The 144,179-nt window shown below is 41.2% G+C and overlaps 4 protein-coding genes, 1 long non-coding RNA gene and 1 other non-coding gene across 12 annotated transcripts; 3 read left to right on the top strand and 3 right to left on the bottom strand.

Annotated features, from left to right (window-relative positions):
- Positions 1 to 7,974: 7,974 nt before the first annotated feature.
- On the top strand, positions 7,975 to 33,270 carry LZTFL1 (leucine zipper transcription factor like 1). Of its 2 annotated transcripts, none has more exons than XM_067561741.1 (10): positions 7,975 to 8,046; positions 10,727 to 10,851; positions 15,228 to 15,422; positions 15,854 to 15,914; positions 16,945 to 17,013; positions 20,195 to 20,260; positions 20,395 to 20,472; positions 23,242 to 23,415; positions 31,081 to 31,184; positions 32,249 to 33,270. In XM_067561741.1, exons 1-10 carry the CDS (start codon positions 8,044 to 8,046, stop codon positions 32,265 to 32,267), a joined length of 894 nt encoding a protein of 297 aa, XP_067417842.1. In that variant the 5' UTR covers positions 7,975 to 8,043; the 3' UTR covers positions 32,268 to 33,270. The 2 variants fall into 2 exon arrangements, with proteins under 2 accessions (XP_067417842.1, XP_067417841.1); XM_067561740.1 differs by lacking the exon at positions 7,975 to 8,046 and adding an exon at positions 8,093 to 8,640.
- Positions 33,271 to 34,749: 1,479 nt separating this feature from the next.
- LOC137162038 (uncharacterized) lies at positions 34,750 to 45,733 on the bottom strand. 3 transcript variants are annotated; one of them, XR_010922247.1, is made up of 3 exons: positions 45,157 to 45,733; positions 43,950 to 44,077; positions 34,750 to 35,098 (listed from the first exon to the last, which is right to left on the bottom strand). It is a non-coding gene; the product is annotated as an uncharacterized lncRNA (long non-coding RNA). The 3 variants fall into 3 exon arrangements; XR_010922249.1 differs by lacking the exon at positions 34,750 to 35,098 and adding an exon at positions 37,345 to 37,464; XR_010922248.1 differs by lacking the exon at positions 34,750 to 35,098 and adding an exon at positions 42,367 to 42,476.
- Positions 45,734 to 49,241: 3,508 nt separating this feature from the next.
- Positions 49,242 to 79,662, top strand: SLC6A20 (solute carrier family 6 member 20). 4 transcript variants are annotated; one of them, XM_067561738.1, is made up of 11 exons: positions 49,242 to 49,365; positions 57,595 to 57,735; positions 61,637 to 61,728; positions 62,974 to 63,201; positions 67,169 to 67,279; positions 67,977 to 68,218; positions 69,577 to 69,739; positions 71,886 to 72,090; positions 74,054 to 74,213; positions 76,857 to 77,022; positions 79,434 to 79,662. In XM_067561738.1, the coding sequence occupies exons 1-11, from the start codon at positions 49,245 to 49,247 to the stop codon at positions 79,578 to 79,580; spliced, it is 1,776 nt and encodes a 591-aa protein (XP_067417839.1). In that variant the 5' UTR covers positions 49,242 to 49,244; the 3' UTR covers positions 79,581 to 79,662. The 4 variants fall into 4 exon arrangements, with proteins under 4 accessions (XP_067417839.1, XP_067417835.1, XP_067417837.1 ...); XM_067561734.1 differs by having other exon boundaries at positions 49,245 to 49,365; positions 67,169 to 67,278; positions 67,940 to 68,218; XM_067561736.1 differs by lacking the exon at positions 57,595 to 57,735 and having other exon boundaries at positions 49,245 to 49,365.
- Positions 79,663 to 80,849: 1,187 nt separating this feature from the next.
- On the bottom strand, positions 80,850 to 89,523 carry SNRPD1 (small nuclear ribonucleoprotein D1 polypeptide). Its single transcript, XM_067561739.1, has 4 exons — positions 89,354 to 89,523; positions 87,680 to 87,756; positions 85,168 to 85,359; positions 80,850 to 81,032 (listed from the first exon to the last, which is right to left on the bottom strand). Exons 1-4 carry the CDS (start codon positions 89,365 to 89,367, stop codon positions 80,956 to 80,958), a joined length of 360 nt encoding a protein of 119 aa, XP_067417840.1. The 5' UTR covers positions 89,368 to 89,523; the 3' UTR covers positions 80,850 to 80,955.
- Positions 89,524 to 91,745: 2,222 nt separating this feature from the next.
- Positions 91,746 to 135,946, bottom strand: SACM1L (SAC1 like phosphatidylinositide phosphatase). The gene is made up of 20 exons (XM_067561733.1): positions 135,360 to 135,946; positions 123,690 to 123,787; positions 121,370 to 121,444; positions 118,073 to 118,200; positions 116,603 to 116,752; positions 111,882 to 111,941; positions 109,733 to 109,766; positions 104,300 to 104,401; positions 102,973 to 103,058; positions 102,678 to 102,764; positions 102,059 to 102,127; positions 101,888 to 101,967; positions 98,921 to 99,019; positions 97,109 to 97,247; positions 96,782 to 96,851; positions 96,613 to 96,685; positions 95,993 to 96,086; positions 95,814 to 95,906; positions 94,971 to 95,028; positions 91,746 to 93,809 (listed from the first exon to the last, which is right to left on the bottom strand). Exons 1-20 carry the CDS (start codon positions 135,392 to 135,394, stop codon positions 93,673 to 93,675), a joined length of 1,767 nt encoding a protein of 588 aa, XP_067417834.1. The 5' UTR covers positions 135,395 to 135,946; the 3' UTR covers positions 91,746 to 93,672.
- Positions 135,939 to 136,011, top strand: TRNAR-ACG (transfer RNA arginine (anticodon ACG)). The gene has a single exon. It is a non-coding gene; the product is annotated as a tRNA-Arg (tRNA).
- Positions 136,012 to 144,179: the final 8,168 nt, after the last annotated feature.

The following is a 144,179-nucleotide window of genomic DNA, read 5'->3' as shown; positions in this document are numbered from 1 at the left end:
TTCTTTAATTAAGTCAATGTGCCTGTTTCTGTCAAGTATGGACACCAGACTCAGACTGATGCTTTTGCTGTCATCAAGTGGACTGCAATATTGCTTTGTTCTAAACAGGATGTCTATTGTTTAAATTACTTTCCCAATTTATCCCTGAAATACCTCTGTGTCTCCTATGAGAGTTTGGAATAACACATTCATATTTGTTTCTCATTTCACACAGGGAAGAAGTGATTCTAGATGTGATTATGTCACAATGCGGGTATGTGATATAAGGAAGTGAAGGTACTCTAGTGGCAGTCTACTACTATTAATTAATAATAATCCTTTGCATTTGTAAAGTGCCTTCCATCCAAGGATCTAAAAGCATCTTATGAAATCATAAGTTTCCCAAACTCCACCTGTTTGGTACTTGAGCATTATCATCACCAGTAATACAAGGGGCCTATCATCAATCAAACGCCAACCCCGCCCATCTGTTACCAGAAGTTCCGCCCCATCTGCCCGTCACTGGAAGCCCCTCCACATCCGGTCACCCGACTGCTGCCCCCCAGGAGGCCCCGCTCCTTTGACCCTTAGGCCCTGCCTCCTGACCCTTAAGCCCCCGCCCGTCGCCAGAAGTGGCAGCTGGTCAGCTGACATCCGGTCCTGCCTCGGGTTATGACCTCCTGGTCAAGATGGGCACCTGACTGGAAGCAAGATGGGCACCTCCAAGAACACCCCCCGCCCGCTCCCCACCAATGGGAGAGGGTTTCACCCCGAGAGCGGGATTGGACCCCAGATGGCCACCTGCCCGGAACCGGGCAGTGCAACCCCTCCACCAATCGAAGCGGGCTTAGGCTGTCCCAGAAGGGAAAGGTGCACCAATCGGGGATGGGGCTTGATGGTTGGTTGGGCGGCAGCGCCGCCCCCGGAAGTCTTGGGGCCTTTAAAGCATCTCATTTTCGAGACCTCATGGTTCACAGCTTGTGGAAAAATGCCGAGAGGAGAACATGGATGCTTCACCACTCCTGTGAGGCCTTCGGAATTTGTTTTGGCTCCTAAGGTCTTGTTCCCCAGGAATAGCAAGCACTGCATTAGTGACAGTTCCGAGGAGGACGGCCCTTTGGCTCAGCCTTTGTTCAACACACCGGAACCCAAAACCGAGCGCCCAACGAGCCTGACGACCTTACATTGTCCATCCCCACGGAGTCGCCAGCGGGACAGACTGAAGGAAGAAACGAGTTGCAGGTAAAGGAACGAGCATGGTTGGGGAGTGTGATGGGGTTAGTAACTGAGCCAGGTAGTGTAAATCTAAAAACAAAAGCCAAGCCATAGAGACTTACAGCTATTTCTTTTCTGAAAATTTTTTGGCAGGTGACCACAAACAACGTCGCATCAGACAGCGTAGATGAATCAGGCCTGTCTTGTTTCTGCTCAACTCCAATACAAATGGATGAAGAGGATGATGCCGAGGATGATGCCTATATGGAGTTTAAGAAGAGTCTTGGCATGGAACAAGCTGAGCCGGTGCCATATCATGAGCGTAAAAAAGTCATGTGGGCTATTGTACATGTTGCTGTTTATGTTACCCCTAATCACTGTCTTAGGGAAAAGCTTTTTGAAGATTGTGGGGGTTGTGCCATAAACGCTCCAGGCCAAAGGGACCATGACTGCGTGACTTGGACTTCAGAGGATATAAACTGCAAGCTTTGGGACCTGTGAGCTGAACTATGTTTTGAAAGCTTGTTGAACTCTGTTATTGCCATAAGTTATGTTATGCAATGTCTCTGCTTAACTCCAGAACATTTAGCACGAGGGGTGACTTTGGTAAAGGCTGTGCAATTCAGTCAAAACCCAGGCGGTGTTTTAAAGAAAATGACCAAGCCGGAGGATGCCTGTTTAGAGCGTTATATGAACTGTTTGGTCTGCACAAAAAGTTACAGAGCCTTACTTAGGAAGCAGACTATTTGTAAGAAATCCAAAAGGATTAAGTTAGAGAATGGCGAGGAGCCTTACATTCGATATCAGGCTTGTGAGCTGTAAGTAAAAGTATTGAAAAGGGGCTTTGTGACTGTCTGTGTTTCTGTAAGATGGTCTGTGTGAGCCTTTTATCATATATATATATAAAATATATATTTATAATAAATGTTTTAAGATGTCTGCATGTCTTTTAAATAAAAAAAACCATGTTTTTGTGAGAACCAAGCTATTGTATCTTTGTGTATTTATAGCAAAAAGCTGAAATGTGTGTAGTAGAAACCTGTGGGAAAAAACAAACCCAAAAAAAGTGTTTAAATAAAAAAAAAAAAAACAGGAATGTTTGAGACACGGGTCTGACTCACCAACCCCCACCCCACTGAATTCCAAGAAGCCAACCTTTGTTTTCACCAGGGGTTAGAGTTATCAGGTAATAGGTCTGCAGTGTCTCACAGTAAGGGGGGTAACTGAATACTATTGGATAGTTTAAATATTACTTGGGGGTTTGCATAACGCAACTGGACAGTTTAAAATAAAGCCTCAGGAATTGGTGGGACATTTTTTTCCTAGCAACTCAAAGTCATGACAGGTTTCAAATAGTATATTAACAATAACCAAATAAAAATCTCATACCTTTCATATGTTTAAAAAGCATTTGTTGTAATAACGACAACCAATGTTATTTGTAGAGAGTGTGCTGTGGTTGTGAAACAACCATTTTATTTTAAAAATGTTTTAAGGTTTCAGTATTTTTTTTATTTAAAAATTTTTGTAAGAACAATCAAACATTTAAAAGCTATGGGTGTTCACTATGACTATGGTACACCCATTTTTTATTTTAAAACTTTTAAGCGTTAAAAAAAAAAAACCCCAAGCCATTCATTAATATCTGTAAGGTCCTGCAGTCAGAGAGGAGTTCCTCTATGGGGCCGTCTTCTATGTCAGACTCCAAGGGGTCACAGGGAACAGATGGGGGCCCGCCTAGAGAGCTTTCTGAATCAGAGTCACTGCCACGCCGCAAGGCGGATTCCATCTCTCCGTTCTCAGATGCGCCAGTTTGAGAATGTCCACTAGGGGGCATCTCTTTTTGTTTTTTTCTCCTCATCACCTCTTTAGGCTTTTTAAAAAATGTTTACAATGACCCTGGCCCGAAACTTTTTGGCAGTCGTCTGTCTATCCCTCAAATGACGTCCCCCTTTTTGATTACACTTTAACGGTTGGTTGCCCCTTTTCGTGACTAGCTGTGTGGCTTCAGAACCACCCTCTGGAAAACTGAAATATTTTTCAGCGTATTTATTAAGAGCTCTTGCATTTTTTACATGGTTTCCGGAGAATACAGCACCCATTTGCGCTCTGAACGAAGTGTGTTATTCACCCATTTGCGCTCTGAACGAAGAGTCTCAAGGCCCCTGAAGTACAGGGTGCCTACAGTTAAAATAGGGGTTTTACCTTGCCCTGGTGAAAGGCTGCTTGAAGGGGCGATTTCCACAATCAATAGATCACAGTGCAATAAAGACACCTATCATCCTTAGTAAGGATAGCATGAACAAAAAAGTAACATTATATAATATATGTTAAAAATAATCAAACAGGCTGTCCCAGTGGCGGATTGGGAAGACGGCATCCTTTATTGCTGCTCTTTCCACCTCCACGCCGTGAGTGAGCAGCGAAGGGGGTTACTTTACAATTCTTTTATCCATAACAGTATGTAAACGTATACATTTCCAGCAACTCCCCATAGACCCTTGTTAGGTTACATCAGCACCTATAAAATAAATAATAACAACTACATAATGCAGACAATTATACCCGCCCCTGTTTGTTGATACAGGATCACCATACAGGCACTTCACCCTAAAACCTATAAATTTTCCACTAACATTCTTTAAAATAAAGGCCTGCTAGTGGGGAGAAGATAGATAGTATTTCCTTCCCACCAAAAAACCTTGCACAGGGATGCTGATAAACTTATCCCCTTCACAGGTTGCCAGGAAGGAAGGAGAAAAAATGAGATGATTAAACTCTAAGATTCACAAAAACAAAGTTTCCTGTAATTTAGGCCTGGCTACGTGTCCAGCTTTTAACTCTTTACTCTCCTACAATATATACAGTTTTACTACTACTATCACCATTTTACAGCAAGAAAAACTGAGGCACACATCTGTTTAGTAATTTGCTCAAGGTCATACAGCAAGCCATTGACAGAACCAGGAATAGAACCAAGGATTCCTAACTTCCAGTCACTTTCCTAATCACTAAACATATTCTGTTCCTTTCAAATCCGTAAAGACCAGCAGGCTCCAACCAAAATCAAATAAAGCACTCCAATGAAGCAACAAAAAAGAATATATATGCATTTCACAATATGATAATGAATCCATCAAGTTTAGATAAATGTTTAATGTTTAATGTTGCTTACTACCAATAACTTGAAGCACAATTTTAATTAGTAACATTTTTTTTTCAGTTATTTCATATATTTTAAGAGTGGTAGTATCTCACTACCAAGTTTTAGTTGCAATCTCTCCGGTAAAAATTACAAAAGTTAATTGGGCACTATTTCTTACAGCTGTAGGTTATCATCTGATTAATAATTGTAATATAAGCATCAACAAAGGGAGAGGGACATCAACTGAACAGAAATTTATCCTTGCCCTTGCAATTTACAAGCATTGCTCATGACAATAGATGAGTGTTCTTTCAAAAGGTGTGGGTGCAGAAACCCAAGGATTCTAATCCTATCTCTAACACTGACTCTCTCTGTTGCCTTGGAAATGTCAGCTAACAACTCCATGCTTCAATTCTCTAATTATAAAATGAAGATAATAATTCCTCACAGGGTATTTGGTTAATTAATTTTTTAATAATCTACCATAAAGTACTTTGAACATTGAAATCACTGCAAAAATCATGGCAATCATTAACCTCGATTTACTTTAATTGTGCAAGGAGCACATGGTGATGAGCACACTATCAACATCTAGATAGATTAATATGTTAGACAGTGCTAACCACTAATGTGTTTTCAATAGGAAATTGTACAACTCCAATTTTGAAATGGCTGCTATGAAAAGAGGCCAGATTCTCACTTACACTAAGGCCCCTTTACACTACCACAGGGGTGTAAAGAAACTTAATTGTAAATAAGAATCTGGCCCTAGGACTGGTATGTTTTTTTAAGGTGCAAAAAAACAGTATAAACTCTTTAAATAACTGTCAAACTCATACATATTTTGCTGTGGTAAAAATAGTGCTTTTACTTTATCATAACATTTCATGTATGCTTCTAAAAATGAGTATCAGTTATTTTATCTTGCTGCTTTGGTTTTGTGCTTTTGGTTAACATGTGGTGCACAATATTAGTGTCACTAAACCTTGGGCGGGTGTAAGTTTCAGTTTTACTCAGCACTAAGCAAAACATGCACATCTGTCCAATGCTCCAAAATATTATAAACAAGGGAGTTCAATGATTTCAAATAATCATTTTACACTCTAGCTCTAAGCTAAACAATGGCATGTGTATGTATTCCTGACTTCATTGAGCCGGATTCACCCCTCTGTTGTACCAGATTAGACTCAGCACCGCAGAGTGCAGGATCAGAGATTACAGACTTCAGCAGGGCTGTTTGAGCAAGTATGGTGACCTGGTTCAGGCCCAATGTTTGTAATATGTCATGTAAGGGCACTTACTGAAAAGAGACACACTCCAGCATGAGAGCAGAAAATACCATACATGCCAACTCTCGCAAATTTATTGTGAGAGATGTGATTTCTAAGTAAAATTAAGCCTCACTTATGCTTTCACAACAGAACTCTCAAATCTTAGCATTTTTTCCTCTACTGGCGTGATTCGCATGAAGCTTCTCATAAAGTGACAAGAAGAAATCTCACGCAGCTTCCCTGTGTTTATGAGCGACGAAGGCTCCGGGGGGTTAGTTGAACAAATGGCACATGTGTAGTCAGCTTTTGCATTGGACTCAGCAGGATCCCAACTGTTGAGCTCTCTGTTTGTGTTCCCACAGCTGGGGCTAGGGCTGGACAGGGCCAGCCTTAGGGGTGAGTGATATGGACAACCAGCCAGGGTACCATTGACCAGAGGGGGTGCAATCCGAGTGCCGCAAGCTGGCAGGCCTGGGCTGACAGAACCAGGGGCTGAAGCCCATTGCAAGCTGGGTAGGAGGCAGGCAATGCCACCTGTGGAGCCAACAGATCAGCCCCTGGGTTTCCTCTTCCCACAGGCATGGAGGTCAGGGGATGTACAAAACGAGTGCGCAGACCGACCTGAGAGTTCAGAGAGCTGCGGCTGCTGGCCAGGCACCCAGCTCTGAAAGCATAGCTGCCACCAGCAAAACCACAGAAGGAAGGGATTGCCACCTTTCCCTCTGCGCTGCTGCTGGCAGCAGTGCTGCCTTCAGAGCTGGGTGCTCAGTCAGCAGCTGCCACTCTCCAGCAACCAGGGACACTGTGGTTAAGGGACAAGGAGTGGGGCGAGCCTGGGGTGTGAGGCCATGGAAGCAAGCTCAGGGCAGTGGGTTGATAGGGGGAGCTCAGGGAGGCAACGGGGGCCAAGAGGGGGAGTCTGTGGAAGCCGTGGGGGCCAGGGGAGGTAGCAGGGGTCAGGGGCAATGTGGGAGGTGGGTATGAATCACACCATAGTATCTGATATATCATCACAATCGTGCTTCCTCTGATCTATGAGCTAGGAGAGCCCAAGTCCTCCAATTCCCTTGGTGCTAAAAACACAGGGCTCATCTTCCATTGCCTTGCACCTAGTGCTGTCCTTAATACTTTGAAAAAGGGGTGTAAGATGTAACCAAATTGGATTTTACATTCACTTCACTTTGCACATGTGTACATCTACATCTGGCACAAAGCAGTGGCCAATCAGTCACACAATCTTGTTTCAATGTTTGCAGAAGACTGCAGCTGTTCAAGGGCCAACCCACTCTTTTGAGATCTTCCTGTTTAATCAAGCCCTCCTCAAAGAGCTCAGTGAAGTGTAAAGTACATCTATATATGGCTCGTACATGATGTCTATAGCTCGTACATGATGTCTATGCGCATATCAGGAGGATGTGACATATTTTTGGAGATAGTGAGAGAACAGATAGGATTTCTAAGTTATTTGTAAGGCATTTTCAGGCACAGTGATGTAGTTTTTGTACGGAGCTCTGACCTGTTTGAAATTAAATAAGCCGCCAATGAGGTTTATAAACCCCCCGTCCCTGTATCTAGATTGGTTTATGTTTGAAAAAATATCAACTCCTGATTCACAGACCCGATCTCTTGGTTTATGAGGACGCCTCTGAGTCAATGGCTTTTGGAAACCGAGGCGCACTCGGCAGGAAAAGGGCTGGGAGGAGGGGGAAGATGGCAGGATTTGCTGAATGCCGGCCGAGCCCCGGTGCCAGGCCGCCCCACCACCACGGGATCGGCTTCAACAGCAGCTGGATTCTCCAGTGCTCGTGGCAGGGTCCCGTGCGGGGAGGAGGCCCCCGGGAATGGGGGGGGCTCCTGGCTGCTGAGGGCCACCGCCAGTGCCACGACGAGCCCCCAGGCGGCTGCGCAGGCCAGAGCCCCACAGGCAGGGACCCTGCTGCAGCCAGGCAACGGCGGCGAGGCGATACGGAGCCGAGGGACCAGGCCCGAGCCGAGCACGAGCACAGCGGTTGCGGGGGTCAGGACAGGCCCCGGAGGCGCGCGCACGTGCGCGCCCCCCTCTGAGCTGGGCGCCACCCGCAGAGCAGCTTGGTGCAGAGCGAGCGAGACTGGCCGTGGCTAATCTGCGCATGTGCACCGTGCAGGGGACGGTCCCGCGAGCCGCTCGCGACGCCGTTGCCCTTGGAAACCGCCACAGCCGCTAACGAACCACAAAAAAAAACACCCAAATCCGCTCAGTGTAGCCACGCGAGAACAATCCGTTGGGCGGTCGCTCCCCTTACTTCCGGTCACGTGAATGAGATTCTTCCAATGAGAAGGTAGGGAAAGAGCCTCGCGAGATTTTGTTCTCTATGGCAACCGGCGTCGTTCTGTGTAATCAACCGTCCGCCTCCCCGCCCCCGGTCCCACCCCCCGGGACCCGTTAGAGTCGCTATGGTGAGTCACGAAGCTGCTTCCCGGCCCATCCGGGGGCCGATAGCGGCCCCGGGACCATGCTGAGCCTGCTGCCCCAGCGGCCCTGTTCTCTCGGCCCGGCCCGGCCCGCCGCTGCGACTCCGCTCCCCCCATCCTCGCCGGGCTCGGCGCTGCCGCGGCTGTCCCGAGCGAGCGGGCCGGGGCTTGGCCCCGCTCCCCCGCCGAATAACGGCCGAGAGATGCCGATACAAAGACGCTCCCTCTCTCCCCCCGCGCGGGGCGGCCGGGCACGAAGCACTGACCCCCGCTCCCCCAACCACCGGGCGGTGGCTGCTGCTGGCCCCGGGCGGTGGTGGTTTAAGCGAAGCGGCGCTGCAGCTGGCCCCAGCCCAGGGTCCAGCCCGCCAGGGTGGCCTTGCCCCAGCCTTGAGTCGAGGTCAGGTCGAGCTGCCAGCCTGGCCTCCGTCCGTGTGTGTGATGATTCCCAGCATCGCCTGCCCCAGGGGTCTAGACATCAGGCGACTGGCCGAGAAAACACTGTGTTCGCTCCGAATTTGCCTTCTGGCCCTCGAGGGGAGGGGTCCCGTTTTCAAGCTTTTCCCTTCAACCATGAGGGTTAGAAACTTACTTTTGTTTCACGAAACAAAACTGGAGATTGGCATGTAATCACCTGAGTCCGGGATCTGGGGCTTTGAGAACAACAGCGATTCTGCCAGGCTTGCAATGAAACAGTGTGAGTTTTAAGGTTGTTTTCCTGGTTGCCTTTAAATCCACTGACTCTTTGCTGTGGGTTCAAACCTTCCCCTGCAGTATTTATTTATTTATTACAATAAACAAAGGCAAGGTGGGTTGATTTAAAACCAGGCTATTTAAATAACCAAGTGGAAAGCCTCAGATTAAATCATTGATTGTAATCAACTTTTCCATTTGTACTTCAGTTGTTTTCTAAACATATTAATTTACAACGAAATAGAGCCTTGACCCTAGGTTTGGTACATCTTTGTGCTACTTAGGAGGTACATTGTAACTACCTACATTTATTTAAGGAATTACATAGCTTAATATTTTCACATTCTTGTTAATTAATTGCACATTTTTCATATGTTAGAAAATGGTGAATGATAGATAACTAACTTTTTGTTCATGACTTGTGTCACGCTTCATTCATTAGGATGGTAACTAGAATTTAATTAAACACGCAAAACACACATAAAATTTATTTTTATTGAACAAAACAAATGCTTAATACTACATGACCTGTTATGTCATATTTATAAACCTTGACCTCAAAAGTTAGGATTTTTTCCTGATTATTTATATAGAGAAACAACCTTCAACTTTTAGTTTTTGCTAGAGGCTCATGGATTTAGCATATTTATTTTTCATTTAAATGTTTTAAGAGATTATAATAAGTTTAGGCCTTAATGTATTAAACTTAGATTTAATTTTAAACACATTTATTTTTAAAAGAAAAGCTTACAATTTAAAGAACAAAATAAAAACACTGATTTAAATTTAAAAAGTCAATTGTTTTCTCAAAAAAATCATCAATTTCTAACCACACCAAACAAAGGTCAGCATTCTAAGGCTATTTTCATTGTCTAAACTGACTCAGAAATACAAAGTTAAAAAAAAAAAGAGCAAAAATAATAGTGTAAAGCCAATCCTATTTGTAAAATTATTTCAGAATTAATTATTTAAGGTGTTTCTTATAATTTGCAGAGAGAAGCTTGGATTTAAAAAAAGGGTATTTAACCTTTAAAAGTCGGTGCAGAAATCATTTGGAGAGGCAAAAACAACGAGAATTCTGTAGCACTGTAAAGACTAAGAAATTTAATTTCAGCAGGCATAAGCTTTCGTGAGCTTCAGCTCACTTCCTCAGATGCAGTTGGTAGAAATGATACAGCAAATAGGAAACATGTATAGGAGGTAACATATGCATATCCAGGGGCATAGATAACAATGGGGTAAGTGGATAAAAGCCGGGTACTTGAGGCATAATGACAACCATTGAGTAGGAGGTGAGAATGGGTGATCAGAGCAAATTACTTCTTGTAATGAGATAGCCATTCCAAATCCCTGTTTAAACCCAGTTTGAATGTGTCAAGTTTGCAGATAATTTCTAACTCAGCAGTTTCTCTTTCAAGTCTGTTTTTGAAGTTTTTTTTGGAGAAGTACAGCAACTTTCAGGTCAGCAACAGAGTGCCCTGGGGAATTAAAGTGTTCTCCGAATGGTTTATGGATGTTATTTTTTATGTCTGATTTATGTCCATTTATCCTTGTGCGTAGTGGTAGTCCAGTTTGGCCAATGTATATGGCAAAGCGGCATTGCTGGCACATGATGGCATATATAACATTAGTGGATGTGCAGGTGAATGAACCCCTTATGGACTGATTGATTTGGTTAGGACCAGTGATGTTGTCACTAGAGTCGATGTGTGGGCAGAGCTGGCAACGGGGTTTTTTGCAGGGATAGGTTCTGGATTGGACTTTTTGTAATGTGTATGGTTGCTGGTGAGTATTTACTTCAGGTTGGGGGAGGAAGACTCAGATCCACAAAGGTATTTAAATTCCTAACTTCCATTGAAATCAGAGTAAGTTAAGTTCAGATCCATTTATTTAAGGTATTTGAACCCTAAGTCATCCTCATTAGGTTTATCTCATATATTTTTTAACCTTTATTCTGTCCCCTGATCCACAGGCAGAGCTAGGTCTAAATGATCACCACCAGAATGAAGTGATCAATTACATGCGCTTCGCTCGTTCCAAGCGTGGCCTCCGTCTCAAGACAGTGGATTCTTGCTTTCAGGATCTTAAGGACAGCAGGTATTATGAAGAGGGAATAATAATAAAGCAAAAGACTCTTTTCTGCCTGGGATTAATCATGAGGCATCTGTTACATAATTTATCAGATATGTTTCACCTCATCTATATGTAAGACAGTTAAGTTGTGTGCAGTGTGTCTGTATATCCTCACCAAGGAAAACAGAAGACTGTCCATACTGGGCCAGACCAATGGTCTATCTATCCCAGTAGCCTGTCGTCCGACAGTGGTCAATGCCAGGTGCATCAGAGGGAAAGAACAGAACAGGGCAACTGTTGAGTGATCCATCCCCTGTTGTCCAGTCCTAGTTTCTGGCCATTAGAGGTTAGGGACACCTGGAGCATGGGGTTGAATTTCTGACCATTCTGGCTGATAGTCATTGAGGGACCTATCCTTCATGAACTTATCTAATTCTTTTTTGAACCCAGCTATACTTTTGGCCTTCTCAACATCTCCTGAAAACAAGTTCCACTGGTTAATAGTGTGTGATGTGAAGAAGTACTTCCTTTTGTTTGATTTAAAATTGCTACCTAATAATTACATGGTTCTTGAATTATGTGACAGGGTAAATAACACTTCCTTATTCACTTTCCCCAATCCATTCATAATTTTATAGACCTCTATCATATGTCCCCTTAGTCATCTATTTTCTAAACTGAACCAGTGGCGTATCGAGGGGGGGGGTAGGTCCCTGGGCGCTGAGCTGCAGGGGGCATTGGGTTGGCGCCTCTCCCCGCCCCTCACCCTCAAGGCCAGTGGTGTCTGAGGCCACCCTGGCCGGGCTGAAGCGGCAGGTAAGTACGGTGAGGCCGCTTGGCCTGGCCCTTCTCAGCGGGAGTCGCAGAAGGCGCTGAGGGGTGCCCCCCAGCGCCCCTCCTGTGTCGTGAAAGGCCGCTCTCCCCCACAGGCTGGGGAGGAGAGACTGCCCCATCTGAGCCTGCGCCGGCTGCAGGGCTGCAGTGAGAGGGGCGGACAGCAGAGCCAAGTCTGCGTTTGTGTCATCTCCCCCGCCCCCAAGCCTCCAGCCCCTCTCTCTGCAGGTATTGGCCTCCTTCCCCAGGGTAGCTGGGGGGCAGCGCTGGGGCCCTCCTGCCCTGTACAGGGAGTGTGAGGCCTGGGGGGACACAAATGTACACCACTGAACTAAACAGTCACAGTCTTTTTAAATTTCTTATTGTATAGACGCTCTTCCATAACCCTAATCATTTTTGTTGCCCTTTCCTATACCTTCTCTGATTCTAATATATCTTTTTTTGAGATGTGGATGTCACGCTGGAGTGGCTCACAATTGTGAGTGCCTACCTCAGGGCAGACACCCCAAACTGGTGGTATGTTTTAGAATTAGATTTCACCGACCCAGGAACAAATGAGAGTTCCTGGACCACTATATCAGTCTGACCATAGAATCTCAAACAGTGCCCTTAGAATCTCCAGTCTATCTTGCCACTCAGGCAAGTTGGACTTAGTAATAAATGATCACTTACGCCAAAAATCACAAAATATTCAGGTTGCTTCCAGTGCCAGGAAACCAGTCACTTACTCCCGATCAGTTGGTACCCTTGATCTCACACCAAAGAAAATGCCTGTAGCCAATTCTGTAATAAACTAACTAAAGGTTTATTAGCTAGGAAAAATAAATTAGAGAAGCATTTACAGGTTGGTGCAAGCAAGCATATAACACAAATGAGTTGCAGTCGAGATTCTAAGAGTGACAGAGTTATTGTGATCTGTCAATTCATGATGTCTTTCAGGGCAAACCCAGGGATAACCCTGGGGGATCTCTCACTTCAGTTTAGAGTCTCTGGCCCGGTGAGAATTCAAACAGCAAAGAGATGACACGTTTCTTGTGACCCTGTTCTATCTTTTACATTTGGCCTTCTGGTCTGTGAGACCAGCTCCCTTGCACATAGCATTTCTGAAGAGTGATAGGGCCATTCACCAATTATTTTGTATTGTGGTGTTTCTTAATGGCTTGTTTAATCTTGATGGGCCTCCTTAATGGAACGGAGGGGGGATGATTCCAATGGTTGGGTTCACATGGTCAGAGCAAACATTTTTAAAGTTATAAAGCAAAACTTACATATTTTCTTATAACATGGAATATAGATGTTACAAGTGAGATTAATGCATTCAGCAGTTTACGAGCATTTCATGAAGTTTAACCCCTAAATGCATTCTCGGAAGACTAATATCTATTTTGAACAAAACTAACGTGGGTGAATTGACTTGATTTCCAGCTATGCGTTTCTCAGTTCTTAGGTAATGCCTACTACCTTGGCCAGAGCTGGCACTTGGTTTACCAGCATCACAAAGTTGACCAGAACTGCACACAGTATCCAAGTTGTGGGCATGCCAAGGATTTATATAGTGGCATTACGATGTTTTCTATCTTCGTATCTATACCTTTCCTAATAGTTCCTAATATTTTGTTAGCTTTTTGGACTGCCTCTGCACACTGAGCAGATATTTTCAGAGAACCATCCAGGATGACTCCAAGATGTATTTCTTGAGTGGTAACAGCTAACATAGACCTCATCATTTTGTATGTATATTTGGGATTTGTTTTCCAATGTGCATTACTTTTCACTTATCAACATTGAATTTCATCTGCCATTTTGTTGCCCTATCACTCAGTTTAGTGAAATCCTTTTGTAACTCTTTGCAGTCACCTTTGGACTTAACTATCTTGAATAATTTAACATCATTCTCAGACTTTGCCACCTCACTGTTTATTCCCCTTTTCCAGATCATTTGACTATTTTGAACAGCACAGATCCCAGCTCAAATCATTGGGAGATCCTACTATTACCTCTGTCTACTGTGAAAACTGACCATTTATTCCTACCTTTTGTCTCCTATTTTTTAACCAGTTACTGATCCATCCATCAGAGGACCTTCCCTCTTATCTCATGACTGCTTACTTTGCTTAAGAGCCTTTAGTGTGGGACCTTGTCAAAAGCTTTCTGAAAATCCAAGTACACTATATGCACGGGTCTTGCTATTAAAAACGGAAAAGGTTTCAATCTATACAAAAGGGTTTTTTTTTCTAATTTTTGTAGGAATTGATATGTTAAATTGCTGTGAAACTCTAACCTTGAGTTACATATTACTATTGGTAAATCGAAATTAGACTTAAGGCCAAAAGCAAAATAATTTATAAACAATCAAATTTGTATTTGATCAAAGTAGCACTTTTAAACAAAAGATTCAACTAAAAATTTAAACAAATTGCTAATTACATTGTTGTCTACAACAATAGAAATGTAGAGCTGGAAGGTACCTCAAGAGGTCATCTAGTTCATCCCCTCCTGTGGAGGAAGGATTAAGGATACCTTTGTAGACTACTCCTGACAGGTCTAGCTGTCCTTAAAAATCTCCAATGATGGGGATTCCACAGTGTCCCTAGATAACCTGTTCCAGTGCTTAACTGTCCTTTTAATTCCTTTTTTTCCTAATATCTAACCTCAATCTCCCTTGCTGCAAACTTCTTGTCCTACTCTCAGTGGACATGGAAAACCATTGATCACCATCCTCTTCCTAACAACCTTTTACATATTTTAAAACATTATCATGTTCTTCCTCAGCTTTTTTGTCTCCAGACAAAACATGCCCATCTTTTTCAACCTTTCCTCATAAGTAAGGTTAGGGTTTGGTCATGTGTAATTTTTAATACCAGTCAGGGACAGGCTGTTGGCAATAAACAAAAATTCACAGAAGCCCGTGAGCTGTCCCTGACTTCTAATAAAAATACCCTGGGTTAGTGGGGACAAACAGAGCACAGCCAGGACTTTCAGCTGCTCCAGCCTTGCCTCTGTTCCTTTGGCAGCAGTTGACCACTGCTGTCCAGCCCCAGAGGGGGCTGACCCAACCCTGGCCACTACTCTGGCAGGCCCGGGACCACTTCTCCAGGACCCCAGGGGCTGACAGCTGCTCCAATTCTGCCCCTGAACATGTCATGGAGGTTCTGGAAAGTCACGGAATCAATGACCTCTATGACAGAATAGTATTCCTACTCATAAGTCATGTTTTCTAAATTTCTTATAATTTTTGTTCCTCTCCTATGGACTCTTTCCAATTTGTGCACTTGTATTGTAAAGTGTGATGCCCAAAATAGACACAATATTCCAGTTGAGGCCTCACCAGTGCAAGCAGAACAAAACAATTACCTCCTGTGTCTTACCTACCACGCTACTGTTAAGACATCCCAGAAAAATGCTTTTCTTTCTCTCAACATCATCACACTATAAACATTAACACAGCTTTTTTAAAACGTCCTTATGTTAGCTACAAGCACTGTCTGATCTAGTGAAGTCTTTTGGATTGCTGCAGGGTTGTTATTTTTATGATATATATGACTTTTGCTAACTTTTCTGTTTAGGTTGGTGGAGGAGACTTTTACAATAGATGAAGTGACAGAAATGCTGGATGGGTTGCAGACTGTAGTACACAGTGAAGTGGAATCAGAGCTCATTAACACAGCATACACCAATGTATTACTTCTACGCCAACTCTTTTCACAGGCTGAGAAGTGGTACCTTAAGCTACAGACTGACATCTCTGAGCTGGAAAATCGGTAACCTCATTTGAACTATATAGAAATAGAGAATAGTTTTACTGATACCTTTAAAGTGATTAAATACTATTATGTTCACCTCTTAATCTTAGAAAATGATTTTTATGGTGTATTATACCAATGACAATTTAGTTTCAGATGCAGTTTTTCAACTAAAAGATTATAAATGATGCTTTTAACTTTTTCATGAAGTGATTTGCGCATGTAAATAATAATTTTGCTTACCTAGAACTTGCTTCCTTAGAATTTTTTATTTTTATTCCTATGCTTGGCATACTTGTTGCCTTTTTTTGTACTGATTTAGAGTCTGATCATGTGCTCCTAATGGAAATCTTACTTGAACAAGGAGTGCAGCAGCAGACTTGTAAATTGTTCTTAACAAGATTATTTGTCTAATAAACTTAATTTTTCCCTTAATTTTTCTCTCCAAGAGAATTGTTAGAGCAAGTTGCTGAGTTTGAAAAGGCAGAATTTACATCTTCAAACAAAAAGGTAGATATTTGTTGTTCTAAAATACTATAAATAATCAAATGCCTTGTGAGACCACTAGAGATGTTAAAGATTTTTAATGTAAACTAACTCCTTGTGCTTAAGAGGAAAGTTATTTATACTAGAGGTAACCTTTAAAGATTTTCAAAAATAGCAGCCTAAAGTTAGGCTCCAAAATCTATACATAGTTACCAAAGTAACTCTTTGTTAACCTCTTTGGAGGTTACTGTAAGGTACTGTTTTATGTAAGATAAGGTACAGTTTTATGTTTTGGGAGGGGGGGGAGCAGTTTGTTTTTTAAATCTTGATCATATTTATAAGTTGCAAGGTAGAAAGGACTATTTGATTATTACCTGTTAGTAAGGTTTCTCTGACATAATCATATGTTAAATCTTGTTTGTCTTATAGTGTAAATTTATACCCAATTAGCATACAGAATATTTGACAATTTAAATAGATTACAGTGAACAGAAATTATTTTAAATTATGTAAATATTTGACAATTATAAATTCCGTAGTCATTTAAAGACACAGGCATTCATTCTTTCTTTTAGTGTTTTCTAACTTATGACTTGTGATCCTGTAGTTATAGTATCAAGAGCTGTATACATAATTTAAGATTCCGCCTTCCATCTCTGTTTTAAAACAGTAGTTAAATAAAACTAAACCACAGTTCCAAGGGTGCCAGTTGCAAAATAAATGTATTATAAGATATTAGTTAAATATAGTTTCAGAAATCTCATCTTTATCTTGTCTTTTAGACTTTGAAAAAGAGTCTATTTGGAAAATTTTGTACTCTGCAAATATTTTCAAAATGGAAAACAAGTTATGTAAGATTTGTTAGTTTTAACGTAAAGTCCCTATGCCTGAACAAATAATAAAATGAATTCAGAATAAGCAATCATTTGTTGCCTTTCACCAGACAGCGGAAAGGATAGAGTTGGAGTTGTTGTTTTAATTACTAAAAAATGCTAGAAAAAAAGCACATCATTCTGTACCATTTTAATTTTTGGTGTCTTTGTCATTACTTTAGCCCAATTCAGAGCTCATTAAGCCTAAACTTGCTCCATTAAATGAAGGTGGATCAGAGCTGCTAAATAAGGTAGGAATTCTTGCCCTTGATATATTTTGGGGTTGATGAGCATTTAATTTATTCAACTAAATTTAAATGCTACCCAATAATCAGGGTTTCTATAATACATCAGACACTATTTAGAAGGCATTGTAATATTCTACAAAACTTAAAGGAAAACTGCAGTCACTTTACTAAATGAAACACTGTTCTGAAGATTAATTTAATTATGTGCTTGTGGCATTTAATGTATTGCAAATATAAAATTTCTTTTGCGTGCATTTTAGAAAAAAATATTATTGTTACAGTTTCTGTATTTAATGAATAGGGTTAGTGGGAGCCGACATTTTGCTGATATTTCATAAGACTGGACTTCCTGCTGGGAAGTAGATTGAAACACAGGTAATGCAGCTCATCATTGGTGTGAATGGGTTATTGGAGATTTTCAAAGTCAGATTCTATTTCTTTTATATTGTTTGTTTTCGTTTTTGCAGTAGTTTAAATAAAATTCTAAAAGAACTGCAGTTTAAAAGGAAAACAATTAAAACTTGCCTTTCAACTTTACAAATCTCCAATTTCCCATTTGTTACAGATTTTCAAATTTGTTGTAAAGCAAATTCTAATTGTTTTTAATGGTGATTCATTCAGCAATAGTTTAGACTACTAAATAACCTAAAAATTTAATATAAAGAAATAGAACTATCCTTACAAAAACTTAGTAATGGATGGACACTCATGAGATTTTTTTCAGTGATGAGCTGTATTTTCTTTCTCCGTCACCAAGATGTCAAGTGAAGATGGAGACTTTTTATTTGTTTAATTTTTATATTTAAGATGAATTTTAACATTAACAAATTTACTTTTGTTTATAACTGGATATAATTAGAACATCCAACATCACATATTAGAATATTACACTGCAGTTTTCTTTATCCAAATATAATCCTTTTCGCAAAGGTGATTCAAAGCTGAAATGTAAAATTATTATGACTGATAAAACTTTGTCACCTTCTGTGACACAAACATAGGAAGTAGCAAACAGAGTCAGCAAGAACAGCACTGGTGTGAAAGGTAGTTGTTGCTGTAAAGCAGACTTTTTCTTCAGCATGATATCAGTAGTTTTCTGGAATCACTTCACAGAGAGGGGGGATTCAGGACTGTGTGAGGAGAAGGATATTTGAGGTGGTAATCTTGAAAAGGTCCATTCTCTGGTTGTGTAGCACTCATTCTGGCGTAAGGTTTTTAAGGCCTTATGGCACAACTATAAATGTAAAAATATAACAGTAAGTAGTTAGACATGATGAATTTGTCTGTGTTGGGAACTTCTGTGATAAGGGACCCCAGGTCTTTGTAAAATTTGTATTTGATCACATCTGGGTTGGTCGTAGTGGGTGCATAAGTGCTGATGAAAGTTGCATATCTTTTCCCAAGCAGTGGGAGTCCATCATTCACACCCTTTGGGAAATTTGTAAGCTTGTTGAGTAGTTATGTTTTGATGGCAAACCCAACACTAGCTTCACATCACTCTTCTTTACTACAGCCACTCCAGAAGAAGCTATAGCTGGCTCCTTTTTCAGTAAGTTATCCTCCAGCTAGGTGAGTTTCAGTCAGGGCTGCTATTTAGATGTTACATCTGGCCAGTTCTCTACCCACTAGAGCATCTGATGAAATCACAGATGAGATGGGCAGGCCATGTCACCAGAATGTGAGATGAGCAATTGCCAAAGAAGATCTTTTATGGTGAGGTAAAGGAGGGAGGCCAGAAGAAATGTTTCAAAGACTCCCTCAAGTTATCCTTGAGGCGTTTCAACATTGACCCAGAGTTTGGGAAGATCTCGCTCAGGATCATTCTACCTGGCAAATCTCATCCATACTGGAGCCACAGTCTATGAGCAGAGGAGAACTACTGAGGCAGAGTAGAAGCACCAGCAGTGTAAATCTCATAATAGCAGCATGTCCACTATTAATCAAGTAACCCATAATGAGATCTCTTGTTCAGCGTGCCACAGACAGTTCAAAGCTCAAATTGGCTTGATCAGCCACTCACGTGTTCACAGAAACTAAACCAATCAGTGGTCCTCTTTGAACTCATAGGACGAACAACAAACAAGTTAGACAAGGTTATGTGAATTCAGAAGTCAACTATAGATATGCAGGTCATGCCACTGTGTATGATATTCAATAAAATAGTTTGTTCTGCAGATATTGTGTTTTAAGTAGAAGTCAAACTATATAGAGAGAATTATTTGTGGTGCTGTGCCAGTTACTCTTAAATATTTGAAAGTTAGAATACCAAGATTTACATGGTGAATATAGCAATAAAAGTGAACTTGAAAGCTTTTTAGGCCTCAATCATTCAAATGCTTAGGCACATGAGTGACTTTAAGCATGAGAGTAATTCTGTTAATTTAAATGGAATTATTTATTTGTTTAAAGTCATGCATGAAAGGGATTATATGACAGGGCTGCTTGCAAACTTGATGACCCAGGAGTCCTGGTCCTATGTCTTGTAGGCATAAGTGACTGTAGGATCATAGCCTTAATATTTAAACTATTTCATTCCCTAACAGTTGACAGAAAATTATATATATATTGACTAAACAAATACATTTTAAAATAAATGTTTGAAAAATCACTTGCAATCCTACTTAGCTAAGAGTGGATTTTAGAGAGGACTTGCCTAATTTTCAGAAGAGTCTCTCTGTCACAGTTTTAAACAATGACCATAAATGAAGTGTCTCCTATTCTGTTGATGGAAAAGAGTTTTGACATATACCACAAATAAGATCTGTATCCCTAAAATGCAATTTTACTTTTGTTTCAATTAGTAATATTCCTTATCATATCTGTTTTGATCCTGCAAGGTACTGAGTTTCTCTGATCCTGATCCAGTAAATCACTTAAGCATATGCTTAACTTAATTATGTGAGTAATCCTATAGACTATAGTGGGATTGTTCACAAACTTAGTTTAGGAATGTGCTGTTCTCAACTGGATTGGGGCCTGAATGCCCAGGATCTTGCAGGATCAAGCTCATAAAAATGTGTGACTCACAGTGGTCTGGTCATCTTTCTAAGCATTGACATGTTAGCTAGCTTTTTTAACTAGAAAATATATTTACTTACCTGAAATAATTGGAAATAACTGCAAGTCTATTCAATTCAGTCATGCAAGAATGTTCATGGTAAAGCTAATTTTTATTTACCCAAAGGAAATTACAAGACTTCAAGAAGAAAATGAAAAGCTGAAGACTAGACTCAAGACAATAGAAACACAGGTAAACTCACTATGAACCTGCATAATATATGTATGTACATGTTAAAAATACCTAACTAGAAAGAACGCAATTGTAATTCTCTCATTTCCAGTAAAAGTTTCTTTATTAGGCTTTGTCTTTCCAATTTATTGCAGGCTACAAGTGCATTGGATGAAAAATCAAAACTAGAGAAGTCACTGAAGGATTTACAGATGATTCAGGGAGATCAAAAGGTTGACTATTTTCTCCATTGAACTAGCATTACCAAGGCTTGTAGAGCTAAATTACACTTCACAGATGTGATTGTCTTTGTGGGGCACACAAAGATCCTATTCAGGGTTGCCATGGTTCCACTAACATTTAGGGCTCTGATCATTTAAGAAAAATATTTCATGCTTATGTGTGACCTAATCCATGGTAGGAAATTATCGGTAAGTACCATTCCAAAGTTTGTTTCTTTGTATATTCTAAAGGTCAAAAGGAATTTAATTATTTTATATTAATATGTATGTGTTTTTATTCTGTTGAGTTTTTCTTATTTTTGTTTTTTACTCTTCTGTTAGTAAAGAGGTGTCATCTAGTTTCCTTTCTGATTCAGCAAGATAATGTTGAGTCTGTCTTGATCAATAACATTGTATTGCTATTTTTTTGAAAGTATATCAGCGTATAATTTTTATGATTCAAACTCTTAAGAGGTTAAAAAAACATGCACACATAGGTTCTGATCCTATACCAATGGAGTCAGTGAGAGTTTTGCCATTGAATTACTGAGCATAGGCTCAAGCCCACAGACCTCTAAATTGCAAATACATCTTAAACACTTTGTCAAAAAAGCTCTTTCTTCATTTACTTGTCAACACTTGAATTGAGGACCTCAGATTTCTCCTGTAAAAGCTGGTGATCCAAATATGATTAACTGTTGCAGGAAAAACATAGAAATGGAACAATCTGAACTGCTGACAAATTGAAAAAATCTGTTTGATTTTATTTTTTAGCCTGTTCATTTATTTTCTTAATAATGTGGGATATCTAACCGTTTATAAAAAAATATTTTTAATGTATTTCAGTTCAACTTGTAACAATTCAGCTGAAAACCTTTTAGTTCTATTTAGCTTTTTCTGCCTTTTATGAAAGAAATGTTGAGAAACTGACATTCTAATACCTGCAATATTGTGAACTTTGAAGTGAGTTTTTCAATTCCCTTTCTTAAAAAATTATATGTCCTTTTAATTTCCATATTTTTTAATCCAAGTTTCTTTTTATTTTGCTTTCTAAATGGTTTATGGTATGTACTCTATTTCCTTAATATGTTGTTATGCCCCTTAGTGATTTTTAGGATCTGTTATTTTCATACAATATTATTCAGTGGTAATTTGATTTAAAGATCACAGCAAATCTTTTCTTTTTCTGACTTATTAAATCTTGTAACTGTAGTTATTACATTGGTAGTTTTAAAGGATTGGGAACAAGTTTTATCTGCTACCTGTCTGTGTAGGCATCAGCTGGCCTGACTTCCAGAGGCATTGAGTACTTGCAGCTCCCAAAAAGCCAGTTGTTTTCCACCACCTTGCCACCCACTTCACCTTTAGCTGTTAAATTTCCTTTTCATGGGCATATGTATGTGATTGAACCTGGTTAGTTGATTTTGTAATGAAATATTTACACAGGTTGAAATCCTTTTCAGTCAATCTCCTAGATCCTTCACTCTTGCCCTTTTTAAAATATAGTCTTCAAACATTTTGATTTCCTTGTTAAAAGAATGGTGACCCTACACAGGATTATTTTTGTTAATAGAACTTCTAAAACAGATGTTTTCCTAATGGGGAGAGGTGAAGAATTAATTATTCCACATTCATCTCTGAAAATATTAGGTGGCTGGAGTCTGCTTTTTAAGTGTAGCTAGTATTACTGTGCCTTTTAATAAAATGAGTGTCAGTAAAATAATATAATCCTAATCATGTTTTACATCACAACTACAACAGATAATGTCTGTCTCTCTGATTAGATCTCTGTGTTCACAAAAGGAAGACAAGGCATGTGGGCTACTGAGGAACAAACTGTGCCTAGAGACAAATGCAATTTCCTAACTTTGGTTAAGATCACAGCTTCAATCCCAAAATATTTTAAGATAAAGTAAACTTTGATTCTCGGTAAATACCATATTGACTGAATTTCTACTCTTGGGTCTTAGGTCCCTAGCATGAAACAGACCTGAACTTCCTTCTGGTTCCTTTGAGGCCCTGATACAAATGCTTTGAAATTTGTTACTGTTTTGTTTCAACACAACTTGTTTCACGAGTCTTGTCATCGCTACTTCTCTTATAAATGAGCGGTTTTAATGTACGGGGACATAGCAGTTAACTGAATATAACACCTGTGATCTATGGGCCAGGGCTGGTGCTCGAGGGTGTGTGTGTTGGTTCTTTTCACAGGATATGACAGTTGCTGCTACTAGTGTATGTTTTCCCAGTAACTATGGAGGTATTCTTTTTGTATGTCATCTGCAAACAGTGTGGCTCCTGTTGCTGGTGTGTTCCTTAACAGCTCACACCCCAACTTCCTCTATACCTCTCCTAACATGTCATTGACTTTAAAAGCTAGCATAGCCCTGTATGTTCTGATTTTATTCTGTAATCTTCTTAATATACTTCATACAGTGTGTAATTTATATCATAAGTGATAGCTGACAGGAGATAATGACATAATTCCCACAGAGAAATGAAACCATTTCTAAGAATTTGAAATCTTGACTTAGCAGAAAAGAAGCCTTTCCATTCACCATAAAAATGTATTTATTGACACTTTCTGAAGTCTAAACATGTATTATCTTACTGCTTTGGGATCTGTGGGGTGTTAGGTGGGGGGGTGTTCAGCTACTTATCTAAAGCACTGCAGTTCACCATTTAAAGACATTCTCTGAACATATTCAACAATTAACTTAAAATGCATTCTTTCATTTAGGATTTTGCAAAAATATCATTTTAATATTTCTTCTTTTGAAGATTAACATAACCAAGGATATAAGTGAACTGGAAGATACAGTGTCTGCTCTGAGGTGCCAGTTTGAGAAGACTCTGAACGACAGCACTGCAAACCAAAAGTTCTTGGAAGAGAACTTGGTGACAACAAAGCATGACCTACTCAAGGTCCAAGACCAATTATCTATGGCTGAAAAGGTTAGCTTCTTATCACAGTGTACAGATAAGCTTTTTTTTTTTTTTTTTTTTTTTTTTTTTTTTTTTTTTTATTTTTTTTTTATTTACTAATGTAACAAAAATTCTGTATTTTGCATGCAGGTTGCTAGGGACACATCACTATCTTTTGTTTTTTTTATATTCTTGTTAAGAGTGGAGAGCATAATTATGTGTGCTAAAATAGTCTATTTCATAGATACGGAACACAGCCCATAGGTTGGTGACAATTAGGTGGACACTTAAATACAGCTTGTGCAGCCATTTCAAAATGATTGTGAACAGTTACAGCAGATCTTTAAAATGAAGACTTTTTTTATACTTCTCTGAGAAGTTGGTAGCACCAGACTCCCAGCATAAGAGTACCATTCACTGTGGACAAAAAAGTGGTGATTGCTTTGTGGAAGCTGGCTACTTTGGATGGTTAGTAATCTGTTGGGATTACCTGTTGGATTGGGAAATCTCCACAGTAGATGCTGTAATGGTGGAATATTGCAGAATTTGCCATTGAATATATTTCTGATTCACAGGCTGCAGTAGAAAATGACACCCAACACTGTTTGGGAGTGGTGCTGAGGGAACTAACTTATTTCATTTGATCCCGTACATCTTGAAAGTGATGTGAATATCTGGTTTGATGATTACCATTGACAACTTCACCTGCAAGGCTCTAAAAATTTAGGCATAAGTGCAAATGTGAACTAATGATGTCATCTGGAAAGACCCACTGCATGCTGTGACTTTCTTCTCTGCAGAACCAGTAGAGGGAACTAGTAGTTAACAGATTGTTCCTAGGTCTGTGCTGATTATACAAGTATAGCTGTGAGGAAATAACATATTAATTTTGCATGAAATGAGGGTAATCTTAAATTCATTCTGAAACAGAGAACATAGTTGGGTTTTTTAAGTCCTCTGTCTGAAATGTGATTGCCAACTATCTACAACAAAAAGCAAAGTTGGGGAATGCCATTAGCTGAACACATTTTGTTTCTGACAGTCTCAAGGCTACCAACCTCATTTTTTAGTTTTGTATGAATTTTAAGATGACCTCTTTATTTCACTTGCTGCCATTGGGATTATATGACAACTTGTTAACAGTTGACAACAGTTAATTTAGTGATGTAAGCATCCGTTTTGAAATATCTAAACTTCATGGAACATAAGTTCAAATCCTGATGGGGTAAACTAGGCTCTTCTGCCTTTAACAGTAGATATGTGGATTGTCATGCTTATTATGTTAGAGAACAAAGGTCCTATCTCTGCTACACGGACACCATACTTCTTATGAAGAACAGTTTGTCTTACAGTGTCACTGACCAAAACTTTCCCATTCCCAGCATAGTGTGTGGCCTGCTTTTGCATGGGTAGGTTGCCACTTTGGACCCAGTGGCTAGCTGCACTTCATTGAGATGGTATGTGTCTAGTTTGTGAAGTACTTGGGAATCCTGCAGTAGAAAAGATGCTATTCAATTGTAAATTATATTATATCTTCATTTCAATTCACCCTGTTCCATGTCATTTTCTATTACTTTAAAGCTATCTTAAAAACTGAAAGAAGAAATCTAGTGTTTGTCATATGGAAATGAAGGGAAAGATTTGTCTGAGCTTCAAGAGACAATTAGAAAACATGGAGTGTAACAGTAGACACTACCATGTATACGTATGCATACATTTAAAAAAGTCTGTCTTTGAAGTCTGTAATACTTCCTTCAGTAGAGTTAATGTTACTTATTCCCTAAGATCAACTTTTAATGCAAGGAGTATAATTGGGAAAGATTTGTAGTAGGTAACTAAAAATTCTTTTCGTTTTGTTTAGATACAGTAGATGGCGCCTTAGTTTGTCTTCACTACACTGCTCCATTGATGTAAGGTACACCAGTTACGTTGCGTAAGTAACGTAACTGAAGTTGATGTACGTTACATCGATTAAGCGCGCTGTCTTCGCTATGCTGTGTCGATGGGAGATGCTTTTCCGTCAACATAGCTTATGCTCAGTCGATGCTGCTGCGTCGATGGCTGTTGCCGATTTAGCGCCATAATGAAAACAAGCCCTTGGTAGTATTGGAATAAGTGTGAGCTACTCAGCTGAACAGGTTTTTATTGGTGTGAGAAGAAAATGAAATCACATTTAGGTCACTGAAAAACAAAAATATATGCTATTTATATTTGGACCTACAAAATAAAAGCTTGTTTAGAGACAAAAATACTACTTTACAAGTTGCAGCATGCATACATAATAAAGATGTCTGGCTATCACCTAAAATATGCGTTTGTGGTAGCTATACATGTTGTTATTTGTAGACTTCTGATCCATCACATGATGAATCTTTAAAAATGTAACTACAATAGAACCTCAGAGTTACGAACACCTTGGCAACGGAGGTTGTTCATAACTCTGAAATGTTTGTAACTGAACAAAACGTTATGGTTGTTCTTTCAAAAGTTTATAACTAAACATTAACTTCATACAGCTTTGAAACACTACAATGCAGAAGAAAAATGCTGCTTTTCCATTATTTTTTTTAGTAGTTTAATTTTAACACGGTACTATACTGTATTTGCTTTTTTTCTCTCTCTGCTGCTGCCTGATTGTGTACTTCTGGTTCCAAATGAGGTGTGTAGTTGACTGGTCAGTTCGTAACTCTCTGGTGTTCGTAACTCTGCGGTTCTACTGTACTTGTAAAGCACTTTTATAGAGCTTTCCAAAACAACTGGCATGATTTGTGTCACAGGTATCAAATCAGGACATTTACTTGACTGTAGGCTTGCAAGTAGATTGTAGGGAAATGACTGGATATTCTAGAGTAGCTAGTGTTTGATTTGGTCATGAGTATACTTAAGCTGTGGAGTAGAAGTGTGCAATCTGCATTTGCAGTTTGTTCACCTGACTGTAACTTTGTGATATTATTAAAGTGCCCAGATCAGTATCTGGTAAAGCTTTTTTTTTTTTTTTTTTTTTTTAATCTGTTTTAATAAGGTTGTCCATCACCATGGTAGCTGTGCCAAAGCCCCATTGTAGTAGGCATTGTCTAAACAAATAGACATGGTTCTTCGAGTGATATCCCTGTGGGTGGTCCACTTTAGGTATCGTCGCATCCCACATCTTGATCAGAGATCTTTTAGCAGTACTCGTCCAGGTCACGCGTGTGCAACTCCTGTCTCACAGTGCCATTGGCACGTCCCGAACCCCCTCAGTTCCTTCTCAACCGTGCATGGTCCAAGACGGAGCGCCAACAGCAGCCAAGTTTTCTCGTCCTATCTCTAATAATAGAAAAATTAGTTAGTTTAGTCATAATTTACTTAGTTTTAGTCAAGTTTTTGCTCATTTAAAAAAGAAAAAGTTCAAGTTTACCCTTTTTTCTCTTTTAATAGTATAAGATATAGTATTTGAAATGCCGGGTTCCCCAGGCTTCAAAAGATTCACCTCGTGTAGGGATGCAGTGCCAGTCTCAGATGGCCACTCACAATACGTACGCTGCCTAGGAGAAACCCATGTACAACAGAAGTGCACTCACTGCAGGAATTTGAAAGCCAGAGTGAGGAGAGATAAGGACCTGAGACTAAAGCATATTCTGATGGAAAAATCCCTCAGACCCTCCTTTGACCCAGGACCAGACAAGCCTCCCGCTGAGAGCTCTGAGCACATTCCAAGAAACAACTGCATCAAAGAAAAGATGCTCACCCAAAAAGCTGTCTCCTGCACAAAGTACCAAAGAGGCAACAGGTCCCTCAGGTACAACCCAGTCTGTACCACCAAAGGACTTGAAACATCCGCGTGAGGAGTCGAGGAGTAAACAAAAACATGTCTCCTCTGACAAGCCACCAAAAAAGGACTCGGTGCAGAAACCATCTGACCAATGATCACCAGTACCGACTGCGGCACCATCAGAGTCTGTGGCGCCGAGTGCGGCACCTGAAAAAGATTCAGTACCGAGATAGGACTTGGCATTGAGGTCGGCACCGGAATTGATAAAGGCACTGAAGTGCCAAAGTCAGCACCGATCACCACCACAGAGCCGATGGCAAACCCGGCACCGACAACAGCACAGTCCTTGAAGAGAACACATAAACAACACCACCAAACAATAACATCCTCTCTACAATCAACTATAGGGCAATCTCCGATACACTTTGCCCATGACAAAGCTTTTTCCCCAGCACATTCCTTCAGTATAGCTCACTTTTCCTTAGAACACTCTTCCCCCACCAGACCATCAGTAGAGGCACCAGTATGCCTAGAAGAGTCCCAGGCCATATCCAGGGTTTGGGCCCCCATGGTTTGGACCTCATATGATACACCATATGCAATGGCACGAGTGAGATGCTTGGTTCAGCAGACCGACTAGCTCTCATATGAGTAGACCGAAGTCGTCCAGCCAATCACCTCCAGCCACATCACCTAAGGCAGTGGAAGTAACACAAGTAGCAGAGACAAGTGAGGAACAAGAAACATCTCTTCCAATGCATGACTCATCTTCCTCACCAGATGAGGCCTACATCAGTGGATGACCTGAAACAATTTAATGACCTATTTAAGAGGCTCACACAAGAGCTTGAAATTCCCCTGGAAGGGGTCACAGAATCTCACCATAAATTACTAAAAATTCTACAAACCACGACATCATCAAAAATTGCACTCCCTGTGGAGGAGGCATTGCTGGAACCAGCTAACACTGTATGGCAGACTCCAGCCACCATTCCCTCTACCAATAAAAGGAACAATAGAAAATACTACATCCCAGCCAAGGGGATGGCATTCCTATTTACTCATCAACCTCCAAATTCACTAGTTACAGATGTGGCAAACCAAAGGAGAAAACAAATCAATTACAAATCAACACCACAAGACAAGGACTGGAACAGGCTCGATCTGCTAGGAAGAAAGGTCTATTTATCATCTACTCTACTGATGAGAGTATCAAACTACACAGCCCTGCTTTCCAATTATGACCACAGCATTTACAAAAAGCTAGCCCAGTTTACAAGAGCAATTTAAATCTTTACTTACCGAAGGACAACTTGTAGCGAGGACTTCACTACAGGCTTCTCTGGACGTAGCAGATACGCCGGCCAGAACTACAGCCACATACATTGTGATGTGCAGAGCCTCTTGGCTTCATGCAGCTGCTCTTCCCAGAGAGCTACTAACAAAAATAGAAGATCTCCCATTTGATAAAGCTCAACTTTTCTTGGAAAAGACAGATGAGGTTTACAAGGCAGATGGTCAAAACTCGAAACCAGCCTACACATAAATGTGTTAGAACTCAGAGCAGTCTGCAATGCATGTCAGCATTTTCTACCGTTAATAACTAACAAATCAATAAGAATAATGCCGGCCAACATAGCATGCATGTTTATGTCAATCATCAAAGGGGAGCAAGGTCCCGTTCACTATGCAGAAATCAATAAGGCTATGGAATTGGTGCATACAACATAATATCTAAATATCTGCGGCGTACCTACCTGGAAAACAAAATATCACCGCAGATGGCCTCAGCAGACACTTTGCACAGAATCACAAGAGGCAGATGAACAGTGAAGTTCTACACAACATCTTTCACCAGTGGGGTCATCCAATGGTCAACTTATTTGCCATAGAACAAAATCATGTCACCTATTCTGCTCGAGAGTAGGACTGAGAGCAGGCTCAATGGGCAATGCATTCCTGCTCAACAGGAACAAAGGGTTACTGTCCGCTTTCCCGCCCATCCCTATGATATCCAAAACTGTCCTCAAGATCGACAAAGCGATGGTTATAATGATAGTGTCAGCGTGGCTCAGGCAGACATGGTTTTCAGACCTACTCAATCTGTTAGCATGCAGACCAATCACACTTCCCCAAGACAGGATCTTCTCTCAAAGGACAGCAGCCAGATTTATCACCCCGAGATACACAAATGACATCTAACAGCATGGTTCCTAACTGGTTCCACCCAGACGAGTTAGAGTGTTCAGAACAAGTCAGACAGATATTACTAAATAGTAGAAAACAAACAACTAGGAAGACTTACCTTAAAAAATGGCACAGGTCGGACTCTTGGTTTGGAGAAAGACAAATCACGGTGACATCCGCATCCATACTGGTCATCCTAGAATACATCCTAGAACTTAAAAAATCGGGATTATCAAATAGTTCATTAAAGTTCCATCTAGCAGCAATTACTGTTTTTCATGACAAGATCAATCAATCTACAGTATTCACTCACCGAATGGTAAAACGATTCCTAGCAGGGATACAAAGAGTATTCCCTATTATACATACCCCAACACCACCAAGGGATCTAACTCTAGTATTAAGGGCCATCACTAGAGCACCATTTGAACCATTAGCAACATGTTCACTGCTACATATGTCTATGAAAGTCTCATTTTTAGTTGCCATCGCACCAGCCAGCACATAGGGGAGATTAGCACACTCATGGCCCACCCCCCATACATGATATTCCATAAAGATAAGGTCATTCCTAGGCCTCACCCAAAATTTTTACCAAAAATTTTCTCAATTCCATATTAAGTAACCCATCCATTTACCTACCTTTTATCTGAAACCTCATGCAAACCCACAGGAAGCCGCACTCCATGTGCAGGATGTCAGACGGGCGATAGCATTTTTCCTAGAGACAAAAAACATTTAGAAAATCGGATAAGTTGTTCATTTCAGTGGCTGAACGCACAAAAGGCAAAGCCATATCTAGCCAGAGGGTATCTAAATGGATAACAGGGTGTATCCAGACATGTTACAAACAGAAAGAATGACAGGCTCCCTCAGGAACCAGAGCTCACTCTACAAGAGCGATATCCACTTCCACAGTGTTCCTGAATAATGTTCCCATCACAGACATATGTAAGGCAGCATCTTGGGCCTCAGCCCATACGTACCCAAAACACTATGCAATTGATAAAGCATCTACTAGGGATGCAGCAATAGGCCTATCTGTACTCTCAACTGTACAGAACAACTAATAATGAAGGTCCTCCACCAGATAATGAACACTGTTACATAGTCACCTAAAGTGGAGCATCCACAAGGACATCACTCAAAGAAAAAGAAATGGTTACTCACTTGGTGCAGTAACTGATGTTCTTCGAGATTTGTGTCCCTATGGGTTCTCCACTACCCACCCTCCTCCCCTCTACTTCGGAGTTCTAGGATGGGACTCTGCGGTAGAGAAGGAACTAAGGGGGTCGGGTTGCACATGTGCCAGAAGACGCGCCAATGACGCCACGAGACCTGGACAAGTACTGCCCAAAGATCTCCGAACAAGGATGTGGGACACGACGACACCTAAAGTGGAGCGCCCACAAGGACACACATCTCGAAGAACATCAGTTACTATACCAGGTGAGTAACCGTTTCTTCCTGCTTTTAAGAGCTTACAATCTAAAAAGACTGACAGTAATAGACAATATATAAGCCAAATGTTTTTAGTACAATTTTGTTACATAAGTCAGTATTACCAAAAGTTCCATAAGTGTTTTATTAATACCCATTGAGTAGTGATCAAAAGTAGATATTAACAGCAGCAAGAGTTTTGGACAGGGAAAAGCTAGACTGAACACTGGTATGAAGCCTAAGGCGAAACAGTTTTATTGTTCTAAAAAAAAAATTGGTTTAGATTTTTTTTAAAAATTGATCTTCCTGTTGAGCAGGAGTTGGAGAAGAAGTTCCAGCAAACAGCTGCCTACCGCAACATGAAAGAGATTCTCACCAAGAAGAATGAGCAGATAAAGGATCTACGGAAAAGACTTTCCAGGTAAGTGATGCTCTTCCATCTGTTCTCTCAACAAGTCTGTTCTACCTCCATATTATTTCCATAAATGTAGAACAGATTCTCCTAAAGCCAATTTATTAAGTTCTCTAAAGAACAAATTCAGTAGAGCTGTTGTCAAACTTTGGAGCTGCCAACCTTGACCCATTTTTTTCTTCAAAACATCAATGATTTTTTTAAAAATATTAAATTGGCACCTTTACAGTAACAATCATGCTGCACATGCACATTGGTAGGAAACAATTTTCAAGGAATTATGATAATAAAAACATGCCCTCAAGATCCATATAAGAAGGTGGCAGCTGCTTCTGTTGCACCATCATCCTTTTCTGTTTCTAATGCCAAGGTGGGGTAGGACTGACTTCTGTCACTGCCTTGGCTTGGATAAGTACCTAGACTCCCAGACATCTCAAGTTAAGGCCCATTTAACAGATGGGGAACTGAGGCTCAGAGAGGTTAAGTGACTTGCCCAAAATCACACAGGAAGTCTCTGGCAGAGCAGGGAATTAAACCCAGGTTTTTCTACATCCTAGGCTAGTGATCTAACCACTCAGACCTTCCTTCCTGTGGAACTATCCAATTACCCCAAATCCATGCAGCGGAAGGACAGGCACTATAGGGGGAGAAGGTGACCCCATATTGAGTGGGTATAGGAAAGAACCCCTTAAGGGGTTCCTGTTCTATTGGAGCAATGCTGCCAGGAAGTAGAGATGGGAAAAGACCATTGGGGCTCCAGAACTGCTGTAGAGGCAATAGGACCTGAGTCTGCCTTCTGTGAATCTTGGGATTGGAGGGTGGGCCCCAGAGCTCATTCCACTGGTTGCAAAGCTGGTAAACTGGCTGAGTTTAAATGGAGAATATTTTTAAAAATGAAAAATAGTTGGTTGCATCCTTCTAAATTGGGCAGTGTAAATTGCCATGAGAATGTCACAGATGTCAATAACTGGAGTTGGCTGAAGTGATTTGCAGTTTGTTTTTTGTAGTCTCTTTGAGGACTGAATATCTCTCAGGTATATTTTACTCTCTAGCTTTTTCTTCTTTCTTCTTAGATATGAGCCAGATGATTAAAATGTGAAGAGTATTTGGTCTGTCAAGAAGCTGCCACACAAAGAGAACAGACTGTGGTGTTACTTTAAGGGATTTGTTGAAATACTTTTAGAGATTTGTTTTTCTGCTTCTGCCAACATTTAAAAATAACCTTTAGTTGATAGGAAACAAATTCTTACTTTATTTACTTAAGAACTGAAAGATTAAAACAAAGTTTATAGTGTCTTCGTTTCTGTACTTATGTCTTTTTAATAGTTAATATTGTGCATTTCCTGGGAAATAGCAAACACCAAATTAAGAGAGTTATTTACAAAGAAAGGAGTTTATTTTTATTAAAATATGCAGTAGTTCTTCTCTATGTAGTTGTGAGATGCAATTTACATACCTAAGATGTGACTTTTTTTCTTGCTGCTGGCATAACTTTCATAGGAAAACACCCATAAGATAACTTCATAAGATCAATCTTCACACTGGCTGCCCGATTTCCTCTGTGCACATTATTTGCTGAACAGAGGGTGTGCATTAGATAAAGGGGAACAAATATGTGGGAATCAAGGAATGTGTACTCAAAGGCAACATTACTAATAAAAGATGTAAATTGGACATCTATTTTTAGCAAACAGTTTAGTACAAACTTAAAGGAAAACAAATAGTTGCTGGCTTCTGCAATGTATCACAGATCTAAATTGCTCAATAGGAATACAAGCCAAAATTTTATTTTTCCCCCATCAACCCTCCTAAATATTTTAACTTCAACACAGAATTTTGATTCTTTCAAATATTAAGATTAAGACAGCCAGATGGTGAGAGGCTGAGGACAGAGCAACTTTCTGGAAGTGGGGGAGGGGAGTTTTAGAAATCTTTGCTCCGCTTTCTATTGCACTTTCAGCTACCCAATTCTTGCATTCAACCCCCTCTATATTTATCTGCCAGCCTGTTTTGATACATTTTCCCTGTTTGTGTCTCTTCATATGTATGTTGTATACAACTTTAAATAAAACCATTTATGTTCTCCAACATCGAACTCTGGGTTTTGGGGAGTGGTTTCTTTACAAGGACCATCATGTTTGCTTTTTCATGGCAATAAGGCAGATGAAATTGCTTTTTGCAGTGATGTCCCTCTCAATTAAGAGATCTATGCTATATATCACTCTGGACTGTATAATTTATCTTTTTTTTTTTTTTTTTTTTTTTTTTTTTTAAGTAGCAATCCCCATTAAGTGGGCTGCCCCATGGACTGGGCACTATGTTCTAGCTACAGATTACTACCCTAGAACAGTAGTAGTAGACTAGTAATGGTATAGTGAGATTGTATTGCAGCTTTAAATTAAACTAATGGAAGTTGTTGCCTTATAGATGTTGGTGCCATCAGATGTTAGAATGAATAGTTAAATCCATTTATTGTTAGTCTGCATCTTTTCATTATTTTGCACACCATCAGTGTATTGAGGGCAGCATTGCTCTTTATTAAAAATAAACTCTAGCCTTTTTGTTAGGGGATAAAATTCTTAACATAGAGATAATGGAGAGCTTTCCTTCTGGTGTGTGGTATCATGGCCAGGTGTTTGCACAAATCCTGTCTAAAATACCACTATTAGTCTTGCATCATTTTCATTCAACTGATTTATCCATTAGTCAAACCATAAGTCCCTTGGCCAAATTGTGTCCCAGGAACACTGACTTCAGTGGGGTTTTGTAGTTGTAATTTAGGACAGAATTTGACCAGAGTCTAGGTTCAAAAGGTGGTACAATTGAGTGACTTCATTGGTTGGCCTACAGTACACCGATGTATTTTGGGTTGAAGAGGTCATGTTCATTTTTATATACTTGAATTTGTATTAACCAAATAAACCAAACTCAAGTGTTGTTTCAAACTGAAGTCTTCTAAATCCTTATAGAAGAAGAAGAAAGTTAATAGTGAAGAGTACAGCATGTTGTATAGGGGGAGAAATACATCTATAAAGCCAGCTGCTGTTCTCAGATCTTAATTTAGCCTCTTTTTTATACAATTAAAGAAGTATCAAGAGCTTCCATTTCCAACTCAGGAGCCCCTTGTATTGATTATCTTCCCCACCCCAGATCTATGGGCTATTTATTAAGGGCCCAGTTCTTTGAACACTTACTCATGTTGAGGAGTCCCATTGAGTGATTTATAGTGCAGGTAAATGCTCAGTTTCACAGCTGGGTTCTAAAACATACTGGAGGTTAGGAGTGCTAGGCTGGGAGAAGGAAAAGCAAGAGGTCTCAAATTATTATTCATGCCAACATTTTCTCTTCGATAAATCAGTTGGGCAATTGACTCAGCCCAGATAACTAGAGTTGGTGATCATTTGACAGCCCTACCCTTTGACGCTGATTTGACAAAGCAATTAAGCATGTGCTTAAGTACCACTGAAGTCAGTTGGTCATGTACAGAGACTCTTCAGATAACCTCAGCAAAGCTTAGAGAATGCTGAATAGCAGGGCCAAAATAATGATTTTGATTCAAGTATGTCATGGAGCCAATGCAGACTGCGAAATCTAGGGTGATGTGCTTTTGTTGGCTTGTGTTGCTAGGTTGGATTGCTGCATTCAAAACTAAATGGAGCTCTTAATACAGCTACCCCTGGGCTGGTATTAACATGGTTGTGCAAAAATCCATGGGTCAGTACACAATGTGCATGTTACATTGAAGTGGGAACACAGAGCTGGAAATTAACTTTAATGCATGAATTTGTATTTCTGAACTTATCCAAAGAGACTGCTTTCTCTAAATGAGCATCCCAGTTGCACTTTTCTCTTTGGAAATTAATTACTCTTCTGATAAACACCACACATTTCTTCCATTTGAGGTGTTAATTACCTAGCTGCACCTGGAAGAAAAATAATCACAGCATTTCTCCATAATCCACTGATCGGAAGAAATCAAATCTCTTAAGCTGCTTTTCTGCTTGGGAAGTGAAGCATGTTTCCACAAGAGCAAAATTCAGGCAGCTCAGCTTCACCTCCAGTAGCGATGATAGAATCAACAACCAGCAACACAGTAGGACATAATTTGAGTTCAGCAGTTGGTCATTAATAAACGCAGAGGTCATGCTGGATGCTAACATGTTAATGGGTATGTTCCCTGCACCTCCCAGTGTGTTCATAAAATTTCCCACGGTCTGTTTTTCTCTTATGCATAACTGTTTCATAACACAAGGAGGAATGAGTACACTGCCTGACACGGGATGTATTCCCATGGCATTCAGTAGAACTAATCACGTAAGGATTGTTGAATTGGGCCATAGTGGCCATATCCCGTAAAACTTGTCTTTGAGGGTCCACGGTGCTCTCTCACTTAACCACCTATTTTATCCTCCTAAAATACCCACTAACAGGTGTTTTTTTCAGGGTTCCTCTGTGTGTCTACATAATTGTAAAGGACCACTACTGGCTCCTGAGTGACACCAACTACTGCAAAACTACAGCAGAGTAATTTTTACTGTTATGGTTAGTGAAGGCAAATTATCTCATTGCTTCAGCCAGTTAAACTTCCTAAGAGGCCAGCCTTTCTAGAAAAGCAGCCCTTCTAAAATATATTAAATAAATGCAACCGACTAGTATAATTTGAAAGTGAATGTGTCTAAGCAAGTAAAAGTTACTACTTAAAAGCACTTGGAAAAAGGCAGAGTTCCCACCTTGCTCTAAGCACAGAACTAGCCCGCTGACAGTCCTGGGTTTAGACTCTGTTGATAGCAAATAGGGCATAAGCATCAGCCTAAAATTTCTGACTAAGTTTGGTAGTGCTCAGGGTTTTCCCTGTAAGTTCTCCTCTTACCCAGTCCTTGTTCCTGGAGCATCACAGAAAAGCCTTATTCCCTGCCTTATGCCCTGGCTGGGGTTAATAAGACCCACCTGGAAGCATGAGTCAGCAAAAACATCCAATGTTAGATCCAAACACCTATTATCTTCCTAGGATCTGCTCACCTGTGGATGGTTACATGTCATTCTGTCCTAGTTGCCTGTACAAATCAGTCTGAATTTCCCTAGGTAGTGCTTAGATAGTCCTGTAAATGCTTGTAATACATAGGTCACATTGTTTAATAGACAGATAATTAAAGAAAAAATTAAGTGATCCCTACTATTAGTTAAATAAAAATGAAAAAATAGCGTTTTCAGTAGTCACAGTCTCTTCAGTAAATCATGGAGCCGGAATATAGAAGTCCAATGGATAGTACAGCAGGAGGCTGCTAATTCAGCCTTCCTAATTCAATTAAAATATATAGTGTATTAAAGGGCAGCATCCATATAGAAAAAAATCAGGTATAAATACAGATCTCCTCAATTGCTGTGTCTGGGTGACCATGAGAAGAGGGTGTGTCATTTTGAGTAAACAAGAAAGCCTTAGGTTAAAAGGAAGCTAAGTACACAATATAGAAGAATCCCTTCAGCACGACCACAAGTTAATTATTGTAAAGGGGGCAGGAAGTCCAATTGGTTTGAAATAGCTAACTAGAAGTTATCTGTACGTTTTTCTGACAGTGAAGCTTGAATCTGAAAAGTGGTTCGGTATAAATGGCATTATAGGATTCCTAGTCATTGCACCGCTCTGATTTCCACAGCCATTGTGCTCATTTTAAAAGATTACTTTTCTAATTGTATTCTTGAAAAGTCCACCTACGGCTTGAAAGCCGACCTAGGTTCTGTCTGTCTCATGCATCGTCAGCAATAATAAAGCCTGCATAGTATAAGTGGTGAATGACTCACTAAGAGTCGCTCTCAGCATTTGTAGACGTGCTGGAGGGAAGTGAGGGCAAGAGAGTCTTCACACCTGCTAAAATTGAAATAGAAATGCAGGCTGAAGTTAGGGCTTATCTATTAATGGAGTTATACAGGAATAGCTATTCTGGAAATTTTTCCTGAATAACTCCATGTGGACAATCTTATTCCAGAATTAGAGTCTGGATTACACTGAACTGGAACAAAGGAACTATTATTCTTCAAGTGCTTGCTCATGTCTATTCCAATTAGATGTGTGCGTGCCTTGTGCACGGTTACCAGAAGGCTTTTCCCCCAGTAGTACCCCTATGGTCGGCTCTGGAGCCCCTGGAGTCGCACGTCCATAGCGCTCTATATAAGGGCCTGCCGACCCTCTGTCTCCTCAGTTTCTTCTCACCGCGTGTGATGGTTGGCTGGAATCCATCGCCTCTCGCGCAGCAAGTGTCTCCTTTTCCCCAGTGATTCAATTACTTCATACCTATAAATAGTTCAATTAGCGTTAATCGTAAGCAAGTAAGAACAGTTAGTAAGGTAATTTAGACAGGGATCAGTCTGTTCATCCGGGGACCGGGGCATGCCTCAGCCCTCTGGATTCAAACCATGCAAGGAGTGCAAGAAGCCTATGCCAAAGAGTGACCTGCACTCCACGTGTCTTAAGTGTCTTGGGGAGGCACATCAGAAAGACCGGTGCAAAATCTGCAGGGGATTGTGCCCTCACACCCAGAGGGAACAGAGCCAGAGGTTGAAGTTTCTCCTTATGGCGGAAGCCCTTCAATCATCTCCAAGCCAGTCAGAGCCAGCACCCAGCGCATCGGCGTCAGAAGTGCCCCAGCCTCTGTCTGTGACCCTGTGCTGAGGAAGGACTCAAGTACTCGAGACCTTCAGCACCGTAAGGAGTTGCCAGCACCGAGAATCACGCGAGCTCGGCCCCGCGCCCATTCACCTGTCCCCAGGAAGAGACGCACGATGTCAGACGGATCACTTGCCCACGCCAAAACCATCGGGGCGTAAAGGAGTGTGACAGGGTCAGACTAGATGGCTACCAGAGAGTGCTACTATTTGAGATCTGGGAAGTGGGTGGGCACAAGCCCACCCACTGCTAAAGGCCCCTCCCCGAACCTAAGGGAAGGAGCCACTGGACCGGGGACTCAATTGATTTTGGGGAACAACTAATGAGAAAACAGGAAAGGGCGTGAAGGTCAAAGGGTCAAACGGAGGGAACCAGAAGGGAGCACCAAGCAGAGAACCCCAGACAGCACCCATTGCTCCCAGAAGGTATCCAGCGGACGCAGCCCAGAGGAACTCTGCCCAGATGCGTGAATGGATGGAGGAATGGAAATAGGCCCGACAGTTGCAGAGCGCCCCCTCAGCCAACCTCCTCTCCCTGGTCTTGTAGTTGGCACCTTGGCCAGGACTAGGAGGAGGTCCCATGACTTTGTGGGGTGTGCATAGAGGAACAGGTGCAGCCAGAACCTCAGCAGGAGGTTCTGGAGGAGCTGGAACAGGGGCTGCAGCCTGGTGCACTCGAGGTAGACTTATGCTGGGGTCTCCCTCATGCCGCAGAAGGGGCAGGTGTCGGGGCGAGGGGTGAACCACGCCAAGTACATGCCCATGCTCATGACTCCGTGAAGAAGCTGCCAACTGATGTCCCCAGCAAGCCGCAGGGTCTGGGTGGAGTAAAGACTGGCCCACTGGGGGTCCTCGCCCTCCATAGGTGGTATCAGGTCCCACCATTTGGTGTCTGGGCGAGATACGAGAGCAAGGAAATGGAGGGTGTGGAGCATGAGCGTGTACAGATGGTCCTGGGCGTGGTTCAGAAACGGACCAGCTGCAAGTCTAGCAGCCAGCTCGGTGCGTGGGGAGAGGGTGGCCGGGGGGCCACATGGATCTGGGACCCGATGAAAAGCACTGGAGGGCTGAGGGAGGGTGGGGAGCGCCCTCTCGCAGGACCCGCTCGAGGTAAACCCGAGCCGCAGGAGGCAAGGCTGCTCTCATCTCCTGGAGTATGTGCTGGGGGATTCGAAGGATGGAGAGACCCATGCACCAAGCCACTGCCTGGGTATCCACCCAGTCCCCACGGTCGTAGTTCAGGAGATCTCCAATCCTGGTGACGCCTGTCAGGACCAGCCTCCGTCGTACCGAGAGGTTCTCCGCCATCTGCACACAGACTTGGGGGTTGTGTAGCAGGGGTTCCACGAGGAGGTCCTCCCACTCAGTGACCACAATGGACCTGGAGGCAGAGACCAGCCTCCAGGTCCAGAGGAGGTCCTGGTAGAAGACTGGCAGCTCGGAGAGGTCTCATGGAAGACCTCTTGGATGGAGATAAAGGAGCTGCCGGTCGTATCGGAGCCCTCGGAGGTGGTGGCGGGGGGAGGTGTGCGTCAAGTGGCTCCACACCAGACTACCTGCACTATAAAGGAGTCTCTGCAGGGCTTGGAGATGGAAGGTGTGGACCTGGCTGCGGAGGCAGCACAGGCCCTGCGCTCCTTCCTCCAGGGGGAGACTCAGGATCCCTGCAGAGACCCAGTGCAGTCTTGGCCAGAAGAACTCCAGAATTGTCTTCTGGAGGTGGGCCAGGAACCTCGGGGGTGGGATCAGAGTGTTGAGCCGGTGCCAGAGCATAGACAGGACTAGCTAGTTGAGCACCAGTGCCCTTCCCCAAATGGACCCGCACTCCACCGGATGGCTTGAAGCATGGGTGGGAGGGAGCTCATCCACCACCTGGCCCCTACCATCAGGCCAGAGCTCTTGACCTAGTTGACCCAGGTAGAGGAGGCTGCCGAATAGACGACCAGGCAGGCCTCCAACCGCTCCAGGTCGCCCGGGTCCTGGACCGCGAGGAGTACATCGTCGGCGTATGCTGACAGGACCAGACTCAGCTCTGGCTCACAGAGCACCAACCCCATCAACCACCTGCAGAGGAGACAGAGGAAGGGCTCGATGGCCAGAGTGCACAGCTGGCCTGACAGTGGACAGCCTTGACGCACTCTTCACCTGAAGCTGACCTATTTGGTCAGGGTCCAGGTGAGCCTGACCAGACACTCTGCAGAGGCGTACAGCACCTGGAGGAAGCCCAGGAAATGGGGCCCAAAGCCGATGGCCTGCAGGGTGCTCAGGAGATACCCGTGGTCCATCCTGTCGAATGCCTTCTCCTGGTCCAGGGCCAGGAGGGCGAACGACAGACCATCCCTACATCCAAGCTCCAAGAAGTCCCAGACCAAATAGAGGTTGTCAAAGATGGTACAGCCCGGGACAGCGTAGGTCTGGTCGGGATGGACCACATCCTGCAGCACGGACCCCAGCCTCAGTGAGATGACCTTGGCTATGATTTTATAGTCCGTGCTGAGGAGCGAGACGGGACACCAGTTCCGAAGGTCACGGAGGTCCCCCTTCTTGGGCAGCAGGGCAAGCATGGCTCTCTTGCATGAGAGAGGGAGCACTCCGCTGCCTTCGGACTCAGCCCAGACGATGGCGAGGTCCAGGCCAAGGACGTCGCAGAACGTGCGGTAGAACTCCATGGTCAGCCCATCCATGCCCCAAGATTTATTCATGGGCATGAGATGGAGGGCTTCACTCGGCCAGAGTGAGAGAGAGCTCCAACCGGTCCCGATCGCCCGCGCTGACCATGGGGAGTTCGTTCCAGAGCACCTTGCAGGTGGTGGCTTTGGTCGGATCCGGGGCGAAGAGGCTAGAGTAAAAGGCCCTGGCCCTTTCACGCATCTCTGCTGGATCCGTGATAGGGGTGCCATCCTCTGGTAGAAGTCAGGTGACATGCTTTTTGGCCCCCCTTTCTTTCTCCAGGGCGTAGAAGAAGCGGGAACTGTGATCCATCTCCCAAAGGAGACGGATACGGGATCGAACAAAGGTGCCCCGAGCCTGAAGGTCTTTGAGGGCCTGGAGCTCCTCCCACTTCTCCCAGCACGCTCCACAGAGGGATGGATTCTCGAGTCCGGCAGCAAGACGCCTCTCCATCTCTAAGACCTCCCACTCCAGCAACTCTATCCACACATCCCTCTGCTGGCTGGCCCTCTGAGTGTAGTTGTGGCAGAAGAGCTGGGCACACACCTTCCCCACGTCCCACCAGCACCGCGCCGAGGGAAAGGCCAGCCCTCTGCCCCCGCCAGGCCAGCCAGAACTCCTGGAAGGACACCATTGTTAAAATGCCAATAGGCCAGCCTCGGCCTCTCCGCCGTGAGAGAGGCCATCACGGTCACCAATGGGGCAGAGGGTCGGCAGGCCTTTATATGGAGCGCTATTGATGCACAACTCCAGGGGACTCCAGAGCTGACCCTACAGATACTACTGGGGGAAAAGGCTTCCGGCAACCATGCACGAGGCGTGCACACACCTAATTGGAATCTACATGAGCAACACATCTTGAAGAACAACAGTTACAGAAGGTTAGTAACTGTCTTAATAGAATAAATGTGTCCACACCTGGAGTTATTCAGGAATAATTATTGTGCTTTAAACTCATACCCTACCTTAATCCGAATTAACTTTCAAAGTGTAGACCAGCTCTTAGCAGATCCCCGCTTCAAATATACCCACCTCTTTCCTCCAGAGCTTCCAAATAACCTTCTGATTGTGATGTACAATCCTGTATTTGAAGAATTTTGGAAACCAACTGCTGCTTCTAATGGAAAATGAAGGTCTTGTCTACACTTGAAAGTTAATTTGGAATAAGGTAAGGTGTGAATTTAAAGCACAATAGCTATTCTGGAACAACTCTATGTAGACAAGCCCTTAGATTGCTTATTTACATTGTCAATAATTAAAACATGCTGACAATTTGCAGATTTCAAACAGGAAAGTTAAGTGTCCAAAAGAACACCAACGAAAAAAAATACCAGCTAGCTAGAGAATACTTTCCAAAGCCAGGGAGCATTTGCTGGCGGTTTGAGGAGTGTTCTCTACAAATCAGATTGTAAGGCATGTGCTGACATGACAATGATCTTAGCTGTTGTATATTTCAGATCCCGAAATCCTTTCAAATGGATATACCTTCAACTTCACCTTTTAAAAATCTTTAGACATATACACTGAGTTCAACCCCAGAGCTGATCAAGTCTCTCAAACAAACTCCCAGTTACACTACTTCTCTTGTTATTTCAAGATCTTGATATAGATATCAGTATGTGTCCTATGGAAAGCATAGAAACATAAACCAGATTTTCAAAGGTAGTTGAAGGCAGATAGGTGCCTAGTGAGATTGTCACAAGTGACTAACCACCTGCCTCCCAATGACCTTTAAAAAGCTGTGTGTAGGCCCCTCCGTGTTTTGAAAATCCCACTTACCACCTAACTACAGTAAAAGTCTGGCCCATGGTGACTCACAATCCAGGTGATTTATGAGAGAACAAGTGAAATGTAAAATGCAACAAACTGAATTGATGAGTCAATCAAACTTCCTGGCCTGGCCTGGCCACACTTCCTTGCCTTGGCCTCCTGAACCCATTAGTAAATTAACGCTAAGTGTAGTGGAGTGATCTAGAATCAAAGGAAATATTTAACTTGAATTATTCTCCCATATTCAGCAACAGTAGTAATCTATTCCGACAGAAGCTTGACCATTAGCACATATGCTGGTAACGCTTTCCCTGTTTTTACGGACATTCTAGTCTTGAGTTATTAACAGCTATTAATTATTTATAAGTCTGGCCTTTAACAGAACATGCAGAGAGATGTGTTGATAAATAATTGGCTACATTTTTTATGACAGAACAATTAAATATATTGGTAGCTACTGATGAAAGCATGCATGTTAGGTTAATAATGGTGGCATATTTCACTAAAAATAGGGCTTTAGATTTTTTTTTTTTAGCAGAATACAGGTTCACAATGCATAAAATATTTTCAGTGGTGTTCAGTGTTGTATAGATCTTCTTTGCAGCAACTATTCTGCTCCGATGAAACCCAGGACTTGAATAGTAGGGGGCTTTCAGGTTAGGAACATTGAGCATTGAGCGTTGTTCTGGGGAAGCTCTGAGTATATCAGAGCCTATCCAGTGTCAGCCTTCTTTTCTGTGAGCATTAAAATGCACTCCAAAAATATTCAGAGGATTGTTATTTGATATCATAATTATGGTTCCTTGCATTTATATGACATTCCTAATGGACACCAAAACACTTTACGAACTTAACAGATTGATACCAACCATTCCTAAATCATTACATCTCTCCCTGAAATGCAACCACTGCTGGGGTGAAGGAGCCAGTAATTGTTTTAAAGTGCACAGCAATGTTACACAATGTTTTTGTCATTGTGCTAAGGACCACAAATCCTTCCATTGTGGGTCCTCCAGTTTTCTGGCAGCTTGGGGGCAGAATCAGACCTGCTAGTTACCTGCCAATAGCTGGCAGCAGAGGAATGCCTTGCTCCCTTAAGTTCCTTAACCAGATCCCCCCACTGCAGAGCTTTTCTGAGGAAAAATTTCAACCTTTTATCTCAAATCTATGACTAATTATTTAGCCATCTAAATCCCAGCTTTGGCGCAGGGTTGTGACTCTGTGTCAACTTTTACAATTTAATCACAAGTCTTGTGATATTTAATGGTTTTCTTCCAGCCCCAGCTCATGGAGTCCAGTGATTTCACAAGAGGCTGAGAATCTCAGGGTTTTTTTTGTTTTTTTTTAAATGGTACGTTTCCAGCTCTCATGGTTGCAGAGGAAAAGCCTGAAAAACGTGACCTGAGTTCACCGTGAAGACTCAAACCTCAGAAGGAAACAACCCAAATTTTAGCGTTTCCAAAAATACCATGATTTTTAAGTCATTCTCATGATTTTGGGGGGGTTGACTCATGATTTTTGAATGCTTGGGGTTGGCAAAACTGTTGTTTGCCTCTGTAGGAGATTTTCCCCTACTAGGTTGGGGAGAAAGCTAGGCTGAAAAAGCCAAAGGCTCCTGCGCCACCTCTCCTTACTGCATATCTCGCTTGGGCTCTTGGCAGAATGTAGTCTCACCTTTACAGCCCAGTCTAGGCAAGAATCCCCTGAGCCGCCTTCTCCCTCTGGCAAGGAAGGAGCCAGGCAGGACTGGCACAGTCTCAGCAGCTGATGTCCCGGCAGGGTGATCTTGAACCTGCTTTTCCCTGGGCAGAAAAGGATATAGATGAGATTGGAAAAGCTCTCCTGTGGCACATGGTTTGCCCTCCCACATCTCCATGAGGTGAGTGATCCCTGAAAGGCAGCGAGCTAGAGGGATATCATGAGAGCCCACACCGCCAGCCATCTCCCCTGCTTGGGCCATAGCTAGAGGACATCTGGCCACTGCACCAAACGCTGCTAACACCAGAGAGGGAGGTAAAGTGTCTTCAACTCCCTCTCCACTGCTGCCACCCTCTATAGCAGACTCCTAGGATATACCTACTGCTATCCCAGTCAGGGGCTTCAAGGAGAAACTCAGACCCATCTGACCCATGTGCACCACATGCAATATAGAGATGTAGTGCCTCGCTTGGGGCCTCCCATCCTGGGCAAGCCAGTCTTCCAAGGAGTCCATCCTAGCCCTGCCCTTGAGAGACTCAGAATCAGATCTTAGAGTGGGAGGAGGCACGATGGAGCCCAGCTCTGAGGGCAGGGAGAGCCCTAATGACTTGACATATTATTGGAGTGATCCCTAAGCTTGATTTCCGCCTGCCTCCTGGTGCAGGAGGGTAGCACTAACTGGCAAAGGGGGGAGGAGGGGGAGAGAGAAAGGAAGAAAAAAGGAATTCTTCGAAGGAGGAGGGCTACTATCAGGTGTGCATATCATTTAAAAAGCAAACGATTGACTCGTTCAGGGTGCTCTGAACCTGTGCTCAGGGGCTTTGCAGCTGCCCTAGATAAATTATAGCTCCTCCTATCTCCCTCCTCATGCTCGTAAGAGAGAAATAGGATTTTCATCCGCACCCAAAAGACAGGGAAAGCACCAGGCTCACGTCCTCAGATACTGCCGCTGAGGATTGCCATGACCCACTGATCAGGATAACACCCCCAGCTGCCACTGGAAGTTGTCATGCCCTGCCGATCAAGCTAATGTCTCTAGCTGCTGCTAGTGTTTGCCATGCCCCACCACCTCCTCATCCTCTCCCCAGAAGCCGGCTGTAGAGGGACGAAAGAGAGAGCAAGTGAGCAGGCCAGAGGCAGAAGAACAGGCAGAATTTAAGGGGCTTCTCAGCCCACCACTTACTTCTTTCCAGCCCTCTTAATTTCCCCTTGTTTTATAAGGCTGGGAAGTTTCTGTCAATGTTCACAGGTCCGAGTCCAAGTTGATGTCACTGCCAAAGGTACTATAGATGAAGTTATTGTCCCTGGTAGTGGATGGGCTCAGTGTATCCAAAGGAGGGAATTTTTTTACCGGGAAGAATCATGAGGCGTCATCCGGCATTCTAAAGTCTCCTGCAGCCTCCTCGTGCTTTGTACAAGGAAGCAAAGGTGGATGCTACAGCGGATATGATCCCTCTCAAAAATGTAAAATACTTCATGGCCTAACGGCTTCTCTCTGAGAAATGTCTCTGACAGCCTTTTTCTGTACACGTGCATCCAGGCATGCCCTCCAATTCTCACTTGGAGTAGCACTGCAGCATCTGGGGCTTCCCTCATTGAGGGTGGACACCCAAACAAATCAGCCTCTGGCACTCTTCGTATTCTGGTGGAAAACTTTTCAGAAAGCCAAATCAGAGTCTGCTTTGCATATTATGGATAGCAACTTTTTCATTACCATTCATCCTGCTAATGCTCTCTGGATCTTTTCCAGGATCATGGTAATAGTGGCTTTATGGAAGGAGGGAATTCACGCCTATCCCCTTCTTGACAATTCTGTTGAATGGGGTTCTGTACAGAGGGAGAAAAAAATGGATTCACTGAGAGCAAAATCGTTTTTGGAGCATCTTGGATTCACGATAAACATAAAAAAAGCCATATAGATCTGAGGAAGTTAATAATTGACCTAGCAGAGAGCATGGATTCTGTCAGCTACAAGGCTGTCCTCTCAGAAGAATGCTAACAGAAGATGAAGATGTGCCAGAAAACAAGCAGTGCTGAGATACAAAAATCCAGTTTCTATTAGTCTATCAGGAATGCTGATGTCATGCAGAGACACATTTCAGTGAACACAGCTCATATAAATCTATCCATTAATGTATCATCTCTTCCACATCTCACCCTATCACAGCCATTAGCAGATATCAAGATCCCATAGTCTGTTCTCCACTCCATCTAATGAAGACATAGATTTTTGTGAAATCTCCCATTAGTGAATCAGGTAGGATGATCATTACACCAGACACCAGCTAGAGAGAAGGGGTTGCATTCAGGGCTTGAGACAATCCAGAGACGGGGTACCAGAAGGAGAGTGAGCTCAGAATCAGCTGGCTGCCACTCAGGGTGATTTACTGACGTCTCCAAGCACCACTCAAACCAGAGACAGCAGACTCATCCTGGTTGTGTCAGCACAGCAGATGGGGCTTCATAAATAAATTAGGAAGAATAAAATCACTCCTACTCCAGCAAGAAGCTCAATTTTTCCTGTCCAGGGCAGAGAAACATTTCCCTATTCTCACATCGAAGGGGAGATGAACACCCACGCAGACTGTCTTAGTCGGCAGAAGTTAGATTAAGCGAGTGGAGCCTAGGTCCGGAAGTATCCTCATTCATTGTCAGCGATTGACCTCTTGTACCTGGAACCAACAAGAAAGTGTTCTGTAGCCTCTCTCCGGGTATCAAGACCAGGGATCCAAGGTAATGACCAAACTCTGTCCAAGCGGGCTAATGTCTCGGCAATAGCCTTCCCACCCTTGGTGCTGTTCCTCATGCCTATGCAGCAGAAAGGAGGGACTAGCACTGAAACGGATCATGCCCTGCAGGCCAGATTAACCTTGTGTCAGACCACCTACTATCATGACCTCACCACTATCTTGACCTCTGCCATTGCTAGATCCCATCCTCCACCCATGCCAGACAGGTTCAAGCTAGCAGCCTTGTATTTGAAAGAAGTCACTTAAACAAAAATGGACACTCGAGTTGATTAACGCTCTGCTGAAGCCTAGAAAAGAAAGTCAGCAAAAATAATTTAACCTAGTTGCCAGGCAACTTCCACAAATTAACGATCACATTAGAGCAAATGAAACGTAGCTGAATTTATCCAGCTGGGTCTCATCATGGACATAAGAATGTCCAAGCTAAAAGTCCAATATGCTCTCAGCATGTTCAGGAAACATCCTGCCATTCAGCTTTTGTATAGGGCAATTACCCTAATTACACTCCCCCTGAATCATAGAGCACAACCTTTGAATCTCAGCATGTACACCCACCGGTCCGTAAAATGGTGCTCCCCATAGCTACCACCTCTTGCAGGTGAGTTTTTAAAGGTGGGAGCTTTCTCTGATGAGGTCCACTGCCAAACTTTTCTTTCAGGCAGCATTGTCCTCACAGCTGGCATGGCATTAATTCAATTTTTTATTTTTTGTTAAAGAAACCAAGAAATATTCTTTCTTCCTCCTATGCCAAAGATGGCAAAGAGAGGTACCCCTAGGTGTATGAGGTGCTCTCAAGTTATATATTAAGCATTCAAAACATTTTCTGTGGGCCGTAGGTGCTATAGCCCACCCATGAAAGCTGAGGAGGCATGCAAAGCATCTAACTCTAAACAGATCAGAGAGGGCATTTCTGTGGCCTTATGCCTCCATCTAACACCAGAGTCCATGCCTTTATAGCACTGACAAATTCAAGTTTGCTGCAAGTTCTCACCTGCTTTGTTGTATAGGGAAAAGAGATTGGTGGTGTTGGTCTACATAATGTGAAGGAGGGAGAACCCACTTTTAAATGCCTAGATCCCACCCTCACATATTTAAAACAACGCAGTTAATTAATATGCCATTCATATTAATTAACATATAATTAGTATACAGTTTATATATATGGACCAGATTCTTGCTCAAACCAATGGGCAATAAGATAAATACAGAAAGATAAGAGCAATCGGGACTACCGAGGACCTGTTGCTGAGACAAAACTTTGAGAAGTATGTGAAAGTTTGGCCTGCGAGACAGGAGCCAGTTCTTCACGGAGCGATGTGATGTGGACTCTTGTCCGCTAGGAGACCACCTAGCTGATTTCACATAGGCCACCAGACCTGAGCGGCTGTAACCTGAACTAGGTTAGGATAGGCATTCGCACATTTCAGTAAAGTCATTTTCACCTTGGAGGCTGACAAATGTGCATATTTAAACAAACCCTTACTGCAGTGGTTCCCAACCTTTTTGGCTCGAGGGCCACAGATATCATTTTTACAACCCTGAAGGGCCACCAGCCTCTGCCAGCAGGTGCCCCCCCCCCCCGCAGCCAGACAGGAGTTCAGCAGGGAGGCTGCCTCCCTCCTCACTGATCTCCCATCCCCTTGGCTGCAGCAGGGAAATCGAATGTGTCCTGTAACCCTATGCCTTCCACCTGGGTCCCTAGGCAGTGGTTCCCTTCTGCAGCCAGGGGATGGGAGATCAGTGCTCCCCTCCCTCTGGCTCCAGCAGGGACCCCAGCGCCTATGGATCTAGGAGGAACGCTTTGCTGTGTTCCCTGCTATAACCAGGGGGAGGGGAGCGCTCATCTCCCATCCCCTTGGCTGCAGCAAGGAGCTTACAGCGGTCTTTTAGCCCCGTGGCAATGTGCTCCATCTGGGTCTTTAGGCAGTGACTCCCTTTTGCATCCAGCGGGAGGGGAGCCGTGGGCCACTTTGAAAACCCCTGCAGGCCACTTTTGGCCCCCAGCCACAGGTTGGGAACCACTGCCTTATTGTGTGGAGACCTGTCTCATTAATTAGTAAATGGGAAATGGTCTACTATCTCCTTGATCCATGCACACTTCTCCCAAAGGAGCACATCACATGTTGGTGGCTAACCTTTAGTAATGAGGATTTTCCAGCTTTCTAAGTCATTTCTGCCATGTGCAGCCTAAAATGTTTTCTGTTTTCAGCATCACCCCAGCACACAGCCAAATAACCTACATTCAGATCCTTCCCAGAAATGCAAGTTGAAAGCCAAGCAACTATTCACCCAAAAACGCCCATTTTATAGTTCTCTGTATGCATGTCTATAATCTATTTACCAGCATTCCTACTTCACTATGTGCCTGTTAATAAGATTAGTAATTAAAAAGCTTGATAGCAATTGGCAAGCATACGTCCCCTCTCAGTTGGGTTGGCTTTGAGTCTCAGACAGGGATTGAAGAGCACCTGAAGCAGTGGAGTCGAGAACCCTTTGCTGAAATCTGTGCTTGAAAGTGCAAATGGAAAAATCCCGGCCATTGTGGGACAATCCCTTACAGTTTGTGTTTGCCTGCATTTCTTATGCAGTGGGTCTGGGAAATGTTTGGAGATTTCCATATTTATGTCAGATGTACGGAGGAGGTAAGTGCAGTTTACATTTCTTGATTCCCTCTCCGAAGGGCACAGAATTGGAATGTTAAATATTTTTAAACCAAAAGCATATTGTCCTATGTCAGCATCCCATGCATCTGATAAGTTTTTCTATTCAGTGGAGGGGGAGTTCTTGAGATTACGTAGGCAAGAAACATAAAATATATCAGCAGACCATCTCTTGCTACAGAAATGTTACACATATTTATTTTATTTCACATTGCTTTCCATTATGTCTCCAATGTAACCCTTTTTCCTGATTACCATCCCAACTCAATACAATACTCTTCCTTCCCAACTGAGCTTTGAAAACACAAGGAGGAATAATATTTTGTATAAGAGGGCAGTTCCTACGGTGCTGATTTTTTTCTTCCTCTGCTAAATTACTTTCAGGGCATCAGAAGTTGGTTCAGTTCCTTATAGGCTTACGTATGTGTGGATTCAAAAATGCTACTGAGAAGGGAAGACATTTACATTGATTTAATTAAGGGATTAATAATAGCCATTCAAACTGCTCCTGTTAATGCAGTTCTGTTATACAAAGCCTCGTTTTAAAGGGTTGATAAACTTGCCTACAAAGTTGTCTGGAAGTTGGCAAAAACCCCTTAGTCAATGGGAGTGCTACAGCTAAAATTTCACATGAGGCTTTGAAAATGTAGATTAAACTGGTCTTGGTTAAAAAAAAAAGTTCTCTGTGGCTGGGATGCTGTTTTTTCATCCCTCCAAACTAAACAAAAACATGTCACAAATAGACATAAACTTAATTTCAGTTGCTTTTCTCAATTTAGAAATCAAAGATCAAATTATAAGGTTAATTATAGAGAAAACTAATCCCCACCGCTAATAGGCAAATACCTACAATGACTAGCCTTAAAGACACTTCCCTCAGGTTTCTAGGTTCTATCATTCTATCAGGTTCCTTATGCTGCTTCCTTCACTGTAGTATCTGAATCCCTCCCAGACTAGCACCTGTCACATATGATTCTTTCCTCTCTTCACCCTTTCTCTTCCCAGGAGCAAACTGTAGATTTTTAAACTCTTTTTTTAATTCCGGTTCAAACACAAGTTGTAAATCCACGTGTACTAGGCAATCAATGTGTGTTGGTAGCTGGAGCGATTGTTTAAACTTGATTTCGAGATTCATTAGATTAGATATTCCATAAGGGCTTGGTCCAAAGCTCTCTGAAATCAGTGGGAGTTTTTCCATTTATTTCAATGGGCTTTGGATCAGGCCCTGACTTAGAATTTCGATACCGCAAGTGGTTGATGCTGTATAGAAATGTAAAACAGGATATATTAGCTAGATAGATGATCTATAATTCCTGCTGGATTCTCAAATACAAATGTTTCAGAAGGCTAATATTTTCCTATTTGAAAGTGAGTCCAGAACAGGGCTTAATTCAACCGGAGCTGTCCGGAGCAGAGCTCTGATAAATATTTTCAAATCCCCTGGAGTTTTTATAGCATGGTGCGGGGGGCAAAGGAGGGGGGCATCAGTGAGGGGGAAATACTCTGTAAGAATTTAAGCCCATGTCCAGAACATTGCCTTTTAATTATTTTTTTTAAATTTATTTTAATTGCACATTATGTACACATTTATAAATTGTATGTGATCAGTTAAACCATTGCAGACAGTCTGCCTGTCCACCACAGCACAGATGTTCTAAAGGGCAGTAAGATTCAAGTATCAGGCTTTTTATTCTACTGTAACAAGATTAGCTTGCTAAATTTCGCTTATCAAGCCCTGGAGCTGTAAAGCTTTATAGTGCAGATAGTGTGATACAACATACAATTGTACCTTTGATCAATGCCCCCAGCCCTCTTCCCCTCCCCAAAAAACCCACCACGTAACAACATGGATTTTCTGCAAAGTATGGTTTTCGGGGACCTGGATGAACAGCTGTATAACTTCAGCTGACTGTGGCATTTTTCCCATTAGTATTATTGTTTAGGACCGACTATGTGGTTGACACTCTGAAACACAAAAATAAAATCATTCCCTGTCCTGAAGGGCATAGTCTAAAAGTTCTTACCACAGATACCTATAAAATACAATATCCTTCCAAACTTTAAAGCCTATTATGTGTCTTCTCGTAAATTTATTCACTGCTTCTCCTCTCTTTTATCCAGAGGTCTTGAACTGAGCAACACAGAATAAGGAATGATTCAGTTCTTTCTAGAGGGTGGCACAGTTATTTTTCTGTGGTTTGAATAATGTATAGATTGAGAATGCCTATTGGCTTTTAAGCCAATTCATTGGTAGCTAATCCATGTATAAATGAGATTATCAAATTAAAGATACAGCAGAACTCGTTTATACTGAACTCAGATATAGGGACACTCATACATAATAGATGCAGTCCCAAGACACAGAGGAGCAGATCCTCATTTGGAACAAAGCAGCTGAGCACCGTTGACTTTAATGGAGCTATGCTGATTTACATCCGCTGAAGATCTGGCCCAAGGTTTCAGTCCAGAACTGAGCTGCCCCAGAGTTCATGGGGTGTTTGGATCTGGGATCTTGGTTGAGCCCATTATAAACAGAGGGGCTGGATGCAAAGTTGGGATCCAAACATGACCAAAGTTGGAGGGTGTTTGGATCTGTGTTTTCAGTTCAGCCCCAGCTCTAGTTTGTAGTGAAGTTGAATGAAAGCCCCTAATTATTTCACTGCATTAGAACACGATAAACTGCAATTCCAGATAGAATGAAGCTGGCTGGTTAAAAAAAAGGGTTTCACAAAGCGTTTGATCCTGAGCCCCTTAAAGTCCATGACAAAACTCCCATGGGCTTCACTTGGGTTCAATCAGACCTACAAGAGGTCTTCTCTGAATGTGTACAGACTGCTAAATCTCTGATAACTCCCTTTCAAACGGGGGTTATCTAACATAAGTTGCAGACAAAGGGGTTGTTAATAAAAACGTAGCTGGGAGGTAGAAAATTAATTCCCTGAATAAAACGGATTATTGCTCAGCATTTATTTCAACTTCTTTGCAAGTTACTGTGCAGACTGCATTCATTTTCAGTGCTGAGCAGAGCCCATTGCAAGGAATGTTAATGCTGGAGATTAAATTCCAAATAATAGATATTTACGTAAATATTTTGGCTTGCTATTAAAAGGAAACCAGGAAAGGCGTCTCAAAAACCTGTTTTTGACTTAGTCAGCAGGTCTTTCTGAGGTGATCTCAAAGTCAAAGGCAGGGGCTTTTTCCAAGCGAAACCTGCAGTGAGACACATCCCATTCAAATACCGTATGGTACTGTTGAGCCATCCCTTTATAATGGAATCTCTCTGTTCCTCCCCTTCTTTGCCCTCTGCAAGGAACCAAATCTGCCTGTCTTTCTATCTTCTCTGCAAAGACCTTGTCTGTCACACACACACCAAGGGAAGTGAACATGTCAATATTTCCTCTCTGATGATCTTTAAACTCCCAAGTGCAATTTACGACATTTAAATGTAGAATCCGGGGAACCGAATCCAACCTGCAAGTTTACATTACTCAACCCTCCTTTAATTACAGTTAAGCACTGGAACGAATCAGGAATCTTTGTAATTCCAATCCTGAACATATGCATTCACAGTTTACTTGGTAAAGTGTGTAAGAGTGAAGAACTCCAGATAAGGAAAGTTAGTACTTCTGGTTTTAACCAAAACCCAATTAATAGGTGTAGGTTAATTCTTTAAACTGCCACGCTTTGAGGAGATATCCTTTTGTACCCCATTTTTTGCAGGGTAGGCTCAGCTATCTCCGTGGAACCTTGCTGGTCAGGAGTCCACACTTGTAAGTGCATCAACACCTCTGCTCTTGCTTCTACTGCTGCTGCACGTCACATCCTGGGCGGACCTGATCTCCCCCAATTCCCACTGGCTTTAATAGGAGTTGTGGGTGCTCAGCATCTCTCAGACTTTGGTCCAGACAATGCGATCCAAGAAATTAAGCAAGGCTCTGTCCACAAAATAAGATACCAATAAATGTAAGATTCACATTATTTATGACGGGGTGGGGGGAGGAAACTGGGGTTGCGTGGAATGTGGAAGAGCGTGTGCAGACAGCCGTCCCCAGCGACTTCCACTTCCAACCACTGTTCTGAGGTCTAACCTGCCTCTTCAACACTGCCATGCTGGCACCTTCATCCCACTCAGTAACAGCATGTTACCAATTAACCCCCAAAACGCTGAGCCTTGCCTAAGAAACAGGACGAATTTTAGAAGCTATTGGCTCTGATTAGAAATGGGCCTGAATCAGAATCATGGATCCAAATGGCCACATCTAGCGGCTACATGAGGATTACAGAACAAAGACACTCCTCCATGCACACCATTGACTAGAACTACTGCACCCATACCAGTGAGCGTAATTAGTGTGTGCACAGCATGGCCCACCAAGGGCATAGCTTTTGAGCTCCATGGAAATTGTACCCCAAATTCACCACGCTAGGCAGAAAGAAGAAAGTAATCCGACCGGCCGAGGTCACTTTTATTCTAGCTTCCATCACTCCCAAATTCAGCGTAACATCGATTAGTGATTTCTTCCAGTGGCTTCCCCTAATGTCTTTTTGGAGTAGTAAAGAAAGAGCTCCGTCTGATTCAGATTAATGTATCTGCTCATCCCCCCAACTAGAATACCAAAAGCTTCTCTTCCATTGTCAATGTAATTATGTTCATGATGTTCAAAGTTCACACAGGGAAAGTAATTTATCGAATGACACGTGATTGCCACCTCAAAACCAATATGCTGAAGCATCACATGCTAACTTCATTTGCCATCTAGGACTGTGATTCATCAGACCTCTGTGATGCCAGTAGCTTTTAAAAGGCATGGCTGCAGGTCCTGGAGCGAGCACAGCCACTCTTTATCCTTATACATAGTGGCTGGATAAACAGAGTTTGGGTCAGCATACAGTGCTGTTACACACTAGCTCTGAATTCTCCACAGATATGCACAGAACCAAACTACTTCACTAGCAGGACAATTAGAGCTTCCAACTCACTATACTTGAAAGCGATAGGACTTCTTCCAGTACCAATAGCTTCACAAGTCATCGTCAGTGGTGGGTCTGTGAGCATATAGGCAAACTATGCATTTGGCAAAACGTTGGCTGAGTGCCTTGTTCCTCAGCTATCTTTAATCTGATGCTTTTTCAAACACCCATTACCGCCTATAACAGAGTGCCAGCCTATCGGCCTGCTCTAAAACCCAGTCAAGTCAGCAGAAAGATTCCTTTTCACTTCTGTGGCCTTTGGATCAGGCCCTAGAAAAATAAAAACATGGAATACTTCAGCAACATCCACTACAGTTCTGGTCTTTGATCTCTTGCCAGTTTTCAAAGCTTTTTGAGCCTTTTTGCCTCTGAAGAGTAGGATATCCTCTTGCCCCCTTAATTACGTGTACCAAGGCTAATGGTGACGGCACACACAGTGACACAGCATCTTGTTCGTTCTTAATAATGCAGGGCTGGATGCATGAGGATGCATGAAATGCGGGGATGCACAGGTCCAGCCTGGCATGGAGTTGAAGCAGTTACCCTGGGGGTGGGGAATAGAATCAGCACAGAAATCAGAAGCAGTGGGCGAGAAAGTGGAGGGTGAGCTTGAGAGGAGAGGATGGTGCAGGGGTGGACCCATGACCAGGGTTGGACTGGAGGATGCAGGCCAACCATGCAATATCTTTTGGCAGCTCACAAAATCCAGCACCCCTGCGTTTAACAGAAACCACATGTAGAAAGAGAATCTAACCTGTTTTGTGGGTATTTTGGGATTAGACTTTCTAGAATTAATTTAAAAAATAATCATTGCCTTGGTGCTTCTTTTTCTTTCACTTTTCCCCTCCCTTATCCCTACCCCTACTTTTTTCCTTCTGTATCTTGGTGTTTCTTTCCCTCTATGTCACTGTTTCTCCTTCATTTTAATTTTTCTGCAGAGATAACAATCCTTTCCTTTATTCCCTTCTTCCTCGCCAACCTTTTTCTCTGTGTTGTGCCCACTCTCTTCTTCCTAAGGGTCTTTCAGTTTCGCTCCTCCGCCCTCCACCACATCCTCACTGCCAGAACACCAGAGCCAAACCCATCACTAACTATGGGATCAAGCAAGCCAAACTCCATAGCTCAAGCCTCTAATTTGTAGTGGGTTTCTCCTGTAATTTAAGAGCCACTTAAATGGCCTTTGGTTTTCCTCTTTAGGGTCAATACGCACAGAGCTACCTGTCTCCAATCTCACTAGATTAGTGACAAATGTGCATTCAGTGTATTGCATCAGAACGGGCAAAGCCGTTTAGCTAGAAGCAAGAACTCACCCTGTGTGCCACCTTTGTCAGTAACCTAGTTGGTACATGGGAGGTCTCCTGTAGGCAGGCCATAATGCTTTTATTTTGCAGTGTGCAAAGGACCGCCTAGCAGTGTCTATGGAACTGGGTTGGCCAGTTCTTCCTTCCTTCCAGGTCTGTGCAGTAAGACAAACCAAGTGCACAATTTCCTATGTGCTATTAATGTTGCTTTATGTGCATGTCCTCCAGGCACCCAGTCCCCTGGTGAGGCACTACAGCAGCGTTCCCCAGACATTTTCCCTGCATGACCCCATTTTCAGATGTGTTGTTTCCCACTACCCGAGACAGCATGGAAATTTCCATTTAAAAATGGTGTCCTTCATGCAGCGTAACTTCACACGCTCCATGCATGCAAGGTCACGTCGCAAGGAGGATGCCATTTTGCTTTACTAAATGGCGTGCTCTGGACTACATGACCTCACACACATACGGTGCATGCGACCTCATGCTGCACAGAGGGTATCGTTTTGTAGAGCAAAATAGCTTCCCCCGTGCGACATGACCTTGTGCATACGGTGTGTGGGAGGGCACGCTTGGGATCGCTGTGACCCCATCTGTTGATGAAGCGACCCCACTTAGGGTCACGACCCACAGTTCAGGAACTGCTGCACTATGGGGTAGCTATTGAGATGCACCCATTCAAATACTGGTAGGCATTGTGGTAGGTGTGGATGCGCAAACTTAGCTGGCACCTAGATCTGCTGTGAAAAAAGTTGTAGCCTACACACAAATCAGTCATAGGGCAGATCCACAGATCTTACGGAAAACTGTCATATTGCTACTGACTTCAATAAAGCGATGACAGTTTATACCAGAGAGGATCTGTCCCCATGTGCTTTTTTTAACCAGGTCAGATGAAGGTGTCATAACCTCCTTACGAAAATACACTTGTATTTATAACGCAGCTAGGCCCTTGGACTCAATAGCCTTTGAAGTATGAGATTTTTTTTCTTTACTCCTCTTCAGTGCTGAACTCCTTGGCTCTTTAAGAGAGACGGATGTGAAATAAACCGCTCCTCCTCATCACGTGTTTCATTATGTTTTAACAGCTTAGGTAGCAATTAGTTACACTTTAATAGCTGTCGTCTTGTATACTGCTCAAAATGAACAACTGTGAAATTCTCTCATTAGGCAGGGCTAGCCAGGGTTGCCAAGTATCATAAAAATGCCATTGTATAGACAAGGCCACACCCATGCTGTGTTGTGATTCTTTTACTGAACCTCTGTTGTAGTGGGAGCCACATTCCCAGCTGGAGATGGGGCCTGGTGCTGAGATGTAGCTTGAGTCGTTATTCTTTCACATTTGCCACACACTGTGCTGTTCTAGGACCCCTCATATTGCTGCCAGCTGGCATCAGCATGGAGGTATAAAAAGGTGGGCTGATCAAGGAAGCCTAAAATGACTCTTCTACCTCTTAATGAGATGACATCGCATTTAGGATTTTGTTGGGTCAGTCACACAGGTGACCTGCATGAAACTGCAGGTGCAGTTGGGATCCTGACACAGCAATCATCAGTAACATACTGTCATCTGGAAGACAGCTGTTTGGCCCACGATCCATCATGGAGCAATTACACGTTAATCATCAAGGACAGAGGATGTATTGAAACTCATTATGGACTAGCTTTAGCGGTTCCCCAGCTTGTCACTTTTACCACTAGTTTATGGCTGCAGAAACAGTGGGATGAGCATACAAAGGTGTACCTGCATGGATATGGTCCATGAATGTACTTGTACATAGGTGTGCATGTATGGATCTGCATGCCTAGGTGTTCATATTATTAATGGTGAGCCATCTAATGATGGAGTGGTAATTTTAAAACTGTATTTGAAGTCTCTAAAGTAGTAGCTCATTTATCTAATTTGCTTATTAAATGCTTTCTTTTGTTTCTCCTGCAGGGGGATTTTTAATCCCATATATCATCATGTTAATTGTAGAGGGGATGCCTTTGTTATACCTGGAGTTGGCAGTGGGACAGCACATGCGCCAAGGGAGCATAGGCGCATGGAAAATGATAAGTCCCTACCTCAGCGGGGTCGGTACGTTCTCAATTCATGCACAGGGTTATTTTTAACTCCCAGCTGACTTTTGGGGATTCTTATAAGTTTTTGCATTAAATGTAATTCAGAGCAGGAAATGGACAGGAACTGGGGTACTTATGGGATATAAAACGAAATGGGAAATACACATTGACCATGAAAAGGAGATCTGCATTTTGATCAAAGTCACGGACCCCTTGGTTAATTAGCAAACAGAGCTGTGTTAAAGTACATGCAATGAACTTTAGTTCCCCCCAGAGTACAGGCCATAATCATCATAATACTTCACATGTATATAGCACATTGGTATTGAGGATTTCAGAACACTTTGCAAACATTAAATAATTAAGCTCCATAATACTCCGGTAAGGTAGGCAAATATTATCCAGGGCTTCTAAACAGTGAACTAAAGCACAGAGAGGTTAAGTGACTTATTCTGTGTCACTCAATGAGTCATTGGCAGATCCAGGAATAGAAGCCAGGGACTCTGCTTCCCTGACCCTTGCTGCCTCCCACGTATAGCACTTGACTGAAAAACCTGTGGGGAGCTGAGACTAGCCTTCTAAATCTAAATGGGTCCATTATTTCCCATTGTGTTTTGCTGCTGTCACAATGCAACAGTTCAGCCATTTCCTTCCATGTCACTGTCTTCTACTGTAAGATGGTGATATATAGCAAAGCCTGAAATAACTTCTCACGTCTATAGCACCTTCCAGGTCCTTGGCCTTATGCTATTTAATATTTTTAATCAATGAACTGGAAGAAAATATAAAATCATCACTGACAAAGTGTGCAGATGACATAAAAATTGGGGGATTGGCAAATAATGAAGAGGACAGGTCACGGATTCAAAGCGGTCTAGATTATTTGGTAAGATGGTACAAGCAAATAATATGTATTGTAATGCAGCTAAATTTAAATATATAGATCTAGGAACAAAGAACGTGGGCCATACTTACAAGATGAGGGACTCTATTCTGGGAAGCAGTGACTGAAAAAGATTTGGGAGTCATGGTGGATAATCAGCTGAATGTGAGTTCCCAGTGTGACACTGTGGCCAAAAGGGCTAATGCAATCTTTGAATGCATAAACAGAGGAATCTCGAGAAGGAGCAGAGAGGTTATTTGACCTCTGTATTTGGCACTGGTGGGACCACTAATGGAATAACCATGTTCAGTTCTGGTGTCCACAATTCGAGAAGGATGTTGATCAATTTTAGAGGACTCACAGAGGAGCCATGAGAATGATGAGGAATATAGAACACGTGCCTACTAGTGAATGTGATAGACTCAAGGAGCTCAATCTCTTTAGCTTAACAAAAGCATAGGTTAAAGGGTGTCGATCACAGTCTATAAATACTTACATTGGGAACAAATATTTGATCATGAACTCCTCAGTCTAGCAGAAAAAGGTATAACATGATCCAATGGCTGGACGTTGAAGCTAGACAAACTCAAATGGGAGAGAAGGTGTACATTTTTAACAGTGAGGGTAACTAACCATTGGAACAATTTCCCAAGGATCATCAGTGGTGGATTCTCCATCACTGGCAACTTTTAAATCAAGAATGAATGTTTGCCTACAAGATCTGCTCTATGAATTATTTTGGGAATGTTCTGTGGCCTGTCCTATATAGGAGGTCAGACTAGATGATCACAATGGTCCCTTCCGACCTCATCATCTATGAAGCTATTCATCCAAGGATCAGAAAAGCACTTTACAAGCATTAATAAATTAAACTTCATGACATGCCTGATGGGTAGGGAAGGATGGTCACCATTTTGCAGATAGGAAAATTGATCCATAGAAAATCTATGGCAAAACCCAGATTTCCTGACTACCTGTTCGGTGCTTTAACAAGTTCATCCTCCTGACAAGCGTCACAAAATATATCAGAGCAACAAAACAATACACCAATTTACTACTCTCAGCATGCAACATATGCCAGTAACTGTAGTAATCTATCAAAAAAATAGCCTAAATTACTCTCCTAGCCTAAATTATCTTCAATTTACTTGAATGTGCAGGAACATCATTAGTAGCTACCGGCCCATCTCCAAAACTATGTTGAACATTCACCATAAGTGACCAAAGTTCAGGATCAACTCCTGCCTGCCCTTGAAAGGAGAGAGCTTTCAATGGCAAGAATGTGTAACTTGCAGTAAAACAATAAATATGTAACTGTTATTTGTGTGCAGGAAGGAATGACAGCCCTCTTCCTAGATACCATGTAAAACAACTTGGCATTGCTACCAGAGAGGTTTCTTGCAAAGGGTCTAGCTCTAGGATGAAGAGCTCCTTCTTTTACCTGAGATTTAACTTTGTGCAGTTCAGCACAATACAGTAGAGTATGTGACAATCTGATGTGTATCAACCAGTGGGATTCTGAGAATACAATAGTTATGACACGGACACCATGGCAGGAAAGAGATTGGATGCTTCATGCGTGACAGAGCCCTAGGGAGATCTAAGAATTCGCCCCTGTTGCTAACACCTGTTCAGCTGCACCTGTGTTAACAATGCCAGGCGCTCTAGTGTAGGTGGGCTGGCACCATGCCAGTTAACCCTGTTCAGAACAGGATTACATGGCATAATATTACAAATGCCAGTGGCAGCCAGTGGTCCTTTCACACCAGGGCTTCCAACATACCTAACACAGGTAACGCTTAATGGGTGTGAGCAAAGGTGGGAAATTCTGAGAGAATTTTCCTAGTGTACATAGAGTGCAGGGATTTTGCCACTGATTTGAAGGGGAGCAGGATCATTCCTTTCAATTGTGAAACCCTGGTAAATGTTGCTGGCCCTCTCTTCTAATCCACAGCATGAGGAAACCATCCTCGGTTGTTTGGCAAAAAATAAGGGCCATGGACCAGGCAAATGTCTCGGATTTTGTCCACACTACACATTTTAACTGAGTTTGTAACCTCTAAGTGGCCTGATTGACTCTAAACTTTTTTTTTTAGTCCACTTGTCACATGGTTCATCAGTCAGTTAGTAACCACAGCAGCTTACACTAAAGTGAACAAATGTCCTGATATTCCCCTGACAGTTTCAGGTTTTCACATGGCCTGGTGTTCTAGGAATATTTTTGGGCCAACTGAATTGTCCCAATGTCTCATTTTATCAATCACAATGTTTGTTCAAGAGGTGCTGCTGTACACAGTAGAATTTACTCTGTGTTTGCCAGAGACAGCGGGGCCAGTGGAATGAGAATTTAGTCTAACAGTGTTTGGAGGGAAGAGAAGTCAAACTATCAAACTGTTGTTTTGATTAAAGTAAATGTTAGTGACACTTGTTCAGTGTTTCATGATAGCACACAATTACCAGAAAATCTCCTCCTCTTCAAGAAACATCTCTGTCGAGGCAGAAGTTCACAGTAGCAATACCAGCACATTTCTTTTTCTTTTTTTTGGGGGGGGGGGGCGGGGTGGGAGGAGGGAGAAGGGGGAAGTACTTTTGTGGAGACATATGTAGGGTCAGGCAGAAGGGATTTTTGAAAATATGGTCCCCTTAGCTAACAGTGTTTCACCCCTGCTAATGGTCTAGGCTGGCACCGTATTGTCTTTCCGTGCAAAGGACTAGCATTCCGAGCCTTTCAATGTGGACATCTAAACATGAGTACCTGGGTTGGCTGGTCTCTTTGCCCCTAAAGAACTGCCACTTTCCCCATAGGATAGCTCTCAACCTTAGGCAGCTTGTAACTAGATAGGCTCCTGTCTTTTCAGCCTTCCCCGTCACCTGTCATTTTTATTTTTCTGGACCCTTACATTTAATTGGTGACTGGGGTGGTCCTGGGGCAGAGCTAAGATGACTGAAGAACCGAGTGTGTCATTTTTAAATGCTGCAGGTTGATGTACAGCCTGTTTGCCTTTTCGTTGACTTTCCCTTGTCTCATTTGCAGGCATTGCCAGCGTCGTGGTGTCATTTTTCCTCTCCATGTACTATAATGTTATAAACGCCTGGGCATTCTGGTACCTGTTCCATTCATTTCAGGTGGGTAGAAACACTGATGAACTGCGCTGCTCCACAGTGACCTAATTTCCAACCAGGGCTTGGCCAAAGTGCTTGGAATTCTGAAAACCCCCTTGCTGGTTTGGCCATTTACCAGGCAGGTGGCACTAGACCAGAGGGGAATCTCTGCTGTGCAGAAAGTATATGAAAACTTAAATTCTTCAGACACTGCCAGGACAGGCTCAGGAACACCAGTGCACTGAGCTGATAATCAGCACTACTCTCTGGCCACTGAATGGTCCCATTTAGAAAAGTGTTTACTTGAGTTACTTTATGGTCATCACCAGGGTGGGCTTCTCTCTTCTCTTCTCTGCCAGCTTCAGAAGCCTTGTCTGGTTAAAGATCGTTGGAAGTGAACTGTTTAAAAACTAATTACATTTCCAAAGGAGGACCTTCTTTCACATCTTTGTGAGACCTTTGCTAATCTTTTGACCAACAAAATGCAAATAAAAGCTGTCTGTGATGAGCTATATAGCTTCTCCCAGCAGCACCAAATGGGCGTTTCTGATCAGACATAGATCAGGTTTCATGATGTATCATTTCTGGAGTTTCTACACAGGCTTAATAAATCTTTATTGCATAATGGCACTTGAATTTGAATAGTGAGATAATGATCAAGCCAAGTAGCCACTTTCCAAATACACTGGCATTGAGACATTATTCATTTCACCAGGATTTACAAATGCATAGCACCTGTCCAAAGACGTTGGTGTAAAAGACAACCTCATGTTAATGTGCTTTACGTTTCAGAAGCACTTAATAGTTCCATAAGGAAACGGTAACATAACCATAATCTAGGGTCAAGTCTAGCTCAGATGAATGCTGTTTATTGCTGTGGGACTTAACATCATAGGAACATTAGCACTGATATGAATTTCCACAAACAGCCCCAGGCCTGCAACTCTTACTCTTTACTCCCCTAGTCCCAGTACATCACGGGTATGAGTGGATTAGGAGGAGATGATGAAAATGAAAGAACAATATCATTGCTTGTATGTCAATTTCCTGCTATTAGATATAAATAGGTCAGTGAGGTTACTCATGGGAGTAAGAGCTGCAGGGTCTGTCCCAGCGTCCCCACACTTCTAATGGACAATACAACCCTGTCTTCCTTGCATTGTCACTGTGCATGATACCTTTTCTCTTCTCCCCAAGCCTCATCAACATACTAAAGCTCTGAAAATCCCTGCAACTTGCTTAGCTTTTGCATTTGATTTGCCCCCAAAGGATCCCTTGCCGTGGGCCAGCTGCCCATTGAACAGTAACCACACCGGTTATGATGAAGAATGTGCGAAGACCACGTCTACTCAGTATTTTTGGTACAGGAAAACCCTGAACATTTCATCATCCATTGAGGAGAATGGGAACATTCAGTGGGAGCAAGCGGTGTGCCTGATCCTGGCTTGGCTGGTGGTCTATCTGTGTATTCTAAGAGGAACAGAGTCGACCGGCAAGGTAAGAGGATTATAATGGTTGATTCAGAGTTAAACCATAATTAGGACTTACAGAAATCAGCTTTTAAGTGATTTTAACTGGAAAAACTAAACCACCTCGGACAGGTTTTTTAAACCAGGCTGGTTTTAATTCCTCTTCACCAGGAAAACACAGTTTGACCATTGTCCGAGTGTGCATGCAGGACCATACGGTGCTACGTGTCGAGATAAGGCCATATACTGTATGCACATTGGCATTCAGGCTGACATCTAAAAGCTGATGAAGGCATCCAATACCTTATACACAAGGAAAGTGTTTGCATAACCTCATTTGGTTCTAACCAGTAGCTGTGTAATAAATCTGCATATTGTATATATAGCATGGGAATATTGATCTCCAAAATGTAAGAGTTCATCCTGCAGAGGGGAGGGTACACACATTTCTTTGCATACTCCCCTCATTTAGAGTCTAGACAAAGCTCTTGAGTTCTGTCCCTGTTTACAACTTTGTGGTCCATGGCATGTGCCATAGTCAAGGACTATGAAGTCTGTTTGATCATGGAATTACAGGCATGAGCTGATCAGAAAGAGACAGTAGAAATGAAAGAACAATATCAGAAGGTGCAGGCCAGTATGCTGCTATTAGATATAAATACCAGTGTGATACTGAAGCTGAGTGGCTATCATTTGGGGTGCCATTTTTTGGAAAGCTGCCTTTTGACTAGTTTAGAGGAAGAACTTGTCCATGACTCAAACAAAGAAACAGAAGCTTGTTCTATGGATAATAGGAACTCATGGACTCCATTTATAAACATACTTTTATGGGAGGGAAAGCAGGAATTACCTCACTTTGTAGTCGCTTGTAAATCAGCCTCCTGTCTTAGTCCCTGGAATGCCATATTCAATTAAGCTGACTGTCAGCCAATTTAAAACTAATACAAATAAATATTTTTTCACACAAAACACAGTTCATCAGTGGTACTCATTGACATGATAACGTTGAGAGCAAGAGTATAGCAAGATTGTAAAAGATTGGACATTTATATGGAGAACATGAATATGGAGGAATAATAGTAATATATAATAATAGTAAGGGTTTTTTTTTAAAATCAAGAGTTGTGAGGGGGATAGAAAAGTGCCGTCCGCTCTGCCGCCGAAAACCATGAAACGGCGGTAGGGCTTCGGCGGAGGGCATCGATCCCTCCATGCGACCCCGCCATTTTACAGAGTCCTAATCGGGCCAGGCACAGTCAGGTGAAGCGGTACTTGACCTGAGTGTACCTGACCCGAGTGGTACTCTGTAAAAAAAGGTTGAGAACCGCTGCTCTAACTAATGGAGGTTAGGAAGAGACAGCCCTTGTGGACAGATTATTCTATAGCTACTTATTGCAGGATTTCTGGTACCTTCTTCTGAAGCAGCTGGTCCTGGCTGTCCAATCCCGTACGGCGATTCCCGTGTTCCACACGTCAGGCCCACTTAGAGTGACATTTGCTCTGCAACAGCAAAGTTCTAAGAAGCTCTGAGATGTTGCAGTCTGGAACCATGGGGTCAAACTGATGCAAAATCCTCCAGCAGCCCGCACCGCAGCTCGCACTAGAGTTTCCCGTGGCTGTTTGGAGCGTAAGCCGTGATTAAAGATAAGTGTACCTACCTGGTGTGGGCGTGTTTTTATTCCTCACCTAGTATCCAGAACCTGCAGGCAGCTGTGATCAGCGGTGCCTGGCATAACAAGGTGGAAGTCTCCCAGAATTTTTTAAAATTTACGATAGGATACCCCATTAAGCTGAAAAAGATTCCCAGCTGAACCTGTTTTCAGAACAAAGATTAGATTTATATCCTCAAATCATATTACACAAGCACAGAAACCTATTGGCACTCAACAGTATGTAAAATAAAAACAATCTATTAATCTTGCTGAACTTGGCTCTATGAGGAGAATTTAAGTACACATCCTACTGCATAGGTCCACTGTGGCTGTGATACTGTCATAGGGTCTGGATTTGAAAGAAGCTCTGTGTGCATCTTAATTAGAAAAGCAGCACCAATGACATATATTGTGCAGTGAACCGATCTGCTAAGTTATTTGAAACTAATGCATTTAAAAGGTTGGTTTTTTTAAGTAAGAATGTAAAATAGCTTAATAAAAGCTTCTAATTAAGGTGAAATAGACAAAACACACCACAGGAAAATGAAGGACAAACTTGATTTCCTGACCCCTGGTTAAATGACACTCTCAGTTATTGGAAGATCATTTAAATCCCAGGACAGGACTGAGAATTCCACGCTCACTTATCAAAAAGAAAAAAGTTCCCAAAGGTTGTAGATCTCTCTGAAACCTTTGGAAAATTCAGGGGTGTGCCATTGCTGGGTGGAATCAGGTAGGCCCTAATCCTGAAACACTGAAGACAATGGGAGTTTTGCCATTGACTGAAAAGGGAGCAGGATCGAACCTGTTAACGGGATCTGATGCTGACAGGTCCTAAGCACCCCCAATTCTTGTTGAATTCAATGGGAGTAGAAGATACTCAACATCTGTTAACCTCAGGTCCTGAATCAGGACTTGGAGTTACATTGATTTCAGGAGACCATAGACTTTTGATGGCAAAATTGTGGAGCCGTAATATCCATGTTGGTGACCACTTACTTCAGTAGCCTCAGCTGTTGGAAGAGGACTACTCCCATGATTAAGTGATCAATAACATGAATAAAGGCTCCACAATCTGGCTCTGAGTTGTGACTGAATTTTCTGTGCGGTTATCAAAATTTCAAATGACTCAGTAGCTCCATGGCTGGGCAAAGAAAGGTCCACGCATTATTGTTATTGATTGTAAGTAGTATGAATATAGCACCTGGTGGCCCCAAACACGCATAGGATTCCATCATTCAAGCTGCTGTACTAACACCGTGAGAGCTCCAGAGAGCACTTTCAGAAATTTTCACCATGTGAGCATTTACTCAAATCTTCGGAAGCTCCAAGAGGATTTTTTTGTTTCATAATCACTGAACTGATTTTAGTTTAATTGCACTAAAATTAACTCGGGATAATATGATGAAAAATGCTTCATATCATATTTATCAGGATTTACATATCAATTTTTGGAATAACCATAAGAATACATTCAAAGGGGAATCCTCTGAATTGTATTTAAAGGAAGCTAATGTCAGGTTCAAAAATCACAGGCCTGATCCAAAAGCCCATTGACTTGAGTGAGCTGCAGATCAGGTCCCACCCATTTCCTTGCCTAGATAATAATATAACATGTTATTTGTAAAGCTTAAAATAAAGTTTAAAATTTGAATTTGTTTTTTAACCATATATGTTGTTCATTTACTTTTTGGATTTCTGTTAGAATGGATGATGAAAACTGACTGTTTATAGTCCTTTGCCAGTCAACTTTACTCTCCCAAAATGCTGTGAAGTTTGGGTTGCAGACACTGCAGAGGAATGTTTATTAATTATTCTTATTACAATAAAGCATTTTTGTTGTGAATAAAAAAAGAAAATAATGGAAATATTACCACTGGTCTTAGATTTGTTTTTGTGAAACCTAAATTTTGGGCCAAATTTGACCTGAAAGTGCTCATTTAAGGGTCAGTATAAGGCAGCAAATGTGATATTGTAAATATTTCATGCAGAACAAACAAATATACAGGATTTGCAATACCAGATTAGTCCAATGGTCAATATATAAACTGCTACACTGTCTGCAAAGGGAGATCTACATGCCAACAGTGTACGTATAATGCAATCCTATTCCAGAAAGAAATTTTCTTTCTGACATGCCCTCCACATTGCTCCCCATCCAGGGTTTACAAAGATTAGCAGTGAAGTATGAGGATCGATAACCGTATGCAATTTTACCTTGATAATGTAACTATAGACGTTATTTGAATTTTTCCTTCTTCGTAGACCAGTACAGTTGTTGCAAAACAGTAGCAGATGCCAGTGTAGATTAACTCTTTAATTAATTTACCTTTTCTTTTGCAGGTTGTCTACGTAACAGCTTCTTTGCCATACTTTGTCCTCATCATATACTTAATTAGAGGACTAACCTTACATGGAGCTGTGAATGGGCTGATTTACATGTTTACACCAAAGGTACAGAAAATAGCCACTGAATTTTTCACAAAACTTTATAGTTGTAACTGCATAATTTCATAGAAAAATGGTCATTTATTTTTCTTTATATTATATTTTCACAACAGTAAATTACGTCTGATGTTAAATCTATTTAGACTCTTGAGGATACGCCACTATGTCACCAATGAATTAATAGCTTCCTCACCCAGGAAAAGAAGTGTCTTATCAAATCTAAGCCATATTGTATTATGTATATACTGAATAACAATATCAGACCGAATTCAGGGATGGATTCAACAGAGTTACATCGCAGATTAATATGGACTAAAATACATTTCAAACCAAAGAGGGAGCTCATTAGACATTTCTCTGCTAATGTAAATGGGTACAGTTCCATTTACTTCAATGAAATTTTGCTTATCTGCACCACCAGAGAATTTATCCCTGCATATAAAGAAACCATTTTATTCACCCACTGGAGAGACACATACATTCTCAGTCCTGCCATGCTTCTATGTGTAAAACTCACACTGACTTCAATAGGCGCTCTGCGAATACATGGTCTCAAGCAGAATCAAATCCCTAATAAATTAGATTGCTGTCTCCTTGATGTCTAGCTACACTACAATGACAAGAGCATTAGACATACCATAGATAAACAGTCTGAAGTCCACTTTTGTTTTCATCAGCCATTTCTCACTCTCTTGTTTTACAGCTAGAGCAATTAGCAAATCCTAAAGCCTGGATTAATGCAGCTACACAGATCTTTTTCTCACTTGGCCTTGGTTTCGGAAGCCTAATAGCGTTTGCCAGCTACAATGAGCCAAACAACAACTGCGAGAGACATGCCATGATCGTCTCTTTGATTAACAGTACCACATCAATATTTGCCAGTATTGTGACTTTCTCTATCTATGGCTTTAAGGCGACTTTCAACTACGAAAACTGTCTAAACAAGTAAGAGACTGGGGTTTGAACTCATTTCCCCCCCCAGACATGACATATTACATGACATTTTATATGTAAAAAAAGGGATTACATATAGACACAAACAGCAGCTGTGCAACACAATTCCTTGAGCACCAGAGAACACACTTGAATAGATCTGATAAATACACAGAAGATATTATATTAGATAAAATCTGAGATTAGAATTCAGAGTTCACAGTTCTTTTTATGACTAGTACTGATTATCAGAGTTCAGGTTATTACCGTCTGCAAGTTTTTAAGGCACTATCGTTGATATTGCAGAGTTTAAGGACCCATCTACATTGCAATTATAAACAGGGGGGTTGACCAGGTTACTGAATCCTGTTCCCTGAACCAGTCACAACACACTTTACAATTGTACTGCAGAGGGCATCCACCTAGGTCCGGTAACAAGGTTAAAACCCTGGAAGTCCTAGGACTTAAGTGAGGGACAGGGACAGGGACAGAGTTAGGTCCTCTGTCCAAGGAACTAAGATGTGTTCACCAGCTTTAGGATGATCCTGCAAGGTGCTGAGTTCTTCCAGCTGGGAACTACAAAGCATCGACTCCTATTGACTGCAGTGATATTTGAAGGAGTTCAACACTTCACAGGAGATGCTCAGCACACAGCAGGATCTGATCCTAAAGCAATGTTCTTGCATGTATCCAAAGTCACAGTGACTGGACCCCTATTATATTTGTGTTAGATTTGCGAAACACTAACTTACTGCACTAATCACAGCAGAGGACAGGCAATATTACAAACATCTCCTTTATCAGAAAGTTGGTCTTCATATTAAAGCAGGCACAAAGGAAAAGAGACAGGGGGGCAGATTTTCAGCTGATGTAAATACCATAATACCACTGATCTCTGCTATGGCAGTTTACATGAGCTGAGAACCTGACCCAGAATTTGGGACCATCCACTCACAGCAATAATTGCAAAGGATGGAGCTGGGAGGAATAAAATAAGAAACTAATTTACATACAGATGCCTAGATTTTAAGGCCAGAAGGGACCCTTATGATCATCTCATCTGGTTTAACATAGGGCATAGAAGTTTACCCAGTGATTCCTGCATGAAGCCAATAACTTCTGATGGAGTCAAAGCATATCTTTTGTCCCAATCCTCATTCTTCCCCATTCACAGATGTACTTTCATGTTTGGCCTCTTTTCAGCATATTTTACTCAGGTATAGTAAGAGCTCCCCTGCCTGTCTGTCTGTGGTATTCTGGAGTGCACTCATCAACGTAAAAGCAGCTGCATCCAAATTCTGCCATCGAATGCCGCTGAAACATTTCTTCTAGCTTTAGTAGAAAGAAACTGAACTGTCTTGTCTTTACAGGGTAATACTGATGTTGACAAACGTTTTTGACCTGGAAGAAGGATCTTTAACTGCAGACAATCTTGACAGCATGAAAGATTACCTAACGACTACTTACCCAAATGAATATGCAGAGTTATTGCCACAGATTAAAAACTGCAGCTTGGAAGACGAACTAGACACGGTAACTTGCTCCTTTGTGCAACAGCCTTAGTTGTCCTTTTATCTCTGTTTCCTTTTCCCTCAGTTGGAACTTGAAGCTTATATTGATGGGCAGGGCTAAGGGAGAGAAAGAACATGAAATCTATCAGTTGTTGGGCTGAGGAGGAGGTCAGGAGTTTGTTTAATATGTTACACTTCAGCAACTGAGCAACTCCTTCCTTGCTCATGCCATTAGGTCACTTGACAGCTCCAGGTGATTGCAGCCTTTAGGTAAAGATGCTTGTGCTGAGTAACTTAAGATGGAACATTTATATTTTTTTTCCCCTGCAGTGGCTGGCTGTCATAATTTGCTGCTGGCATAAACCAGCTGTAAATTCATACTCACATATTCCCTGGAGTGAGGGTGGGTGGGAATTGCATCCCAGAGGGAGGTCGGTGAGGCACAGTGCCTCTTGGGGCAATGCAGCTTACACAGAATCCTGTGCTCAGGGCTGGGACACTTAGTCACACTCCAACCTCTTCTGATTGTTTTGACCAGGCAAGCGAATAAGAACCTGCCCACTCCGCTCAAATGGAAGAGGAGTCGAACCCTTTCCCTTCCCCCCCCTTTCTGTTTAGAGATGTTCAAGTAAAAACTCCCATTCCAACTTCCCAAGCGCCCAGGACTTCCTCCCGGAAGACTTATTGTGCACAGGGCTCTAGCCATGCAGGTCCTGTTAACTGGCCTCTCGCTGATGGTCTCTGAAGATGGCACAGCTAATTTTGATGGATGCTGGCTCAGCTGCAATAGACTAAGGACCTAATCCTGTAAACGTGAACCATGTGGGTAGCCTTTGAAGCCAATGGAATGACTCACATAAGTAAGAGTTGCAGGATCCAGCCTAAATATTCAAACCTTCTATAAGCAAAACACGCTCATCTCCACGTCTGCCAGAAATGCCTGACTGTAAATGAGCTGGCAGGAGGGAGGTAATGTAAATACTGGGCTACTCCTAGCCTCATCCTTTCCCCTCTGCTCAGGAAGCCAATTGACTTATCTCTGTAAAGCATCAGATATCCGTTAAGCAAGCTGAAGCCCTAAGCTCAACCCTGAACTAAGCGTTCCTCCATGTGATTGCACATTGGGCTTCCAATGCCTCATTGTCCATCTGTCCAGCACTACGGTGTCACCATCAGCAGTCAATAGCGTGTTACTGGTTGCAACAAGTGTGGGAAGGTTGCTAGGTTGGTTGTAAAAGTTTTTTGTGTAGTTCATAATAAGCCTGGCCCTTTTTGATTAGCTGTCAGAGGATGGTGCCATATTACTTATAGAAAGGTAGAAGGAAAAAAATGCTCTGCATTTCTAAACCCAGCTCTAATAACGCCCATCTAATCACTTGACTTCTCTCCCTGAGTTTCCCATCTGTAAAATGGGGGATAATAGCTACCCTCATGGAGGGCTGAGGCATGTTAATGTTTGTCAAACATTTTGAAGAAGATGAGAAGTGCCAAGTGTTGTTATTGGCCTCACTTCTGCCACCATACCCGTGTGAGTAGTTCTTATACACACTATCAAGCCCCTTGAAGTCAACGCGTTACATTCTGCAAATCTGAAGTAATTCAAAGGATCCCAATGGAACTACTCAGGATTTAGAAACCAAGATCAGGATACGATGCATTGTGATTATTTAGGACTACTTGCCTGAGGAAGAGTTGCGAGATTGTTCCATTATTGTTCTGGGTAATAGGAGGAGGCCCATTCCGCACCGTTCAAACAGACCAGCAAAGATCTCAACTAGTTCATTACGCAAGACTACTGCATAGTTACCATTGCGCCATCACGAAGGTCCAGATTTTGATGCCTTGATTTCAGTAGGACTACTCAACGTGAATCAACGGGGCTACTTGAAGAGCGAGGTACTATTCAACAAGAGTAAATAGTGGTGGAATTTAGCCTTCCCTTACCTAGAGTTTTCATGTATTGTTTAAATCTTTAGAAGTAGAGCTTTTGTAAGAGGCAGAAGACACACGTTAAATGAAAAGCTATTTTTTCTGAGGGGTTAACGTTCTTTTGTATAATACTCTTATTTTGATTTCTTACCGTCTATCAGCAAATAAGCAAGGGCCCAGCTACCTGAAGAGCTGATGACAGTCTTGGTTAGTTTCTACTCTCTTCTTCTGATTGGCAGGCTGTCCAAGGAACTGGACTGGCATTTATAGTGTATTCAGAAGCAATAAAAAACATGGAGGTCTCTCAGCTGTATTCAGTGCTGTACTTCATTATGCTGCTTACGCTGGGCATAGGCAGTATGCTGGGAAACACTGCCGCTATCCTCACCCCTTTGACCGACAGCAAATTTCTTTCCAGCCATTTACCCAGAGAGGTGATCTCAGGTAAGTTGACTACCACAGCATAAAACATGTTGATAGCGGGTAGGAATTTAGGCTGCATAAGGAGTGAACACACACAACAGGGATCTGGAAGCCCCCAGCATAGCAGGTTTTTCATGCCCTCTGCTCCCACTGACTTCAAGGAAGTGAAGGGTACTCAGTCCCTTGCAGGCTCAGGCCTTAAGAGGAGTTGACTGGTGACCATGGGCATTCTGGCTGAGTAAGGACTGCAGAGTGCCCCTCCCCCCCACAGCCTGTCCACTGTATGAGATTGCCACCTGCGGCCTGGTCTCCAGCCTCCAAAATGCAGTTATCTCACAACCACCACAGACCCTCAGGTGTGCCGTTTTCATTCATCAAAATAGTGCTTCAAAAAAAAAAAAAAAAAAAAAGTCAAAGGAAAAACAAAACAAACAATGTTAAAAGTACACATTGAATATTTTTTGAAAATTTCAGCAGGAAGCACTTGTGTGTCCCTTGTGCTGTAATACAACCTGCAGATACTTCGTTATTGGTTCCACAGAAACTATTTAAACATAAACTACAGCTCAGGGATGATTGCCTGCCTTTGTTTATGTTTGTTGTGAGACCCAAGACAGAAGAACTCTTTAGGAGGAACCATAATTCTCCAGAACACATTGCCCAGAGTATTCTATTGCTTTTAAGAAACAAACATTGCAGAAATCATGTATTTATATCTATAAGGACCTCTGACACAAAATCCAGTCAAATGATCACTCAGATTAGTATTAATGGGGAGTGAGCATCAAAAGGTTTGCATAAGCATCCAGATGTCTACATATTTATCTGAACTTCTTTGGTCTTGAAATCAGGTCAGAAATTTCTAGTATCTTAGTACATCTGCCTCTGGCCAAAAGGAGAAACTACTGTCAAAAAATAGCTAGTTAATTTTTTGAACCTCAAAAAACATTTGCATCCATTCCTATATTACACCACCTGAATAGTTTTATCCATAAATAGTCCCCCATTATCAACAGAGGTCCACAGTTATTTCATTCGCATAGCCTGCCAAAACCATTCAAAGACTTTTTGTTTTCATCACACAGATCAAAGGCCACTAGACAGGAGGGTGTATGTGTGATTAAACAAATAATTCAGGCCTTCTTCTATATATATTTACAAGAAATCATAGCCAATAGCACAGTGCTCATAACCAAACCACTATGTGAAGAGGGTGATGAGAAAATATTTTGCAAGGAAATATTTTTTAGCGTCTTCATGCTGTCTTTGTGTAACAGCAGTCACGTCACACCTTTACTGTTGTAACAGGAAATTTAGATGGTCATCATCAGTTCAAATAAAAAGAAAAATCACAATACCCTCCAGACTCGCAAGGATGCTGGTAGTCTTAGTTCACTGATGTTTGTAAAGTGCTTTGAGATCTTCATAAGGAAGGAGGTATGCAAACGCAAAATCATTTCACATTTGGTGCTGCATGCAGAAACACTAAGATACCACCTTTAAAATTAAATGTATCTTGGGAAGCAGGCAAGAGAAAATGTAATTAATTCTTCCTTTCTCCAACCCCTCCAGTTAGTGCTATCAAAGCCCATCCAAGACTCTGATTGTAACTCTCTCTGCCTTCTCAATGCAGTTCTGTTCATTTATATAGGACAGTGCCACATGAAGCAACAATTCTTCAAATGTGGGGGTGACGGATTGGTGAGATGGGTTTTAGTGCTTTACAATGCAAGTTACGTTCACTTAACAACTGTAGCACAGGCCTCACTCACACTGATGCTCTATCCTGGGTGTTTATATAGTAATCATTGTAGTATCTAGACCTTGCTAATTGTCTTGGTTCCCCTAATAAGACTGCCAATTATCCCTAAAAACAGGCTAAAACCCAATGTCTTTTATTCAATGCAAACCCTCTGACTCCTACCCTAATAACATTTGCCTTTCAGTTGAGACTAAAATAACCTCTCTGCTTTTTTTCCTATAGGTATCGTGTGTTTCATCAACTGCATTGTTGGCCTGGTGTTCACCATAGAGGCAGGAAACTATTGGTTTGACATATTCAATGACTATGCAGCTACCCTCTCTCTGCTGCTCATCGTCCTGGTAGAGACGATCGCTGTTTGTTATGTCTATGGGCTAAGGAGGTAAGAGTTTAAAACCTCCTCCCTTTTTCCTGTAACTGTGCCAGCACAGGGGTAATGGCTGTACTGTGAAAGCAAGACACCCTGGGGAAAGAGCTTAGGCCAGGACAGCAGCTCCAGGAGAAAATCATCTTTCGTCAGATTTGAGGACTGACCTGTTCTTTCAGCCTGTGCGGCCAAGAGGGGGCAATACTCACTGAGCCAGGTGGAGGTGGCACCTCCGTTGCAACATCCTTTCGTTCCCTCCCAAGCCTCCCCATGGGGAGCGCCAGGGGAGCATGGCAGGATTCATCCCAGGGAATGGGACAAGCTAGAGGTGAAATGACCACTCTACACATCCCCCGCAGCTCTGACCCCACAAGAAGTTTAAAGCGGACTGAGCTACAGTGGCAGGGGCCTATCTGGACGCACAGCATCCCTGTCAGTGCCCTGGCCTCCACAGATCTGCAGGCTTTGGGGATCAAAATAACTCACTCCTGGAGCAAACCCCACCCCTGTGCTACAGCACTGATGTTGTGGAAATGAGTGAGGGGAGCCTCCCCATCTTCCCCTCCCCCACCAGGTTTTTAGGTGACATGCCTTTTCCTTTTCAGTCTGTAGCACCTATGTTTTCCCACAGAGGCTGCTGTTAACAAACCGTGTTTGCCTTTCCCTGCTAACTCACCTAGGTCTTGCTCTAAGCTCTGGTGCAGAGACTGCATCCTTCCACTGCCAGAAGCGTGCTCCGACACAGGACAGAGCAAGTGGCTCTGGTTACCCTAACCCCTGGCAGAGTTTAAATAGGAAGGGGAGGGGAGGGCAGGGCCCCCACATGGGTGGGGGAGGGTACACTTTACCCCCATTACCATGAGAAAAAAAATGTTCATGGCTCATGAGATTGTATGTATGGGATGAAGGATTGTGGTATGTGTGGTGGAGCAGGCCCGTGTTACAAGTTTGTACTGGGCCCAAAAAATTATGCTTGGGCCCTGGGGGAGGGGGAAGTAAGAGTCAATCCGGTAACTCAGTCCCCATTCCCAGCCACCGGAAAAACAGCTTCCTTCTCGCTACCCTTGTGCTCTTATGTCCCATTTCCCTTGAGTTCTGGGAACTGCGCTCCCTGGCTGGTGATCCATGCAGCGTGTCCCTGCTAGGGTGAGCAGCTAGCCAGTGTGAAAAATCAGCTTGGGGGGGAGGGGGGGAGGTAATAGGCGCCTATATAAGAAAATGCCCCAAATATCAGGACTGTCCCTATAAAATCAGGACATCTGGTCACCCTAGCTCCCTGGGAGTATTGGGTGGGAAGAGTTTAGTCAGACCCATCCATTCAGAGGAAAACCACCTTGGTGTTTGAGGGCCTTACGCCTGCAACCCCTTCCCATGCACAGCCCCATTCAAGTCAATGGCACGCCTCAGAGCACTGCGTGATGCTTGCAAGAACACAGATCAGGCCTAAGAAAAGCTGGTAACTGCAGAGAAAAGCATTGTGATCTCATCTGTGCAAAGCCCAAGCAGACATGTTCTGTAAGTACAGGGCCAGCAGGGCACGTATGTGTGTGTGCGTGGACACCCTTTGGTATGTTAAGTTTATACTTATCACCTGTCCAAATTTTTTTAATCATATTAAGTCATGAAAAAAAAATATAAACATATTTACTACTCACAGTTCATGTGTTACATCATTCTACAAAATGTGGGACCAAATATGTGATTTCCCACTCTTCGTATTTCTCCACACATTTTCACATGATACTGCATATGCCAAAAACATACTTTCCCATAGGTTTAAAATAAAAGTTTGCAGTCAGTTTTGTCCACATGGGTTACTTAAGCATGTCTGCCAGAGCCATAATCTTTTTCCTATCCCACCAGGTAACAGCACCAAAGCATTTTTTTTTTTTACCTAATATTGAAACTTTCTGCACTTGTTTGGGGCATGGGTGTGTGGGGGGGAGTGTTTGAACATTTTTCTACCTGCTTTTCTTTAGCTCTCTCTCTCTTTCTTTTTTCACCTAACTTCTTCTAAGTACAAACTAAGTACCTTTTGACTTGAGCAGATGCTTCTAGCAAGTAAAATTCTCTGCAGTTAGGTCTCTGTCAGCTCACATTTTGCCTGGCCACATACACTTTTTCCTACTCAGCATTTTTCCTACAGGCAGATTTGGTTCTTTATAGTTGCAGAGCAGCTAGGTACATGGTATTATTTGAACATACTCAAGTAGGACTTGTGAACAGGAGTCACACATTAATCTCTATGACCTACATATTAGAAAGCCCCTATAGCCCTTTTTGCCTTGTATCTTTCTAAACGCATTTTTTCCTAATGTAGGGCCCAATGGCATTTATCTGAGTTTTCCTAGCCAAGCAATACAATGAGGAATTAAATCATTGAAATGGAGGGCTGAAAGTGACCTCGAGAAGTCATCAAAATTTAGGCCATGCACTGAGGCAGGACCAGGTAAACCTAGCCCATCCCTGGACAGGAGTTTGTTGAGTCTGTTCTTAAAAATCTTCAGTGATGGGGATTTACAACCTCCCTTGGAAGCCTATGCCAGAGTTTAACTACCCTTCACAGGCAGGAAGTTTTTCCTAATATCTCATCTACTAATGCATAATCTACACTAACACTAGCAGCATAGTTCAACAAACTTAATTTTTTTTAAACAGATTTGAAAAAGACCTTCACCTAATGATCGGACATAAACCAAACTGGTATTGGAAAATAATGTGGGCTTTTGCCAGTCCTGTGCTAATTATAAGCTTGTTTATATTTTACCTCACTGACTACATCCGCTCAGGGACACTGCAGTACCAAGCATGGGATGCCACAGAGGTATTTATTTTACTTACTTGGTTTCATTGCCAGTCCCTTCTTGCTATTTGGACTAGGGAATCTAACAGCATATTAAAAGGGTGGAGGGAAGCCAGCTCAAATTGCACCTGCTGAAAATTCACACAGCAGGTTTCAATCTGGACCTGATATGGGTCTTTAATTTTAATGCAAGGCAGAGAAGCAGCTGCATTCCCTAATCCTCACACAAATAATAAAGCTTTCATCTAAGATATCAAAATATCACTGTGATACTTTGAACAAACACAAATTAATAAAAACAGCAGTGATAAAGTGGTCTATTAAGTGGTCTATTGTGAATAGGAAATTACATTTTCATAAAAGACCAAAAGGTTTTCAATACTTTGAATAAAGCTCCTACTTGCTCATTAGACATACAACAGAATGATTCAGAATCAGATTCATTCTCCTTAAGTGGGCATAATACATGTTTTACAAAAGCACATAAGTATACGTGTATCCCAGAGAAAGAACAATTTGATTTCCTTAAGCAAATATGAATTTCATAACATTCCAGGACATGTTCCCTTTATGTTATTAAAAGGAAAGTAATAATCAGATTTGTAGTTTTTCATGCCACTGCTAATTTGGGTATCTGAAAGGGTGTGGGTTTCTGCTGGTGGCAGAACAGCATAGGTTCCAGTACAGCAAGAATGAAAACATTTATGCCATGTCAGAGAGGTTTCTGGTGACAAATTTGGCCTCTCAAAGTAGGTCAAAAGCTTATAGAAGCACTAACATTTCTCACTATTTAATGTTAAACTGTAACAAATATTTACTTGCATCCCTGGACTGATAAGCTTTGCTGCTTGCTGCCAACTTCCACCAGGTGAGAAGGGACAAAAGAACACTTTTAAGTGTTCAGAGAAACCTAAACAGCACTGCTGAATGCAAGATGCAGGACTCCAGTCAGTTTCTCTACTTAAGCACAAATTACATTATGGGAAAATAATAGGTTTATAACAAAGCTCTGAACAGCTACATGGCAGCTTTGGGTTGTATTATATAATTGAGCTGGATTCCTAGATCACAAAAGGTGAGAGCAGTCAGCTATAGTGTGCCCAGCACTCAGGGCACACATACAGCACTCCTGAACAGCATCCCTTATTGATTAGTGTTGGTCACAGCTGTTCATTCAAGGCCAGAATGAGATGACTATCCATCACCTGAAGCCTCTTACAGGGTGGTGGGGGATCAGAGAGGATAAGGGAAACCATTTAAAAGAGGAGGGAGAATTAGCAGAATAATTGGAATTTAGATAATCCCATTGAGAATGGGAGAGAGAGAGTAGCTTAAATCCCACAGACAGACACAGCCATGCTGTAGGAATGGAACTGCAGCCACAGTTTAGATTTAAAAAGAAGTTGTGTCTTTTTAAAATCACTTTAGCTCCTCAATGCCACTAAACCTTGAGTTCCACACATTTATGCTTTTTACAGTAGCACTAACAGGAAAACCTTGTATCTTCACTTTGACTGGTTGAGAGCTGAGTGCTTTAGAGATGTGCATCTGTAATCTGGGAAGGGCTTATTCTAAACTCATATTTTTATTCATAAAATAGCATCTTCCTCTCATTTAGAAAGTGAAATGAGCCACACTAATATCATGTTTAGAATAGGCATACCCTACAATTTTAAAAAACCTTTCCAGAAGCTTAGAGTTCTTAAAAGCTCTTACTCTTAATGGGAGTAATAACCACAACATCTACAGATCAAGCAGCACAGGCAGCAACACTGCTAGTTACCCCATCCATTAGGGTATATATCTAGGGATGAGGGTAATTGTCTCCATGACTGTTCAGGCTGTGGCCTCTGTTCAAACTACAGAGGCAATAGTCTATCCTGGGAAGTATGTGAGAACTGACATAAAACCATTCACTTCTTTTGTGTAGCCCATAAAGAGCCCTCCACTAGTAACTTGGCTCACGGTGGTAGTTCAAATCTAGTCACTACTGACCTAGGCTGAAGTCCTATAGGTTCTCTCTCCCCACTTGCCATGGCTAAAATACAAAATGCTGTAGGATTCAACCCATTGTGTAAACAACATTCTATAACTGGTTTCATGATTCTTTTTCTACAGTAAGTTTTAGTAAGAACAAGAAAACTATGTTTTGTGCATAGCAAACTCAGGGACTAACATGAGTGATCTCGAAGTGACAGTCCATACTAATCCTTGATATTTACATCAAGGTATATTGATCACCTCTACATGCAAATACCTGCTTTATAACTTAACTTTGTTCTCTAGAAAAACTGTGCATAAATTTAAGCTCATTGCCAGCCATCAAAAATTAAAGATCCAAGACTTCTGGGGTAATAAAAGATCTCATTTCTTATAGTAAGTTACAAAGAAGGCTATAGTTGCTTCATGCTAATATTCTGTCTCATTTGCAGGGTCAGCTGGTTACAAAAGATTATCCAAGTTATGCCCTGGCAGTTATTGGACTGCTTGTGGCTGCATCCACAATGTGTATACCACTAGGTGCATTAATAATTTTTATTACGAAGAGACTGAAGAAAAATGTATCAATTCGTGCATGAACGTTCATAACTGGACTCACAAAAACTTTATCAACGGTTGCAATAACTATGCATCTTGGAGACCACAGCAACTATTATTTGTAGCAACTATTTATAGAGATGCAGAACCTTGGGTGATGTATTTACCATGAAGTGCTCTTGGCAGCTCCCACAGTGGTTCAAAAAGCTCTTCTGTAGCAGATGAAGCTTTGAGAAGGTCTCACTAAGTGATATACAAAGAAGGGCAGCTCACAAAAAGCCACTTAGCACAAGTTACCAAGTATTACTGACTAATGACAATTGATGTTAGGCTGCTCTCATTTTGTAGTACTGACTACTTAAAACAACGAGCATCAATTATATGAAAACAAATTCTTTTGTAACTGAAATACTGGAAATTACTCTTCAAAATAGTATGCATGTACATGAGTGGTTTTCTTGAAGTTACATATGTAGTTAGACTTCTCAAGTTTTGTAATTTGAATGTGACAGTCTTTGCTATTAGAAAGAAAAAATTGCTAGGACGTATCTGTGCCTTGAGGTAAAGGAGGCCAATATGCAAAAAAAACAAAAAAAAACAAACAAACTTAAGTTTATGCATAAGCTGTGTCTAGTCTGATGTGTCCAACAGAAGTAAATATCAAGTTCCACTATGTAATTGTATACAGTACTTGTTTTCTAGGGAATTACTTATAGATGGACACCTTTAAGTAGTAAAATGTATCTGTGATATAGATGGACAAGCCATCAACACAAAAGCCTCTAACTTCAACAAAGTTCACACCCACAGACGTGTATTTTGATTTTAATCTTATGATGCCACATTCCAATGTTTTATAGAACTGAACCATTTTTCCCTGAGAAATCTTTTCTGTAAGAAGTTTTACATTTTAAGTTTCAATTAGATAGTAGAATTTTACTATTCTTTGCTAAGAACTACAAAAAAAGAGGTCACCCTGAAAAGCAATGTTAAACAAAAAGACAACACTTAAAAGGTAGAAGTTCTCTAAATATACATTTTCGTTATGTGACCTTAATAGAACACGGTAGGTGTCTTGTAAAGGAAGAAGCAAGGTTCATTTTGTTTGAACAGTATTACAACACAAAACAAGTAGCTTATGTGGTCAGAGGAGAGCAAGGGATGAAATTATAGTATGTACTGGGAAAAGACACTCATGGCTGAACAGCATGAACAAAGATAACATGGCATGCTTAGCCTGCAGTAACACTCAATTGTTGCATACAGTGAATACAAACCCCATTAAAGGCTTAACTGACAAAAGACACAACTGTTCCACATTTACGTTTATTAAAAACTGACACTGTAAACAAAACCTGTACAAAAAATATCAGACTGCTTAGAATTTTGTAACATGTATCTGTGGTATGTGAGAAGTTATCGCCTAGGTCCCCCTCTTCCTCGGCCACGGCCACGGCCTCTACCCCGACCTCTGCCACGGCCTCTTCCTGCAACTGAGCAAGAAAACAAAACAAAGAACAAGTTAACTTTTACACCTGAATGGAGTTTATATGAAATAAAGTGCATGCTGTATCAAGGATAAAATACACTGTCTTTTATCATACAGGACTTGTAATTGGATACCAGACTGTGATAATGCTATCAAACTTCAGATCCACCAAAGCTTTTGGTTTTTATTATCCTATTTCAATTTTCCTTGCACTTGATTTTTTGCTTTTTTAAAAACAAAAACAACTTCTGCACAATTTACAATTCTCTTATCAATTCCAGTTTCACTTCTGATAACAAAGGGATATAATTCCATAATTAGCTTTCTGAATGATATGAAAGTTTCACACAAATCCTCTCTCTCTCTCTCTCTCTGAATAAAGCCTAATTAATGATTCAGGAATTGGGATTTAAATACACAAGATGCTGCAGTATGGTGGGCTTCACATCCTATTCATATAGCATATTTTTGCCATAGCTACTAAGTTATCAAAGCAGGCAAAGGTAGGTGTAAAATGTGTAAGCGAAGGGACAGATTTTGCAAAAGTGCTCAACTTCCTTTTGGGCAACTAAAAAGTGGCTATATTTTCTAAAGAGCTCATCATTCAAAGCTCCCGTTGTTTTCAATAAGAAATGTTGGGTGCTGAGCACTTTTGAAATTTTGCTCTCTCTTGGCTGTAACAGTTTAGTTCAAGAAAAGTGGAAATCTAAATGATTTGTAATACAGCATAGGAAAGAATACGTAAGTGAGATCCTATTCACACATTCATAACAAATTTACCTACTATGTTAGCAAGTCTTTTTTCTACTACATGCCTGCTACAGATTTTATATATCTGATTAAGCAGGGGCTTTCAAAAAAGGCATGTCCCATACAAAAAGCACTTGCCTCTTTTAACTCTTTTAAGCAATGGGAATTGGAAGGTAGGCTGTACATATATCATAAATTTGCCTCAATCATATGGCTTCATGACATTCCATCATCAGGTATAGTTCAATTTTACCAAAAGGGGGCTGGGCATGTAATCAATCCTTTGATCCCATAACCATTCAGAGATGTATTCTAATCATGGTGCATTGCATGTTTAACTATGGTTTGATAGGCTAAGTATTGTGGAAGTATGAAAAATGGGGTTGTCTTCATAAAACATAAGTGAGGTACATTATGGATAATTAGCAAATAGAAATAAATAGCTCTAATTACATATTAAGGTCATACATATTGTGGTTTCTGATTAATTGAGCTGGATATTTAACAAGACATTTTATGAATTCATCTATGTAATATTGTAAAAACCTGTTCATAACGTAGAGTAAAATATTTTGGAATACATAACAGTGCACTTTTCTTCCTCCCCCCAAATGTTGGTAAGATAATTCGGGGGAATGAAGGATTTCACAGCTGGCAGCAGAACCTAGCACAAACATGCAGCATGTGTCCCACGAGAGAGCCATATCTACTTCTTGGCAGATTAATTCAGTGTTCATTTACCACTAACTGAAATTATTAATAAATGAAAAATGTGAATAGTTATGCTGCAAATAGATATTAACTGAAAACACCTGAATGCTTATTTGCGCAAATAGTGAGGAATTCTGTAGTTAAGTTGCACAAACCACCTGAAATGAATACCACCAGCTCAAAAAACAAAACAAAAAACCCACAACCTGTTTAAATTTCTTTACCTATTTTTCTAAGTAACATTCTAGACAAAATCATTCAACAGCAAAAAAGAAAAACATTTAAAAAAACAGGAGTGATAGTAGAAACAAAAATGGACAGAGGTACTCAGGAACAAGTGTATTATCCTGAAATTACTCTTACTCAATTTCCAAAAATGATTGAGGTTTCCAATAACTTTAACTCTACCCACCATGTCACAACCTCAATGTCTTGGTCAGAAACAATACACCTCATTTGTTTCCAGTACAGGCCAGAAGACACCATTAAACACATGTGACTCAAAGATGATTCTCCAGTTAAGTGATTCTCAACCGGGGTCCACAGCAGGGGGCTGCAGGTCCCACAGCAGAAGCCTGGAGCTCCAAGCCCCAGCGCCCCCTGTGGGACGAAAGCCAGGAGCTGCATGGCTAAAGCTTGGAGCCCCAAGCCCTAGGGCTCCCCACAGGGCTGAAGCCCCAAGCCCATGGGTGGTGTTGGGGGGGAAGGGAGCACAGAGGGCATTGCACCCCCAAACTGCAGTGTTTTACCCACAGCGGGGCAATCCTGGGGGCAGCTCCACATACCCCTTCATCTTCCCCAGCTCCCGTCCCTGTCCAGGTCGGAGGCAAGGTGGCTGCTGCTCTGGCTGGTGCCATGGAGCAGGCTGCTGTGGTGTTCCCTTATCTCCTGCTGCTGCTGCCCAGGGTTGCTGCAGGCCCTTAGCTACCAGCCCCCTTTGACAGCTTCCACAGGTAAGAGCTGCCCAGGAGAAGGGACCAAGCTCTGGGGCTAGCTGAGTCCTTGGGGAGCAGCAACTGCGGGGGTCTAGGGGGAAGGTCTCCTGGCACACAGCCCCAAGCTACCCCTCCCCGTGCACAGCCCCTAGCTATCCCTCTCTGTGCACGCTAAGCTGTTTTCAAACTGTTTGAGCTCACCCCCCCAGTTATAATTTTTGGCTGCACACTCCCCACAACCCCAACAGAATGGAAGGCCTGCTGAGGTGAGTCAGGGGGTGGAGGTGGTGCTCCCTCCCTAGGCCCTGCCATGCACAGATGGCCAAAGGCCAGGCAAGCCCTGCTCCCCTTCCCCTCCACAAAAGAGAAGTCAAACACCTTTGCCCGAGGGCCCCCCTGCCCAGCAGTCAGAGCCCTAAATTTCCCCTCCCCGCCCCAATGTAACCAAGAGCATGCCTCTTATCCTTCACGTACTGGCCCAGAGAAGTAACCCACTTCTATTTCAATTTCCCACCTAGTCAATAGATTATTCATAGTGGGTGGGGGAGTCGCACAATGTTGTGAAGAGCCCCATCAATGTGCCTACAGAAACTAGAGCTACACTGTCCAGGCCTTGCAGTCACCTTATTAATATAAATTACAGATCCCAAACTCCATTACAGATCACTTACCACCTTTATTCAATCCATGTAATACATACAGGCCAGAGACTTCAGAGTACTACATTCACCAAACCAGACTAGGATCTTATTTACTATGTGCGGGGAGGGGGAAGAAAGGGGCCAACATTTCAAGCATACTTTGTTTCCATTCACAGAATTTATCGTGTTTCCAACTGCAGTCAATTAACATAACTTCACTTGAAGCTTTAAAATAAGCATATCCTTATTAAGTGGATAAAGACATGGCACATAGGTAAAGTTGTTTATGAACCCTTAACTACAAATTCTCATTTTCACATTTTTCTTGTTTTAATAGTGTGGCTTTAAATTAATAGTTCTCTATTTACTACTTTAATGCTATTTTAAAGTTTTTTGTTTGGGAATTCTTTGTCTGAGGGAAAAATTAGAACTCTGTAGTGTGAAAATATGATGTAGATGGGAGTTGCAGCCAGAACTCTGCCTATCTGAAAACATCCCAGGCTAATCATGGATGCTAAGATCTTCAAAGATTGTATAGAATCCAAAGGTTCATATTTTTCCCCTGCAGCACATAAACTCTTCAGTTATCCACTTAGAATAGTGGGAGAGCCCCTCTGTACTAGCTCTCATTGAGGTTAAGAAACAAAACCTAGTGCAAACTATTTGAGCGATGTGGCAAACACACTAGTGAACTTCAAAAGCAAAATACCAGTCATTCTGTATCTCAGGATTCACTGGTTTAATTTTTTCTCAAACTTCAAAAAGTTCTTCTCTCGTAGGATGCCATATATACATAATTTCAGACTTATGCAGAATTTAAGAAGAGTGTTGAGGTTAACTTTAAACAGAGTTTCACTACCAAGACATCATATCTACAAGCTGCCAATACCTTCCAGCTAGAGGATAAGAAACCTCAAAACTTTGTTTTTTTCTGCAGTATTCTTTAAAAACAAACAGCAAACTCCCACACGCAGAAACTAAAATGTTCTAACCAGACATTTTCTAAGATTACTGCAGATTCAATAAAAGTACTCATTTATGGAGCAAATAAACCACCCCCTTAGCAATCTGGAATAAAACACAGGTAAAATCATAAACCAACCTGCTTCCCTTTTCTTGGATTTGACTTTTGGTTCAACATCCACTAACAAGGTATCCAGAGGTAAACTGTCTGGCAGAATGAAGTATCGAATGTTATTTCCTCGAATACTCAACGTCTCCAACTGTACAGGCTCTCTGTTCTTCAGTGTCATTTTGACAGCTTTAAGATGTGTATTCATACTGACATCCACTCCTGAAACACAACAGGGGACAACAAATTTTAGGGGAGAGAAAGACTAAATGTAAAAAAATTGGTTACTTTTAGCATGCTATGCAATGCCATTTTCAAAAAGACATCCTGTTACTAGATTTACATTTGAAAAGGAGGCACATAATTAGTAGCTATCTGTGAAAAGTTTGATTTAAATGATTTGTGCAGCATCAAATGCTAAGTCTGGATGAGAACCAGAACCAGAATCCAATTCACCTAGCTAGCATTCAACTGCTTTAATCACAAGACCATCCTTTCTCTTCCTGTAGTCCCCTATCTCATTCTCTAAATACCTTCTCTCCCCTTCAGCTAACAAGACAATAGTCCAAAAGACTCATTGACTGCACAGCCATGATTTATTCACTGAGCAGTTCTCATCCTGGCACTGAAGTTAAGCACTGGTCTTGCAAGAAAAAAAAGTGTATGATCACTTAACTTAATTAAAGACCATATCGTGGTGCATACAATGAGGCAAAATTAACGGAAAAACTTAATTTTGGCATTTCCTAACCTATGAGTACCTAACTTTGCAATCTTAACATTATTTTAACAAATTTTCTTTGTATATAATTTCCTAGATTTTATTAAACAGAAAAAAAAAATTATGAGCACCTGTAACAACCACTCTCCCCACCCATCATGTGTCATCAGCGATATATAAACCCTGGACCTTCAGCACAGCTCTCTAGCATTTGAGTTAAGAGACTAACTACATGGGCAGGCACCAGTAATGTTGTCTTCTGTAGATCAGCTACCAGAGGACAAACACCAGACAGAAACAATGAACTACATCCTCCTTTGGTATTGGGACAAAACAGAGAGAGAGAGAGAGAGAGAGCCCTAAACTGATATATCCCCGCAAAGAGTTTTGGATTCAACAAACTGGAATTCTCTGAGGAAAAGCAGTTTCATTGAAAAATTCCCAACCAGCTCTACTTGGGTCTGCCATTTCAGCAGTCTGGATTATTTTCCCAGTTTGTGTAACCTCTCAATGAGATGCAAGGCCTTACTCAACAATAAAGGTTATGAAGGACACAGAATTACGGTCAGTAGAAATAGCGAGTCTAGCATTCACAATCTACTGGTTCCCAGCTTTATGTATTTCCTAGGTAACTGGGATTTTAATAGGGGGATAGAAGGGCCAGGAAAGTAGAGAACCGCAAAAAAAAATCTAGTGTGCATGTAGCCATCTGGTTCTGTTATATATAGCATACATCTGTGAGATGCTAGGGCAGTGTGTGCACTCTACTAGTGAATACTAATGAATTTAACAGCAGAAAAATTTTCAGGGGTTTACAACTATGAAAAATCTTCATGGATTTTCATGGGCCAGCAAACGGCAGCTTGAGGATCCCAGAAACATCTCTGCCAAACGTCAAAGTCTTGCTGTAATGAAGGGCAGTGTTAGAGACCATTAAAAAAGTCAGAAAAAAATGAAAATCAGGTGTGTCAGGCAACCTAAATGTAAGGGTTGTTTCTAATGTCATTCCAATCTGAAGTCTTAGTCTAATGTTGATTTATTAAATTTCAGAATCAAATTTTGCAATATTCTATACACATTTTCAAAATGCATGTGGGTGGGGGAGATAAATTATTCTCAGTTATCTATTTCTGATCATCATGCCAATTAAAATCCTAGTTGTGCTCTTTACTATTTCTGTAAAGAGCTGCTATCACAAAATTTAGAGCTGCAAATGATATTATCTCTAATAAAAATCACACAAAACTTCACTCTTTTGGGCCTTCTGACCCACCAGGGAACCAATGACCACATAAATAGGGCTAGAGATGCTAGTTACTAGCTCAAGAGGAATGTCAATGAAAATGTGGGAGAAGGGAACAATGCAGATGAGCCGCAAATTCAAGTCACAGGGAACTAAGGGATTGAAAAGCACATGCAGAGGCAGAAAGCAACAAAGAAACCTGCATGGGAAGATCAGAGAGGATAAAAGAACACAAGGGAGGGAAAAAACAAACCCGGTGATTAACTCTTTCCATAAAGCAGAAATACTTACTGCACTAAAGGCAGCTAAAAGATATTTTAAAATCTTCTCCATTATTCTGCCAGTAAGACCACCAACAGGCAACTAATCTAAAGATACATGTATAGTGTGAATATTCACCACAAGCAAACATCTAAATAATTAAGAAATCTACACTGATGTTTCCAATGCTACTGGCTTCTGAGGTGAATATAAACTTTTTGCCACCAAATATTTCTCAAAATGCCTCTCTTAAGGAGACTCATTTATCTATCACAGTGGAGTTTCTTGTTTAGTTTCCAACATCCTTAATCTCATACCTGTGATTGTTCCATGCACCTGTGTTCCATTCTTCAGTTCGATGGTCACAGTCTCATGACTCAATTTCATTAGAAACCTGCAAAATAAAAATGTAGTTGAAAAACAGAACTTCCATTCCAATATTACAATACATGAATAATCTTCAAAAAGCATCTTTAGCTAATATGTTAAAGCACTGCATGAAAACAATGAACAATGTTTTGATGAAGATATTTTGTAAAAATGTGTTATCTTATATTGTCAAAACTTGAGAAAATCAGGTGCTACCACTTTCCTTAACTCATCCTATTGCTCCCAGGCCCTGCCATACACATATTGCACAAAGTATGAAGTGATCTGAAACCTCCTAATATTCCAAAAAAGTAATTCTGTATGGACTCTGAGGCTTTGCAACAACAACAAAAATCTAGTGGAAACTGTGCAAGATAGCACCCTTGCTAAACATCCTGATTGGACAATGCTCCAAAGAATCCCTAAACATACCCAGTACAATTCTGCTACACCTTTATTTGGAAGCAAAGCATTATAAACAGTTTTACAAAGCTGTCAATGGTAAAGGTAATTGTTAAGTAACCCATTTACATTAAACAGTCATTGTAGCCCACACACCATTGCACTGTGCTAACATTTATGAACCCTAAAGTGAAAGTGACAATAAAACAATCAGATCTATTTTCATTTGTACAAGGTGAGTGAAGTGCAAGACATGAAAAGTACCAAAAAATGGAAAATAATTTAGTTTTTTAATGATTGTAACTCCCCTTAGTTGCATTTTTTTTAAAAAGAAATATGACAGATGGGAATGCTTGAGTGCTCTTTTTATGTGGAGCAGCTTGGGACAAGGGAGTCCTTCTCTTGCGGAGTTTAGTAGCTCTGCATGAGAAGGGAGCCAAACTTCTCCATATTCCCCCCATCACTGCATACCTTGTGGAGGGCTGCTTTAAAAGATGCTGGAAATACTATACTCATGACACCAGACTGGGTGATGCCACTTTCTTTCATCAATAACCGGATTCATGTTTATTTACAGGTTAAGGAAGGAAGTGGACACAGCTATGGAGCCACAACCAGAGAACAAAGGTCAGAGACCAGCACAGAACTATCCAGCTAAAAGCGGAACCCAGACGCGTGCAACCCAAGTGCCAGGACCCCTCCTCTACCATGGGTGGAAGAAGCCATATGCCTGGCTTCAGAAGGATCCTTATAGGCATGCTTGGGGCAGGAGCAGCCGAGAGAAGGGGGTGGGGCTGGGTCCGGCTCGGGTGGGACTAGTGGGACCCGCCACCCCCAAGTCTCCGGCGCAGCGGTGCGCGCTGTGGGGGGAAAGGGGATCCCGGCACTGGCTCTCTGGGAGCTCTTGGGGCCGGCTCCGTAGGGCTGGAGCGGAACCGATACCAGGCGACGCGGCGGCACCTGCACCGGCGCGGGGGAGCGCGGGGCCGGAGGCAACATTGCGCTGCTGCTGCTGCTCACGCCCGCCGGGCCCGTGAAACGCGTCGCCCGAGCCCGGTGCGGCGGCGCGAGACAAGCGGGGAGAAGGGGGCGGGGGTGACGAGCGCGGGCGGCGCGAGACAAGCGGGGAGAAGGCCCCGGCTCCGGCCCAGCGCGCGCGCGCTCCTTTCCCGCCACGGCCCCCCGCCCCCCGAATCCGCCTCCATCCGGGCCCATCTCACCTCACGAGCTTCATGGCGGCGGAGCGGGGGCGTCAGGCCAGCCGGCCGGGACCACAGAGCGGCAAACCCGGCAACGGGAAAGGGAAAAAAATTGAGCTCGGTGCGGAGGCCTCGGACCAGGCCGCTCCGGCGCTCGGTGAAACAAACGGCGCGACTGAGCGACTGAATGGCCGGAAGTGGCTCTCCTCGCGCCGGATATGCGCGGAAGAGGCGGGGCGTGAGCGCTCCCTGCCGGGCGGGGGGACGCCGCGCAGCAGCGAAGGGGGCGGGACGCACGGGCCGCCTGCCCCGCCTAGCTCCGTTTCCCTCCAATCCGGGCGCGGCCTGGGGGAGGGGGAGGAGAAGAGATGTCGGCGCCGGCCGGCAACTATGACGCCCCTGGGGGGTCCGCCCCCGCCCGCAGCGGACTCCGGCCCCCAACCGGGCCCGGCGCTAGCTGGAGGGCTCTGGGCCAGACCCTTTCCATTAGAAGAGCCGGGCCCCAGGAGCGCTATTTACCAAGCACTGGGGCTGGGACCGGGACCCTCCTTGTTCCCGGCTTTGCTTAGCGGAGACTGGCGGAAGTGCCCGTCCCCAGTCGCCACGGCTCTTGTCTTCACCTTTTGCCACGGGGCCGCCCCTCTCCCCCTAGCGTGCAGCAGCTGAAGCTGTTCGGGCAGGTTGGAGTGGCGCGACTCTTCCCCTGCAAGAGCAGCACCTGGTGAGGCCAGGCCCAGCCCCACCACGGTGCAAACTAAACCACCCGAGTTTGAGTTCGGGAAAGCCAGGACACCAGTCTAAGGCATTTGGCGGGGGGTAGCAGGCAGGGATTGGAACATTTATATGAAGGCCCTATACTTGATAAGGAAGGGTATAAAGGACAGATCAGAACTTACCCGACCATTACAGCACTACACCAGGCAGCCCTGTACAGAGGGTAGCTAATGATTAAACTGATTGACTTAGGCCAGAGCTATAACTATTTACAGGAACGAAACGAAACTTTCGTACAAATAAAACCCATTCACAGCTCCAGGTTTATTTATATCACCCTGCTCAATCACTATTAAGGGGCTACAGTCAATCACAACTCCACTTGAAAACATTAAATTGTTTCCCTGATGGTAGAAGGGAGTACTCTACAATCAGTCTTAACACATAAAAGGGATTTTGAATAAAATATTGATATATTTCCACTTTAGCTCCCTGCCCTTAGTTAAAAACATGATACTTAAAAAGAAGAACAAGATCTAAGCTAGTTTGTATGGGCAGTAGAGACCCTGGGGTATTTTTAAGGAAAGGTATTTTTATTAACCAAAATTCCCTTTTTCCCAGTTTTGTGAATGCTGCTAACTGATATTCTATAGTGGAGGGTTGGATGAATTTCAGTACCATGTTTAAATTTTAGAGCTGCAAGTATGCATTAATTATATGAAGGTGCATTTGTACTTTCAAGTTCAAACAAACTGAAATAAACTCAGATGTGCCTGTTTTCAATGAATTACAGCCATCCTTCTGCTGTAGAGCTCACATCTACTATCCTCACTTTGTTGCATTTTTTATTTCTCCTCTGGCATTTTTCAAAAGTTTAGATGCAGAGTTTAGAAACATCCTCTGAAGTATACATAATAGTGTCCATCTCTCCAGGAATCTGGTTCTAGCAGGTATTTGATAAACATAATTCCTTGCCAATCTACCATTCCTCTAATGTTGAGAGGATCAAAAAAAAAAAAGGTCATTAAAGCAAATATAAAAGGAGCCAATTGTAATGCCACTATTTTAGTAGTTTATTGAAGAATAAGATGTGCAGTCTTCACTTCATGCATTTAATACTTTGTGAGCCAATAAAGAAAAGTCTCCTAAACTGGCCTCATGAAGGCAGGGACAAAATAGACACAGGTAGGGAGTCTAACTTCAGGTCTAAACTTTCTAAACTTCTCCTTTGTCTCCAAAACACCATTCTTTTCTCAGAAAGGTAAAATCCATACTTGGCAGAGGGAAATAGAACATAGGCTAATTAAAATCTTCTAAAAACTAATCCACTGAAAATTTAAGTATAAAAATAGAAGGCCTTTAATTTTGTATTTATAGATTAACGACTCAGAATGTACCTTTCCCAGTGATCAGCAGTTTCCAAGATTTTTTTTTTTTTTTTTTTTTTTTAAATTCGCATTTTTTAAACCCTTAAGCCAACCCTTCAGGTGGTGAAGCACTGGAATGGGTTACCTAGGGAGGTGTTGGAATTTCCATCCTTAGAGGTTTTTAAGGCCTGGCTTGACAAAGCCCTGGCTGGGATGGTTTAGTTGGGGTTGGTCCTGCTTTGAGCAGGGGGTTGGACTAGATGACCTCCTGAGGCCCCTTCCAACCCTAATCTTCTATGATTCTAAAATACAGGAACAGAACTGCCATGATCTAGAAAAGAAAGATTAAAGTTTTATTGTCATCTATAAGTACACCATATGTGAATTCAGAACTATATTCTCCTGGCAAAGCACCGGAATACAGATGCCTCTCCAAGTCTCAAAACCGACAGTCTAGTTCTTGCAATGTGGTTATATTAGCAGTCCAGGTTTGGTCTTCGTTGCAACAAACTCTTAACGGGAGATGCACAGAAAGATTTAGATGCACACTAAGACAGTTGACCTAAGTTTAAAAACATCACCTGCCAATGAGGCATACAAACCATTATTTAAATATTTAACTATAGAGTTCTTATACTTTCTTACCCATTATGGAGTTGATGTCTAAGTTAGAGAATTTCTCAGTTAAACTGTCAACTGGTATTTCCATTGTAGCATCTAAAAGCAAACAGGTATTTTGCATTTTTATTACTAATGCTTATGAACAGGTAATGTTTAACAAAACCCAAAGAGGCCTTCAGAAACATTCAAGGTTAAAATGAACAGTTATCATTGCAAAATACTGTACATATTTTCAATCATAACAATGAAACACTGATGATGCAGTGTTTTGTGTTCTAGAGCATCAGTAACAATAACCCTAGTATTCTTCATTTTCCCCCTAATATTTAATCTTCATAATTGTAATCTGAATATACAACTGTACTTACAGGAAATATTAAACAATGCAGTGCCTTATGCAAATTTCATGTCTGATTTTGAACATAAATCATAAAACAAGTGACAAAATAGTTTAAAATTGGTCCTTGATTCAGATTATCTATTTTATGCAGATTGGAAGCACTAAATTTAAAGACACATTTATTGATAATCAGCACAAATTTTCTTCATAGCTTAATTTTTAAGAGTGTTATCATGCATGAGCAAGCTGCTGCTGCTGCTCCCCCCAAATGCAAACATGGAATTTAACATAAGACTGTCACCTCAAAGATCTGTATTCTTTCTTCCACAGGTTATCCCTACATAACCGAAGATATAGAAGCAGGCAACTAGCTAAACAATATGAAGTGTATCTTCTACATTGTGACTGTTCTTTAAATACGGAATACTTTGGACCTTTAGCATGAGGGTTCAATAAACACAGTAAAGACATTTTACATTCTTTGATTTCATTTACACCTTAAAATAGAACTTAATTTGAACTTCTGAATCAGACTTAAATTGCTGTTTAGCAGTAATAAAAAAACTACTGCAATCTTCAGACAACAAGTAGTGCAAGACACATTTGCAACTTCAGAAATGTCCACCAATAACTCATCCTCCCATTCTAACAATGATTTAATAGAATATTGCATCAGTCCTAGATGAGGCAGAACAGAAGACTTACATTTTGATAGAAGTAGTAAGATATGATTCTGTATCCTAATGAAAATTTGCAAAGGACTCATGCTAACAGTGACCGCTTTTATGATGACAAATGAAATCCCGCTGTAAGTCTAGAAAGCAAACTTTTTATTAGTAAGAAGCTACATTAGCTCAAAGAACATGATGTGAGTCTATACTACTAATACTGCCACAGCTAGATATGTTGACACATGAACATAACCAAAGATCTCTGTTAAGATTATGAGATCATGTGTTGAATGAAACAACTCTGCTGGGCTGTCAGCTTAGTAGGCCAGCTCATATCCTAGAATACTCCAAACACGGATATTTTGGCTTTCACCTGTAAGTTACCTTGTTATGAGTACAACCTCCCCAATTAATGCACTATTCCAAAGATCATTGTGACTAAGGCTGTAAAACCAGATCTCAACTGTAAGTTACCACCACCAAGTGAAGGACACGATTTACTTTTTTCTTTCCCTGCAAAGGTGAAAGCTAGAAAGATCACTAGTTGGTGTGGAAAGCAGGTCAGTAGAGACTCCAGGTATGGCTTGAGGAGTCCTCCATGCCAAGCCGCTTTCCACACACACAAATTCAGTCCATCTTCTCTTTCTGGACCAGTTTTGGTGCATCTACAAAATCTTTGCCATTGTAAAAGATGATAGCTAAAGTTCCAAAGCTTGCAGTTCCCCAGAAGAGCACATAAGCCAGTGTCTCAGTCCATGTATCACCTGTAATCAGATAAACGTTATAGTAAGTTGTTTGTTTTCAATAAAAAGAGAGAGCTCATTTTTAGCATGACAATAAAATAGTTAGCAAAGTGTTCATCAGGAAGCTTTTATCAAGAATTGAAATTTCAGATCAGCTTCACACATACTAGAGCCGGTTATTTTGTACGGTATATTTCCTTCTGAGAGTTTCCTGGCTCTGAAACTAGCGTTCTGCTGTTAAGCAAAGGCTAATTTCCAATGGCTAAAAATTAATATTCATATAGCTCTTAATTCAGAGAGATTCCACGGCAATTTCATAAACAGAATTACGACCTATATAGCAAACATTTCACCTGCCATTGAAATGTCAGCCTCTAAGCAAAAAGGGGTAAGATTGGTAATCATTTAACAGTACATACCAACACAGGGATTTTAGGTAATTAAGGGCACATGTACACTGTAAAAAGAAGCAGCTATGTGGCAATGAGTTTCAGAGCCCAGATCTACAGACTTGGGCTCACAGGGTTCCCACTACAGTGCTAAAAGAAGCAATGCTGATGTTCCTGCTCGGGCACTAAAACCCGGCAAGAAAGGTGAGTCTCAGAGCCTAAGCTCCAGCCCAAGCCAGAACATCTACACTGCTATTTTCAGTGACATAGCATGAGTCAGTCTGTAGACCCAGGCTCTGAGACTCACTGCTGCTGGTCCCATCCCCCGAAGTGTAGATATACCCCAAGTAATACCTTATCCAATTGAAATAGAGGGGGAGTTTCAGGGAAACGGAACATAGTAACCCATATAGGAATTTGGTGTGAATGTCAAATGATCAATTCTATTCCCGTAAGAAGTGCCATGGGATTGCTAAATTAATTTTATGCCTGATTCAACCAGCATGTTAATGAGAAGAGATTACTCATAAATACCCCACTAACATTGATTCAATATCAGAGGGAAGATTAATGCTGGACATTCAGCAGATGGCATTTTCTGTAGCACATGAGCTTTCCCATCCAAGTACTGACAAAGCCTGACCCAGAAAATCATATTCCAGGTTGTATGGTAAGAGGTATAGCTTGAATGTCTCATATTAGAAGTCATAAGCATATACCCACTGAATAGCTTCAAACATCATAAGTGTATGCCTGCTAGTGAATTTTGAAAATGTAGGCCAAACTGACTTACCAGCCATAAGCAAACAGATAATGCACATTGAGAAAGCAACCACCATAATAATAGGCAACTGAAGAAAAAGAAAAACAGAATTAAAAAAGGAAATGCATGATTGTACTGATTATTTCCTTCAATAAATTATATTTATAATTTGCTTCATACCAGGTAAAGTTACGCACATCATTTCTTTGATGTTCGGATTTGGTAAGAGTCTCCTCTTGAGTTTTAGAGCTAATCTAAATAATGCTTTACCTGTATATTTAATATTAGGATAATATGCTTGGTTTCTGCCTGTTTAGGCTCACTGAAAGACCAAGTCCATTAGCTGTTTGGGTATTTGAACAACCCTGCAAAAGCCTCCAGTGTTATCCCTCTTGTGTGCAGAGTGTGGGTTATAAGAACAGAAGAGAGAAAACAAACCCAGTATTTGCCTGCTTACAGCATTTGATGTTGTGAGATAACATCTTCATGTTTGTTTTGTTTTTTTAAAGGTCTACAGCGATGGCTATTATAAGGTCTAAAAATGGTTATCCCTTTCTATTTTTTTTCCTTAATGAACAGATAAAACAAGAGATCCAAGAGGAGTCCCAATTTTTCTAATGAGGGCATAGTTGGCCAAAGAGCCCCTTTCCTCCCAACTCCATATCTGAGGGATGCTCCCCTTTTGATCATAGCTGATGTTATGGACTTAGTCCTCCCGTAAGTGGCTACTACAGAAAACATGACCAGAAAATACAAATTGCCCCAGATAAACAAACAGCAATAACCTACTTAGGTTTGCTGACACAAATAAAAGAAATAAAGCATTTAGTTTCCACAAGTGTGGGAATAAAAGCTTATTAAAAAAATCCTTACAGCCAAGAACTTCCAATCCTTCTGTATACTTAGAGGGCTGACAGACTCTACTTCATCCACTGAATAATTTCCAAGAAACAGATCAATTGCATCCTGTAACAGAAACATACAGAATTAAAATGCACACCAATGACGATTAAGTACCTTCCTGCAAAAGAAACAAAAAACAAAAAACTTACTTGTCTAAATCCATCAGAAAAGTTGTTCTTGTAGTAACGTATTAATGAGTTCCAGCCATCCATTATTAGGCCCCATTGAGTTCTCTTCCCAGTTCTGTAAAAAGTGGTTTTATGAGCACATTAGAAATATTAATCTGTTTGCAAATTGAAAGTAGAAAGTTATCCTAAGTGATGTTCAGTCTTATGGTCCTTTCAGATTTGTATTAACAATCATATCAAGTTTATTTATACTTAAGGATGAAGATACAACTGTCTAGTACTGCCTCTGCACTGCCATTAACTCCTATAGGCAGTAGATGTTTATGAAAACAAAGTTTTAAGAAAGGGTAGAAAGATCTGAGAGTAAAGTCAGGAAAATGGTTCCTCAGACACTCAATTTTCCAACATGCAATAAAACAAGAATGGAATATTTTATGAACCCATATTGACTATTTTAATACTACAAAAGGTACATTATCGTTTATTATATCATGATGGCAAAAACTACATTTTTATACTAAGTAGTAGTTGATTTTACCAGTTTACATGTTAATGTGTGTCTGGGAAACTGAAATATCAATCTATAGATAATGAAGTTACAAAAATACATTTTCCTCAAAACAGAACCATCTCTAACTTGCCTTGTGTAGTCTGTCTTTAAGGCACCAGTTCCAGCATATTGTTTGGCACAAGCATTTGCATTATCAGCCCATGCTGTGAACAGAGAAATAGAATTATGTCCGTTTTCCTTAAAAAGGCTGACTGGTCCATATTTGAAAAATCGTGGTTTAACTTGAAAGACAAACCTACCATTTTTGTAGATTTTTTCAAATTCTGCTTGTTCTTCAATTCTCTGTCCAACATGCAGAACACCTAGCCTCTAGAATAAAAACCACACTACAACTCAACAACAACTCTTTAGAGGAAATCAGTATTTAAGTTCATGCAGGATACAGCTTTTTCTTCCAGCTAAAAGCTGGACGGTACATTTTATTTTCAAGCAGGTCTTAAAATACTAAAGCAATTTATGACTGCAAGCTACTACAAAGTTTAGTTGTAATTTAATTCCCATCCTCCCTTCCCCACCCATAGAGAGCTTTGAAAAACAAGAACAAAACTAGAAAAAATAATCTTGACCTGCAGTTGTGCTTGCAGAGAACGACGTGCTAATAGGCTCTGAATCACATTAGTCCGGTCCAGGCAGTCCATGCAATTACTGCGGAATATTCCTTCCTGCTGAGTCACCACTTTACCATCAGAATCAACTAGAAAATAACTAATATCCACAATACATTTAAATATTTAAAATAGGTACTTAACATAATCCACTTCAAAATATGTTCTTTGACGCACACTTCAGATATTTTTTAGTTACCCAAAACAAATGCATTTTTCCCACATTAAATTCTTTGCCATTCGTGTTTAATTTTATTTGATATCATTATTTATACTTTTATTCCTGTAACAGATAGTGAACACATTACCAGGAACAGCGTCTAAATGACTGTCCTGCATTACACATTGTCATAACTTAGCCTGCAGTTGTATGAATCTTGGTATTACTTATCAGAGGAAGAGCAGCTTCCACTCCCAGCTTCAGGAATGTTGTAGTCCTTATATATGCAAGGCAACAACACAATCCTTACACTACACAATTACAAAGTCTTCGATTCAGACTCTAGAGAAAAAACACACTGCTTCTGTGTCTCAGGTCTGCAGAAACAGATTTTCAAGAGAACCCTGAACTCTCTAGTCCCTAGTGTTAGCCATCCTTTGATTTGTTTAATGAGGAGTCCTCAAAGTACTTTGCTTATGCCTTATTTTGGGAGATATCAAGTCTCTCCTTTTATTTAAAGAAGGCTGACTGATTTTGGTATTTGCCTACATTGTTCACTACCTGCTACAGTGTATCACTAGTAGTAAGACTTCTCAGTTACTCACTGTAGGGTTGAGAATCCTTTACAACTGGTATCTTAAACACAAAATTACTTGTTTGTTCTGCTTCTTTGAAGGGCTCACTTGTTCACCTCCTCTCAGACTTGATGGGCTGCTCCTTTTTGGAGCATATTGTGTGTGTGTGGTGTGTGTATCTCCTCAGGAGCAGGTTTGGTTTATGCTATCCACACAGAGTAAGGGATTTATGTCAGCCTAAATCAATAGTTCAAGCTTTCACTCAAATGGAACTGGCCGAGGTTTCAGTGGGTTTTTCCTCATATTACAGGGGCAGAATGAACCATCTGTGCAGAAGAGAGGTATAAGCCCTCAAAACACTTTAGATATAGGAATTCCTGGTCTGCCTCTTGCTATAGACTTGAAACCCAACAATGATGATGAGACCTTCAAAGAAGCAGAACTATAAGGTAAATAGTTTTCACTTCGTAACCTGTAAATCTGTAAGCAATGAATAATAAAATAAAGACTAGTGCTTTAAGCAACAACTGTTCATATAGATCATACAAATACATTTTCATAAATGAAATAACTATCAGCAGAAGGGATATTATATCAATTTGGACTTGTGATACTTGTTTGTGAACCCAAAAAATAGAAATAAAACCAGGAAGGACTGATACCTGATTGCTCACATATGGCATTAATACTGCATGTGAAATTACCACACTGAAACCAGTTAAGCAGCTGTGCTTGGTAATTTCTCATTCATATGTAATAAGCAGGCTTGTGTTACTCCCCCTATCCCTTCACCAAAAGGAATGAATTTAATTCTTCCTCACAGCTTAATTGTCTGCAACTACTCACAGAACCAAAACCATGGTGAGTGATTTCATTATAAACCACATTCAGACCTCTATTTTGCTGCTGAGCAAGATAAATCACACAGAGATCTCCAGACTCTACCCTGAATAGATCTTTATCTCAGTTGCATATGCATCTTATTTTATGCTAAGCACTGCAAGATGTTCACACACACGCACGCGCACGCGAGAGTACCTAAACTCATCTTGTTGTTCTGCAAGTTGATCCATCAAGAGCTGGAGTCGATCCCACCTCATTCGACTGCATTCTTTATGGAAGTCAAATGCTACATATCTATTCAGAAACAAGCACATCAGATAAAAATAAATTCACTGTACTCTTCACTGCTCTGAAGGTATCACAGTACAGTTGTATTTTCAAAAAAGTAATTTTTTCAAAAGATTAACAAAATATTGAAGTGCAGAGAAATGATCTCCTTCAGATGAAGATTTCCCCAACATCAGACAAAACTTAAGAGCATTTCTTTAAAACAGGGTTCCACAAAATATCAGTGGACATGTTTCTTGCTTTTCTGTCCTCTTCTGAAATGCATGTTTTGAAGATGCAAATTTCTGCACTCCTTGAGATGATCCCACCACTCTGGAAGTAGGATACGGGAGCACATGTTCACTAATATTTTACAAAATCACCTTTCCCAAATTATCTTTTCTCAGAAGGGTGCAGGGAAATGGATTTCATGCCTCTGCTGGAGTCTTGAGGAAAGGCTTCTCTTTCCTGCTACCAGTTCCTCCTGTAACTCCATTTAGAACCCACCAACGCCCCTCTCGTTAAAAGGGACACATGCTTAGGTGCAATATTCTGTCCTCCTTCCTCCAAACATTGAGCATATTGCCATGGCAACACATTTATGCTTTGCTGGACTAGCATATCAACCTGGAATAGGAATCATGGCTTGGATCTTCTGCAGAAGACCAGTGCACTTACTGAGCAGTATACTTTTTAATTGTTAATTCTATTTTGATACAGGATCATCTGTGAATAAAGGTCATCAGTTCCTATTTACTGTTTATATAGTACTGTAAATGTGCATGGCAACTTAATTAAAAAGACAGGGTCCCTGTCCTGAAATGCTTACAATCTAAGAATTCATTTACCATATTTACATGACAACATGGAGAAGGATGGGCAGATAGAAAAAAGAAAATGCAGGTCTAAGTAGCTTCTGCTTGTAGGTAATTTAAAAAGCTAGAAATTATATTTACATATTTCCTGAAACAGAAGTAAAGAGGTGGGGCTAGTCTATAAACTACAAAGGGATGGATGGGTGATGAGACAGGATAATGGAAGGAGCGGGGGAATGGTAGAAGAAGAGAAAGGCAGAAAAAGGACAAAAGCAGGTAGGCTAGAATGAGAAAAGTTTGGCAAAATTCAGTAAATTGGCAACAAGTGATCAAATATAGAATAGCAGCAAGCACTAACAAACAAAAAAAACCCCAAACCAGTTAATGGCAATACAGTGCTCATTTCCAGACAGGAAATTAAAGAGAGAGTCTAGAATCTATACAATCTATAAGATGAGATCAAACAAGGGCAGAGAAATTAAACGAGTTCAGGCTGCAAAAGCATACCCTTGCTGTAGACAACAGGAGTAAGTTTTTGTTTTGTTGTTTTTTGTTGTTTTTTTTTTTAATTAAATACTCTCGTCTAGAAGGTTTGTGCAGGACTGGGGATGGCTAAATTGTGAATGATTATTGATGGCAGGAAAATGCCATGCAAAGCAATTAAAGTAGCGAAAAAAAAACCTTTTCTTGGGGGGGGGGGGGGGGGGGGGGGGGGGCAGAGGGGGGCTGAAGGGAGACTAAAAATAAGACTACCACCATTAATTTTTTAAATGTTAAACATTTGCACAACTTGCAACTAAGGAAAAAAAACACATCAGATATAGGATTTTATACTTCAGTTTCTGCAAAATGGCTTTGAGCTTTACAGAAAGTAATGCAAGGAATCCCACAAGTCATTACATCTTTAAGAGATGAACCAGTACCCAGCTTGAAAATGGACTAGAAACTCTCCATCGGAAGTGCTCTTAAAGACGTGTCCTCCTCAAAAAAAATCTATGTATATAGGTAAACATGCAAATCTGCAGCAAAACTACTGCAACTGTTGGAAGGGACAGGGGGCAGGAAGGGACAGAAAAGAGAGTGTGATCTAGTTCCTTATCCTTCCATAACAGCCTTGTAAATCAAGGATTGATGGATGGGAAATAACTAAAAATTCATTGCAAATGCATGCTCCACAAATACTGCATTCAAGGCTAAATTTTGCCCTTAAATATGCAGCTTATACAGAAGTCATTAAAAATTATGCATTCATGCTCAAGGGCAGGATGTGGCCCCTAAACGTGTTAGACATTTGTTGGCGTCAGGAGTCTCTAAGTCCCTTACAGAAGAATCTCTGGGATGCAAAAAATAAAAAATGTAAAGATCTGTGGAAAATCCATATTATTCACTCCACATTCAAAAAATAGGGTAAAGAGAAAGCAAGTCAGTAAGTGAAAATTACCGACTATTTTAAAATGATGAATCACCATTGTTAAATTGCATATGCACCTGCAACTTCTGCAATCAGACATTTAAGATGTATTTGCTTTCCACTCTCGTGTGGCCCATTCCATCTAGGCTGCACGCCTAATAATCTTGTCTTGGTGTCTTTTTCCTATGCAACTTTACACCTGGAACCCCTTTCCCACAGTCTGCAATGCCTCTCCTCTTTCCTCCTGGAAGCACATTTCTTCCATAAAGTCAATAAACCCTAGTTGGCCCTTCAAAGAAACAAGGAGTTTGGCAGAACTTTTAAGACACATCACGAGCCAAAACAATTATGTGATCTTATTAATGTAACCCTTGTCCTCCCTTCTTTTTATGTTGCTGTCCTGTCTCAATTCTTCTACATGCACCCATGCCTATCATTTCCATTTAGATTGCAAACTTCTGGGCAGGGACCAGGTCCTGTTCCTGCACTGCAGTATCCATGTACTTTTTTTTTTTTTTTTTTTTTTTAAAAGAAAATTCTCATACAAGTTAATATATCTGATATGAATGGACCCATGTCCAGTTTGATCACACTTTTCATTTAAGCTTGTTAAAAGGAGCCAGAGATGTAAAATATACATATATGTATAATATTTCAGTTCTCATGTACCTGACCATTCCATTTCCCATGCTGTTCACCATTTTTGCAAATGTTTGTTCAAGAGGCTTCTCTGACCCCTTCTGGTTAACCTGTGAAAAATGAAATGGTAATACCCATCACTCAAGTTTGTTTAAAAAGGAGAGACAAACTATTTAACTGAGCAGAACAATTAAGGCATACCAAATTCACAATCATTTGTTTTCCATAGCTAATTATCTGAGAGTCAAAATGTCTTTGGAAGCCATCCATCTAGAAAACAAAGGAGAAAAAAAAGGGACATCACAAGTCTTTATAGATACATAGGTCTGTAATTTACTAAAATTGCTACATCACAAGAATCCCAATGTAAATGTAACAGCACAAGTGGTTTTCTGAATGAGAATGTGGTACTCACAGGAGACAAATATCTGCACTCTGCTTTGCCAATGCACTTCAACTCTCACCTGCAACACTCTTGGGCTTCTTTTGTATAAGCTACTAGTTGTGCCAAATAGTGCAGTGGTTTTTATCACTGTACACAAATGAGAACCAGGGAAAGACTACGGCACTCATTTATACTTATGGCTTCATTCAAGCTTTGAATCAAAGAATCCATGAGTAAAAAGGCTAGCATGCTGGCCTAAGACTCTGGATACTTCAACTTTAAAGGTCAGGTTTGACATTTATTTTAAGAATAGATTTAAACAGCATAATGTATGTTAATGAGAAGGAGCAGCAATGTTAAGTTTATTATATCCATGAAAACACTGAATTCCATTATATCCCAGCACACCCACAGAAAAAAAAACAAAACACATACATGATTTACTACTTTGCTGATCTGTGGCTTTGGTTTATACTTGAGGTTTGGTCTCTGTGACCAGAAAAAAGGAATTGATCCACGTGTCTGGAAAACAAAGGAAATAGAAACTTAAATGATAAGTACGTCATGTTCTTGCTCATTACACCTTCCTGACATCTATATTTTAACTTGTTTTTTCTTGTTATATTCTTGTTAAATGTAAAATCAAGTTTTAGGCAGACAGGAAAATAACACTTGCCAGCTGAACTTAAAACTAGTCATGCAATCCATTCTGGTAAGTCACTGAATTTACCTGGACAAATGAAGCTTTGCTCCCATTGTAATGTACAATTTGTTCTGTTTCAACAAAATTAGCTGCATGTCCTTCTGAATCAATACCTGAGTTAGAAAAAACAGAATCAAGTTCACAGCCAGCCACAAATACCATCACTTTAGGTTTGAATTGGGGTCTCATTTTTCCAGATACTAAGATTAAACAATATAGCATCGCCAGAAGATGATAAATGAAATGGGTCCTCTGTAGATCAAAGCCACCATCTGAGACACTTTGTCAGCTCATGAAGCAGAGATTTGGGGATGTAACGGCATATCTATGTCACTGTAGATATGCCTGCATGGTCCCATAGTGATGATGCAGCTTACAGCAATGGAAGGGGATTTTCTGTCTGTGTAGGACCACCTCCCTGAGTGACAGTTGGTCAGTTGATGGAAGCATTAGTCCATCTACCTAGCTGCATCTAGGGGTCTGGGTTAGGTTAGACTGGCATAATTAAGACACTCAGGAATATGGATTTTTCAGAAGAGCAGGCCTTGGTATTGCTATCGTTCAGTCAAGATAAGGCATGCTGGCATTGTAACAAAAGCCCTAATAGCCTAACTAAAAATATACTTAAGTGATGTTAATACTGAACAAAGATGCCAAAGTGCAGACACTGAAATCTATCTTTCCAACTGAACAATTACAGCACAGGGAGCAGCAAGTTTGTTCACACTTCATCAATGCACCTCAACCTTAACATGTAAGGAGAAGGTACTTCAGTCTGCTTTCCTTTCAGCCTTTGGCCTGAAATCAGGGGAAAGCAGACTGCAGCATAACAGACAGTCAAGGATTTTATGCCAAACACACATGGAAATTGTAGTTAGGCTATTTCTTTTTGTGGAACCTAGATAAAATTTTCAAATTAGTAAAGAACTTTACAAGAAAACATTCTCATGGGCAGGGAAATAAAATTTAATGTAAGTTATTTTACTGAAGTATATACCACAGTAAATAGCTTATTTATAGGATGATCAGTATTGTCAAGTGTTTCATTTAAAATGTTCATTTTAAATTTTTGGACTACACCATAAATCAAATGCCTCAAGGAGAAATAAATTAAGCTTGCAATTTAAAAGATGCCTCTGCATATGAAACTGTAGTTATGTGCTGAAGAACATTCTTCTGTCCAGTTATTACACTGAGGTAAAATATTTGGCACAAAAATCACATCAGGTTGTGACAGAATGGAACACAACAGCAGTCTAAGCGGTTAAACATCTATGCCATTTGAAAATAAGAAATTAACAAGTTACAGATATGTTGACTTTTCCAACAGTGGTTGCATTGTCTGTCATCCTACCTCTCACATAGTAGCGTACACCAGCTCTAAAACAGCTTCTTCTAGAGATAAGCATCCAGTCAAAATACTTTCCATTTATGGAACAAGAGTGCATAGCTATAACTGGTAAACATGTTAAGGAACACAAATGTTTGCAATGTTTACTGTGGTATTTTTAAATAAAAGGAAACAGGCAAGTTGTAGGGCCAAATGATGATTAAATAAGCACAAAGGTACATGTATAAATATATTGTTCTCCCTATGTCAAGTTATTTTTTTATCTTTAACTTTAGTCAGCAACCTAGTGCTAATATCAGTATGCGCATGACAGAGGAAGTTTTAAGGGATGCTAATTAAAAAAAAATGAAAATTATAAATAAGAGAAAAAGGGACTTGAAGAGATTTGAGACTGGTCTCAAAGGGTCTTCAATTAAATTAAAATGTTGACATTTGTGATGAAACATTTAAAATCTATGAAAATCCCATGAACACACATAGCCATCACATTTGAAAGAACTAGGTCAACACTATCAGCATCATGTGCATGATCTCAGGCCCTGGCCAAGAAAAGCAAAAGTCTGAACTCAAAAATTTTTTCAGACTTCAGACCAAGTACTTTTTGAAATGCCTTCCCCTCCGGCCCCCCCCCAAAAGTAATTCTTTCCAACCTCTTACAACCAGAATTAGAAAAGAAGCCTTCAAACCTGATCATGCTCTCTCATAATATAAACATCTTGACAGGATAACATTATGTTGTCAATAGGCCAAATTCTGCCCTTCTATGTACACAGCCCCTACTGAAATCTTCAAGGGGAGCTGCTTATGCAGAGAATTCTGTTCTTGAAGTTAAGCCCTGCACATCACTTTGGTACCAGATTTTGATCCTTAGCGTGAGGGGATAGTTACTAAGGACAGGCAATTTAACTTAGGAGCCCAGTGCTGTCAAGGTCATAATCACTTTCAGTTGATGTTAGATAATACAGCATCAAACTAATCTCGGAAAGCAGCACTCCTTAATAACTGCAGCAAGATGCAGAACACAGACTGATATTACCGTCTACCGTCAGCAAGGTAAAACTACAGTTTTACAAAGAGGACACAAGACTAATGGGCTTTTTTTTAGTTTTCTAATATAGGCTTGTTGTCCTGTTCCTCTACCCTGTTCTTTTGAACAGCAAAGATATTAACCATCTTACTATTAGCTAAGGTCTGCAAGGCAAGTTTTACTTCAATAAAAAAGGAAATCAATTTTCTAGGTTTTTCTTCAAGCAGAAAAAATTGTAATTCTTAAAAATACAGCTGATTAGTTATATATTACACATTTCACCTCACAAATTTCATCTCACCAAGTGTTTTTCCCTACAAAAATCCTGTGTGTGGAAAACCCACTTTGTTGGCTAACTGTACATTAGGCCAATACCGCAAACTTCACTTGCAGTTGTGCTAGTAATCTTTGTAAAGAATCTCAGCAACTAGTTCAAGTTTGGTTAAGAGAATAGAAAATCAGATCATTTGTCATCCAAAATGCCCTTAATAAAGAGTTTATAGACAAGGAACTAAAAAAAAGCCTAAAAAAATTAGACATAAAAGCACATCCTCAAATTCTTAAAATCCGTGTAGAACAATCACTTCAGATGTCTCAGAGCGTGGCTTTTATTCAGCAGGAAATAAAAGCAGTAGCTCTATCTAAACTTGGCTGTTGATCAACACACTGCCATAAGCTTAAGAATGTAGGCTCAATCTTCTGTGGATTCTGTGGAGAATTTAAGAATGGAGGGATGGACTTCTTCAGTAATTAGACTTATTCCCCATCTTTCCACTCTTTCCCTGATTCAAGAGAGAAGATAGATAGATACCAGACGAATTTTATAAAAATGAAAAAATTACTTATATCTTGAAGAACTTAAAGTTACTAAAAGGTGTGGTCTCTATTGTATTCCACTGTGCATACATGTGCTGCAAGTGCTTAGAGTGGCAGAACTCTTGAAAGCACTGTCTATTAGTCTGCTCATGTGCCCTCGCTCTCCTCATGCTTTGGACTCAAGAGATAAAGGACGGAGCAAATGGACCACCTCTCCAGTTCCTTCTCTGCCACCAATCCACAAATGACCCGAATCAGAGGGGATCTGGAACATAGACAGAGACCACATATCTTGAAGAAACTCCCCCCTATAAGGTAAGTAACTTTTCTTTTTCGAGTGCTGGTCCTTATGTGTATTCCACTGTGGATGATTGACAAGTAGTACTCAAAATAAGAGGAGGCTCTGAGGATACAGTTGCTTTTGCTCTTGCAGCAAGCCATTCCCCCACGAGGGGGAGGGAGATGAGACAACTGATAGAGTAAGATACAGCTCGAGATCCATTTAAAGATCCTCTGTGAGGATATAGCTTGGCTTGACACTCTTTCTGCTATGGCGATAAACCATTGGAAATATTCTGAACGGCTTTGGCTTTGCCTGTGAGCAGAGTGAATGTTCACATGAAAATATGGATCCTTCATATCAAGAGTTGTAAACCACATGCTGTTTTCCGGGGGTGGGAATTATAGATGCCAATGTGACCATGTAATTTCAGTTTACAAATAAGCCAGTTGAGATGGCAGAGATAGAGGATGGGTCTCCAGCCACTCTTCTTTCTGGGTACTAGGAAGTATGTTGAATAAAACCCCTTTCCTTGGTTTTGAAGTGATGCCTGCTCTATCACTCCTTGCTATAGGCAGGATTCTACTTTGTCTGACAATCTGTGAAAATGGCGCCTGAAAAGAGCAGGAAGGAGTTTTGGAGAGGGCAGGGAGGTAAATTTGATCGCCTAGCCAGAATGGATGATGATTAACACCCACTTGTCCATTGTTATTGCGCTCGAATTGTGGGAAAAGAGTGCAAGATGACCTCCACAAAGGATGTGTGAAAATCAGCAGATGGTAGCATCTGCAGCTCTCAAACTCCCATCAAAAATATCATTTAGAAAGGGCTGGGGTTGGGATGATGTTGCTGCAGAAGGTGCAGGGAATTGGGATTTCTGAACCATTTGCCTCTTCCAATGTGGCTCAAAAGACCACTGATTGTAAAATTGTTGAGCCATCAACCTAGGCTTGTATGATTGCCTGTGGAATTTTCTCTTCAGGACAGATGCATATATTCGCAGGAAGCGGAGGGTGGCCCTGGAGTGCTTTAGAGTATGTAAGAACTTATCTGTCTTTGGTGAAAAAGATGAGTTTCATCGAAGGACAGGTCCTCCACAGTGCTCTGGACCTCCCTGGGAAGCCCTGAAGTGCGAAGCCATGATTTACAGAGCATCACAAGACAGTTGCTTCTGAACTTGAAAATGTATCTGTTGCATCTACTACTGATTGAAAAGCAGTCCTGGCAACCAACTTATATTCCTAAATGAGAGCCTGGAATTGAGATCTAGAACATGGTGGGCCAATGGACACTGCTTTCAAGAATTCTCCAACACTGGATGCATAGAGTGCATGCGTACCCACAGTGATAAGGACCAGCACTCAAAGAAGAAAAATAGGATTTGCCAGATCTGTGGTATAACCAGTTTAGTATCTTGCTTCTAGCAGGCTACTAACCACAATGCAACTATTCAGTGCATACAGGGCAGGAAAAAATTCCTTTTTATTCCTGGAAGTGATCACTGGATCCTAAAATAGAAGGCTTATTCCCTGGAATGAGGGCCTTAATTAGGGTAAGGGGTATCTTCTAATACTAAGTAAACCATGTTCTCAATTGTTTTTAGTTTATAACATTGTCTTTTGTTAATCAACAAGAGATTAACAAGGCTCTAGTGAGAAAGCCCATCCTTGGTGTTGACTATGGATTCTCACCTTAGATGATAACTCACATGGAAACTTGCTGTGGGCTACCTTTCAAGTGAACATAGGGAAAGATGTACTTCCTTCTTTCATGAAGGTTTTTTTGAGGAGATAGAAAGAACATGAGAGTTTGGCATAGGAGGCCAGAACAGCACAAACTGGAGACCAACTTAAACAGCCAAAAAAATTAGATCCTTGTGTCATCAAATCAGGATCTGGTTCCCAGACAAGACATAGTGGTAGAATTCTAGACTGTTGAACAGAACATATTTGTAATCATATTTTCAACAAAAAAGGTCACTATCAAAGTTATAACACTCAAAATTAACTGATAGGGCTCCTCTACCCCAACAAAATGAAGCCCAGTTGTGTTCCAATTGGGGCCTTTCATTTTTTTTAAACACAAAAGTTGTAATATTAAAAATCCCAGTTTCTCTTAGGCAAATTTACAGATTTTACATAAATTTACAGCCAATGCAAGGTATCGGATTAGTTTGGGATTACAGGAATGCACATTTATACTCTACTACATGCATCACTCTTATGAGTGAGGTAGAGTATTAATATCAAAAGCACTGTTTGTTAAGAGAAGGATCTTTTAACTTTCTATTTCTGTGAGGATGAGCAGAAAGGTGGCAGAATGTACATGCATACTCCTGTGACACTAAATGGGGAGGGTTCTGAGTTATTACAGATAACTCCTTCTCAGGTGTCTGGCTAGTGAGTCTCCCCCACAAGCTCAGGATGTAACTGATTGCCAAATTTGGAGTCAGGAAGGAATTATCCCCCAGAGATCCTGGAGGTTTTTCATCTTCCTCTGTAGTGGGGGCATGGGTCACTTACTGGTATGAACTAGAGTAAATGGTGGATTCTCTGCAACTTGAAGTCTTTAAAATCAAGATTTGGGGATTTCAGTAACTCAGCCAGAGGTTATAACAAGAGGGAAGTTCTATAGCCTGCAACGTTGCAGGAGGTCAGAGATGATCATGATGGTCTCTTCTGGACTTAAAGTCTATAAGCCAACATTGCTCTCTTATTTTAAATCTATTAGCCTGCTAATGCATGTTTAAATTGTGTTTGTTGTCTTACACATTTATGTACTTATAAGAAAACAATACTCACTTAACAGGTGTCATTCCACAGATCACAATCTAACAGTCTAACATTTAGTAATATTCTACATGAAAAGTACCTTTAGCAGGATATAATCATGTAAATACTGATGTGAAAATGTTTATTAAACTGAGCTTTGTCTCCCAAGAAAACAGCCAATAGTAGAAAGGTGATTTTTCAAATCATGCTTATAAGAGTGGTTTATATAAAACTGTGCTTAAATATGAAAATCAAAATATTTACTATTTGCATTCAAATGGTCCAAAATATAAATTGCCCTACAAATCATTATGTGCTATATATTTACCATCAGGGTAAGATGCATCATATTTTGCTAGGAAACCACTGATGACTTATGTGCTAGAGTTCCCAACTACAGTTAACTCCCCCACCAGCAGCATTTTCTGCCTGAGAAAGTCAGATATTCTCCTAGATAATATGATGAAACCTCAAAGGTTAAAAACAAAACAAAAAACATTGATACTAGAGCACATTTTTATTACAAAACATGAAAAGGATACATCCATGCATCACTGGAAGAGCAAACCTATGGATCTGAAAATACAAACGAAACTGTATAGCACTTTTAAAAAAAAGTTGTCTAACAAAACAGATATCTCCAGATACTAACCCAAGACATAGATAGATGATAAGTGTCTGAAAAACTCTAGTAAAAGGCAAACATCGTAAAGGCAATTCCATTTGGGAAGAGGGGCGCTTATTCCCAGTGAATAAGAAAAAGTTTAAAGTTTTCTGCGCAAAGAAATCACTTGTCTAACCACAAAGATTCTTTGCTCACTAACAAAGCAACAAATTGTGATGTTTCTTACCAGTCATTCTATTAAGTAAAAGAAATTCTGTAACCATGCTTATCTAACAAACAGAGTCTTAGTGAATGACCTTGGTAACAGCGAAGTGCCTTGGAATACAAATGGGCATTTGTATTCCCAGTACTAAACAAAGAGCTCCTTAATATTTTTGCTACGAACCAGGTAAATGTAAAATTAATAGCTAGATGTATTTACTAAAACCTATTTGATTGCTGTCAATATATGACATGAACAAATGTGTTAGCTGAACTCGGCACTAGCAATACAAGTCTTAGCTAAGAAACACTGTATAGCCCATGTGAATAATTTAAGACTAGGCTTAAGAAGTCCAAGTGTATAATGCTGTCTGACTAGAATTTGCTCAATACAAGAATAAATATGGCAGCATACTGCCTTTTACACTAAACAGCATTTAATTAAAACATGTTAAAGGTGGTTTGCAAACATAAAGCCATCTTCCCCTACATGATGGAAAGAAAAAGATGGCAGATCAGGCATTAAGTCACCAGGAAGGTACTGAACAATAGCTCTGCTGCATTCCCTCAGTCCCACACACCATGGAAGGCCTTCTCCCCATATCATGATCCCCTTTTAAAGATTTCAGTCTCTCCTGAGGTTGTCTGCTACCACATTCTCTCTGCTAGTCTTCTCTTTCCTTTCCTTTTCATGATGAGGTTGCATCAGCAGGGGTGAGATTACAATTGGTACTGAAAGGGGGTGGGTAGAGCAGCTAGCACAGAGACTAAAGCAGTACGGCTCCCTTATATGCAGTGGAGTCTAGATGCCCTGGTTCTTTATGAGAACGTTCCTGCCTTCTGTGGTTGTACAGGCTGCAATTGCTGGGAGACATTTGCAGGGATTGAGCGCATACTACTGCAACCGAGGGGGGGGGGAGTGGGGGGAGGAGGAGGGGGGAGGAGAGGAGGTGGTGCGGGGGCACAGCGGGCGGAATCACATACCTGACTGGATAATTCTGAGATATTTCCTACTTTGCGTGGACTTTCCCTATGCAGTCCATAAAGTATATTCCAATTTTTTTTTGGGGGTGGGGAGGGGGGTGGGGGGGGAGAAAGGTGTATTATCAGAAACTTAAGTGACAACTTTCTTGACTAGTTTAAGTTTCTAACTCTTGACTCTTCATGCGACAATTTATAAATTCCCAGTATAAATACATAGTTGTGTTTGACCATTCTTATTCACTGTGAATGCATATAGTTTATCTTATATTAGGGCTAACAATGGCATATTTCTAATGTTATGATCTCTTGAAGAACTGGTTTGAAAAGTAATACTGATTTAGTCTAAAAACCTTGAAAGTGTCCTTTCAACCGTGTGTGGCAATATTGAGGAAAGGCAACTTAGACTCAAACTCACAGCTGTGCCAAAAGAAAGAGGCAGTATCCTTGGGAAACAATATCCTCCTTAGATAAGATACAGCACAGCTGAGTATTTTGCAGAATTCCAACTACTATGCACACACTATGGCACCTCTTCTTGAGGTTATTTTTCTTAGCATAATGCTTAGGCCATATCTTCAAAGTCTTTTCCCCCCCCCCCAAGAGACTTTCAAGAAGTCATAATTTCACTGGACAGTATCAGCGGACATTTGGGTGAAACTGAAATTAAATGATTAGTTAAAGACAGATAAATAACGTCAATAACTTCCACACAGGTAATTTTGCTACAACTAGGAGGCAAGTAACCAATACAATATTTTCTGTCACTGTTCTGGATACCTGAAATAACAAGACATATGCAAGATTAAAACACTCATTCCAGAATGTTGTATCTGTGCTACATTTGAGATAGACTATTAAAGGAAACTTCCAGCACACATTACCTCTGGCTGAGCAGCAAATTCTCTAAGAAGATGACCATTCCACACAAACCGGGGATCTGCCTGTAGTGAGAAAAATAAGCAAATAGGGTTGTTGGTTTTTTAGAAGCTCAACTTCATTCTATGGTAGGACAGGAGCTCAGCACTTTCCTGCAGTAGCAGAAGTTTGGGTGACCAGATTTATGGTAAAGGTGGTGCTTCTGACTTTCAGAAAATGCTGTTTGCATTCTTTTGGCTGGATGGGCTGCTGCACAGAAGCTTAGCTGGAGGCCCTGCCAGACAGCAGACAAGACATTCTTGGTCCAATTTTCAGAGGAGGTGAGTATTCTCAGTTCCCACTGAAACCTGTGGCTGCTCAGCACCTCTGAAAAATATCAGGCCATTAACAATTGAGTAGCTGCTGATTCTTCAGCTGAAAGGGTTGTTTTCAAGTTTGCTTAGGACCATAACAGACTCAGTCTGTTGCTAAGAGACTAGGTCTTGTTCTCCATCCTATAGAAATAGTAGATTTTCTCCTGCCTTTAAGGTTGCAGGGACTGAGCCCTGAATGACAGGGTGGTAAGTTTCACACTGCCTAATCAGTGTGCCTCAACTCTGACATGAGGGGCTGAGGTGAAGGTAATAGCCATATGGATAAAATGTTAGTTCAGACTCAGTGCTGAATCTGTCCTTGGCCTCAGACTGCAAACAAAGCTCTCTCAGCAACATATACAACAGAAGCTGATCAGACCACCAACTCATTTAATAAATGCCAAAAAGCTGTTAAAATGGTACTTTCTATAACCACAGACCTGGATTTTAACTGGTGAACAAAAGATACAGACTATGACTCATCCAGTGTCCTTTTATTAGGGCTCTTGAACAGTTTCTTCCTACTACTCCTGCCAAAAAACCAAGGAACTCTGGACCATGCCTGCCATTATATCGTTTAATCTATAAGAAACAGTGTGTTTTCCTTCTCCATTCTACATTCTCTACAAGAAATTTAGTCACCATCCTTTTGTTCTGCAGAACAAAGTCAGTACATTGCAACAACAATCAGCCCAAAGTGATTTTGAGAACTTTAAACAGCAAGACAGATCTTTAAACATCACTGCTATCCAATTAATTTTGGAACAAGTGGAAGCTCTCAGAGAGGAAAGTGAGAATATGAATAGAGAATCTTATCCCAGAGGCGATCAGAGCACTTTACAGGATTCTATCTGGAGATGAAACATTTCTTCATTGAAATGTTGTAGCCATTTAATAGGACACAAAAATTGCATTCAACAATTTAGGACGGAAAAGAAATACCAGGGAATTTCTAACTAAGCATGTTTTTTTTAGCTAAATTAGCATTTGGCCAGGATAACAGGACAACCCCTGCTCTTGTTAAAAATGTTATAACACCTAAGGTCAGATTTTCAAAGACGAGTGAGTACAAATACCACAATTACATGCATATATTTGGGTGTTTGAGGAGCTGTTTGGCCAGTTAGATGCCTAACTGGCAACAAGCATGCAGATACAATATAAATGTGCATGCAAAATCAGGGATCCCTAAGTTAGGCATGCATAATTTTATTTGCCCATCTTTGAGAAATCTTGTCATTTATGGTCAAGGATCAGAACATTTGTTTTAAATCTTCTCTGAATGTCAGCATCTCCAGACATATAATACTCCTGCACATCTTACTAGGACAGTGCTTCAGAACAAATTAATGAAAGACTGCTGCCCAGAGATTATAGTGCCACTCACTGAGTCACCAACCTACTTCGTGTAGTACCCTAGATTTGGGTGTAGTCAAGTGCTGACTAGGCTTGAGCCTACTTGGGCTATCTGATGGATTCACAGTTCAAGACGGTGTAGCTACAAGCGGATCATAACTATTTCAAGATGCAAGACCTTCTTGTTTTACCACTTGCAACACAACTGGCATCTTACATACCTTTTAAAAGTGGTATATTTATTAATATAAATGTAGAGTGCTTATGGACTCAAAAAGGGACACTTCAGCATGTTCAATCATTTTAAATTGGAGCAGAAGATTTTTTAAATGACTAATATGCTCCTGCATATGCTTGAAAGGATAAACAGACATTTTTCTGAAACTAGGTAGATCATTTTTAAGGCAAAACAATCTTTACAACTAGACCACTTGCTGTGAGAGAGAGTAGGAGAGTGATAGGAGATGAGAAAGTACTATACAAAAATTGGCAACACAGAGTAGTACCTAAATATAGAATTCTAGGGTTCGTTAACTTGAGTTAGTCAAGCAATATGGTCTGCTGAAGTTCTTTTTAATAAGAAAATGAAATGGAGATGAAGGTTTAAAAAGGGTGCGAGAATTGCTTTTCCTTTCTAGTTCTGAAAGTATCTTGACAGCCAGGAGACAACCCCTTGTGAAGGAGGCTTTATAGCCTCTTCTACCAGTTTAAAATGAGCTCCAAGGGTCTCAGTGGATTTTAGAAAGCCCTTGTTGAATCAAAGCCTTGTTTAGCAGATTATGAATTCTAAGTCTTCCTGGAAGCTAAGGAAGTTTACGTTCCTACTGAGGCCCCAGGGGATCTCTTTATAATTTTGGGTGTGGGGTTATTTTCTTTAAGATTGAAATTAAACATACTAAATACAGTTGCTAACATATTAAGCTAGTTAGGTTTAGAATGCAAAATCCCAGAGCCAAGGGTCACAAACCCACCACACCATTTTGTATCCTTCCCAGTCTCTCCCAAATGCAAGCTAAAGTGACGTTTCTTCCATTTTTTGATGAAACAATCCCCACTTTCTCTGATCCTAATCTTAGATAACAAATGTTGAGTTTCTAACTCCTTCCCACTGTGTCAAAAAAGTTAATATGCAAGTTGCCACAAACTCCAAAAAAAGTCAATTATCCTGGAGGTTAAGAAAAGATTCAAAATAGAAACACGTAACAAATCATGTAAGTTTTTACCTCAGAGGTAACATTTTTCTGATGTCACATAAGTACACAAAAACTAACTATCTGAGTCAGCAGTACAATGAAGTTTTAGGCTTGTGGAGTTTTGTTCTGTTCAAAACTGCCACAATATCTGGCATTTTGGAGGAAGCTTTTTAACTACACTGTTTTTTCCCCACAGGCTGGAGCACTGCAAACATTGTTTTTCAATTCTTACTGTTTGAAGAGGGAAGGGGAATGAAGACAACATTAAAATCCTTGAAGTGTAACTTCAGTAATGGATTCTCTGTTTATATTGTACACTCATATTTAGTTGCTTTCCTTTCCTCTTGTGGAACTACTCATTCCAAAAAGCAGCCCTACTATAGCCAATACTATCAGGCTGAAGATTTTACAAAGCAATTATAACAATGTACTGGCAGCATGCGGATAGTGAAAAATACAAAAGGCACACAAGCAATATTCTCAAAGCCATTTCACTAGTTTAGTTTGAAGATGGAGAGGTAAAACCATTTTTACTATGATTTTCAGAGTCAAGGGACCACTAATGGCTTTGTGAACAGCAACTGCTATTACACTATGAACATACATATTAAACATACATACCTACCCTTTTAATAGTTTATGCATTAGATCTCTGGCCAGGTAAGTGCATGAGGAGCTCTAATTTCACTGACAGTACCATATACTCTTAGCTTAAAAACATAAATGAAGTTTTACATAAGATTAAGAACAGTTGAAAGTGCCAAGGTTTTTGTGCAAGGAAGAGACAAGATACACACAAAACCAAGAGTATTGAACTGCTCAGGTGTGTGGTTCTCAGAATTCTAATGTTGCCAAGTTGTATTTTAAGAACCTGATCCAAGGCCCAGTGAAGTCACTGGAAAGACTCCCACTGATTTCAATGGGCATTGGAACAGGCCCTACAAACAGTAGTATTACACACTGGAGTGTCTTAAGAGGATTAAAATGTATTTTAAAAACATTTGTAGGTTTAAAAATCAAGCTGGGGAGAGATCTGTAGCTATCTGATCTACAATATTTTCTTTATTATGAAGTCAGCTACCGTAATGCAGCTCCCAGGTAAGTATTTTAAATCAAAATGAAACAAAAGATAATCAGCAGTGGCAGGCAGAAGAGAGAAAGGAGCTGTAGTCACTGTATATTTGGCATTTAAGACTAGCATCTTCCTTGCTTTTGGTAAGCACACCTCCACTAGCTGTCAACTCCCAGACTACTGTTGCCTGACAGATTTCATTTTACTTTATAAAATAATCAGGAACATCGAGCAGCCCCCAACAGAATTTTGTAATATAATATGACCTGAGCATGGAACATTTTGGGTTGCGCAAGGAGGTCAAAAGCAGCAAGACACAAAGACCTACGTAGGACAGCAGAATGAAACAAAAAGATAGGATATTATACTAGTCAGCTTCAAAATTGATTTTTTTAAGCGGTCTTGTGGCAGGTTTACCCACAGACTGTTGAGAAGTGTGATACACACAAATTTAATGCTACAGCCCAGGAATGCTAGGGCTCTGTTTTAGGAATGCAAATGTTCAACATTAATTTTAAGGGGATATCTAGTTTACCAAAAAACCAGCAAGCTTGAAGAAAGCTAATCTGTCACAAAAACATTAAAAGCGATGAAACTGACTTGTTGCTCAGAGTTTAGTCCAGCAGGAAATTAGAGTCTAAATAGACTAGTGAAATAAGCCAGTCACCTGCTCTATAAAATAAACCCAATGCCAGGCATAAAACTAGTTGACAAGGAACTGGATACAAGACAGAAATCAGTGGAATGCTTACCCTCTCCAATAAGCTCATTTCTTGGAATTCTGGACTGGTGTTGGCTAACCGTTGCAAAGTGTGTGTTAGGTCATATGTTGTAGAGAAGTAAAATCCATCCACATTCAAGACGTGACTAAGCATTGCTAAAAAGGCTTTATTGTCCTGTAACTGTTGGTAGAAAACAAAAAACAAGCAGCATTCTTATTTACTAAATTGCTTTTTTAAGTTCCCCTTTTTAAAGGGGCACTGATTTTTTGCTTATGCCCATGTCTTGCAAGAGTGCATTAAAAATAGCATAAAAACAACATGAAACACTAAAGGACACCATGAAATCACAATTTTGACAGTACAAGTAGACTGACATTTTACAACATTAAAACTGTTCCAGTACAGCCTGATTCAAAACGTACAGTGGATGAGAGAAAGCTGTACTTCTTGGTGTTTGACTAATAATGGAGATTAGACTAACATCAGGTGCTTCCCAAAACACAGAGGAAAATTGTTCTTGCTCCAAAGAGTGTACAGTCAAAAGAAGGCAGGTGGGAAATGGGGGGGAAGGATACAACATTCTGAAAAGGTGATCCCAGTGAAAGGCACATGTCTTGGTTACAAGTTTGCCTTATTTTATTTTTAAATAGATGCTAAACTCACCTCCCATCCTACCATTCAATCCCCATGTCATTGTTCCATAGCAATCCCCAGTTTCAGTTCCAATGAGATTACACCCTTTCCTCTCTCTCAACATTCAACCCTTTCCCTCCATGTAAATAGAAATGATCAGTTCAGTGGTAAGCTAAGAAAGAGAAAGAGTTGGATGACTGTCAACTCATTTCTTGTAGGTTTCATGGAATTAGTAAATCCTGAGAAAGGATCTGACATGGAGAAGGTAGTGGTTTTGTGGACTACCTCAGGAAGGACATACCATACATAGGAGACAGTGTGGAAGAAAACACTGAGGTGGTTGAGAGAGAACAGGACAAACAGGGCAAATGGGCATCATGAGAAGAAAGAAGGAGTGCAGTGTTTGGGGGAAGAGACATAAGAGGCAAGGGTATGGACTTATCCTTGAGTGAGAGATGGGAGTTAGTGAAGGATGATTTGGTCAGAACAATAAGAAAGGCCATCTTAGCAGCTGGAGGGAGGGGGCAGCGAAATTGGTGTCAGGAAGGCTAGTGACAGAGGTTGCACAACCAAGTTAGTTTGGGAATTTGAATGGCATAGATTTTCTCTAATTTACACGGCGATAGCATGTCTGATGTAACAATAAGAATATGCACATGCTTACAACATTATGAACAAATCAAAGCAACTAGCGTCAGATATTTTAAAAGAAATTGCACAACTGCTATAACAGTCTACAAACCATGCTTCAGTACCAGGAGACCTACATTTGAAGATTTTTTTTCTTAAGCTTAAGATGAAAAGCCATCAGAGAATCATAAATCAGTTGTGGCTTATTTATTTTTCTTCTACTAAATCTACTCCTACCTGAATATCAGTTAAGTGCAGCATGGTCTTTTTGTAGGAGAGGATGTCAAAATCAGTTGCTTTCCAGACTACATGACTGAAACATTCACCTACTTTTTTCTTTTTTGTTATTACGATGAGATAGCTGCCTGTAAAATAAGAATGTCTAAGTCAAGAGTAGTTTTATATAAGGAGATGCAAGAAAACAAGAATAGCAAACACAAGGCTATATCAGGAAAAAAAACAAAAACAAAACACATGAAGGGGAAAGAGGGAAAATTCCTTGAGGGTCCCCCTCCTCAAAAGTTTCCTTTAAATCTCTCCATTGGAGGAAAGCTGCTCCACTCCACAGAAGACAAAATCTGGAGAGCCCAAAACCCACAACTGAATTAACTTTCCTGCAGATTCCCCATGGAGCTGAGTAGAGATAAAGCACACCTTTCCAAGCACCCACATCTCCATCCCAACATGCAGATCTGAATCTGCCAAGAACACTTCAATGTCTTGAGGAAGGGAGAGAGAGTTCAACAGGGGCAGCCAACTCCCACTCCAGATCCAAATATAGACAGTCTTCTCCACACATAGATCTTTTGGGGTAGGGATGCAGAAGGAGGTAAGTGACTGAGCCCATAGTTTGGAGAATGCAGAACCCATAAGCAATATGTACAATGACAGTGTGCAGTGGTATTCAACAAATGAGATCCATCTTAGAAGTCTTACAGAAGGTCACAAACAGATATGCTATTTTATCCTAAAAGGCAGTTGTCCTAAAGCCTCCAAAACTCAAAAATAGGGAGGGGTTTTTGCATTAATTAAAAATTAACCAAAAAGAATTGCACATGTAACAGTGCAGCCGCTCACCAAAGCAATTTGTTAGCTTGCCTTCACCTTAGAAATAATTTTGTTCAATTGTATTTCCATGGAATTCATTTACTCTTGGAAAAACTTGTATCTCACTGACAGACTGTACAACTGACAGACTGTGGTTTTCAGACGCAAATACAACCAAGAAAGATTTTTAAAAAAATCTTGAGTTGATCAAAATTATAAACAAAAGCTATTTAACGAGAATGAAATGCCATGAAATCTCACACCTACTGCTATGAAGTCAGAATAAGTGAATGCCAATAAAATAAAAATAATTAATAGCTTTATAAATTGTGCATTATATTTGTGTACCATTAAATTTATTAACTTCTATTCATAGCAAGACACACACTGTAGTGATTTAATTTTCTGGATGAGAAGTCAGACAGTTCAGCAGGTATTTAATCCATCCAGTTCCTTAAAACTGGTGGGCATGTACCACCAATCGCACTTTTCCATCTACAGCTTCAGTTACTAGTTTTGTGCATTTGATTTGATTGAGAAGGATACAAATGGTTCAGGTCCAAAAACTTGATTCTTCTTAAATTACAATTTTACAAATTCAGCACTTACTGACATATTAAATAGTTTTTGTAAGACAACCCTCAAATATATTTCATTAACAAATATTTATCCTACAGCCATATTGATCTCACAAGCAATGTTATAGAAAAAATATATATATCAAATTTGCCTGAACTCCGTTCAAGACAAATGTAAAATGTCTAAAAAAAGAAAGAATAATAAGGACATAATTTTGGTTTATAGAAGCTCGAAGTTATTAAGTCAAGCTAAGATTTTTCTTTTCTTCTAAACACAGCATTAATGCCTGTGAAAGTTTCTGGACTGAATTGTAAGCACAAGCTCTACACCTATACACACCCACACCCACCCACCCACACACACACCGCCAAGAGGTACAGCACGGTTTACACTAATACTGCCTCACAGCTGTGAGGCAGAAAAAAAAAAAAGAAGGTAATTCACTCTCAGTATCTCTACTTAGGTCGCTATCACCTTTATTAATTGACACCTCTCCACCAGAAGTTGGTCTGAGATTTTTTCAGATAGTATAACACTTTCAGTGGCCTACCTGGGACAGAATTCAGTCAGTGACCCTAAGGTGAAAGGCAGTGTATCATTACCAGGCTGCTAAACAATTCTCTCCCTATCTCCTTTGAGATGAATTCAATTTTAACCATAAACAGAGACCCTAAAGATACCAAAGTGTATATCCTGTAGACTGTGGCACAGTTTTTTATTACATTTGTCTTACTCTGGGATACCTATGCTTAAATCTTGTTTTGGTCTAGTGAGTTTGATGGTCTGTCTAGTCAAGTGCTCATATTCTGTTTGGAACAACCAGCATTCTGTTCTAACAAAAGGGTATTGCAAAGAATGATTAAGGTACAGAGACCATCTATGTAGAGCACCTACACACCTCAGTACACCAGTTTCCACACTATCGCTACTAATCTAACTTTCATCAGAATCAAATTCACTCAAAGAAGAAAAACACAACTTTTAGGGAAAAAGTTTTCCTCATACCGGTGACTCAAAGTTTACTTGTAGCAGTGATTATGTCTATCAGCTTCAGAGAATACCATGACATACGTTTTACAGAACAATTTGTTCTTACCCCGAATTATTAAATATACTCTTGGTAAGTTTTGTTCCAATTTATCCTCTTCCTTTTGTTAATGGCTGATTTTTCCTCTACATTTCGAAGAGGTTTGAACACTGCCATTGATTAAACAACCAGATATATCTGGGAGTGACTAGATGCAAGATCAGTGTCTTTTTTCAGTGTACCAGCACTACTGATTTGAAATGAAGCCTCACCAAAAAGTACGTAAGTGTTACAGCAAATCCAATGGCAGGCGTAAACGCAAGAGTGTGGGAGAGGAGAGAATTAAACTTTTTGAAGGTCCTATAGAAATAGGTTAAAAAAATACACTGACAGAATGGTCAATTAACTCCTTCTCTACAAACATTGAGATACTTACAGTTCAAAGAACATCTTTCCTTCCTTTAATTTTTAAGCACCTTTGGTCATCTTGTGAGTTAACCAGTGTCATACTATAGCAACTTTGAAGAAGTGTTAAAAAAAGGGATTTTGTCCAACAAACTGTATACAGGAAATCTGAAATTACAAGCACCACACTTACTCCACAGGACAGCGGTTCCCAACCTATGGTCTGCAAAGCCCTGGTGGTCCACAAAGCTACTACTGGGGGTCCACAGAAGAGAAAGACAACAACATCCTCACCAAGGAAATGTACAATTTCAAATAAAACTAGTAGCATGTGATGGTCCGCAAAATGTTTGGAGGTTGAAAAGGGGTCCACACACTCAAAAAGATTGGGAACTGCTGTCATAGGCTTTTAGATTTTTCCAGCAATATATTTTCACCTTCATTCTTTCACCAGTATAGCATTTTGTTTTCCTTACCTGCTACCAGGCGGATTGTTCCCAAAATACCACATATAGGCCTCGTAACAGCTGAAGGGGGAACATCTTTCTTAACTGAAAAGCAGAAAAACAAGATGTCAAACCACATCTGTTTCATGATTATATCACATGCAACTTTATTAAATTAGGATTTGATCATGAAGTTTCAACCAAATGATGTATGTCGTTAATGAGTCACAATAGTGAGAGGCAGTGGATCAGAGTTCAAAAACCTGCTGGCGAAAGAATTTAAAATTAGGAAAGTTTTCTATTTTGTTTAATCAACCAGAGTCTAACTGAAGAAATTCAGGCTCTTTTACATAACAGGCTAGCTCAGCAGTAGCACACTGTCCCATCAGCAGCAGAGAGTTTCCTGTTTTGAACCAAACTCCATGAGTTAAGGCTCCCCAAGATCAGCGTTAAGTCACAAAACTTGGCCTCCCCACATTTGAGCACTCCTGCAGCACCTCAGTCCAATTCCACACTGAGCAACAGTGCCAGACACGGAGTCTGAAGTTGTAAGGCCAGCTCTTCAAAGCAAAGGCCACTAAGAGCTGTACAAGTGTGGTCGGGAATATAGTATCCTGAGTGGTAGGTAGGGGAAAAAATGGATGAATACGTGAATGTTGCTTGCAAAAGTGCTTCAGTTGTATTCTTTTATCATCCACAGATTTTGGGGTCATTGTGAGGACCAGTAACACTAAGTTTTAAACCAGACTTGTGAGTCTGCCTAGATTTAAATCACAGCTAAGTGCCCCAATAGAGTTTGAAAAATGGAGAAAGATGGAACTTGATTATTCATTGGGTTACATGTCGGTGTCCCAACAGCTGCTTTATAATTTCACTAATATACCTTGGCTTGGAGAGTTTATATGTTGATGAAAAACCAGCATTAGGAAAAGATGACAGACTACAGAAACCTGGGAAGAGTAATCTTTACAGCTTTGATGGAATAATTGCTATTCCAGTACTATATTTCAATAGTATGAGCGTTCTAATATTATACGAAAATACTGTAAGATTTACAGTCCAAATTTAGCTGAAAAACAGGTCTTAATTTAATCTTCTCAGTGAGAGAAAGGAGATACACAGGTTTTAATATAAAGGGAAAGTATCGTAGCAGTTCCTGTCAGTAAGAGAGCACATGAATTCACTTTTAACAACTTATTTTCTGAAGTTCATAGCTCAGCATTAAAAGATTTGTTTCAAGTTGCAATTTAGTATAAGGCCTTCACCTGGGAAACAACTCATGTGTTTACTTGTAAAAGCCCTACAAGTCTGCAAAAATTAAATGTTATGACCATAGCACAGAATTAAAAAACAATTCAAAGTGTAGCCTTCTAATAGCTTCAGAAAAAGCTAAAAATCACTAAGAGTGAGATATGTTGGCAAAGGTCAGATTCCAAGGCCAGCCAGAAGGAACCAATGTGATCATCTAGTTTGCCCTCCTATATAATGCAGCCCACAGAAGTTCCCCAAAATAATTCCTAGAACAGATCTTTTACAAAAACATCCAATCCTGATCTTAAGAAGTTACCAATTTACTGCTGGAAAGTTGTTTAAATGGTTAATTATCCACACTGTCAAAAATTTACGCCTTTTTTCCAGTCTGAATTGGTCTATGTTATCATGTTACACCCATCAGTCTGGTAGAGAAGAACACATTATTAAATATTTATTCCTCAAGTAGATACTTATAGACTAATCAAGTCATCCCTTAACCTTCTCTTTATTAAGCAAAATGGACTGAGCTCTTGCAAGTTATAGGAGCACAACATTCATCCTTCCCGTGCTTGAGTCCAGACAGTGCCATCAATCCTAATTAGCATGGGTAAGTCAACATTTCAAACTGATGCAATGGTATAGTTACCAAAAAATTTTTAAAAAATTTAAAAAGATGGTGAGCCCCAAATTAGTTATATATATTTTCACACAAATTTCACACACAGTTCCATAAACTACAAAGAATCTTAAAATTATTTTCTGATAAAAGTTAGATATTGATCTGCAGAAAATATCAAATACTTTAAAATGTTAAATTTTACTGAAAATAATCAAAATGCTGCTGCACATTTTAAATATCTGCTATTGCAAATTAATATTCAGTCCAAAAAAAATAGAAAAACCTCAACATCATGAATGGGGTGAAATAAGACTTAAGATACCACAATAATTAATGAGGATATTCTGGTAAGCTATCCACAGAACAACATTAAGCTTTGAAGTAGTATTTAGATTGCTCATTGTGCTTTGTCACTATACTCTTTACTCTACAGGCCTATCCTTTTAAACAGTTGAAAAATGCTGGTGAGAAGCATACCTGTAAGAGTGACCTCTGTGGATACTCTGTCAATGGCAAGAACATCATCTGCTCCACCATCACAAGCTTCCACGTAAAACTTCTCTGGTGTTATGTGTCTTTAAAAGAAATTAACAGCTATGAGTAAAATATACCAGACTCACCGTACAAGTTCCATTCTACATATTTAGTTATAAATAGCTGGGCAGCAAGCGATGGCTTTTTCCTAATTGCTGAACAAATTTTAAACAACTGTTGGGTGGTGTACCACTGTTTTCCAGTCATTTATTTCGCAGAGCACTGACTGGAAATATGAACCTGAGAGTTTTAATTGCTTATCGCAAAATTCCTGGCTTGCTTAACACTGGGGAAATAAACCTGAATCCTTATTTATTCTACTGAAAGTGAAAAATATAAAACCATTTCTTGTGGAATGTTTCCTTAAATAAGCTTTAATTAAAAAAAAAAAAAAAGTAGTAAAATCTGATTCATTTCATTAATTTACATGGGCTATGTACAAAATCTTAGGAACCTGACAGAGTTCAAGTTATGTCAACAAAAGCATAATTTGATTGATTACTAATACAGTAACAATTAATGTACCTCAAAAGTGCACATTTAGTAGATTTCAGATTGAGAAAGAGGAGGAGAGATTGACATACTAAAGCTCATTTTCCACTGATTGAAAGTTTTTGAAACATGCCTATAAGAATCCACTAAAAAATTATTCTGTGTCATAATCATAATCCAAAATAGCAGAAGGCAGTTCATGATAGAGTACACTGCACCAGACATCTTTTAAGACTTGCACTCTCCAATCTGCCTGCAACTTATCTGCTTAGGGGGGCATATGTTCATGATATCTAGAGCATTATACAAACAATTTAAACACTTGTCATCCTGTTCAGGATTTATACTCTTTCACTCTTGCTCTCACTCCCCCAAGTAAAGGTTTTTCTGCTCCCCTGTTTATCTTTTGAGATGACCTGATATCAACATCACCAAACACGCTAACACCCATATTTTTCCCTTTATGTCTGCAAACAGTTGTGCGATACCTGTGCAGTTCAAACTCTGCTGCTGCTATTACTGATGAAACTCTTGAAGGGCATGAGGAAGGGTGTAATATACAGTGAAATATACTAGAGATAAATTGCTGACAAATGCACTAAGTGTGGTAGTTATTATGACAGGTCTTGGAGACCCTTATGTGAATTTAGGGGCTCATTGTGCTAGACTATACATGCACACAACAAAAAGATTGTTCCTGCCCCAAAAGGGTTTACAGTCTAGAGGATGAAAAAAACTCTTAATTTTTCAATTTAACAGTGAATACATTTTCAAGTTGATGATGTCTCTTTTAAAAATAGCCTTACGTGTGGTAGAAATGTTGTCCATTCTGAGATTATCAGAAAAATTAGAACCAGGAAACTAAATCAGAGAGAAAGCTATGACGTTTCCAAGTGGTATTTTGATCCTCTTTAGCTCGGAGTTAATGCAGCCACCTCCTTAACCTTTTTTAGAAATTTATTTAGAGCCCTGAAGTATAATGACAATATAGTGATAACATTAAGAAAAGCAAGATTTAATTGGAGGGGGGAAAAAATCAGGGAAAATTCCTAATGATTAGCCTGTGGAATAGTCTCCCAAGAAATTATGGGACTTTCATTATCACATGAGGCACTTAAAACTTGACTAGACAAAGCTGTGCAGGAAAGAACAATCCTGCAAGAAGCGAATGAGGGGAAAAGGTAAGTAAAAACCATTCCTCAAATCTTTATCCAGTTAATATAACAGATAGAAGATTCTCCTCTCCAGTGTACAGGTGACCTTACCACTGGCACAGCTATGACATCCCCAACTACCCAACTGGAATATGGCTTTGGACAGTCAGCCTCCACAGATCATGTTGTTTTAGGAATTTGTTAGTTTAATTCAGTCTCTATTTCTTTTAAACTACTAGTCTTAAATGTGCCTATATCCTGCAAGAGATTTATCTAAAGAAGAATATTTTTTTAAAACAGCAAGTAAAGACACTAAGAAGTGCTATTTGGAAAGAGGATTTCTAAAAATTCAATTTAAAAAAAGAATCAAGATTACAGCATTCCTTTAAAAGAAAATGGCATTTATTTTACTTAGCACAACATTCTGAACTTTTGCACAATTGACTTATGAGGAAAGAAAGCGCCAAATATATAAGTTATGGCTAAGCAAAAACTAAGGAGAAAGAGGTTAAATGATAAGCCTAACAATATTTTTAAAATGTAACTCCCAAAGAAAGAAAAATATAGGGTGAAAAAAGCAAGTATTAATAAAGGGAAGAAATTAAGAAAAACAGTTTAAGGCTTTCTAAGCATGTTATGTATAAAACTTTGGGAACCATCTCCCAAATAATGCAATGGAAGCCCCATTTTACAGATCATTCAAAACTAGAATTGACTATACACTGACATACAACAGAATCCTGTACTGACAGAGTGATGGAGTAGATGACCTAATTAGGCATCTTCCATCTATAATTTCTCTGATCAATATTTAAACATGATTCTGGCTTGCACAGTATCAACACCACTATGGACATGGCTTTATGTCATGACAAATATCTTTTCAGCTATATGGCCACCAGCAGTGGAAGGGTCAGAAATTAGATACTCTAGTTACACCCTTATTTTCAAATATTTATTAATAGATTATATAGAGTGATGTGTTCCTGATTTATAACATGAGATTTTGGTTTACTGCACTCAGCTAGATTGCTAACCCTTTCCTTTAAAAGCCGTTATCTTTAATTATTCTAAACAACATTTTATCAGCTGCAAAGTGCGAATAATGGTAATGTACGAAGTATTTCTAAATCACACATAAAAGTTACATTAAAAGATTACTGTAACAAAATTAAACACTGAAGAGTTAGGAAATGAAATGCCAGAATTAAAGTTGTCTGTGCAATCTTAACTCAGCCCTCTTGCACTAATAACATAACATACTATTTCCCTCACCAGTTCTCTGCCCAGCTCCTAATCCTCTTGGCAAAGCCATTCACTGCCTCCCCAAGTGTCAGTCTCCTTACCTAGACAGTACTATCTCCCCTGAAACTGGAGTCCCTGTTTTCTTCCTCCACCCACTAACTTCTAGTTCCAGTTTCCACATGCCCACTGGATCCTTGTTCCAATGTATTCCCTCTGTCCCTCACTCAAACAGCTCTTGTCCCCTCTGCATTAGAATCAGGCAACATCCTCCTCCCTGCTGCCTGAGCTTAGTGGGGGCTGGAGGTGGGGTAGGAGAGCACAGGAGAGAGTCACCCTGTTCTCAGTTCAGGTACCTGGACTCAGTATGGCCAGCAACAGTCCAGAGCTGCTAGGGAAAGTCCATGCTCCATTCAGGGCTTAGCAGTTCAGTGCTGATGGAATCTTGCGAGAATTTGGCTGCTAAAAATCTAGGAAGTCTCTGAGCATATGCAAATGCATTTTTTTTTTAAAACGTGTATAACTTGGCCAAATGTAGGCAGTTGTTCATGAGGACAGCAAAAGGCACATATCTGACACAAAGGGCAAATTTCAGGCCCTTGCTCCAAAGCAAGGGGATGCTAGCGCTTAAAAAGGTCATCAGAATTTAACACTGGCAAAACAATGTATTTTCTCCCTAACCTCATTTTAAGAAACTTTTGAACAATTTTGGCCGAAATTAAAAAAAAAAATTCAGCCTCAGGCAGTCACCTGGCAGGGCAAATTTCAGCCCAAATAGCTACAAATTGACAAAAAGTTGAAAAACTGTTGAAAATATGGTCTTATAAAGGAACGGCTCAGGCAACCTTAATAGGTGGTGCTCTAGCCCCACCTATAGTTAAAATGAAGGAGCATTCAAATATTGAGCAAAATTGAGCATTCCAGTCTCTGAAGAAAAACATTCTTATATATTTAATCAGTATTATGACATATGATGTTTCTTTATCACATGCACATAAAATACAGCACATGCTCACTTTAATATGAGCAAGAATGACATATCAGCCACTGTTGGGAGGAAGGGAATTAGTCACTGTAGTCAGGGATCAAAGTTATTTGGTTGTACTTCTACTGAAAACAACTGGCTCAGTGTTGAAAATGCATCAGATCCAGATTCTATGTGTAATGCAAAAATATGAAACAGGAGTTTTTACAGAAAATAAGATTCAGAACTTCATACTAAAGTTGTTTGGTTTTGAATGTGAAAGTTAGTTAGATCTTCATATTTTTTCATTTGTATCAGAATTCTAAACAACGCTCAGTTACCTTGTCTGATTAGCAGACTGCAGCAAGAACTTGTTAATGTCTTGTTGTCAGTGTAGCTCAACAAAAGAAATATGTCCAACAGTCTTGACTTCAACTAAATGAGCAGCAACTTAAAAATTACTAAGCAAAGAAACCAAGGAACATTTTTACAAATTAATCCTTATGGTGCTTGGGGAAGATGGAGTGATTTAAATGCACACTCTTAATTTTAAATAGAAGCTGCTATGGATATCTACTAGTCAAAGGGAAAACTGACATATTAGAAATTTCTAAGCCAACAAATTCAAGCTTCTGATTTAATATTTAAGATGACCTGCAAGTCATTTTGAAAATCCCCTCAGAAATTTGTGTTAAATTCTCCTAACGGGGAGACTAAGAGGTCCGTTCAGTATATTTAGTGTATATTGTTCAAAGCAGAGGAAATTATGTCAAAGTTATTTGGAAAACCAAAAAATACCAAATGTAAATAAAAATACCAAATCAAGAGTTGAAATAAATGATTAAAAAAACTTCTATGAGGCGACTCATCAAACCAATGCTCGTCTCTGATGCTCAATAGGTTAAAAAAATGACAGATGAGTGCGCACGCACGCACGCACAAAATCAGAGAATGCTTTCAACAATCTTGACTTAAAGAGCACAAAGAAGAATATACAGTGGAACTACACCAAAATCAAGCCCTTTGGTTTGTTTCTTCAGTTGAGACACTATCACTGCTATGAAATAGTTGAAAGCTAGAAGTTCATTGTGGGTACTAACATGTAAATGAGTACAGTATTAAGACAGGAAAAAAAAATTTAAATGGCTCAGATCACATTACAATCCTCCCCACTTCCAAAAAGAAGTCAAGACCTCACTCCCACACACAGAATATACTTACTCAAAGATGAGATATGATTTTTTTTTTTTTTTGGGGGGGGGGGGGGAAGGAGGGAGTCTATACTGAATGGTTGAGAAACTGCTCCATATGAGACTAAAAGTCTGCTATACTTTTATAATATAACATAAGATCCATATTTTAAAGTATTTAGTATATACCAGAAGCGGAGGCTATAAATCACATTTTAAATGCAAACCGGTTTTGCATGTGTGTCATATGTAGCAGCAGTATGTCTGTGCAAGTGACAGTTAAAAATGGGACAAATTCTGCTCTTGACAGCTTTCCAAAGTATCTTTAGAGAATGTATACATACATATTTTGGAATTAAATGGCAGAGATGTGTTTAAAAAAGCCACAGGTGTAATAAGGATTCCTTCTCTTCCAGAGCGCAATTCAGCTTTACCGCAATTTTCTATATTTAAGAATCTCAGTTGATGATTAATGAATATTTCTGAAGAAACTCACTTAAGTAGCATGTTTTGGGTTCTCAAATAGCCATTAGTGTTTTTTATTCATGGAATAAATTGCTCAAAGCATCATTTTTCTGTTTTTAGAAGTTTTGGCAGCTTTCACTGCGTCTATTAATAGCTTAAAAAGGAAATAGTGGTGAACTTAAACTTACAAATCAAAACTATCAGAATTCTCTGCTTACACAACTAAGTGTCCAGATCAAGTTCTAATATAATAAAACCCAAGAAAGAGGGAATAGAAATGTGATTCAAGTGCTGGATCTTATATAGTTGAGTATTAACTTAATTAAATTTAGAAATTAAGTGCAAGATTTTCTCATTTTAGTTTGAATATTTGCTTTATACAAAGCCAATAAATGTGGAGGAGCCAATAAGTCAGGCCAAAATATCCCTTAGGGACACATTTATGAAAGGGGAATCTCTTAATATATCTTAGTATTGAGGATAGGAAAAAAAAAGTTGATAAAGTACATATAGAAGCTAGTAAGGAAGAGTAAAACAAAATAGAGTCCCATTTATATATAATAATGAAGGCAAGAAACTGAATATTGACAAAATGTACAAGTGCAGAGTGCTTATATACAAATTATAGAAGTCTAAAAATACTAAGATGGGTGAACTAGAGTGCCTGGCATTACACGAGTATATTGATGTAACAGGCATGACAGAAACATGTGGAATGAGGATAATCACTGGAACATGATAATACCAGGGTATAAATACACAGGTGTGACCGAGTAGGTCACACTGGTGGGGTTAGCAGTTTATATTAAAGAAAGCACAGAGTCAAATAAGTTAAAAATCTTACATGAAACAAACTATACCATAGAATCTCTATAGATAGAAATTCCATGCTTGAATAAAAAGAGTATAGCAATAGGAATACACTACCAACCACCTGACCAGGATGGTGACAGTGATTGTGAAATGCCAAGGGAGGTTACAGAAGCTACTAAAGCAAAAAGTGCAATAATAGATTATTTCAACTATCCTCATATTGACTGGTGTGATGCAGACAACATTTCTAGCAATCATAAATTACTGCTTCTTGGAGCAGCTAGTTTGGGAACCCCAAAGTGGACAGGTAATTTTTTATTTACTCCAAAATGGAGCACAGGATCTGGTCCAAGAGATAGAGCTGAACCACTCGGAAACAGTGACCATAATGTAATTAAGTTTAACATCCTTATAGGGAGAAAATACAAAACAAAACAAAAAAAACCACACCACACACACACCATGAGGAAGGGGAACCACAAAAAAATTTTGCTTGTTAGATGGAAATTGAAAGGAGCTATCACAGGGGTAAAAACACCATAACAGAAGCTCAGAATAAAATGTATACCCCAAATCATAAAAGGCAACAAGAGAATCAAAAGAATGTTATCATGGCTAAACAGCGGAGTAATGGAGGTCGTTAGAGGCAAGAAGGCATCCTTTAAGATTTGGAAGTCAAATCCTAGCAAGGATAATATGAAGGTGCACAAACTCTAGTAGGTCAAGCATAAAAGTATAGTACGGCAGATCAAGAAAGAATTTAAAAAGCAACTTACTAAAGATGCAAAAACTAACAGCAAGAATTTTTTAGTACATCAGAAACAGGAAGCCTGCCAAACAGGCAATGGGACCACTAAAAGACAAAGGTGCTAAAGGAGCACTCAGGAAGACAAGGCTATTGCAGAAAAGCTAAATGAATTCACTGCAATGGTCTTCACTGCAGAGGATGTGGGGAAGATACTCACATCAGAGCTAGCCTTTTTTGGGTGAAAATCTAAAGTACCATGCCACACTGATGCATAAATAGAAGAGGTTTTGAACAAAATAAATAAAACAAACAGTAATAAATCAACAGGACCAGATGGCCTTTACACAAGAGTTCTGCAGTTTCATATATGATTTCCTTCAGAACTACTAGCTGTAGCATATAACCTATTATTGAAACAAGGCTTTGTATTAGATGACTGGAGGGTGGCTAATGTAATGCTATTTTTAAAAAGGGCTCCAGAGGAGATCCTGGCATTTGCAGGCAGATAAGTCTAACTGATAAGTATTGGGCAAATTGGTAGAAACTACAATGAAGAATTATCAGACACAAACACGATTTGCTGGAGAAGAGTCAATACAACTTTTGTGAAGGCAAGTCATGATTCACCGATCTATGAGAATTATCTGAGGGTATCAATAAGTATGTGGATAAGGGTGATCCAGTCAAAATACTGTACTTGGATTTTCACAAAGACATTGCCGAGGCCTCTCACCAAATGCTCTTAAGCAACGTAAGGAGTCATGGGATAACAGGAAAATCCTCTCATGAATTAGTAACAAATTAAAAGACAGGAAACAAAGGATAGGAATAAATGGTCAGCTTTCACAATGCTCTATCCATTGTAAATAGCAAGATCCCCCAAGGATCTGTACTGAGACCTGTGATATTCAACATATTCATTAATGATCTGAAAAAGGGAGTGAACAGTAAAAGTGGTGAAGTTTGCAGCTGTTACAAAATTATTCAAGATAGTTAAGTCCAAAGCTGACTCCAAAGAGTTACAGAAGTATCTCACAAAACTGGGTGACTGAGCAAAAAAAAGGCAGATGAAATTCCACATTTGCACATGTCTAGTAATGCATATTGGAAAAAATAATCCCAGCTACACACACATAATGATGGGTTCTAAATCAGCTGTTACCACTCAAAAAAGATCTTGGTGTCACCATGGCTAGTTCTCTGAACATTTCAGCTCACTGTACAGAAGCAGTCAAAAAGGCTAACAGAATGACAGAAAATATCATAATGCCACCATATAAACCCAATGTGCACCCACATCTTGAATACTGTGTCCAGTTCTGGTAGCCCCATCTTAAAAAGGATATATAAAGGAACTGGAAAAGATTCAGAGAAAGGCAGTAAAGATGAAAAAAAACTAAAAAGATTAGGGCTGTTCAACTTAGAAAAGAGATGACTAAAGAGAAATATGATAGCGATCTATAAAATCATGAATGGTGTGGAAAGAGTGAATAGAGAAGCATTATTTACCCTTTCACACCATTAAAAAACCAAGGGGTCACCCAAATAAATTAATAGGCAGCCAGTTTAAAACAAATAAGAGGAAGTACTTTTTCCACACAACACACGATTAACCTGTTGAACTCACTGTCATGGAACACTGTGATGGCCAAAAGTATAGCTGGGTTCAAAAAAAGAAGTAGATAAGAGGCTAGCTCTATCAATGGCTATTAGTCAAAATGGTCAGGGATGTAACCCCATGCTTGAACGACCCTAAACCTCTGACTATGAGAAGCTGGGAGGAGAAGACAGGGATGGATCACTCCAACTGCCCTGTTTTGAACACTCCCCCAAAACTCTCATACAGGCCACTGTTGGAGACAGGATGCTGAGCCAGATAGACCATTAGTCTGACCCCATATGGCAGTTCTTATGTTCTTTGTAATTTTACATGATGAGTTTGAGGGTGGTGATGTGAATCACGGAGAAAAAGCACAAACAAAGTATACACATTGAGTTTTAATTATATTGATTTCACTGAAAAGAGTATTGGTGTTTTCTGATAAAAACAGAGGCATGATGGGTTTTGCTCTTTGATGCTATGACGACAACTAAAGAAAGCTCTGTATTCAATATCACTTAAGAATCCTTTTACCCTTCAATTCCCAAACCTTCACTTCAGTAATTAATGTATTTCACCATAATGCTTAACATTACTCTAATGCAGGAAGCTCCTCAATGCCAGCCTCTAAATATTATAATAAAAACAAAACCAAAGAAGCACATTCTGTTCTATGCATTGTGTACATTGTATTCAAACTACGATCAATACAGACTCTGAGAATTGGGACAAATTGGAGTGATGTTAGTGTTTGCACAGCACTTTGTACAATTTTAAGTATTGTAACATTTTACATAGTTCCCAGATTTTCCAAGTTAACAAATGTTCTAATTAAACATTAGAAACACCTGTTTACCTACAATACCTCTCCTGACTTGGGTATTCCATTTAATTAAAGTGTAGTAACCTACAATAGTTCCCAAGAAAGGGGATTGGGGAAGGCAAAAAAACAAAAGTAGTGAAGTATATAGTCCCAACATCTCTAGAATCAAGCTAGTGGGAGTTTATTTAAATTTTGTTTGACTAATTACTGTCCAAAAGTGAGGCTTAAAATATTCAGTTAAGGTGCCACTTTTGCCTGAAAATGGGAAAAGTTCATATCCAGCATGGATTTTTGTTCTCCAAAGATGTGAAGTATTTCATACACCTTGTTAATAATAACAGAGCTTCCTCCCCAACCATCCCCCCAAAAATACTTCACCTTTGGGCTTAGGTCAAGCATGAAAAGTTTCAGTCTGAAGTTTTCTGGAAAAATTATAAGCGCCAAAAATAAGGTCTTCCAACATAATGGTTCTCAACCTTTTTTGGCTCAGGATCCATTTGTAAATATTTATGGACTGTCGTGATCCAGTAAATAGTCTGTGGGTAGAGGCCCCTGGGGTAGTTTCAGTCAAGTCCTGCCCCCTGTGGGATTTGGGTCCTGCCCAGCACTCACCCCACAGTGGCAGCTTCAGCAGCTCCTGTGCTGTGTGGCTGACCAGGCTTGGCTCTCTGCTTCAGGCATCGCAGCGCAGCTCATGTTTGGCCTTGCCCCCCTGACTGGACCAAATTTGTGAAAGTGAAGTGGTGACCTGGCTCACGGGGTTGCAGTGCCACTCACTTAAATTTGGCCTAACAGGACTCCTGTCATCAGGACACCTGGGCCAAACCTGAGTGGTGCTGAGTGGTGCAGCCAGCCCTGTGGGACAAGAGCTGCCACCTGACCCCCTGAAACATTTTATCAACCCAATTTCGGGTCCTGACCCATGGGTTGAGAAACCCTGTTCTAACATATGCCTCCATAGTCTGATTCAACAATGGGTCTGTAATGTAATTTTACTGACTGAATGAAACAAGCATTTAAATGTCATTTGGTACACGAAAGCATAAGAGGTTCCATTCTCCCCATTATATTACAAAAGAGTAAATAAGAGGGTTTCAGGTTTTTTATGGTGAAGGCATATCTCAAGTTCCTTTAAAAAAAACAAAGACATATGCAATACCCCAATACTGAAAGAGACCAGAAATTATTGCTGTGTACTTCATTTGGCAAACTGACAACAGAGCTATACAACAAAGCAGGTAGCAATGCCTAAGGAACTTACTGTTAGCAACTAATATTGCAACACTAAAGCTATTTCCAAAGCTTTACTTTAGTGTTCAAATACTAACAAGAAGGCTCCTGGGTATCACTACTTGCTTTACTGAGGTAGTTACCCAATAAGGCAATCAAGAGGTAGCTTTGGCTTGTTCCCTTGCACCAGGCACTCTTTCCAGATCCAAAGCTTCCCTGGAAAGTAACAAGGCAGGTAAATGGAAAGTCAACCGTCTGATTAGCCTATCGAAGCAAGACAGCGAGCAGGGACGAGGGTGTCCGATTAATTCCTTCATTCTGAAGGTGCCAGGTCTTAACACGCTCCTCGTTGCACGAAAGCTACGCTACGAAAAGAGACGAGAGGATCCCCTTTTCAATCCACGCCAAGCCAGTGGGAAGGGGAACTGACAGTGCAAGCCGAGTCTCCGTTCTCCCCCAGGCCAGCTCCGCTCCGTGCTCAGCCAGCCAGCCAGTCCCGCCCGGGGACCCGCAATCCAGGGACCGGAGAGGAGCCTCACGGACAGCTCTGAGCTGCCAGCGCCCCCAGCCCGCGGGCCCCTGGGCGGGCAAGCAGGAGGGCAGGGCGGTGCCCCTGCCACGACCAGCTCGCGGGCGGGCCGGCCGGCGCGGGGGGAGGGGAAGACACGAGCTGTGATTCGCCCCCCCCAGGTCTCTCGCGCGCGGCTCCCACCGGACCCTGCGCGTGACCGGCTCCCCCCAGTCCGCACGCGGGATGGAGGAGCCGCCGGGGAGGGAGGCGGCCAACCGGCAGAGGGGAGGATGGGGCGGGGCGGGGCGTCGCTGCCCGGCGATGGCGGCGCCAGGTAACTGGGGAAGGCGGGAAGGGAGGCGCTTCCCCCGGGTCACTCACAGCTTCAGCTTCTCGTAGGCCGCCGCCGCCGCCATCGCCTCCCCTCCGGCTACCCCGCCGCCGCCGCCGCCGGCTCCGCTCTACGTCCGGGACCCGGGTCCGACCGGGACTCTCTGACCCTGACGCGTCTAGGTCTGAAGGACGGGGCCTCGCACAGGACAAACCTAGCCAGCTACAAACACCTTACGGCGGCCGACTTCCAGGCACGGAAGAGAATGACTGGCGCTGCTGTGATTGGCTGCGTCTCCCGCTCTGACCCCGCCCACCGAGCCACCTAGTGATCAGAGAGGAACTGTGGGGCTACAGTTGGGGAGATGGAGGGGAAAGGGGCGTGAGGCGCTTCAACGAAACGGGCAGGGATTGGCCAAGCGTGGCATTGTAGCTCCGCCTACTGGGGGGGGCTAGTGAGAAGACGAGGGGCCAGGCGATGGGCGGAGACACAGTCTTGGTCGGGGCTGTGATTGGCTACAATTCGCGCCGCAGGCCCAGCCCTGGATCGGACTCTTGCTCAGTAGCGGCGCTCTTATGGGGCGGCCTTTGTGAGCACTTAGAAGCCGAGCGCAGAGAACATTACACACAGGGCCAGTGGCGCAATGGATAACGCGTCTGACTACGGATCAGAAGATTCTAGGTTCGACTCCTGGCTGGCTCGGTGCTTTTTTTTTTTTTTTTTTTTTTTTTTTGCTCCAGGCCCAAGGCATCGTGACTCTACTGCTCCTGCCTCCCCCTGTCACCTACATCCCGTACAGTCAGCCCATACAGACATAGGGGATACAGCATCCCTACCCACCCTGCCACTCACCTTGTGACCCCCTCTACACCCACCTTCCATACACCCCCCATGCCTCTCACCTTCCCTACCCCTGCACCCCTCCTTACCCCCTGCTGTGCACCCCTGTACCCCCACACCTCCATATCCCTCCCCCTCCCCTTCCCTACCCCTGCACCCCCTCCTTACTCAGCCTGCCGTGCACCCCCTGAACTCCCACACCACTCACCTTCCATACACCCCATCCCCCTCCCCACTCACCCTGCTGTGCGCCTCCATACCCCTCCCCCTCAGGGTGCCCCCACACCAGTCACCTTCAGTCAGGGTGACCAGCTAGCACCTGTGAAAAATCAGGACAGGGGGGTGGGGAGTAATAGGCCGCTATATAAGAAAAAGATCCGAATATTGGGAGTGTCCCTACAAAATTGGGACATCTGGTCACCCTACCTGCAGTAGCCCATACCTCCTCCCCACTCACCTTGTGACCCCTGATATCTCCTCCCCACTCACCTTCCATACACCGCTATGCCCTCTCCCCCTCACCTTCTGTACCCCCACACCTCCCTCTCCACTCACCTTGCCCTACACCTCCATATCCCTCTTCCTCAGTACCCCCATGCCACTCACCTTCAGTACCCCGTACCTCCACCACACTCACCCTGTTGTGACATCCTGCACCCCCTCCCCACTCACCCTGTCGTATCCCTTGTACACCCACACCACTCACCTTCCATACACCCCTTACTGCCCACCCATTCACCCTGCCATAAACCTTTCCCCACGCCATACCCCCCCCCCACTCACCCTGCCATACAGTCCCCCCTCCTCCTACATCCTCTCAACTCACCCTGCCCTATATTTCTCCATACTCCCCTCCCTGCTAACCTGGTATATACCCCCTATACCCTCCTCCTACCTACTCCATCAGACCCTCAGGCCACTCATGCTGTTGCGCTCATTCCCTCACCCACTTGCACCATTATAACCCTGTTCCTCAAGGAGCCTTCTTCTACCTGTTCTCCTGCAACACCCTGTATGCCAATACACAACCCCTCACATGTTTATGTGTTATACCTTCCCTGTGTATTTATAAGCCTGGCACCTCTTATATTCCCTCTGTGGCATTATGTCATGCTTGTGCCATTATCTCCCTCCCTATGTAGTTATTCCCACTAATCACCACGCTGAAGCTGGGGCATTATACCGCCATATGATGAGGCCACCTTTGCATAGCTATGAGCCCATGTGATTTTAATTCTTCGACTATCATTTCCCTCCCATATATTACTCCCCACCTTTGTGTGTAATTTACCACATCCCTGACATTTCTGCTCAAGCGTGGGAAAGGTAATATCTTTATTTAACCAATTTATACCCACCTTGTCTCTCTAATGTCCTGAGACCAACATGGTTGTAACAACACTGCACATTACTGCTCTAGGGTGGTCTACAGTGTGGAGGGGGAAGATGGGCAAATTACACAGACTGCAGTAGCTTGCTTCTTGTGCCTCAAGCATAGAAAGGGGAAGAGAATCTGATAGATCCTATCCCCACCCCTTGATTTTGGCAGGGTCCCTGCTGTCAGGTTTTTTGGTTATTGAGCAGAATGGGGAAACCAACCACAGAGCCATAGGTGCTGGAAGTAGGGGTGCTACCGCACCCATGGCTTGAAGTGGTTTCCATTATATACAGGATTTAGTTTGGTTCAATGGCTCTCAGCACCCCCATTATAAAAATTGTTCCAGCACCCCTGCACCAAGCTGGCTATGTTGGAGACAACACAAGAGCATCCAGGCCCCATGATCCGGGGATCATAGGGCGATTTAGTGCACATCCAGCTGGGGTGTGAAACTACAGCGCACTAACCTGTGCCCACTAACTGGTCCCGCTTGCCACACGCTAAAAGTTCCATGGTGTGCTTTGATCTACTGTGTAGGTTTACGCCCCAGCTTGCTGCACACTGAATTGCCCTATAGACCAGCATTAATGTAGCTAGCTCAGGTCCCAAAGCAGCGAAGCTGGTACAGCATAGGCTAGCCCCCCTGAGTAATTAGCTAGGGTTCTGGGTAGGGTTGTACTGCCTGCGCTAAAACATGCACATGCTGTGACTTCACTGCTCAGGGATCTGAGTTAGCTAGATTAAAGCCAGCTTGCGTGTGGCTACTCAAGCTATCATCAAACCCTGTGATCACGGAATAGACAAGCCATCCAAAGGTCTTCTAGTCTGTTGTGAGGAAAGTTTGGAAGTAATGGAGGAGAAGGAGGGTCTAGTTAGGTGTAGGCAAGTCATTGAGGCTTCTTCAGCTCTGCCAGGCTATCAGGAGTCACCCCTTATTTTGTAGGTTTTCCCCTTTAATAGTAGCAGACGTCATATGGCACTTTACATGGTCAGACTGCAGTAGCATTTTAATTTTCAGTCCCAACAAAAAAGGCAAATAGCTTTTGTACCTAACGGTACCCAGATGATGCAGCAATAACCCCATGTATCACACAAACTGGAGCAGCTGGTTTTTCTCCCTACTGTTTTCCATTTTTTGGAGAGAAAATGTTCCCTTACAAGCAAAGTTTTAGATAGTACCCTGCCAATGTCAATCAGGTTGAAAAGTGAAAAATTAAGAACGGAAGATTTTACAGTAAACAGGGGATTCCAGTCTCTAGGCTGGAAGGATGAGACCTGATCAGTGAAATATTTGTATTCAGGACAACCTCAGATGCTTCAAGATGACACTTTGACAATTTCAAAATTAAGTGTCTCAAAGTAACAGGAAAAAGGACCTTTGCATGAGGAAAGACAATAATACGTTTAAGTTGGGTGTGAAAAATAAATGCGACACTTTAGTGGTTGTTATATAAACTTATTTTAAAGAACTTATTTTTCCCAGAAGATCAAGAATGCTTTTAGGAAAATATTTATACAGCAGTACCTAGAAGGGCAGGGACTCTAGCTGGCACTGAGAAGGAAACCTTAGAACAGTAACTTCCAGTGACTTGAGGTAGTTGGAGACTGCTGCAGGGACGGAGCACACAGTGTTACGAAAAGGATGGATTGAAGCCTGAGCTAGCTTTCCATGTTGAAATCAGACGACAGGAGAGGGAAAGGATGAGGGATGAATTGTGGTTGTAATCTGTATACACAAAAGTATAAAGGCCTAAAGATAAAACTTTTGTTTAATCAAATATTTATTATTCATTGCAGATCCAGCTAACCAATCCACCAGTTTGCAATATAAATTGTTCCCCCTCCCTAATTTCAACGATCTGACGAAAGTATTATAATAATTTTAGAAAATAATTCAGACTCAGAGATACTGTATTATATTCTTTTTAATCACTGAAATTACAGCAGGCCAGAAGGTTTGCCATTATTACAGGCCTTCATTATAAATATTTAACAGCACAGAAGTAAGAAAATCATATTCACATGTATCTGAGGTTAGTTATACCGACAGCAGTTCTAGTATACTCTCTTCTGGATTTGAGTTTTAAGGCAACAAAAATTAGTACCATTCAATATTGCCAGCTGGGTTCTGGATTTACTTTCTGGAGTAGAAAGCAGTGTAATTCCTGTGTATGCCTGAGGTCAGGTGTGGGTGTATATGGCAGACCAGCTGCATTGGGAACAAGGGTCACTATTAGTAAGGGCATAAAAATAGTTCTGGAAACAAGTTATTCATTCATCTTTGCAGCAAGCACTAGAGGTATATGGGACACAGTAACTGTGGCATTATTTTCACATACGGCAGAAATTATGCCAGACTTCTTTCCTCAGGCTGGCAGGTGGTGTACTCTGCTGCATGATCTTCTGTTTGCCTTTTAGCAGGCTCAGGAGGAATTTTAGTGCTAGAGAAGCCTGAATTTGATCATCCTCAGTCAGTTTACGTCCCTATTAACCCTTTCAGGAGCTGTTTCAAAAGATATTTCCAAAGCCCCGCAGAAGAAGGAGACTGCTAGATATGCCTCTGTTAGCACATAACAACAACGCCATATAGCGAGAGTCATAGAAAGACTTCTGACCTCACACTGCCTGACTCAGATTTTCACTCAGTCTTTTAAGGTTGGGGGCAGCGTATATTGTTGAGCCAATCCACCCCTATTATAATGACATTGATTTCAGCAGTGTTACACATAATGCAGTGTGTTATAAGCAAGGACCAGCGAATCCCACATCCACCTAACAAAAGCTTGCCCAGAAATCCTACAGATACTTGCTATCAGCATGGTGAGGTCTCAGTGACATAATACACCAGGCAGTCCTATTATACAAAGCACGATCCCACTGTAACTACATGGACATACAAAAAGACAGGAAAAGGATACACAGTGGTTTGCTTTTGGGGCTTGATACTCCTTGCCCTGAAGTTAGAGGGAGCAGGGCTGTGTCTACGCTATACAGTGGGAAAAAAACCTCAAAAAATCTGTGAACTAATTTTGTGGTAATACAATGATGAACAATTGTCCTTCACAAAGACCTTTGCTCCTCCCTCACCATAAACACTACCTCCCTCACCCAAAACCAGAGCATGTTTGGACAACATGCTTTTTTTTTTTTAAATGAGCATTCAATGTTTAAATAAATTAAACAAAGAGGCCCCCGTATATTTAAATGACCTTTTTAAACCAAATTTTACACCATTTATTCCCATGCCTGCATCATTTATACATTAAACTATTTTGGCCCTGATTCTGCAAAGACTTGCACACGCATACTTTACTTCAGGTATGTAAGTAGGCCCATTGACGCTAACAAAATCACCCATATACATAAAGTTAAATACAAGCATAACCTCTCACAGGATAGAGAGATTTCTTAGCAACTGGATCAGTCCGACACCCAACCCACAAGCAGAACTGCTGCCAGTCAATAGCAGTTCTACACTCAGAGCATTTGCAGGATCAAGCCAACATGGTGACGTTATGGAAAAAAACAGGTAGCAAGTCTAAGTGTTCTTTAAACAAGGATCTAATTCTGCTCCCATTGAAATAAATGACAAATCTCCATTGGAGTTCAGTGGTGCAGGATTGGGCCCTCTTTTAATAGCCAGTGCAGTTTTGTGAATCTTTTAGAGTTTAACAACTTTTTATGCCGTCTTTTTAAAAACATACACAATGTCTTTACTGCAGTTTTTTGTCTTGCCCCATCTTTTATGCAATAATCCCAAAGTAAGCCAACATTAGTCTCCTAAATAATAAAGAATCCATGCTGTTTAAAAGCATGAGCTGAGTTAAAAATCTATTAAACCCTGGTTCTTGAAAGCAAACTCTAGATATTTTTTATTTAAATAACTATTTGGCTGTAATGAATAATCATATGCAAAATGGAGACTTCAAAACATCCTTTACCCTAAAAACAAATCAAAAGAGCGAAGTTGTTTCCACAGGTAAAGACTAGACTAACTTTCAGAGGATGCTGCTGCTTTCAGCTGCTGCTGTTTTCAAGAGCTCATTTAACAAAAGATTGCACTTGCATGTTAACAGTAGAGACGATGTTTGTAAGCCAAATCAGAAGTCAGAATTTGTCACACTTTTTGCAATAGCTCCATCTTGCTTCTACCTCTCCAGAGACAGCTTTAAACTGCGTGAGACTCACTCTTACTCTCCTGCCAAAATGCCCATGGCAAAAGGTACAGGAGGCCCAGGAAAATGTGCCAGGTTGACCTTGCAGAAGGCTTGGTCTTGCAAAGTGCTGAGTGCTCTCCATTCCCAGTGAAGTCAGGGGGAGGTTGACTGCTCAGCACATTGCAGGCTCAGAGTTTCCTGGCATTCTTCCCTTGAGGGAGGTGTTTGAGAACAGAGTGTGGGGCCTCTCACCTCACAGATCTCTGGGGTCCCTGAGGAAGGAAATTCCCAGTTCCTCAGAGGTGCTGTTCCTCCCTATGCACTGACAACATAGCTTTCATGCTCCCTGGCCTGCACAAAAGCCCCTGGCAGAGATGAGTGCAGGCCTGGGGCCACTACTAGTTGCATCCACATAGATTGAGATATCCACAGCCTGGGAAGGGGAGAATGTTGTGAGGACAGACTCCTGCCACCACCATCCCTCCAAATCCTGCAGAGTACTCATGGAGGGCATTCCATGGGGTTCCAGGGATAGGAGAAGATGATGCAGCCCTCTCACCCCCCACACCTGGTGAAATCTGCTGCGTCCCCTCCATTCAGAAAGGAAGAGGGCCTTGGCAAATAAGTAACTCAGAGATGAAAATATACATCAGATTTTAAAAGCAAACCAGCAAATATCTTCCTCCTAATAACAGGAATAAAAAGCATCCTAAATTCATTCAAACTGAAAAAGATAAAACAGCACAAGTTAAAACAGGTAGGTGAGCAATGCAATTCAAAACACTTCAGCTTCAAAACCACAAACATACACACGCCATTCCCAATTGCTTAATGCTGCTGCCTTGCTCTCTGTAAACACGCCAGGAGAAAAAAGTTCACACCACATTCATAATTTACAGAACTTTAAAAAGGAAAGTAGGACAGTCCTCCCTTTCCCCAGTGATGGTGGCTCTGGGACTCCTCACACGAGGAACAAGACACCAAGTGGAACCAGAAGCTGAATTTTCCATCAGTTTAGAGAAATCTTCTCCAGTGTAACACACAGCAGAATGACAGGCCAAGAGAGACTTTCCACAGAGTAACTTTTCATGCTCTCATTTCCCTCCTCTATTAGTGTTAGAGAGCAGAGTGACTCTCTAAACCCAAGAACCCCAAAGCCAAAATCTATTGATTAGTAAATTGTACTGGGCTTGAGTGTCACTGACTAGTTTTCCATGGACATATTTTAAAATTAAGAACAACCAGACTTCTTGCAAGATTGCTTTTTCTCTGGTCCAAATGCTGTCCAAAATAACCCTGTCATTTCTATTCTGCATCACTCGGATGTTGCCCTAAACGACCAATGAGTCTGTTTTGTTTAAAAGAGCATCCAGTGCTTGTTAGTGTTTTCAGATCTTCCCCAACCTGTGACCAGAAAGGCGTGCATACCAGTGCTCCCTGAAAATCAGTAACACTAATAAAACTGTTAGCCACGGGATTGCTGATCTCTAGACAATAGAGCAGTGCTGCAAGGCCTGGCATTTATGCCTCAGCCCTATGAAAGTCCTTCGTGTATTTAGTTGACAAAGACTAGTCAGTGATTTTCGGTAGCTGCCAATTTACACTACTTCCCACCTAAGTACCTTGGAGCAATCTTAGACTGCAATTGCTTTTTTCAAACACCTCCTGGGTGTGGCTCCATAGTCGAGGGTGCTCAGCACCTGGCAGGATTTGACTCTTATGTGTTACTACACACATCTCAGAGTTCTTAAGTATGGCCCCATTGCGGCATTCCCTCATCAGCACTCACCCGTCTGCTATTCAACAGCTGCATATTGAGCCCCCCTAGTTAGATGTTCTAGTCCTTGTATGTTTTGGAGCTGAAATCAGGTGTAAAACTCCCCATCATGCCTCAGAGCCATGGGCAGTATCATAGGACTATTTCTCTCAGTACTAATGCAATGATTACCTATCCTTAATAATAAGTCTTCCCTCACTCAGCTGCAGGCTGTAAGTCTTTGGGAATAATGGGGCTTCAGAGCTAAACTACCCAACTTGCTCAACGACCTGCTAAGCATCCTTTCTGGTCTTCATTATATGACTTGCTTGCCAACCCTATTCCAGTATCACCATCCCAAAGGGAAGCAGTCACAATGAAGTACACACAGAGGCATTCACCTAATGGATGGGCCATAAATATCAGTATGCTGTTCTTTGCTGGGGTGTTTGCTGATCTGACCAAGTGCCTGTCATGACTTCTGGCCAGAACAAGGCAGAAAGGGCAAACTGAGGCACAAGACTGGAAATGTGCCCTGCAGATGTTGAATCAACCCCCTCCCCACTGACTGCTTGTTTGTGGTGCTGATTAAACCTGGGCATGGTTGAATGATCTCAGCATAAAAATCTGATATTGGTGGGTTCTGTTTATTTCTACTGACAGTGTGGCAAATTAGGATAGGTAGTAAGTTGTTAATGCAGATTCATATTTTAAGGTGTTAAAAACACACAGCAAAAGG

This window comes from Emydura macquarii, unplaced genomic scaffold (assembly GCF_026122565.2).
Source record: "Emydura macquarii macquarii isolate MOO-44397 ecotype Brisbane River unplaced genomic scaffold, CSIRO-AGI_Emac_v2 contig_2422, whole genome shotgun sequence".
Lineage (NCBI taxonomy): Eukaryota > Metazoa > Chordata > Testudines > Chelidae > Emydura > Emydura macquarii.
The sequence above is the reverse complement of the archived record's forward strand: the minus strand, read 5'-3'. Positions and strand labels throughout refer to the sequence as shown.

Coding starts and splice junctions, on each gene's coding strand:
- LZTFL1 (XM_067561740.1), top strand. CDS start 8,503: ATGATTCCCAGCATCGCCTGCCCCAGGGGTCTAGACATCAGGCGACTG. Junction 20,261..20,394: donor TCAAGACAATAGAAACACAG/GTAAACTCACTA, acceptor AATTTATTGCAG/GCTACAAGTGCATTGGATGA. Junction 23,416..31,080: donor AATTATCTATGGCTGAAAAG/GTTAGCTTCTTA, acceptor CCTGTTGAGCAG/GAGTTGGAGAAGAAGTTCCA.
- SLC6A20 (XM_067561734.1), top strand. CDS start 49,245: ATGGAAAAATCCCGGCCATTGTGGGACAATCCCTTACAGTTTGTGTTT. Junction 67,279..67,939: donor ATTTACATGTTTACACCAAA/GGTACAGAAAAT, acceptor AAGTCCACTTTT/GTTTTCATCAGCCATTTCTC. Junction 74,214..76,856: donor TATGTCTATGGGCTAAGGAG/GTAAGAGTTTAA, acceptor TTTTTTAAACAG/ATTTGAAAAAGACCTTCACC.
- SNRPD1 (XM_067561739.1), bottom strand. Junction 85,360..87,679: donor GGTGCATGGAACAATCACAG/GTATGAGATTAA, acceptor GTTGTGTTTCAG/GAGTGGATGTCAGTATGAAT. Junction 81,033..85,167: donor ATCCAAGAAAAGGGAAGCAG/GTTGGTTTATGA, acceptor TTTCTTGCTCAG/TTGCAGGAAGAGGCCGTGGC.
- SACM1L (XM_067561733.1), bottom strand. CDS start 135,394: ATGGCGGCGGCGGCGGCCTACGAGAAGCTGAAGCT. Junction 97,248..98,920: donor GAACAACAAGATGAGTTTAG/GTACTCTCGCGT, acceptor TGTGGATATTAG/TTATTTTCTAGTTGATTCTG. Junction 96,087..96,612: donor TTAAAGACAGACTACACAAG/GCAAGTTAGAGA, acceptor CACTTTTTACAG/AACTGGGAAGAGAACTCAAT.